Here is a 144,179-nt window from a genome sequence, read left to right as displayed (position 1 = left end):
ATTACATCACAGAAAAAAAACAAAAATGTATACAATACATCAATTGATCACATCTGGACAAACTCAAGTAATATATGTTGTTGTTACAAAGCAGAAGCATACTGGACTGATCACCTTGCTACATTCATAAGGTTCCATACTCCACTCTATATTGAAAATACATAGACAACCAAAAACAAAATTAAATAGAAGAACACATACAAGAATGCAAATACATCTTACACCTAAGAGTTTTATGTATCAAAGACAATAACTCTAATATAATGGTATATATTTCAATGTTCTAAATTTTTGTGCAGCACAATAATGGAAGGAAGCAAAAGAACAGGAAAGGGAACACATGTCAAGCAAGAGCAAACAATAAAAAGGTACTAAGCTTTTCTCATTTCCAATAACATGAATTCTCACATGAAAAATGACAAATCAATACATGAATTTCTAGTATTTGAAGAAATGTTAAATATCAAACCACTACAATACTAGACTAACACCATAATACTTTGTGCAGGTCAAAACTAGGAAACCCCAATGCAATATCAATTGAAGACTTGAATGCAAGAAAAGCAGGAAACATTTTTGAAGGAGACATACTTGTCGTATATACAGCAACACTGGATAGAGAAAAAAAAACACGAGAGGTGCTACGTGCAGACTTGACAGACTCTAAAGGAGAAATGACAATAACTTTGAATGTGACAGGGAACTTAGTACAAGAGTAAAAACACAAGATAGTTCCAGGAACATCCATTATAGTGTCAGGATTTCAACTAGGACACAAAACAACCTTTGATCATGGAGATTCAGATTGCATCTTGAAGCTCCAAGATTCAAGTACAATTGAAACTATACTGCGACTTTTCCCAGAATACAAATTCATACCAAGCTCCACAATCAAATAGCTACTCACAAGCACAAGTACCTATGCCATTTGTATAATAGGTGCACTAGTAGTTGGAGGACAATAGACTAGCTCCCAATATGTTGTTGACATAAAAGATGGAAATAATGATGATGACAAAGTACAGGTAAAAAACACACTAAATACTTCTTCTTTTTATGCAACATGTATACTAGTCATGTTTGTATTAAGTATAGAGTTGTAAAACTAGAAAATAAAATTGTTTTGTCAATTACTAGCTGCAAATCAACTCTGCATTCCAAGAAGAATCCATGCAAATAGCAATCCAATTACAAAGAAGTGAGACACCTACAATGTTGTTTAGAAACATTGTACGACGAAATGACATGGACAAAACATTTCGCATAGGGGTTGCTAGATACATCTGTACTCTAAAAGACAAGAGAACATTGGATGCCTTGAATGCATTGCTACAAACAACACTACAGGTAAGCAAACTCAAATAATTCAACACTTCAACTATTAATTAATTCTTACACAGGCTACATTAATATCAAAACATATCTTGCAGGTTGATGGAGTTCTCAAAGTAGCCAACGCATTCACAAATCCATTTCATGCATTTTGTTCCCAATGCAACTTAAAATTTGAGGATTATGGAATGCTAGAAGACAAAACAGCTCATTGCAATAGATGCAGTCAAGAGGTTCCATATGTATATTCATTATACCCAAAGACTATCATCACAACTGAAAATAAACAAATTATCCAGTCTTCAATAGACAAGTGCATTGTTGAATGACTACTACCAAGCCTAAAAGACACAAAAGTTGAAGACTACAGACAAGACAAATCAAAGTTCATCTTTATCCTTTGAGATTTCATCGTCAAAGGTCAATTCACATTAAAGCAGAACAATGCCATCAATCATGTTGTGACAAATGGAGATTGAACAATTTCTCAGAACAAAAGGTAAACATGACTAGTCACAAATTAGCATTTATTTAAAATATTAAAAGAAACTTATTATGAGACATAATCACAATATACTAACATGCACAAAATGGAATTTGCAGGTATCATGGATAGCTATAATGACATATCAAGCTATAATTAATGGTAGTTACAAAAGAGACTAGTCAATACAAAGAAAGGTGTGCAATCAAACAATGTATACGCATGAGTCTCATATCCAAGTACACTCTCTGTGTCATATATGTATAATGAAATAATGTGTATGCATTGATATGCTATAAGACATAGTTTTTCTCTATCAAGTTGCATAACATAATTGAGTACATGCTTTGCTAATGTAAATTATTATTGAAATACAATAAAACTTGCATACTTTGCTTTATCCTATTGCATATCCAATGTATAAAACACTATCTAAACTGCTACTTGTCATATGCAAAAACTATACTTAGGCAGGAACTTTGACGCTTTGCGTCCTTGTTATATTCTTAGTATTGATATCTAAAGTTTAGCAAAAGAGAAAAAAATAAATTATTTTGTGTGCAATTTTTTTTTGAAAAACTTCCAAACTCATGACTGTAGCACACATATGCTAATCAAATTGCATAAAAATAAGTTTCACTAAATTTGCAAATATATGAAGAAAAAAAGATATGTCTATAGTGGAAAAAAGATGAAAAAAATAAAAGCCCCTGATTGGACAAATTAATAAGATCATTCGCTTTTAACGTATGTATAAGTTTCCTCCCATGGCAAGAACTAATAATAAATACTTTGCTTTATTTAATCATCTCATGCACACTTAATGCACTTTTTAATTAAACTATTATTTTTTATTTCTTTTCTCCTCTTAATTATTTATGTAAGACACTTTTCAAAGTACAATTAAATCTTCTTATTTAAAGACAACTCTAATTTAATTCTTATTAATTAAATAATTATAATGAATTAATATTAAATCGTTATTATTTTAATGCCTTTTATATAATTTCTCAAATCAATCTTTTAAATTAAAACATATATTAAATTAATTTCCAATTAATTAAATATCATCATATTTTGATATATATTTTAAATCAAATAATATGTAATAACTCTCAAAATGATATGATTAATCTAACTATTATAATAATATTATTTACCAAGTAAATCACGTAGCAAAAATCACATCAAATCAACATGAGCAAAACTGATATAAAACTAAAATCAAACTACACACATAAGGATAAACTCACGGGTTAAAAAAAGGCAGGCAATCAAATACACATCCTCCATCTTAGGACAAGTAATTAGACTATGGTTGAGATTGGGTCTTAACATCATCTCTCCATTTTGACCATTGAGTTATTGTGATAGGGCACACTCATCCTAGCAATTCAGGGAAGTTGATGCTCGGTACCTGTAAACCTACATAAAAGATGAGCATGTGCATATATGTCTAATTTAAACAAACAATGGAAATGGTTAGTGCATCATGTAGATCCCAACTAGCATGTGACTATGACTCCCTCCTAGAACCACATCAAACACGTCAAACATAAATATAAAATAGACACACACATCATACACATGCAAGTATTGGGTAAGTATAATAAAAAATCTTGAATATAAATAACATCATATTCTAACATGAACACCTCATCATCACGAGGATACAATAAACATATTTTGAAGATATGTCATATGACATCATCGTGAAAGTAATTTCATTAAGTAACTAAGAGAAATTAAAACATCATAATTTCAAACATGCAATCATTACAACCTGACATAATCAATTACTTAACATATCAAAGTATTGCATTTCAAATATCAATAAAGGGCTAACACATTCCATAAAAAAGTCATATAGGACTTAAGCATTGAATTTTACAATGATAGAAAGGGATGGGTATTACATCCTCCTCTCCTTAAAATAGGCTTACTGCTAGAAGCCGACTATTACAACTAAGTTAATTAAAAGTCAAATGCACTATCCACTAGTAATACTAAGGATCAAATAGAAAATTAACACGATCAAATTTACTAAATATACACATCCAAACACTAAGAGCAATATGAATCTAGTTTAAGCATAAACCAAAAACTACATTGAGCAAACATTCATCTTGAAATAATTTGTTAATAAGTTTGAATTTACAACCAATAAGAATCGTGTAAGATATTCAAAGTTTATCATTACATTAAATAATGAGTTGAGAATCTCAAACAATCCTAACTAATTCAACATTTATTGAATCATAAATAATGCAACAATCATAAATAATGCAACACTCATGCGAACTATATGATCAAAATATTTTTTCCTTTCTACGTGCAATCATCATGCAATCTCACAATTTCCTCCCTTACATATACTATCAGAGGTCCTTAATGACCATAATAGAAATAATGCTTGCATACAATAGGTCTATCGATACCAAACATTCAAATAGTCACCATAGAATTCAAAAGGAAAACCCAAGTGGGTGAACATCAAGTTCAACAACAAATAAAAAGAACATTGTACAATAATTTTCAATGGTAAATCAAGTATGACCAATAACACAAATAAATAGAAAAAATAAACTAAGATGACTAATCTAGACATAAGAAAGTTCAGAAATTCAATGTTATCCTACTTACAACATGAACGAATCATCAATAACAAAAAAACAAATTCGTAAGAACATATTTCAAGTAACAAGGTGACTAATGGTAGCCACATTGTAGGGAGTAACTATTTCAGAACATCTAGGGATCTAGTACAATTGATGTGTTAGAGAATGCACCTTAACAAAATGAATATATTTATCATTAATGATTGCTACACATATATTTCATCTTATTCCATGTAATTATGATAAAATCTTACAAGCAATCATGAAATATTTATTGCAATTCTAAATAAGACCCAATCAATGCACATACACCTAAGAACTGACCATAAATCAATGTCGCATACCAAGTGCATAAGAGACAAGGTCTACCATGCTAAATAAACAAAAATCTCCAAGCTATAAGACAATAAAGATGAGACTTACAACCACAAAATAGATCTTGAAACACCAAGTGTTATAAATCCAAGTTTTATTTTCAAAAGTTCTATTGTTTCTAATTTTCTTGTCCAAATTATTTGGTCTCAGATATTTTTTGATAAGCCCTATTGATTAAATATTGTTGCAAGTTTAATTACTTGTTAACTAATGACACACAATATTTCCAATGTTGAAACTCGAGCTCTAATACCAAATGTAATGCCCCGCTTTGGAACCCAAAAGAAATAAACCTAATATGTTACAAAGTCCAGTAAACTATTTTTTAAAACTTAAAGCAATATCAAAGTAACAATGTGAAAGAAATATAGACATAGACAACAATCACACATGCATTATTAATAAGTTTAAGTCTCAAGTACAATGTCCATAAACATAAAATGAATAAACAAATACATAAGCTCATACACACATACTATTGGAATTAGAATAACTGGGAGGGGGGTGGGGTGGTGTGAATCAGTTATCCAAGGTCCAAATGTATAAATAAAACTTTTCATATCTTAGTGAACCCATAAAACATCATTCATCATGCATGCATCCATAAGATTATGCCATCACTTAAAACTTGTAGGTTACTGTCAAATCAACTTTGCAGAAATGTAATTCATGAAACATAACATATTCATCAACAAACTTGACACAATGATTTATGTGGAAACCCAATTTGGGAAAACCCATTAATAACACGCTACTCTTTTCACTCTTATGAAGTAATGCCCTGTGAAAGGCCAACCCTGTTAAAGGTTACAATACACACTGTTAAATGTGCCCATATTAAAGGATTTCAATCACCCTGTTAGGAGTGAGCCTTGTTAGAGGACTTTAGACCATTCACTTAGAATGTCACCCAGTTAAAGGATTTACACATGACTATTAGGTCAACCTTAATCCAAAAGATTTAACCTAGACTGATGCAATTGTTATAGAGTAACAATAAGGCTTTGATTTGATACAACTTACAACTTCATTTGTAGATTAAAGATCACTATTTAGTATTCAATTCTACTTGGCCTTCATATTTTGCAGCTCTAATAGTTTGTTCACCCTTGAAGCATTCATAACCTCAAGCCTTCTTACTTAATATGCCATTGCAGACTCTTTTTTTAGGTCACTAGATGAAGCAAAACCCTTGATTCCTTATCTTCCTTAGGTTCTCGCACATGATAAACTTGCTTCATGACCAGACATTCCAACAAATAGAAAATTAAGATCTTTTTCCACTCATTCTCCATCGTCCAATTTAGAGTTTGGATGAATTAGGTAGGATACAATGTATCTACCCCATATCTTGTATCTCTTCTAGAAACTTCTCCTAGAATCCTCTTTAAATTTGCCTAAAAATTATTTACCTTGAATTCTGTGCCACTAGCTCATCAATCTTATCTTCCACCTAGTTCACATAATCCAACAAAATAAACTTGTTGGCTTAAATCCATCAAATTCATGATCTTTTGAATAATGCAACAGCTCAGTATTATCAAACTTTTAATGCTCGACACATACTGTGTTGCTCAGCATCCACTATGAAATTGCTTAGCATGAACTAAAGTTTATTTTGCTTGACATCAACTAAACTTTATGCGACATCCACTATTCTGCTCGGCATACACTAGAATGAACTTTTACTCATCTCCAACTATTTTTTTGCTCAGCTTGCACTGGCTTTGCTCGACACCTATTATCACTTGGTTAAGCTTAGCAGACAAAATTTGTGTAACTTGTTCTTCTAAACTTTCTTAGTGTAACCAGCCTTTATGACCTTAAGTAGATTATCAATACATCATGTCATCACTATCTTAACTGATTCTTGCACTTCATTACATAATCATAACTCAACCTTTCCTCTAGGTTCTACTATTACATATTTTGATCAAATCCTCTTCATCAATCAAATAAGTGATAGTACTTGAATCTTATAAGCAATTGTCTTACCAAATAATAGCAGGTTTGACATCAGTGACAAATCAATGATTGAAACACATAGTCTTCTTCAACAATCTTCCTCTTTCAATCTAGTTTTAACAATCTCCCTCAACAATGATCATTTTAATCTAATCTCAACACATACATAAGAACAACTAATATGATAAAGTACATCCAGATAACATCATCCACTGCACATAGAGTATGTAATAATGAATACAAGTACATCAAAATATTTCATAACATCTCATAGGATCTCAAATACAAGATACATAATATACATAGATACAATATCTGAATAGAAATCTTGAGGATAAAAATAATAATGATAATGATACAACTAAATATGTGAACATCCAACATCTGCCAATTTGAGGGGGACCCAAATGGTAAAAAGTTACTACCTCCCAATTGTGTGGTCACCTAATGAGGTTCCCACTCCCACTATGTAGGTGAGATAGTGTATGACCCACATACAACTGTCAAATCATAAAATCAATCCAAGGTAAGGAACCACAATAGCCAAATATATCTCAAGGGTACACAAAATATTGCTAAAGAAAAGATAATCAAAGTAAAAAAAAGACATTCATCTAGTACCAAAATCACCACATACAAAAGTCAACAATAAGATACCAAGTCCAAATCAAGTATCAAAAAAAGAAATACAAAAATGAAAGGAAACCACTTCCAAATAAAATGCAAAGAATAATAACCAACAAAAAAATAATAGTCATTAATAAAAGCCACCACCACAATAAATAAGATCCAATAATGAGTATTAACTCACAATAAATAAGATCTGACAATGAGTATCAAATTACAATAAATATATCCAACAAGTACACAATCAGAGGCAAATATAGAAGATTCAGGCTACATACTAGGAAGTATCATCACATGGTCAAAATAATTGAGTTACCCTGGACTGGTCTCTCACTAGACCCTGGACCCTCAAGCATTAAGTTACCCTCAATTGATCACTTTGGACCCTCAATACAACACATGAGAACCCAAAATATCATCTCATAAATGAGGAAACTAGTCATACCTCTCATTAGGTATCATCCTATTCCCATCATTAGTCTGTCCAAGTACTCAAGGCATGAGCGAGGTAATATCTCTATTTATATTTTTAATGTGTTTCCCAAATATTAATTTCTTGATTGTTTCTTATTACACAACTTAAAATGTGTTACCCTAATAGCCACTTTGGGCCTCAACCCCCATTGCAAGCCACTCCCATAGGATGCACCTAGACTACCTTTGCCAAACTCACAAATCACAATTGTGTCCCATAACACAAAACCACTTATAATAAAATTTGATTCCATGATAGGCAACTCTAAATATAAATTGGTTCTCAAGACTCAAGTCATCATAAATGCTCTTCAAATAAATATCATAATCATAAATCTCAATTTGACTCATAAAATACATCATGACATAAAATACACTATGACATCTAGTCAAATAATCATCATAAAAGAAATCTCAAAAGCCTCTGGTACACATCCTAGTTTGGCCAACTATACAAGTCACATAAAACTATCATAAAATAAATATTAAAAGTCTTTAAACAAAATATAAGAAACACATAATTTTTTAGCCATATGGTTTAATTCCATCATTTTCTATTACTTAGTTTGGGCTATAAGATGTGTTTAACAATAAAGTAAGAATATACATATTTACATAAATTGTTAGGCTAATATACTTATTTAAATGGTTAGGTATTTGAATATCAAATCTCGTTGTGCATATAAAATCTAATGCAATATTATGATGTTATTAATTTAAATAATCTTAAATCATAAATGACTTAATTAATAACATAAATGTATGTTGTTATATTAAATATTAATATCAATTTCATTTTTAAAATATTAATATGACTTCTATTCACTTATTCAATATTAATATTGACTTTTCCTTTAATTAATAATGTAACTAGAGATAACTCAAACTTGAAAATATAATTTCGTTTAAATTATTTATAATTTCTCATGATATTAAATACTCATAACTAAATGATTATATAGTGAACTCCACTACAACTTCTCTTAAAGTATAACTAAATCACAAGTATTTATTTATTAACTTATAAGTCCACTTGCATTAATAAAAAATACTATAAGTTATATCAAACTAAGAGTTTAAAAAAATATTAATATTAAAAATTCACTTATAAGAACATTAGTAGTTTTTATTTATTTAATTTTTGAAATTAAAGAAAAATAATATATTTATATAAAATAAGAATAAATATGCAATCAATATTTTCACATGCTTCTGATTTTCTAAAAACATGGAAGCATAATATACTTCATTTGCTATCTTGAATTTATTTGTTTTCCTCCAATTTTCTACTATTGAAATTCTCATATTAAAAATAGGTTTTGAGATGACTATTAAAATCATAGTTTTTATAATTTCTCTAAATTTTAGTGTGAATTTCTTTCTAGTTGCTCAAATCTAGTTTTTTGAATACAAATTTCAATAACATGATTCTACTGTTTACTTCTCACAAAGTTTTTCAATCAATACATGTTTCAAATTCTATTTCTAAATTGCAAACCAAAATTATTCCCAAGATTTTTTTTCATAAATTTCAGCAATGTAGTCGATATGAGGTAGACAAATTTTCTAGAATAATTTCTCAAATGGGTTCTCAAACTCTACCTCAATCTGACAGCTGAAATTCAGGACAATCTGGTGAATGTATGCAAACCCAAACCATCTGATACTTACAACAATTCTTTTCCCCTAGTTCTAAAATTTCTATCCAAAAATGTATGTGTATTCAAATGACCAAAGAAAACCTCTAAAAGAGTCACAACCCTACTTAGGGTTTCAAACCTCTAATTTTAATAAAAAACCATTAACTTTGTTAAACAATACATACTTTAATTTACTTAATCATCTTATGCACACTTAATGTAGTTTTTAATTAAAATATTTTACTCTTGAATATCAAGAAATGATGAAAGGGTTTATACAAAATTAAGGGACCATACACTGAGGATGTCTCATATCGAAAGTTATATTAGACATGAAGTATTAAGCTTGCATAGCCAAGATATAATTACATATATAGACAAAAATGAAATAAGATCAAACTAGATCTCTGAAATAAGATCATTGATTTCAATAAAGAGTCAAAGATATCACACTCTCATGGATGTATATACGACAGAAGAGTTGGATAAACTAGAAGATTGGATTGAGAAGATAGATGTGGGAAAGAAGGTCATGGAAGGACTTCATGACGATATTCAGAAGTTAAAATACTAGACTCAAGAGACAATTTTGGAAACAAAGAGGTATTATGATGCTATTGCCCTTGAGATTTTTGAAGATGAGTCAAAAATAAAGCTCAAGTCAGTGATATCACTAGTTGAACAATTTCGAAGAACTTTCGAGGATGCTTCTTCTGATGAAGATATTAGGAAAGCATTTGAAGAGGTATTGTTAGAACTTGACACTGGACTTGATGATTTTGCGGAGATTCGAATGGATGTCAGCAATTATTAGTAAATGGTCAAGCATAAATATGAGGCTCTAGATTTTACAGATGTTACCCAAGTGATGGAGATTATAGAGAAATTCAAGAGCAAACATCCATACATAGCTCTAGCATAATGGGGAAGAAAACCTAGAAGCTAGAATTTTAGTTTTGACACTTGAGGAAAATTTTGGATTTATTGAACTTGCCACCAAGGTGTGCTATTCCAGAGATGCACTGGCACAATTTTGAAGAAGTGACAATGCACCGGCAATTAACTGCCAACTGCTAATTTAGAGCTTTCCATGCACCAAAAATGCATTCTGACAACATTTTAACTCCTACAAATGCTTAGAGAAGGTTGAGCTTCCATTTTTAGAGCTTCTAGTGATTCTTAGATCCTCTTATAGCTTCCTCTTCTTATCTACTTCTTCTTTCTTTGTTTTAAGACATGTAAAGGCTCATGCACCCATTAATTGATATAAAAAGGGTGGAGTGATACTTATCACCATTTAGAGAGTCAGTTTGTATATAATTGGATTTGCTTTATTAGTTTAGAACTATATGTTTGTATTAAGGGATCTCTCACTCTCAACACAAATTGAGGATTTGATTTCTTATAAATTCAAAAATGTAACATGTATTTGAGGCTGTTATTTAGATGCAATAATATATGTTATTGGTTCTCTCATTCTGATTGTAGTTATTCTTGCCAGAGTGTGTTATTTTTGTGAATCCTTGTTCATGATAATAATGGAGCCAATGGTTTTGTTGTGTTGAATTGATTGTGTGATCTTTTAGTTCTGGTGTTTGTCGCATGTTGATGAATTCTATTGACGTACTAAGTTGGAGAAGAGATCACCCTATTGTTCCTACATAGCTTATTGTCTCACATGAGTGTACTTTTCATGGCCTTGCAATTCAATGAGAAGTGAAACATCTTTACTAAGTTTCCATCGATGATTGAATTAGTGGATTTGAGGAAGCATTGCTCCTATTTTCATTGGTTTCCTACCTAATCTTTTTGACAATTTAACTCATAGATGTGTTGTTACCGTAGTTTATGTCCGTTAGAAATTTTAGTAAGTTTTCGTCGATGATTGCATCAGTGGATTTGAGGAAGTGCTGCTCCTATTTTCATTGGTTTCCTACCCAATCTTTTTGATGATTTAGCTTGTAGACATGTTGTTACTATGGTTTATGTCAGCTATGAATTTCCCTTTCATGCTATTTGATTTCATCTCTTGTTACCTTATCTTCTTTATTTGCTTTACTAACACTTGGTTAAATTAGGAATTCATATAGTTTCATTGTTAGACTGCATTTGTTATAAAACAAAAAATACCAAAAACATATTTCTTTTGTGGTTAATTTTGAAACAGCAAGCAGATTGAACATCTTATCTGAGACTGGTCAGAACTAGCAAAGGCCTCCCTATAAGCAAACACATTTATCTTCAACTGAGTGAATTTTAGTAGGTTGCAAGATTGCCCATAACCTTGGAGTTAATCGTAGATTATCTTTTCAAGAGAGGAATTCAAAAAGATTCTTGTCATTAAGTAGCATGCTAAATGACAGCTCAACATATACCAATCAAACAACTTTTATTTTAGGCAGTTGTGATTAAAATATTACATTATTGTCTTATATTGGGTTCTATGTTGGATCTAATCTGACGCGAGCCCAAGACGTGGGGTAAATTCCTATGCTCCTCATTTCTTATGGGTGAATGGCTGAGATTTATTTGATGGTCATCGAGCCTCATCCTATATTTTTGACCATCAATTTTTAAATTCAGCTCCTTCACTTCATATTAGGAATGCCTATGACATAATAATAAAAGGCAATCATTAGTTTTGTGAAATCTTTCTTTTTTAAAGAGAGGTAATGTAAACACCTTTTCTTATGTCATATTCATATTGCTTACCAATATTTAGGTATGCATTATATTTGAAAATTAAGTGTCATTTTGTTTTAACACATCTTTTATTGTAGAAATTGCATATTCTTTTATTCAAGCATTTTTGGCAACTGTGAGATTTGGTTCTCAATTATGAAACTAACTATTTGGCATAACCTTTTATTTTCACCCTTAAATAATCTTTATCATCATTCAATCCCAAGTTAGATTGAACTCGTTCACATAATGGGGTTTTCCCCTCCCCATTTGCTTTGTCCACATGCTGATCCTGAATTTTTCCAACGTGAATCTTTTTATCTCTTCATTGGTGTTGGGACATTTTTGTATGTCAATGTCCCACTTATTAAACCATTCCTTGTTCTGCCTCATCTGTGTCTTCTTTCTACAAACTAATCTCTCATTGTATGCTAACTTGGTCCAACAATTTGTTTACCCATATTTTTAACTTTATTTGACTAGCACCATTAGAGCTTCCATTAGGAAAATACTTGTTGTTGAAAACAGATTGATACAAGTATGAGAATGTGTTTCAATAATTGTTTTGTCACTGATATCATACTTGCTACTTGTTGGTAAGATAATTGCTTAAATGATTTGAGTACTATCATTTGTTTGATTGATGAAGAGGATTTGATCAAATGAGGTAACAAGAGCACCTAGAGGATAGGTTGAGTTAAGATATGGAAAGGAGTAGAAAGATCAGTTAAGAAATTGATGTTATAGTGCATTGATTATCTACTTAAGGTTGCAAAAGATGGATACACTGATTAAGTTCAAAATAACAAGTTAAATTAATTAAGTCTACCAAGCTTAACAATCTGCACAGTAGCTGTTGAACAATGTTAGTGCAAGCCAAGCAGAAAATCAGTTGGAGCCAAGAGAAGTCAAATTTTAATGTATTTCGAGTGATACAGTGTAAGCCGAGTAAATTTGAGTTGATGTCGAGCACCAGTAAACTTCTAGTTTATCCAAGCTTCCATAGATAGATTTCATATAAATATGATGATCACAAAAAACAATACAACTACAACACAATATGTATTAAACAATAGATTTGGACAAGATTTCATGTAAATATGATCATTACATAAAACAATACAACTAGAACACAATATAATCTCAAATAAAAAGAATAGACATTTATAGATCGTGGTTACAATTGTATTCCATTTCATAAAAATCAACACAAACAAACAAAACAAGACAACATGATAAGCAATTAGAGATGACCTTTATTATCCTTTTATGGTTGTTGTGTTGCATAAGTTTGCTTAGAATAGATACGAGGGGATATTTCTCTTCATAGTTGTGGCTTATAAATTATTTTGAGGTCAACATTTATCCTATGTGAACATTGATTATGGAATCCTCTAGAATTATTTTTCCCTATTTATAGTATTTATTGATTTTTTTTAAATTCACATTTTTAAAGGCTTTCATCTCTTCCTACTGAAGTACAAGGTATGTCTAGGATTTTTCTATTCTTTTTATTTTAGATTATATTGTGTTGTAGTTGTATTTTTTTTGTGATGATCATATTTACATCTAGAATCTATTAATGGAAGCTTGTCCAAATCTATTATTTAGAACATATTGTGTTGTAGTTGTATTGTTTTATGTGATCATTATATTTATATGAAATCTATTTATGGAAGCTTGTCCAACTCTATTGTTTAGAATCGATTTATACAAGTGAAATCTATTTAAGGAAGCTTTTCCAAATATATTGTTTAGAATCGATTTTGTTGTAAAAGAATTGATTTTTTTTTTTCAAAATTTGAGATCGATTTTTCAAAATTTCAAATCTATGATCTATTGTGTAGAATCAATTTTGTTGTAAAATAATTGAGTTTTTTTTTTTGCCAAGATCTGTGCGTATATTTTAGATCACAATAATTTTATGCATGGATAAAATTTAGAATAATATAACGTGCTTGATTTATGGCTTCTGATTATTGTGAAAAATTATATTGAAAATTTGAGTACGGTTTGTGATTAGGGTTTTTGATGTTCAGTGTTGTTTGTGTAAATGTGTTGTCTTTGTGTTGTTTGTGTAAATGTGTCTTTGGGTGTTTAACTGTATTTATAGGATGCAAATCTGACATAACCCACTTCAACTCTAAACATGAGAGGTCTTTCAAGATACAAGTGAAATTTATTGTTTAGAATCAATTTTTTTTGTAAAAGAATTGAGTTTCAAAATTTGAGATTTATGATCTATTGTGTAGAATTGATTTTGTTGTAAAAAAATTGATTTTTTTTTTTACCAAGATCTGTGCGTATATTTTAGATCACAATAATTTTGTGCATGAATAAAATTTAGAACAATATGATGTGCTTGATATATGGCTTCTGATTATTGTGCAAAACTATATTGGAAATTTGAGTACGGTTTGTGCTTAGGGTTTTTTATGTTTAGTGTTGTTTGTGTAAATGTGTTGTCTTTGTGTTGTTTGTGTAAATGTGTCTTTGGGTGTTTAACAGTATTTATAGGATGCAGATCTGACATAACCCACTTCACCTCTAAACATGAGAGATCTTTCAAGATACAAGTTCATCCACCTTTAAGCCTTTCTCTGTAAATCAATTTTTTGTTTCGATATATGGGGTAATTATTAATGATATTTTTTAAGATCTTTCCCTTAGGTGGTCTTAGTTTTTCCCCTCATTTTTAGCACAACTTTTCTTTGATCTTATAATATCTTTACAAGCTTGTCACAACTTTTCTTTGATATTATATATCTTTATAAGGACAGTACTCATCACCTGAAACTTACTAATCATTCATTATATTGGAATAGTCATGCTTCTTTATTTAAGTGCATGTCCTTATTCTAATGTAGGAGCTTTATTCAATTTGGGAAACTCTCTTCATAAATATTAGTTTAGAGATCATTTTTGTGTGTCCATGTCCATGGGATATTTGAATGTTAAGATTAGACAATTTTCATTTTACTATGTTTTGTGAGATTTTTACAATACTTCTAAAGCTTGGAATGTCATCTGAGTTTACAAGCTATCTACCCACTTCAATACTTAACCTCAGTAGAGCCCTCAACTCTTCCTCATTTGGCTTGACACCCTTTCTCACCATATACTCATCCACCTCATTGCCTTTTCAGCCTCTTTTCTCTTACAAAACACAAGCAGAGTAGGGCTGTAAGACCTCAACTTGGGGGAGAGATTTAGACTCACTATTTTCTTGACCATTTCAAAGGCCATGTCACCATCCTCCCAAACTTGAATTATCATCTCCATCCCAACTGTCCTAACCATAAGATCCGAAATTTCCTCCACTCCTTGGTTGGGTATCCTTTCCATGACCCAATGGAGGTTTTTTGATAATTTCTTTCTCTACAGGAGGATCCTTCCACAGGTGCCCTTCTACTAAGGCCTGAATCTTCTCCCTATAAATCCCTGTCAAAAATGATAATGATCCAATGTTTATAGATGGTCAATTTAGTATTCGATCATTTTGAAACACAAAAACCACTAATTGAGTGGTTTAGCTAAGAAAATAACACATTCATTTGGCGTTGTCTCTTAAAAGCAATGGAAGAGATAGAAGAAAAGGGTATACATACCTATAGCTTTAGAGTTATACTTAGAAACAATGTTATTTTTCTTTGAAATACCATACTGGGTAAGAAAGGAATTGAGGGGTTGATTACCAACTGCCTTCATCTTCTTGATCTGGATCTCAGACCACTAATCCATTGTTACTAATCTTATAAAGCTTATGTGGATGTCGAGGCACTTGTGCTTCCCTGAGCATTCCAAGCACATGAAGATGTCACAAGACACCAACACCCATTGGGGATTCTTTTGTGAACAATCCACACACATCTTGTTGCCTACTTGAGATTGGAGTTCCCTCAGCCTTCTTGCTGAAGACTCCATTATAAGGCTATATTTACAGTGGATCCTCCTCCCTGATAAAGAGCCTCCTCAGATGGTGAAATTGGGAATGATGAGATCACTTACCCAAGGAGCCCAGAGAGGATATTAACTGCCCTTCTAAAGTTTGATTATTTTTCTTCACACCCCTAGTGGTTTGATGTTCATTCTACTTAGGAGAATCCATAAAATCCACTGCAGTGAGCTTCACCAAAAATGTGAACAAGGCCCGTTGTTTTGTAAAAGATGAATAGTTTAGTGCTTGATAAATGAAAATTTATCAAGTCTTTCACAAAAAGGTCAGGATGATTTAGTTTTTCAATTTTTTGTTTTGATGCCTAACACATCAATTTTGTATATTAGTTTTCTAGTTGACCAATTCTATATTTATGTTCAATTGCTTACACAAACTAAAGAGATGTGACTACTGGCTGAAAGATTGTATTTCAAATTGCAAAATATTCATGGACTCTTGACATTAGTATTCTCTCCTCCATTTCTTTAGAGCTTCTAGTAAACTTTGTATTTTAAAAGAGCATAAAAACTATGCCATGTAGGTTAAATGTAATTGTCCAATAAAATTAGCACTTGCATAAGCATTAAAAGGGATATCCAATTTAAGTTATTATGGTTGTGGTAATGATGCATTTGAAATAGAGGCTCCACATGAAATCAATTTGAACATGAGGCAAGGAAAGCCCCAAATCATTCTAGCATAAGCTCGCATCCAATTCACAAAGCAATTGGGTTTTTACTATCAGAGAAAAGGTGATTTTGACTACAGCAAGGAAGGCACACTTCACTAATCACCAGAGTCACCTAGCCTAAGTGATGGGTGTGTATGTCCTATTAAAACCATTTTTGCAACCAAGCTTTGAACTCGAGTAACTTCATAAGCTTGGATTAGCAATCAAGCCCCAAAAGTGAACAACTCAAAATAGAACCAATAGTTGCAGTCCCAATATAAAGGATTTTCCCCTCTTCCATCGTGAGCTCAAACTAATGACCAATATGAATGTAGTTAGAAATGATTGATGCAATGAAATTTTAGTTAATATTCTCCCCTGTTTTAGGACATTGAATATTTAATGCAGGTGGAGAAATTGAGCTAAGATAATCAGTTCTATTTCTTATGTAATTTGCAATGATGCCTTTGCTATCTGACAAAGACTAGAAGTTTCTTTCAAATGGGATTAGAATAGTACATAGCTATCATGTTATACGATAGGAAGAATGTTCACATAGTTATGCAAAGATCTACAGTTAGTCTTTTGCATGGTGGGTGGAGCATAGTATCATCATTTACACCAATGTTAGTGTGGGCCTTGGAGAACATAATAATAGTGGTGTCTGAAGGAATTTCAATAATTCAAGTGGGTATGACTATAGAATCCTATATGTGTACAAAAAGATGATGTGATGGAAGTATAAGTTGTGTCACTTGGGATACTCACATTATCAAAGGTATTGAATGAGTTGATTGAAGTTATAGAAGGGAGTAGAAGCATAAGCATATGGGAGGGTGATGAAGATCACATGGGCTTGGAATTGACATGTAATTCCCACTTGAGAACTTTCTTATTATATTTTCCATCATTAGAATATCTCTTTGGTAGAAGAAAATATTTGAGTTATTTATTAACACAAACTTTCACCAAATTTTTGTAAAAAAAAAAAAAATGTAAATTTCAATGTCAACTATTGTTTTTCTGAAAGTAAACCTACAAGCCCATATTTTCATGTTAATGATAATATGTACTGCATCTTGAAAGCTAATTTATTGCTAGAATAAATAAAACATAGAAAAACAACACAAAACTAAAGAGTATTACTGAGCATCTTCTTGATTTTTCCTTTTAATCATGAAAACTTGTGCTATAGACAATACTTACGACATGATTTTCAAAATCTTGAGCAATTACTTCCTCTACTAGGAGAATCATACTAGTGACTAATATAACTAGCTTTAGTAATTTCAAAGATTATAGAATCTTGATGCAGGAGCATCTTGCATGGCAAAATTATTGAAAAATAAATAAATAAATTTGGAGGAGAGAGAAAGTGATGAAAATTAGAGGAGAAATAATTAAAAAAATAAAAAAAGGGAAAAAAGGAGAAAAGAAAGAAAAAGAGGATTTCTATTTTTGAGGTGCATAGGTGGCATAATAGAAAAAAATTAAAAAATAAATGGTTGTCATTCCATTTATCGCGGTGTGTGGGTAGAATTCTAGAAAGTTATGAATATTGTAGAAAGTTGTGGATATTGTAGAAGGTTGTGGAAGTTGTAGAAGGTTGTGGAGGAATTCTAGAAGCTTGTGGATAAGTCATGCATGGGGTGGTAAGTGCCTATTTAAGCAAGGCATATGAGCATTTCTAATCAAGCTCAAGGAGAAGCTTGAGAAGTGGAAGCTCAAGGAGAATCTTGAGAAGGAGAAGCTTGAGAAGTGGAAGCTCGAGAAGGAGAAGCTCGAGAAGTAGAAGCTTTGGAAGGAAAGCTTGGAAAGGTGAAAGTTATGGAAGGTGAAGCTTGGAAAGCTTGGAAGGCTTCAAGGTGTGAAAGAGAAGGAGGAAGTGAAGAGTGAGTTTTCCTGAGTCTGTGGACAGAGCGCCGAATGTGAGGCAGTTTACAACAGGATTGTGATGGACTTGTGAGTGTGTAGACAGAGCGCCGAATGTGAGGCAGTTTACACTTGGATCTTGGATTAGGTTTGTGAGAAGAGCTAGTAACTGCGGTTTAGAAACAAGGAGGTTGCTTGGTGGCTTGCGAGCACAAGTTGAGATCTCAAAGGTTTCTACCAGAGTGTGGATTTGGACTAGCTTGGGTTTGGATTGGATCTTGAGAGATCTTGTAGAAATGTTATTGTAATTGCTATTGGATTGTCAAGTATAATAAAATTACTTGGGAAGTATTTTGTCATCTCTTTGTTTCCTTATTGTTGCATTCTTGGTTTTGAGTTGGTAAGGGTGGTGTGGCCCTTTGTTAGTGGTATCAAAGCAGTACTTCATCAAGTGGTTTTAGAGCAGGCCTGTCATCAAGTGGTATCAGAGCGTATCTACATTAGTGGTATTAGAGCAGGAGATCCTGAGTGTACAAGCAGATCGCCGAGGAGTGAGGCAGTTTGTACCAGGACCTTGGTTGGGTGAAGTTTATTAGAGTGGGAGTTCCTGAGCGTGTAAACAAATCGCTGAAGTTGAGGCAGTTTGCACTAGGACCTTGGGAGGACATGCTCATTGATTGATGGATGCAGAGATGGAAGACTGAACTTGTTGAGGCATGATTGTGGAGAGTTTTTGGATTGCAGATCCGTTGTCCTAGACTTGTGATGTGGTTCCTAATTGTTCGTGCGAGGTGGCAGGTTGCAATCTAACTTGCAAACAATTTGAGGTTGTCACAAGGAGCGTAGGAAGGATTTGTTGCAGAGGGTTTACGAAGATCTTGGGAGATGGCTCCGAGAGGATTGGACGCTAAGATGATTGCAAAAATTCATGATATAGTGGAGAGAAATTTTTCTAAGATGATTTCTCGGTTGGATGCTAGATTGGCTAATCAAGCAAAGAAGGTCAAGGTGGAAGAGGATGGTTTTGCTGATCAGTTTGTAGAGTCTAATGGAGAACCTGCAGAGCAACTAGAGGTTGTTGTTGAAGATATTGCTAATGTTGTTGATGTTGGGACAGAGGTTGGTTTTCATGATCAGTTGGTTGAGTCTAACATGGAGACTATAGAGGATTTGGTCATGGATGATCTAGTTGATGTTGGTGGTGACTTGAATGTTGTAGAGCACTTGGTCATGGATGATCCGATTGTTGGAGGTGAGTTATGTATTGTAGAGCATCTTGTGGTGAGCAATGAGGTTGCTGGTGTTGAGAGTTTGGCATGTATTGATGGTGATCTACATGTTAGTGCTGATACGGAGTTTGTTGTTGTTGATGCGAGGTTTGTTGCTATGGGTGTGAATTCACTAGTTGCTGATGTGAATGAGGGTTTGTTGATGAAGAATTATGTTCAGTTTGTTTCTGGGAGTGAGCACGCTGATTGGATGGTTGAGATTCTGGTGTTTGATAGAGTGATGCAGATGTGGAAGATTTGTATGGTGGTTTTGTTGTTCCTGTTGAGGTGGAAACCTTTGGTGAAGATGAAGATGGTGGTAGATCTTTCTTTTGGCATCAAAGTGTGGGACACACTTTTCTATCTACCGGGGGAGTCTAATGCAGGAGCATCTTGCATGGAAAAATTAGTGGAAAAAAAAAAAATCTGGAGGAGAGAGAAAGTGACGAAAATTAGAAGAGAAATAATTAAAAAAATAAAAAAGGGGAAAAAAGGAAAAAAGAAAGAAAAAGAGGATTTCTATTTTCGAGGTGCATAGGTGGCATAATAGAAAAAAATTAAAAAATAAATGGTTGTCATTCCATTTATCGAGGTGTGTGGGTAGAATTCTAGAAAGTTATGAATATTGTAGAAAGTTGTGGATATTGTAGAAGGTTGTGGAAGTTATAGAAGGTTGTGGAGGAATTCTAGAAGCTTGTGGATAAGTCATGCATGGGGTGGTAAGTGCCTATTTAAGCAAGGCATATGAGCATTTCTAATCAAGCTCAAGGAGAAGCTTGAGAAGTGGAAGCTCAAGGAGAAGCTTGAGAAGGAGAAGCTCAAGGAGAAGCTTGAGAAGTGGAAGCTCGAGAAGGAGAAGCTCGAGAAGTAGAAGCTTTGGAAGGAAAGCTTGGAAAGGTGAAAGTTGTGGAAGGTGAAGCTTGGAAAGCTTGGAAGGCTTCAAGGTGTGAAAGAGAAGGAGGAAGTGAAGAGTGAGTTTTCCTGAGTCTGTGGACAGAGCACTGAATGTGAGGCAGTTTACAGCAGGATTGTGATGGACTTGTGAGTGTGTAGACAGAGCACCGAATGTGAGGCAGTTTACACTTGGATCTTGGATTAGGTTTGTGAGAAGAGCTAGTAACTGCAGTTTAGAAACAAGGAGGTTGCTTGGTGACTTGCGAGCACAAGTTGAGATCTCGAAGGTTTCTACCAGAGTGTGGATTTGGACTAGCTTGGGTTTGGATTGGATCTTGAGAGATCTTGTAGAAATGTTATTGTAATTACTATTGGATTGTCAAGTATAATAAAATTGCTTGGGAAGTATTTTGTCATCTCTTTGTTTCCTTATTGTTGCATTCTTGTTTGTGAGTTGGTAAGGGTGGTGTGGCCCTTTGTTAGTGGTATTAGAGTAGTACTTCATCAAGTGGTTTTAGAGCAGGCCCGTCATCAAGTGGTATCAGAGCGTATCTACATTAAATTTGATAATTGGAAAGTTGATAATAGACTTTACAACTTGAAAATTGATAAGCAAGTATGTATTCCAAGGCCACAGTGGGACTGTCCCATTATAGGATTAACTAAATCAACTACAATGCCAAATGTCTTTATATTTTACTATTCATGTGTCAAGCAATCTGTAAGGACACTAATAGGTGAAGAATTTCTGAAAATGTTATAGGAACAATCTTCTATGCTGATATTGTTTCACGATTCTTGTGGAATTGTATGGACTCGGTACAAGAAGCAACAATCGTTGAGAAACTAGCAAATGCTTATGTACGAGAGTACTTTGTGCCACTAATAGGATACCATGAAGAAACTTGTGCATATCGAGGAACTCAACATGCATCTATTTCTAGTGGCCTCTTTTCCCATAAAGAAATTGAAGAGTGTGAGGCTGCATCATGTGTCTATAGTGTTGTGCATCTAGCTATTACTAATGCATGTGATATTGTTCTAGTTCGTGTATTAAATGCAAACGCTGCTCACTTGGGTGAATGCCTTGTGACAAGAGTGAAAAATGTGTACAATGCATTCATGTCTTTGTACACATATCTACCCAAGGGAACTAGTGTTCCATGTGAACAAAAGCATCCAAGTGAGAAAAAAGTCCCAACTAAAGTAGATCTGATTGCTCCAAGTATAGATTTGACTGCTCCAACTCCTTCAACTACAAGCTCTTCATGAACTATTTGATTATCTAGTAGTAATATAAATTAACTTCTTCTCATAAATTGAAAGTACTAATGTCCTAGTTCAATTATCACAGTATCCTTTTCCTATGGTTACATGTATGTATGAAGTGTGAAAAATAGCACAAAGACTATTGTCCTTTGTCTATTGTTACATGTATCTACAAAGTATGGAGAATATTGAGAAGACTAGGTGCTCTATCTAGGCACTTTATGCTATCAATGAACAAGTATGTACAAGTAAGATGAGTATTGTATCGATATTTGAATAAAAAGATTATGAAAGTAATGTCTCTTCTAGCTTTGCTATGAATCTGATTGGTTGTAAACTTAGGATACTACAATTACTATAGAGAACTTTAGAACTTGAATACTAATTATACTATTAAGATGCACTGAATAGTGGAATGCACTGTTATTTAAGAAATGCATTGATGCAAAATTAAACATTGTAATTGATAGTCGTCCATTGCACATTTATGGAATAGTATATATGGAATCATTTATATTAATGATATTTGTATGATTATTGCCATAAAAAGTATATCGACCAAAGAATCACACTAAGTTGAAGATATATCTTAGAAATAACTGATGCTCGATAAATTCTAAGAAATGGTCCTCATTGCAAACAGGTTTTTCATCTCCACATTACACAAGTATGAATTTTCTTGATGCATTTATTTCATTAGATCACAATACATATCACCTCTCTGAAAGTCCAGAATCTAGTATTCTTGAAAAACTTCTAGAACTTCCAAACGAATGCCAAAGAAAATTATTTTTATGACAAGCATGTTGTCATGTTCAGATATGAAGGATGGGGAGACATTCGGCCAATACCAAACACCAATCAAATTCATGTTCTATCCCCATTCATGACTAATGGTGAATTAATTTACCTAAAACATCTGGTGTGGGAATACAAGGAAGCTCATATCATAGTTCATTATCAAGATATCATAAGACATTTCCCTCCTGGAAATCACATTATAGAAGAATTGACAGCCATTTTCAATCTAGCATGCAAGACATTATTCTGTGAACTATCACCATTTAGCACAGTTGTTGAAGATGAAACACTTTTATCTATAATAAACTTTGTGGTAACATATCCAACCTTTTCACTCAAATTGATTATAAGACATGACAACACGGAGATTCTTGGGCAATGGTATGATAATGATACAGGAGCCTTGGCATTTGAGACCATAAAGCACCATTACTCATGCCATTTTTTGTTTGTATTTGAGAATAATTTTGTGCCACTTGGAATTCATCTTGTAGCGGATATTGGGAGATGGCACCTTCTTTACTAATGAACTAATGATTACAAGATGACAACCACCACAAGAATATAGTGATGATGTAAAAGCTTATGCTTATTGTGAATGAAAGTTCACAACTTGCATGTAAAAGCTATAATATTTTCCACTATGACATAGTATAATATGTATTTGGTCATTTCTATGTCATTTGTTTCTTAGTGAAGTATCCTTTTAGGCTTCAAAAAATGTACTATAATATGTATCTAGTAATCTCCATCTCACTTTATAATATATTAGAAGTTGTTTTGAACTTTGACTATTGCAAACATGCAGATAGCTTTGTTTAGTTAACCATGTTTTTGCAAAGTTTTCTAAGAACTAGTAATAGTTTGATCTACTAAGTTTAATGTATGTACAATGTTATGCTACACGATAGATTATTTTGGCATATGTAGAATAAGATCTAGTGACCCAATTAATTACATCTAATGTTGTGAGGGTTTGATTATGCTTTTCTTAATACAATACTTTGATTGCAAACCGGGAAAATCAACAAGGATCAAATACACAAGCTTGGCAATCGAGTGAAGAACAAAATAGTAAGTAATGTTATACATTTTATTAGAATCTAGAAATTTCAAAGTTACAAGTTTCCAAAATCTGCTTGTTTCCTTCTATATTATTTCCTTAAGATCCATGTTAGCATTTCATAAGATCTCTATTGGCATAAGTTTATGTGTTCAAAGAAATGATTGCTAAAAAATGTACTACAATATGTATCTAGTAATATTCATCTCACTTTATAATATATTAGAAGTTGTTTTTAACTTTGCCTGTTGCAAACATGCAAATAGCTTTGTTTAGCTAACCATATTTTTGCAAAGTTTGTTAAGAACTAGTAATAGTTTAATCTACTATGTTTTAATGTGTGCACAATGATTATGCTACACAATAGATTATTTTGGCATATGTAGAATAAGAACTAGTGACCTAATTAATTACATCTAAGGTTGTGAAGGTTTGATTATGCTTTTCCGAATACTATACTTTGATTGCAAACTAGGAAAATCACCAAGGATCAAATACAAAAGCTTGACAATTGAGTGAAGAACAAAATAGTAAGTAAAGTTATACATTTTATTAGAATCTAGAAATTTCAAAGTTACAAGTTTCCAAAATCTCCTTATTTTCTTTTGTATTATTTCCTTAAGATCCATGTTAGCATTTCATAAGATCTCTATTGGCATAAGTTTATGTGTTCAAAATAATGATTGCTAACAAATGTACTACAATATGTATCTCGTAATCTCCATCTCACTTTATAATATATTAGAAGTTGTTTTTAACTTTGACTGTTGCAAATTTCCAGATAGCTTTGTTTAGCTAACCATGTTTTTGCAAAGTTTGCTAAGAATTAGTAATAGTTTGATCTACTACATTTAATGCGTGCACAATGATTATGCTATACAATAGATTATTTTGGCATATGTAGAATAAGAACTAGTGACTTAATTAATTACATCTAATGTTGTGAAGGTTTTATTATGCTTTTCTTAATACTATACTTTGATTGCAAACCAGGAAAATCGCCAAGGATCAAATACACAAGCTTGGCAATTGAGTGAAGAACAAAATAGTAAGTGAAGTTATATATTTGATTAGAATCTAGAAATTTCAAAGTTCCAAGTTTCCAAAATCTGCTTGTTTCCTTTTGTATTATTTCCTTAAGATCCATGTTAGCATTTCATAAGATCTCTATTGGCATAAATTTTTGTGTACAAAGTAATGATTGCTAAGAAAAAAATCAAAGAAACTTACTAATTCCTTGAATAGGTCTCAAAGATGCAAACTTATTAATTGTATTGTCTTCTTGAAAAGCTTACAAAATCTACAATCATTTTTGGTCATACAATACCTATCACCAAGAACCAACATTTTATGACTATGATGCACATGAAACCTAACATCCTTGAAAGTTTTCATAAAATCTAGTACAAGATCTTTCATGGAAAGAACATATCAATTCCATATGTTCTGCTAGCATAAATAATGATGTATTCTTTAGAAAGTGACACAAAATTTCACTATCCATTTTCTGAATCTGTTGGAATTACAAATGGGAAATGTATACTTCTAGGGGGGGGTGAATCAGAAGTACTAAACTCTAACCAATAAAACATTTAATCTTTAGAACAAAGCATGCATAAACATATTGAAATAACATGTAAAGTAAATGCATCCACATAAACACTTGACACCATATATGATTACCTAGAAACCCTCCAATAAGAAGGTAGAATTGGGGTGGGGATGACGCCCACAATTCTTCACTATTGCAGCAATAAAGTTCACCTGTTAAGGTTACATGTTTTGACCATTCTCGTGATTTGCCCTGTGAAAGGCCTGTCCTATTAAAGGCTAACAAAGTATTGTTAGATCCTATCCTATTAAAGGATTTTAACACCCTATTAAAAGTATGCTTGGCTAAAGGACTTTAGAACACTCACTTGGAATGTCACCCTATTAAAGGATTTTTCAATGACTATTAAATCAACCTTAATACAAAGGATTTCATCCTGGTGATATAGTTGTTAGAAAGTACAATAGAATATTTGACTTGATACACTTATAATCTGATATTGTTGATTTCAGATCCCAATTCAGTTCATCTTGATCCTTTTTGATCTGATCTGAAATTTCTTTAACCTTGACCCTTTGTTCTGCTAACTAATTCTGCAATTTTTCCCTTCTTCTAAGTCACCTTGAATGTATGTTGATCAATTCACCCCTTTCACTGCTATCAAATCTTTGCTAGCATTACCTCTTCGCATGCATTCATATTGAATTATGGGGTCTCATATCCCTTTAAAAAGACTTTGGTGGCTTAGGGTTAGGTATGAATCTACGATTGAGATTCATCCAACTTTCTGGCTCAATTCCTTCAATTTTTTTGATTGGTTACATGTTAATCACATAGGGAATCAAATAGATTCAATCTTATCTTCAAAGCTTCAAGATCCATATGTTGGCTCAAAAATGGTTTGCATAGTTGTTTGTGCCATCACAAACAACTGGGCCAATTTTGTGTTACTCAAAACTTGTTGATATTGGTGCTTGGCACATACTATAATTTTTTCTGGCTCAACATTTGAACTTGCTCGGCATTAACTATTCACTCAGCACTTGAAACTTGCTCAGCTTTATCTATTTTCTTCGCACTTACTATTTACTCGACACATGAGTGACTCGATACTCATTGCAACTCAGTATCTATTATACTCGCCATATTTTATTAGCTCAGAATGAACTTAGTAAATTTCTTAAGTGTATTGACACTCAATTGTCAAAACCAATTTTGAGACCAGCAGAATCAACTTATCCTAGTGCAACTTGATTGCCCAATTTTGAAATGAGTTATCAGAATATACATCCCTCAAATTTGGTAAACTCATGCCCATTGCAACTATTGCAACAAGACGTTCCCCCATGCACTTGTCTCACGAAAAATGGAATGTTGCAATTCTCAACATGGATTCAATTATAGAAAAATATGCTAGTAATGTTCTCAATGAAAATGTTCCTTCATTTCTAAACAATCTTGCTACCAATCCTAACAATATAGACATGTATGGTGTTAACCATGACACATTCAACTTCTCTAGTTTCCATGTGACATCAAAATATACAAGCCCTGAATGTCATGGTCTAAGTGATAATAATGTCATTGAGCTTCACCATTGAATTTTATGATTCAAATGGTATAGACATAGAGCATTCACAACATTATTCTAATTGCTTGATAACATAGCCAGCATATCATATTTGATGTGGAGATGTGAAGAGAAGGTGAAAAAAACATAAAGATAACATGGAGACATGATCAAAGAAAAGAATAGTAGCAATATTTGTATTCGCTACTTGTGTTTTGTATTAGCATTTTTCTTTTTTGAATATTTCATTGATGACTATTTAATATTGTGGTGGTGATGTAAAGAGGAAAGGTGAAAAAAGCATAAAGATAACTTTCAATATTTCCCTATATAATATTAAATTTTGATTTGGACTATTGTCCAGCATGTATCGTGATTGGTTTTAAAGCATTGCAAACTGATGGGAAAAGTCCAAAGTAGCAAATCTATTTGTTCTAGAAACATTTAAATGTTAATAATACACCTTTCTATATATATGAATCCTTCTCTATAGTCACAGTGGCCTCTTCCATTATTGACATAGGTTACAAGCATTGAATGGAGGAGCATTTAACATGTTTCCACTAGAAAATGCGATAATATTGAAGTATTATTGGATATTGTGGTTGGGGAAGAAATACAAAATAAATTTTTTATTTGCATGTCATGCACACCATGTACATGCAAATATTACAAATTTTACCAAAGTATTATTGAAAGAGTATAATTGTAAGGCATATAATGCACATATTTGTAAAATGTAGTAAGGATTTTCTAAAGCCCACATGTCAACATCTACTATTTCAATGACTACATGGAACTATGTAAATTCTATTTATATGATTTGTAATGTTAGCCTTTTCAACTTTGCCAAACTGATTGACATGTACAATGTTCTTCCTAAACACTTGTCTTGCACAACTTTTGTTACCATATATCAGGTCTATATGGTATGTAATAGTCACATCTATATATGTGAGAAGTAATGTAGATCTATACAATGCCCATATTGTACAAGTGTAGTTGTACTACAATGAAGAACCGCTGGTTCACAAAAAGTGACATACAAATGGATATATCTTATTGTACACTAATTCTTTGAAATAACCAAATTGTTTGACGACTAATGAATATGTTTTCCTTGTTCATATTATCCAACAGTTGGTACAACAATGGTTTTACATTGAAAGTGTACCTGAACCAATTTTTGGTGTCCAAAAAGTTTATTCTAGCTTCCTTTCTATAAACCTCAGAATTGGTACTCTAATCTCAATTTGTATGCCTTTTAACTCTCTATCTACTATAATATTTAAAGATCATGGTTACTTAGTTGTACTGCTATGGTCGAATAGACATGAAGCTACAAACATGTTGTAACATATGGTTCACATATATTGGTGTGGTAGGGTGGACCTGATGTAAAGACATAACTGTGGTATACAAAGGTTACAATTGCATATACAAAGAATTCCTTGAACAAGAATCTTTGTGGTGGTGTGTGAGAGAGCCATGTCTTTACCATAAATATTCACGCTCGTAGAGATATCAATTCTATTGATGCTCTTTTTAACTATCAAAGAAACACCTCTCTTCATTTTTCTATTGGCATCAAACATAATAATATTTTATGTGTCTTTGTACATAATTTAGAAATATATGTAGCATATGAATATCAAACATAATAAGGTAGAAAGAGGTATTGAACTTGAGCCTCATATTTTGTATGAATGATATCATAAACAATGGGTGAAGTAATTTAATTTTGAAGATCAACATAATGTTGAAGTTCATGCAAGCTGTTAATTGTAGTCATACAATAACTTTTTTTAGTAGTTTCAATAACTTTTAATTCCCATTCCCAATATACATTTGCTATGAACAATGACTGAAGTGTCCTAATCTCATGAGGTTGCATTGCTTGAGCTCTCGTCCACCCTGGTTGAATTGTGTTGGTTACTGCACTTACCATGAAAGGCACAACAAGATGCATCAACTGTTATACTAAATTAGTGGGAGAATACAATGGTCCAATACTCAATAGTGAGGCATTAATTACAATGAAGCCTCTCTATCAGACCCACATGGATGAAGAGAACAAGAAAAACACTAACTGTCTGACATTGGCTAATATCTATGATGGTTTACTATCAGAAATGTCATCCCTAGATAATATCCCATTTGATAATAGAATGGTTCCCAATGTAAAATGTCTAATGAAAACTACAAGTGGCAATTGCTCTCGAACCCAAGTCAGTAAACATTCCAAATTTTCCATAATTCAGCCCAACCAATATGAAACTACCTCTGTACCACCATTTGCGCTTACACCATCAAGCTTACTAGACAACATAGTTATGCAATATTCACTTCCAAATTATACCAGAGAACCTCTATATGAGCTCTATAATACTTCAGATATCCATTCAAGTGTTTTCTATTAGCATTTTGTTTTTTGAATATTTCATCAATGAATTCTAATGATGTGACAAGTTATGTGTTTTTTAGTCTACTATCATAATCTATCTTTTTCTAATATGTGATAGTAGAAGAGATAAGAAGTATAAGTTTTTGTACTACCTACATGTCTTTAGGTTAACATTTATCATTGTGAAATAATGTATGCAATTATTCCTCTATAAAAATATCAATGTGGAAGTACACTTTTCTTGTCATGACAACCATAGTCTGAATCTAAATCATTCTATAAAAGTTAAATTGTGCCCTTGTGAATAAATGGGACTAGATATTGCAGTGTATAATATAGTTTCTTATGGCATGTGTAATTTTAAAGAATAGAAAAATCAAAGTAAATAATCCAAGATAACTAAAAATAGTATATTGAAAAAATGCATCTTGTCATGCAGGAAAGAAATATCTATATGTAGAAAAGAAACATTGCACAAGTATACAAGTGATATGAAAACTAAGGTGGTACTAGTCCTTCTTGAAACATAAAATGGTATAAAATGAAATAGAAATTATAGACATAGAGCATTACAAGCCAACAGATCAAGATAGAACTTGCAGTATTGACATTGTACTAGAGAATGAAGGACTATGCAGAGTACCAACATTCAAGCACAACATAGGAGACTACTTACTTGAATCCTTGGAATTCCTACTAAATTATAGATATACATCACTTGAGCTAAGAAATGGGACTATTGATTACTTCTTACAATGCAAACAAGAAGGTGAATTAGAAGCATTGCACTCGTATAGTACAAAACTTCATCCACAAACTCTATACGAACTGCACCAAGTACATTATCCAGAAACATATTTGTGTAGAATGCGACTTTCTACAAAGCAAAACATACACAATGGAGAAGTTAGATTATTGGGAGATATATTCTACATTCATTGGTGATCCAAGTGGTTAAACATACAAATATGCATTTGGTCAACAACAACAAGAAAAAAGTACTTGCACTTCAATGAATCAATACAAGAAGAGGCATACACAATCCTCTTTCATGATACAAATCCTATTGCTGGTCACTTTGAACCGCTACTAAGATTACAGTCAAAAAAATTCATTCATCGAGCACATATGTATACAACAAACTGAAGAGATTTATAAAAGAGCATAATGCACAACACATTGTAGACATTGCAAACAAAAATAATATAGGACATGACAAGGTGCGCATTAAAAATATCAAACTAGAAAACCCTAATAGAAAGCATGCACTTTGACTATGTCACCTCAAGAGATTTATCAAAGATTCTCCAAGTAATACTATAAAAAAAATTTAAAAAAAGATGCACTTTGACTATGCCATCTTAAGAAATTTATTAGAGATACACAAAATAATACAACAACTGATGCAAACCAAAACAAAAACACTCAAAATAAGTCAGCATGCACATCTGTAATCAAAAGAGCAAAAAAAAGAGGCAAGACAATGTTTTCTACTAAAAAAATAAAAATTCGATTGTCACCAATAGAAATATTTGAAACAACAATCCAGGATACACTAAAACACACATGCTCAATTTGTCAACTATTGTGTTTCATGAAAGAAATTAGACCAATGAAACAAAAGGAAAAGAACAACTACTATACACTGATGCAAATAAAATATGAAGAGTCGAATAATTTCATCTACTGAACACGCTTGTTTGCATTGAAACAATTCAAGCTCCCAACATATAGTACACCAAAAAATATTAGAATTAATGAACGAATATAAGATGTGAAAATCCTATCACAACTGGAAGAATGACTAGTGTCAGTAAGAATTGCATTTGCTCAAATATGGGAACTGGGATACAAAAGATCACAAGTGGGACTGACAGGTTCTATTGTCAATGTTCCTGTGAACATGAACATCATACAAAATGCAGTACCACAAGCAACCAATAGCACAACAACTATTGTCATTGCTCTCAAAAGGCACCTAGAATACAAAATTGCATTTCAAATAGGAATGGTGTGGCAAATGTAGTGATGCAAGTGCTCTCGAAACTCACAAGTACACCACTATACATAATGGAAAATGTTAAAATAAAAGATGATTGGAAAGAAGCTCTTGAGATTAGTGTTGATAATGAAATGACATATGCAAGTTGTGAAGATGAAACATCCTCTCTGATTAGTAAAAATGCAACACATTCAAATGATGATGAAGAACATAATGAGCCTTCATAAACTTTGGTACATGGATTCACCAAATCTAGATCCATACATAAAATGCAAGACAAGATAATTGGCATTGCACCTTCACAAGAGCACCACCCAATTGGAATATTCAAAGAAAAATATACTGAGGAAATGAATTTTCCCACATTATTCTTTGGAAAACCACATGATGAAGACATCATTCAAATATTTTCTTATGAAAAGATTGCACGATGGGAACTTCTACAATCAAAAAGGTACTTTGCATACCTCACAACAAATATCTTCTTCAAGACTATCAAGATATTGGTACAATAGGTACTTTCCATAATGTGGATAAGAATACAAAAGGGACAATTGAAAGGATGCAAATTGTAAGTGAAATATGTTAAGCAAAAACCCAACTTGGAAAGAATTCTCATTAATGAGATATCCTTAGTTGGTGCCACATTACTATGTTACATTGACAAATGATTGTGTGAGAAAATGCAAATGCCCACTGTATACTTTGGAAATGTCGATATAATTTTTTGCAGAGATTTGTACCAAGCACAACCAATACTTGATGCAGTCATATTTGAAAATAAAGCAACTATGTCAGAATTGATGCCTTACAATTTTTGGATGGACAATGTTAAAATTTATTCATTAACACATACAATAAGCAAAAGGATAAAAATTCATTAATGTTCTCAACAAAATACGAATAGGCATGCAAAAAAATGAAGATTTGCAGTATATCAACGAATAATGCGTGAGGAAACCACCATTAGACCCACTATAGAAGAATCGATGTTGATGCTCATAATACAAAATTCCTTGCAATTATTCCTAGTGAAATGACTATCCTCAATTCCATTGACAAACATAATGAAAACAATAGTGCATTATGCCTACACACAGGAAAAATTTCACTCCCACGTCAAATATATCTCAGACCAAATATTCTAGTAGAACTATATGTAGGAAACTACAACACAACAGATGGTCTAGTAAATGGATCAGATGGAATATTCAAAGCATACACAAAATATAATGATTTTGACATAGTTTGGACAAGATTTAATGACAATACAATCAGACAGCAACAATGCAAGAAACTCGTATAATGCTATACAAAAAAAATTGAAAATGATTGGGTACTGATACGCATTATTAGACCTATCCAAAAGGCATCGATCAAAAATAAAATTATTGTACGAAAATAATTCCCTATATAGATAGAATGTGCAAGAATAATACACAAGTGGGCTTACAATAGAGGCAATGGATTTTGACCCCACAGCGTGAGACAACATGGATTAACATACACAACACTATCATGAACTAAAACAATTGACTCATTATTCTTGTTAAAACCTCTAACATCAAAAAAATTTAAAATCAAAGAGAGAATACATCTTGAAATGTCCCACCTACAATCAAGTGCAAAATGGCAATTCGAGAATGACGATACATGTTCTCATAACACACCATCCATGCTCTTATGCACACTAAACACACATAGTTTAAAGCCTCACATAAATGACATAATTGTTGGAATTCCTTTAGAATAATTGAGATGGGGGTGAAGCAGTTATTCAAGTTTCAGATGTACAAATAAAACTTTTCACAATTCAGTGAACCCATAAAACATTCTCAACCATGCATGCATTCATTGTGTGTTAACCAAAACTGATATGTTACTATTAAATCAACATGTAGAAATGTAAAGCATAAAACACAACATATCCATCAACACATTTGACACAATGATTTAATGTGGAAACCCAATTTGGGAAAAACCACCAGTAACATGCTACTCATTTTTCACTCTTCTAAAGTGATGCCCTATTAAAGGCCAACCCTATTAAAGGTTACAACACACACAGTTAAATGTGACCCAGTTAAGGGATTTCAATGACCTTGTCAAAAGTGGGCCTTGTTAGAGGACTTTAGGCCATTCACTTGGAATGCCACCCTGTTAAAGGATTTTCCAATGTATGTTAAGTCAACCTTACTCCAAAGGATTTACCCTAGGCTGATACAATTTTTAGAAAGTAACAGTAGAGCTTTGATCTGATACAACTTACAACCTTACTTGTAGATTACAAATCACTATTCAGTCCTCAACTTTGCTTGGCTTCCAATCTTTGCAGCTCTGACAACTTGTTCACCTTTCAAGCATTCATCCTCTTTAATCCTTCTTACTTAGTATGCCATTGCAGACTTCTTCTCTTAGGTCACTTGATGAAGCAAACCCCTTTCCTTCTCCTTGTCAAATTTTTGCATCAAGACTCTCCAACCTCTTTGCTTCATGACCAGACATTCCTACATATAGAAAATTAGAACACTTTTCACACTCATTATCCATCACCAAAATTAGGGTTTTCGATGGATTAGGTAGGATACAACGTATCTACCCTATATCTTGTCTTTTCTAGAAACTTCTCTTAGAATCCATTTGAATTTGCCTAAAAAATGGTTTACATAAGATTTTGTGCATCCAACTCATCAATCTTATCTTCCTCCTGATTCACAAGTTCCAAGAAAAAAACTTGTTAGCTTTTAATTGGCAAATCTTTGATCTTTTCATAATGCAGTAGCTCGACATTATCAATCTTCTGATGCTCGGCACATACTATGTTGCTTGGCATCTACTATAAAATCACTTAGCATCAACTGAATTTTACTGGTGCTTGACATTAACTAAATTTTACTCAACATTTACTAACTTGCTTGGCATCCACTAGAATTTGCTTTCACTTGGCTCCAACAAACTTTTTGCTCGGCTTGCACTAACTTTGCTCGACACCTTCTATCAACTTGGTTAAGCTTGGCAAATGAACTTTTTTCAACCTTATTCTTCTGAACTTTCTAAGTGTAGCTAGTCATTTTGTAACCTCAAGTGGATCATCAATACATTATGTTATCACTGTCTTAACTGATTCTTGCACTTCAATACATAATCATAACTCAACCTTTTTTTTAGGCACTTTTGTTACATCTTGTTGATCACATCCTCCTAATCAATCAACTAACTAATAGTGCTTGAAACATATAAGCAATTGTCTTACGAGCATATAGAAAGTTTGACATCAGTGACAAAAAAATGATTGAAACTCATAGTCTTCTTCAACAATATTTCCACTCAAATGATCTTTTCAATCATATATCAACAATCTCCCTCTTTGGCATTAATGGCAAACCAAACTGATCAACCAGTCAAACAAATGATGAACATCTTGTTCCATCAAACTAACTAGATTAAAATAGTAAGGCGATACCAAAAAGAAAACTTGTGATTTGAACTTTCTCCTTCTATCAGTAGCTCTATTCTTATTAGGTTACAAAATAAAACTCCCTCTAAGTTTCTTCTTTTCTGATTCTCTTCTCTCATGGATTAGTAGAATATCAGAATATCTCCCTCTTTTTGTTCTGATCCTTCCTCTAATTGCTTTCTCCTTTCTCCCTTTTTCTTTCTTACCAAACCAATCAGTAATGTACTTTCTCCCTTGATCATCTCCCTTGATTAGTTTAATGTACTTTCCCCCTCTTTTACAATAATGCCAAAGACATATACTCAACACTTGGCATCTTTGATATATGCAGACATAGGCTTTTGCATGCTCTTCAATTTTCTCCCTCTGTCACCTTGCTTGTGACTGATTTGTAATTCTAGCTCTATAATTACTTTAGGCAATTCCTAAAGTAAGATCCACTACATCAATTTGTATGAAATGAATGTCAACTTATTTGATGTAGGGTACTCGCTCTATGTTTTACATAACCTTTGATAGGGATATCACCCCTAGTTTACCTCTCAAATACTCATAAGTATCCTTAAGTAATGCTGTGGTGAAGATATCAACAATTTTCTCCTTTGTGTTAATATATTCCATCTTCACCTCTTTTTCTTGAACCAATCCCCTTACATAATGATACTTTATTGCAATGTGTGTTGTCTTTGTATGCGTTATAGGATTCTTTGATATATTTATAGCACTTGTATTATCACAATAAAGTGTCACTGGTTCTGTGATTTCTTCCTTCATTCCCTTAAGTAGCTATTTGATCCATACAATGTTTGTGCAGTTAATAGTAGTAGCAACATACTCTGTTTCAGCAGTAGATTAGGAAGTATAACTCTGCTTCTTGCTAGTCCATGTAACAAGTCTTTTGCCTAAGAAGAATGCTCCTCCACTGGTTCTCTTTCTGTAATCAATATTTCTAGCCCAATCAGCATTGGTGTAGGTTTTCAGTTTAAACTTTTCATTCTTCTTATAGTATAAACTATACTCTTCTATTCCTTTCAAGTATCTCATTATCCTTTTAACAGCCATCAAGTGATTCTCTCTAGGGTTAGCAGAGAATCTTGCAACTATCCCCATAGCTAATGCAATATCAGGTCTATTGTGTACTACATATTGCAATTTCCCAATCATGGATATGTATAATGTTTGATTGACCTCAGCTGAATCATCATTCTTTGATAGCTGGAGTGTTGTCACCATAGGTGTACTTATTGGTTTTGAATCCTCAAGTCCAAATGTCTTCAATATCTCTTTGACATATTTTGATTGAGTGATATATACACCATATTTCATTTGATAAACTTGTAATCCCACAAAGAATTTGATCTCCCCAAACATTGACATTTCAAACTCTTGCTTCATCTGATTTGCAAGATCTTTACACAAAGCATCTTGTCCTCCAAATATTATGTCATCAACAAATATTTTAGATAATAGTATACTTTTTTCTTTATCTGTCTTTATGTACAAATTGTTGTTATCATCTGTCCTTTCAAATCCAATCTTAACAAGATAAGTATGGAGTCTCTCATACCATGCTCTTGGTGCTTATTTCAATCCATATATGGCTTTGTGCAGCCTACATACCATGTTCTTATTATTTTTATCAACAAAACCTTTTGGCTGTTCTATGTAGACTTCTTCTTCTAATATGCCATTCAGAAATATTGACTTAACATCCATCTGATAAACTTTGAAACCTTTATATGCAGCATAAGAAAGTAGAATTCTCACTCCTTCCATTCTTACAATAGGGGCAAATGTTTCACCATAATCAATTCCTTCTTCTTGTGCATACCCTTTGCAAACTAGTCTTGCTTTGTTTCTTGTCACTTCACCATTCTCATCTAACTTGTTTCTGAATACCCATTTTGTGCCAATCACATTCTTATCTTCTGGTCTAGGAACTGGACTCCAAGTCTTGTTCTTTTCTATCTATTGAATTTCCTCTTCCATGGCCTTGTACCAATCATCGTCTTCCAATGCATCTCTCACTATCTTAGGTTCCTTCATGCTTAACAAACATGATTCACTTCTCAACCTATGTCTTTTCATTGGCCTTGCATATTTTTCTCCAATGATTTGATCTACACGATGGTGTCTTTTGACATATTTGGATAGTCTAGGCTCAGTTCTTGTAGCTGCATTTTGTCTCTCAAATTCAGTATCACTCTGTACATCTCTATCAGGTGTTTCAACATCTCTTTCATGTGTGCTATCTCATAGTCAGATTGTACATTTTCCTCATTCTACAACTCGACATCTGAATGCAACTCGGCATTCATAGGATGTGACTTGGTAGTTGTTGAAACTTGTTGTTGGTTTGCTGCATGATTTGTAGCATCTTCTTCAGTAGGCATTCCTTCATAATAGTATACAAATGATTTGTATTCTTCTTGTTCTTTTGTAGATTCAGCATCATGTGCTTCTATAAACTCATCAAAATTCACATTTGCACTTTCCACAATTTTGTTAGTGTTAGTATTTAAACACTTGTAAGATTTACTTCTTGTGGAGTAACCAAAGAATATAACTTCTTCAGTTTTTGCATCAAACTTTCCATTCCTAACATCTTTGAGAATATAGCATTTTCTTCCAAATACCTTAAAATATTTCACATTAGGTGGATGACCATACCATAATTCAAAAGGTGTTGAGTGAGTACCTTTCTTGACTTGCATGCAGTTTAAGATGTATACAGCAGTACTTATAGCTTCTCTCTAGTATTTTAAAGCAACATTCTTCTCCATCGCAAGTATTCTGGCACAGTCCATTATAGACTTGTTTCTTGTTTCAGCAATTCCATTTTGTGGAGGGGTCCTAGGTGTAGTTGTTCCAGCAATTCCCTTAGGTTCTCGCACATGACAACTTTGCTTCATGACTGAAATTCCTATAAATAGGAAATTAAGATATTTTTTCACTCATTCTCCATCATCCAAATTAGGGTTATGATGGATTAGGTATGATACAATGTATCTACCTATATCTCATATCTCTTCTAGAAGCTTCTCCTAGAATCCACTTTGAATTCACCTAAAAATAGTTTACCTCAAATTCGGTGCCACTAGCTCATCACCTTATCTTCCACCTAGTTCAAAAAATCTAAGAAAACAAACTTTTCAGCTCAGATTCATCAAATCTTCTTCACTTTTTGCATCAAGCTTGCTATTCCTAGCATCTTTAAGAATGTAACACTTGCTTCGAAATACCTTAAAGTATTTTACATTGGGTGAGTATCCATACCATAGTTCAAAAGGTGTTGAATGAGTACCTTTCTTGATTTTCACACAATTCAAGGTGTAGACAGTTGTACTTACAACTTCTCTCTAGTATTTCAAAGCAACATTCTTCTCCATCATGAGTGTTCTTGCACAATCCATTATAGATCTATTCCTCCTTTTAGCTATTCCATTTTCTGGAGGGGTTCTAAGGGGCAAATGTCTGTCTTTTGATTCCTCTGTCATTACAAAACATCTCAAATTCATTTGATGTGAATTCTCCTCCTCTGTCAAATCTCAAACATCTCATACTTTTACTTTTTTCCATTTCAACTCTTGCTAAGTACCACCTAAACATTTGGAAAGCATCAGGTTTCTATTTCAGAAACATAACTATCATCATCCTAGAATAGTTATCAACAAATAACGTTATGTACTTATCTCCTTTGTAGCTTTGCACATCAATTGGTCCACAAGTCAGTATGAACAATCTCTAGTATTCCTTTAGAGGTATAAGTTTTACTCTTAAAACTTGACTTTGTCATTTTGCCCAACTGACATTGTTTGCACATTACATTATCAGGCTTCTTCAACTTAGGCAAACCTCTAACTTTCTTCATGTTACTGATATTAATCAAGTTATCAAAATTAGCATGACATAACCTCTTGTGTCATAGCCATACATCATCAAATTTTATAACAAGACAAGTAGCATCATCTATATCAAGATAAAATAGATTATTTCTAGGTTGATCACCCTTTCTAATCAGTTTCCCATTTGTGTCATATATCTTAACAATCTTGTTTTCAAATTCAACCTTACATCCAAAATTGTTCAGTTGTGACACAATCAACAAATTATATTTAAGTCCTTCAACATAGTAAGCATTGTCACATAAAATCTTATCTATGAGTTTGATAGAACCTTTTTCTTTTATCAAACATGGTGCATCATTACCAAATCTTACACTATTTTCATCATAACAATTCAGGGTAATGAACTTACTTTTGTCTCCAGTCATGTGATCTGAACATCCACTATCAATGATCCATCTATCATTCTTGTTCACACAAGTCACAAGTGCAGTTGCATCATCTTCATCAAATTCATCCTTCATTGCAATATATACCACCTCATCATAATGTTCATTAGAATCATTTTCTTCAACAATGTAGCAAGATTTCTTGCCTTTTTCTTTGTAATCTTTGTTGTCTTCATCTTTTCTACTCTTGTATCTGTCACTACCTCTATAGTTCTTCTTTTCTATACATCTAACAACAATATGACCAACCTCATTGCAATTGGAACAAATGATGGGTAACTTACGTTTTAATTTGTCTTTACGTTTGTGGAATCTTCTTGCCAACAGTGCTTCAAGTTCTTCAACATCCTCCTCATCTATATCACTGTCACTAGACACATACTTCTTCTTTTTCTTCTTCTCATCAAGTTCCTTTAATGACACCTTAGCTTTGAAAATAGAGTCAATCTTTTCAGATTTGTAATTATCAAAGTTCAATAGCTCAAAAGCAATGAGTCTACCTACCAGACCTTCAAGTGATAGTTTATTCCTTGGAATACATCTTAGTTCTTGAATTGCAGAAACCGTAATGGCATATATAGGTAGTAGTGTTCTCAAAACTTTACTTAAAATAGTATCATCATCTAGTTTGTGATTTGCTCCTTTTATTGCATTAACCACTTCTTTTATCCTTTCAACATATTGAGCAATATTCTCACCTTCTTCCATTCTCATTTCATCAAACTTCTTCTTCTTCTTCTTCTCATCAAGTTCCTTTAATGACACCTTAGCTTTGAAAATAGATTCAATCTTTTCAGGTCTGTAATTATCAAAGTTAGATAGCTCAAAAGTAGTGAGTCTACCTATCAGACCTTCAAGTGATAGTTTATTCCCTGGAATACATCTTAGTTCTTGAATTGTAGAAACTCTAATGGCATATATAAGTAACAATGTTCTCAAAACTTTTGTTAAAATAGTATCATCATCTAGTTTCCCATTTGCTCCTCTTATTGCATTAACCACTTCTTTTATCCTTTCAACATATTGAGCAATATTCTCACCTTCTTCCATTCTCATTTCATCAAACTTGCCTTTGAGGCTTTTAGCTTTGGCTCTAAGAACATTGGCGTCTCCTCCATAGATGGTAGCTAGGGCATCCCACATTTTCTTTGCACTATCAAGACCTTTGATATCATCAAATTTGACATAACTTACGATAGAGGCAATCTCTAGCATTTTCTAATTGTGTTCTTTCTTCTTCCTCATACCTTCAGCAATTGTGGTACTAGCTGGATCAACATGTTCGACAAAAATGGTAGATTGTGCATGATCTCCAAGTCCTCCAAGGTGTAGCTTCATCAAACTTTACCATGTGGGAAAGTTATCTCTATGGAACTTAGGTACTACTCTTTTTGACATCTCAATCTTTGTGCTTCTAGTACTTTCAAACTAGTTCTCTCAAGCAAATGGCTCTGATACCAATTGTTGGAATATTTTAAGAATAAACGAGAGGGGGGGTGAATCAATTATCCAAGGTCTAGATGTATAAATAAAACTTTTCACAACTTAGTGAACCCATATAATATTTATACTCATGCATGCATCCATAAGATTATGCAATCACTAAAAGCTTGTAGGTTATTATCAAATCAACTTGTAGAAATGTAAATCATGAAACATAGTAGATTCATCAACACGCTTGACACAATGATTTAAGTGGAAACCCAATTTGGGAAAAAACACCAATAACATACTACTCTTTTCAATCTTCTAAAGTGATGCCCTATGAAAGGCCAACCCTGTTATGTTGTCTAGTGTGGAGTCTAATCAGTCCCCAAGTGGGAGATTGTTAGTTTGTGGTGACTGATCAGGGAAGTACTATACATACTTCATAAATTCTTTGGAGTTTTGGGTTGTGGCCGACGTATGGCCAACATATGGCTGACATGTGTAACCCTAAAGCAACATAAAAATACTTCTATAGAAGGGCTTAGGGTTAGGGATTTTTTTAGTGTGGTGATGTGAAATTGGTTCTTGTGGCAGTATTGAGCTATAAGGGATTACAGATTGTAATCAGGTTGTAATCACTGGATCGTAATAATATCAGACTTGTTGTCTGGTGGATGTAGTCCAAGGATTGGGTGAACCACGCCAAATCTCGGTGTCTTGTGTTCTTTTGTGTGATCTATTATTTTCTATTATTGGTTATATTTGCACGTAATTGTTATTTCTATTCGTGGTTTAATCCTAACAAGTGGTATCAAAGTGAGGTTTTTTTTTAAAGTTATCCTCTATAGGAAAGTCTCACGGTTGAGTGGAAGTCTCATGATTGAGTGGGAGCAATGGTAGATGAAGGTAAGCTGACAGTTGATAGGTTTAATGGGTAGAACTTTTAGTTATGGAAGATGCAAATGGAAAACTATCTTTATCAAAAAGATTTATGGAAGCCATTGGAAGGCAAAACCAAGAATTAGGGATCTATGTCAAATAACGATTGCGATCTTTTGGACAGAAAGGTGCTTGGAAGCATTCGATTATGCCTGGCACCATTGGTGGCATTTAATATTACAAAAGCAAAGACGACGAAAGAGTTGATGCAAACCCTAGCAAAATTGTATGAAAAGCCCTCCACTTCAAACAAGGTATTTCTCACGAAGCATTTATTTAATATGAAAATGGTAGAAGGTGGATCTATTGCGGATCATTTAAATGAGTTTAATACTATTACTAGTCAGTTATCTTCTATGGATATCAATTTTGATAAAGAAATTAGGGCTCTGTTGATTTTGTGTTCTTTACCTGAAAGCTGGAATGGCTTGATAATGGCTGTGAGTAATCTTGTTCCTGGACCTAGTACCCTAAAATATGATTATGTGATCGGTGTTATTTTGAGTGAGGAAACTCGTAGGAAAACCTCAGGTGGATCTACATCAGGAAGTGCTTTGAATGCACAAAGCAAAGCCAGAATCATTGAGAGAGGAAGTAATTTTGGAAATCATGGGAAATCAAGAGGAAAGTCAAAGGGGAGGAGGTCTCAATCAAGAGGACCAAATGACTATTGTTACTGTGGGAAACCAGGGCATAAAAAGAAATATTTTTGGACTCGAAAGAAAAATGAAGGAGATAAACCAAATGGAGACAAGGAGGCAAATGTGGAAAAAAATGAATTCGAAGAGGATGCTTTGCTTCTATCTTTAGAAAGTGTTGATGATTCATGGGTTTTAGATTCTGGTGCTTCATTCCATGCTACACCTCATAGAGGTTATTTCATTGATTATGTCCAAGGGGATATTAGGCTTCTTTATTTGGGGGATAATGAACCCTATCGGATTGTTGGAAAGGAAAAAGTTAAGATTAATTTGTAGAATGGGAATCATTGGCTACTACATGAGGTAAGACATGTTCCAAGGCTTAGTAGGAATTTAATTTCAGTAGGGCAACTCAGTGATGAGGGTTGTGTAGTTACTTTTAATGATAAAAATTAGAAGGTTTCAAAAGGTTCCCTTGTAGTAGCAAAAGGTGTGAAAGTAGGCACCTTATATCTTTGTATAGGTCATATTGTTCCTTCTACTTTAATTGTTTTAGAAAAAAATGAATGTTTAGGAATAGTTGTTGCAGTTGAGCAAGAAGAACAAATAGCTACTATAAATTTTGATATAGCACTGTGGCACAACAAACTTGGGCACATGAGTGAGAAAGGTATGAAAGTAATTCATTCAAAAAATGTTTTACCAAGTCTGAAATGTGTTAATATGGATTTTCGTAAAAGTTGTGTGTATGGAAAACAAAAGAGAGTGAGTTTTATGAAGACTGGGAAGGAAAACAAAAAGGAGAAATTAGAGCTTGTGCATATCGATGTATGGGGACTGGCTCAAGTATCTTCCCTTGGTGGATCTCATTATTATGTTACATTCATTGATGATTCAACTAGAAGAGTATGGGTTTATTTTCTAAGACAAAAATATGATGTATTTCAAACATTTAAGAAATGGAAATGCTTGGTTGAAAATGAGACTGGCAAGAAATTAAAATGTCTTAGATCTGATAATGGTGGTGAGTATTGTAGTCATGAATTTGAATATTATTGCTCCACTAATGGAATTCGTAGACAAAAAACTATTCCAGGGACTCCACAGGAAAATGGAGTGGCTGAGTGCCTGAACAAGACTATAATGGAGCATGCAAGGAGCATGAGGTTGCATGCCAGGTTGCCCTTACACATGTGGGAGTAGGCTGTCAATACTACTATATATTTGATTAATAGAGGTCCCTCTACTCCTTTGGGTTGTGGTATTCCAAAGAAAGCATGGACTGGTAAGAAGATGATTTATTCTTTTCTCAAAACCTTTGGTTGTAAAGCATTTGCTCAAATAGATTCTGAAAATAGAACCAAGCTGGAAGCTAAGTCAAAGAAATGTGTATTTGTTGGATATGACATTAATGAATTTGGTTATAGACTTTGGGATTTTGAAAATCATAAAATTGTAAGAAGCAAGGATGTCATATTCAATGAGAAAGTGTTGTACAAAGATCTGTTGCAGTAACATGAGAAGAAAGAAGATGATTATGTAGTGTTGGATGATACTCCAAAAGATGATGTTTCAACAATTCCTCATGATGTGCAACAACCGCAACAACAAATACCACACACACTAGTGAATGTTAGACAGTCAACAAGGCAAATTAGACCTCCAAAAAGATTTTCTTCCTCTTTGTAGTCTATTTTACGTACTGATGTTGGTGAACCTAAATGTTATGATGAAGTTGTGCAGGTGGATACTAAGATTCAGTGGGAGTTTGCAATGAAAGACAAAATGGACTCTTTGCTAAAGAATAAGACATGGGATTTATGTAAGTTGCCTACAAGTAAAAGAGCTTTATAGAATAAGTGGGTTTATAGGTTAAAACAAGAGGATGGAGGTAAGAAAAGATTTAAAGCCAGGTTAGTTATAAAAGAATTTGCACAGGAAAAAGGTATCGATTTTGATAAGATATTTTCTCCTGTTGTTAAAATGACTTCTATTTGTATTGTTTTAAGTAATATGGCTATTGAAGATTTGCATTTAGAGCAGCTTGATGTTAAAACAACTTTCCTTCATGGTAATTTGGATGAAGAGATATATATGGCTCAACCATGGGGATTTGAGGTCAAAGGTAAGAAGAACTTAGTGTGCAAATTGAAGAAAAGTCTATATGGCTTAAAGCAAGCCCCTCGGCAATGGTATCCAAAATTTGATAGTTTTATGCATGAGCATGAATACAATAGGTGTCATTCAGATCATTGTGTTTATTTTAAGAGGTTGGATGATGATAGCTACATTATTTTATGTTTATATGTTGATGATATGCTCGTAGTTGGGTCTAACATGGATCATATTACAAGGTTGAAATGCTAGTTAGCACATGCATTTGCCATGAAGGATTTGGGGGCAACAAAATAAACCCTTGGTATGAAGATTTGCAGAGATAGGAAGAACAAAAAATTGACACTATTTTAGGTTGGTTATGTTGAGAAGGTGTTGCAACATTTCTCTATGGACAATGCTAAAGTTATTAGCACACCTTTACTTGGTCATTTGAAGTTGAATAAGGAGATGCGTCCCAAGACACAAGAAGAGGAGGATAAGATGTCCAAGGTGCCCTATGCTTCAGCAATAGGAAGCTTGATGTATGTTATGGTATGTACAAGGCCAGATATTGCACATGCAGTGGGAGTCATTAGCAGGTATATGAGTCATCCAGGAATTGAGCATTAGAATGCAATCAAGTGGATTCTCAGATATTTGAGAGGAATGCCCACTAAGTGTTTACACTTTGGGGGCTCTACTACTGATTTACATGGCTATGTTGACTCAGATTTGGCAGGGGATATTGATACTAGGTGGAGTACTACAAGTTATGTCTTTACTATTGGTGGGGCAGCCGTGAGTTGGGTTTCTAGGTTATAGAAGGTTAATTCTTTATCCACTATAGAGGCAGAGTGTGTTGCTGCTACAGAGGCAACCAAGGAGATGATATGGCTTTAATTCTTCTTGGAAGAATTGGGACACCCTCAAAAGAATAATTATTTGTTTACAGATAGTCAGAGTGTCATTCATCTTGCAAAAAATTCAACTCTGCATTCAAAGACCAAACACATACAATTGTGGTACCATTTCATTCAGTCAGTTTTGAAGGATGGACAACTGAAGTTGGACAAGATATATACAGATGCTAATCCAACAAATATATTTACAAAGATAGTAACAAGGGAGAAGTTGAACTCCTCTTCAGCTTCGGTTGGTCTTCTAAACTGAACATGAATACAAGAACAACAAAGTCCAGGGTGGTTTGATCTAGTGGGAGCCCCATGTGGTATCGGTATTGCTATAGGATTAGTCTCCAAGTGGGAAATTGTTGTCTAGTGTGGAGTCTAATCAATCCTCAAGTGGGAGATTGTTAGTTTGTGGTGACTAATTAGGGAAGTACTATACATACTTCATAAATTTTTTGGGGTTTTGGGTCATGGCCGATGTATGGCCGACATATGGATGACATGTTGTAACCCTAAAGTGGTATAAAAATACTTGTATAAAAGGGGTTAGGGTTAGGGATTATTTTAGTGTGGTGATGTGAAATTGGTTCTTGCAGCGATTTTGAGCTATAAGGGATTACAGATTGTAATCAGGTTGTAATCACTGGATCGTAATAATATCAAACTTGTTGTTTGGTGGATGTAGCCCAAGGATTGGGTGAACCATGTTAAATCTTGGTGTCTTGTGTTCTTTTCTATGTGATCTATTATTTTTTGTTATTGGTTATATTTGCATGTAATTGTTATTTATGTTTGTGGTTTAATCCTAACATGTTAAAGGTTATAATACACACTGTTAAATGTGACCCTATTAAAGGATTTCAATCACCCTATTAGAAGTGAGCCTTGTTAGAGAACTTTAGGCCATTCACTTGGAATGCCACCCAGTTAAAGGATTAATAAATGATTGTTAGGTCAACCTTAATCCAAAGGATTTACCCTAGACTGATACGATTGTTAGAGAGTAATAGTAAGGCTTTGATTTGATACAACTTACAACTTCTCTTGCAGATTATAGATCTCTATTTAGTCCTTAATTCTACTTGGCCTTTATACTTTGCAGCTCTAATAGCTTGTTCGCCCTTCAAGCATTCATCTCCTTAATCCTTCTTGCTTAACATGCCATTGTAGACTCTTGTCTTAGGTCACTTGATGAAGCAAAACCCTTGACTCCTTGTCTCCCTTAGGTTCTCGCACATGAAAACTTTGCTTGATGACCAGATATTCCTATAAATAGGAAATTAAGATATTTTGTTGCTCATTCTCCATCATCCAAATTAGGGTTCTAATGGATTAGGTAGGATACAATGTATCTACCCTATATCTCATATCTCTTCTAGAAACTTCTCCTAGAATCCACTTTGAATTCGCCTAAAAATGGTTTACCTCAAATTATGTGCCACCAGCTCATCACCTTATCTTCCTCCTAGTTCACAAAATCCAAAAAAATAAACTTAACAACTCAGATTCGTCAAATCTTCTATCTTCTAAATAATGCAGCAACTCGACATTATCAACCTTCTAATGCTCGGCACATACTACATTTCTCGGCATCCACTGTGAAATTACTTGGCACCTGCTAAAGTTTACTGGTGCTTGACATCAACTGAACTTTACTCGACATCAACTATTTTGCTCGGCATACACTAGAATGAACTTTTACTCAGCTCCAACTAATTTTCTCCTCGGCTTGCACTGACTTTGCTCGACACCTACTATCCACTCGGTCAAGCTTGGAAAACAAACTTTGTGTAACTTGTTCTTCTAAACTTTCTAAGTGTAACCAACCTTTGTAACCTTAAGTAGATTATCAATACACAATACATCAATATCTTAACTAATCCTCGTACTTCATTACATAATCATAACTCAACCTTTCCTCTAGGTGCTATTGTTACATCTTTTGATCAAATCCTCTTCATCAAAAAATTGAGTGATAGTACTTGATTCTTATAAGCATTTGTCTTACCAGCCAATAGCAGGTTTGACATCAGTGACAAAACAATGATTGAAACACATAGTCTTCTTCAACAATTTCCTTCTTTTAATCTTTCTCAACAATGATCTTTTCAATTAGATCTCAACAATATGTATCTATGTATGAACATATTTCAAATATATATTTGATCTATTATGTGCTTCAATTCAACTGAAGCTACAAATTTAACAAATATATGTATGTGGATCATACACTATCCCCTCAGCACGATGGAAATGGGAGTCTGTTTATGTGACCACGCGATTGAGAGGTAGTGACTTCTTACTATCTGGGTCCCCATCAGATATGTATATGTTGGATTCTCGTTGATGCAATTGTATCATTATCATTATTCTTGTTATCCTAGAGATTTCTATTCATATGTTGTATCTATGTGTATTGTGTATATTGTATTTGAGATCCTATGGCATGTTGTATAGTATTTACCCTGCGAAATGTGCAATGGATGATGTTATCTAGATGTACTTTATCATATTAGTTGTTCTTATGTATGGTGTAGGAGCTTATGTATCTGTTTATTCATTTCATGATTATGGACATTGCACTTGAGACTTAAACTTATTAATAAAACTTCTTAAATGTGACTTGCCCGAAGGAACCCTGGAGGAATGACATCTTAAAAAAATATTTACACGCTCTTCCAATTTCACCTCTTAACCAAGATGACATCAATGGTTTTTTACAATGCATGCATGGTATATCTATCCCCCCTCCAAATATGTTTATGCTTGATGATTTTCCTCCTAAGGAGATTCATGATCATTATGATGCTCTTATAATAGTTGTGTTATTAATAAAAATACCACATGTCAAAGATTGATCGATAATAGACATAGTTTGAATGTTTGTAGTCTAGATATGTTGAAGACTATAAATTTTGATCTTACATATATTCATCCTAATAACATTCCTATTCAAGGATTTGATAACACTGCCACGAGAACTTTGGGTATTCTAACTCTACCTATTGAAGTAGGTCCAGTGATATTGAATACTCCTATGCATGTTATGCCTGCACCCCTCAATTATAACCTTCTCTTAGGAAGACCTTGGTTTCATTCTATGCATGTCGTTTCTTATACTCTTCATGGTAAGGTCAAGTTTGTTCATAACAATATTATGTATACTATTCATGTTGATGATGCACCTAAGCTTTGTTAAAACACAAAATATGCTCAAGTTTCTCTTTCTACAAATAAAGTGAAGGAACCTAAGACTAAAGATAAACCTCACAAGACTAAAGAACCTTCTTCCTCCCCTCTATTTGAAGATGATAGGGGCATATTATATTTTAATCCATCTTTTATTGGACAATATAGAGTTAATGACCTCTCAATCATAAAATCTCAAGCAAATTCTCTTTGTAATAACTTTATTTCTACTTCTACTCATGATGTATATATCAAACCAAGTGATATTCGTTCTGGTTATGGATTCATTGAGAATAACGTTAGTAAACAAGAAGAAGAAGCCTATATGCCCTTAGGCAAAGGGGGGAGTATGCATTCTTTCAACACCATTGTTAAATATGCACTAGGATGTGTGCAACAAAGTTGTAAATTTAATTATTTGTTCATATCCTCTCCTTTATCATCTTCTACTAATCAAGAATTTGTTTTGCATAAACTTCTTTTTGCTAAGGTGATTACTAGATCTAAATGTAGAAATAAACACAGATAACAACTTGTGAATCTTACACTTTGCATGTATCACCATTATCATGGTCACTCTACCAATAATTTTAAATTTTTACATTTCAAGATTTAACAACTCATTAATAATGAGTTTACTCACATAGCTCCTTATGATGGGCTTTGTTTGAATCTAGATTTCTTTAAATAATGCCTAGGTCCCTATTATGATGCTCCATGCCATGTAATACTAGTCTATCTCTTGGGGGCTCATTGTCATACATGGCTCACTTGTGAGTAGCATAATAGGTCCTATCTTCCCTTTGTTCCTACACTTGGGGGGCAAGGGAACCCTATCCATCTTTCTCATTCTCTCAAGGATCCACTATTTCCTTTGGTTATGTGATATTTGTTTTTATCATGCGACATTCAATCTTATATCATTTGCAAAGATTGATCACTTACCTTGGAGCCTCATAATAGTGTGTTATCCCTTGCAAGGATTTTCTTTTTCACTTCTCGAATGAGACAATCTATCCTTCCATGACCTCGTAGGCGCAGTGACCTCTTTGGTTTGGATTGGGTTTTGCTTATGAATACTATCTTGATGCTGAAATTACTTTATCCTTCTTTGTCACTTCCTTAAGATGCCAAAATAAGTCATTATCTTTCCATCTTAACAGGGGGCATATATGGTCCCCTTATTTTTATATGTTTATATTTATTTTAATCGCAATAGATAGAGTATAGTAGCATTCCACAAATTGTTAGGGCGAGCTACTCTCCCTTTCTACATGTCTTGGATTGGTTGACCAGCATGATACATACACTTTCTAAACCATTTGACCTATCCCAACATACTCAAAACCATTCTCATGGTATAAGATTACTATATTCCATGGGTATAAAACCACCACAAAGTGCAAAATATGTGAGACTGACTATCAAGCACACAAAATCATTAGAACCTTTAATACTATCCTTTCAAAATTCAATATGTGAAAGTCTCATACACAAGTAACACATTTTTAATTTATTTTTTGCATAGTTCAAAATGAGATGTGCACTTCTCATTGGTAGAATTAATCACACTCCTTCTCTTCTTCTCTTCATTAGTAATTTCTCTTGTATTATGATCTTGGAGTTGGGAAAGACTCGATCTCTTGGGGGCTTGATGGATTCTTTGTCTCCTTGATTCTGATAAGATCACCTTATATCTCGTGCTCTACTTTGCCAAGAGTTTGGGTTGAGCCCATACTCTCGCTAAAGTGGGGGATAAATGTATCATATTTAATTGGAAGAACTTCAACTTTATGAAAATTTATCACCTATTTAGTGTGATTTAATTCTAGACTTGCATTTAATTCACATTCTCCCATTTCTTCTTCTCTCTTTTCACTTCTTCTAGATGAAATTAGGGTAGGACCTAATAGATACTTCCTGGAATTCCTATTTCATGATGCAAACCTTGAGGTAGGACCTATTTATTTAGGTCTTCCCTTCCCTTTCTTCAATCACTCAAAATCTCTATTTGGCTTTGAAATTGAGTTTTCTAGAGATCTATATCTGATTTCTCAAAACTGGGACTTGTTATGGGACCTTGAGGGAATCCCATGGATTTTTGATCTAAGAATCAAGGACACAATACATCCCTAATGACATAGTATGTCTCTAATGATGCATTGTGTCCCTTCTCAGGATCCATTTTTGGACCCTCTTCTTGGGCCCTATATTGAGGTTGATTTGAGGCATTAATATTGTGTCTGATTGGCTGATGAGAGAAATTTTATTCTAAGCCCTTTTATAAGCACATCCATTTGCGTCATTTTGCATCCAACTGCCAAACATCTCATCATTAACATGCACAAGCACTCAAGTACTAGAGCCTTCAAGTGTTCAAGCATCTCAAGCATTCAAGTACATTTAAGGAGATCCTTTTTCAAGTCATTGGACATCATATCTCTTGCACTCAAGGTGCTTTCAAGGAGCTTCAAGGAGTTTAGTTGGGAGCTTCATCATCTCTTCCATGTTCATGTCACAACCTTTCAAGATCTAGCTTCCCCCTTTAGTGATAGTGGAGTTGGTCATCAAGGAAGGGCTTTTACTTTCATCCTTTTCTACATTGATCATCCTACATTTACACCCTCTTGACCCATTCACTCTGTAAAGTGAGCTCATTATATTTGATTTGAGAAATTATACTATTGTAAGGCGAACTTGTGCATTTACTTACTTTCCAACATTTTCATTATTTCAATTTCAAGGTTAATTCCTAAACTAGGGTTTGACCAAGAAAAATCTCCCATCAACAAATAAAAACCATTTTTTACAAGTTGTGGATCATAAAAGGAAAAATAGAGTGCAAATTCAAATACCCTTTTCACAAAACTTCAGAGTTTCAAAAATTGTTTTTTGCAGTTCAACCCTGATAGTAAATTGAAATATTTATAATTATTATAGTTTCATAATTTTAGGTTGAGATAGTGAGTTTCAGTAATTACAAAGATCATCTGACATCCCACTTATAGGTTTGTATTCACCAAAGTGAGTCTTCTTTCCTTCTTTATTTTGATACATATTTCCATTTCTCTACACTCAGCTTTCATATTGAATATTTACCTTCATAAAACCCTCTCTTTGTGAAGGTGAGGGAGAAGTAAGTCCAAACAATTCACCCTTTTACATTAGGTTACAAATTGACACTTGATCTTGTGTTAAATTGGGCCTACATTAGGAGGTAAATCTTGGTTTTCACCGTTCATCTATGCATAGGACAATGGATTCATTTTCCCCCTATTCAGATAGATACATATTTAAATCTAATTAAGCAGATACATCTCATATAATTCATCAACATGAAGAGATCCAATAGACAAGCACAAATTTTCCATTGATCATCAATCTTAACATGGAGCATGAGATTTGGGTAAAACAACACCATACAACAAAGGAAAAGGTAATTCTAAGTTTAGATTTAATCGCAACAAGATAACATGGACTAGAAGCAAAAACACCACAACAAAAATTTCAAAGATGAGATCAGTGCCTTTTTCATATTGGGTTTTTTGAGTCGAGAGAAATATAATATTGCATTACATATTTCAAACAATAGCATAATAACTAAGAGATATTGTCTTGCAACATTCTGTAGCAACAATGTTAACTCATCCTTCTTATCAACTCTTTGTACAAGACTTAATCAATCTTCACTTTCTATCAGGCATTTAATTGACTCTTTGAATCAAAGCAAAACAAAAAACTAAATATCTCATAACAAAACACCAAATGACACAAATCCTTGATTTTTTCACTTGAAACTTAGTCAAGAAGCACAATAGAGAGATCTAAACTAGAACCGTATATGAATTAATTTTTTTGCTACATCTTACATACAACATGCATACAACTTACAAAACTCAAAAACCTTCTGAAAATTCAACACTAATCCATTAGATATGCTCATTGAAATACTATAAGTGCTACTCAAAATACATCAATTCTCGCTAGTTGGAAACACAAAAGATGGAGCCCCAATGGTTACCAAAATTTGAAACCCTAGAGGATGAAAGAAAAACCTAATATGTAGGAAGAGAGAGAAATTCTGCAATACTTGATAACCAAATAAATTGAATAAATTGGGTTTCAAATGGGGTTGAGCAAAGTGATCAAACATATTTAAAATGAGCTCAAAACTGGTAGAGGGCAAGTCTCTACTATTTATAATGCAGAGAAGAAATCATCTTGTTCTAACCAATCACAAGTCCCAAAATGCAAGGCCTCAAAGTGGGCAACTTCTTTTATTGGAAAAGTGCAATTAGCAAGACCGGATGAAATGCTAGAGTTTGAGGAGTTGCAAAACCTATCAAAACTGAGCACAGATACTTGAAACTTGAAACATAAGCTCTTTGGTTTATAATGAACAAACCCCTAAGCCAGTAGGCCATGACGCTCAATAGGGCTCAAGATATTCAAATTCAAAGAGAGCATGATTATTTGGGTTAACATTTGGGCAATATTTGCAGATTTGACAACAGCTAAAAATGATTCATTATAAAACCATTCAAAAATACAAACTAAGGACTCAAGATGCATAAATGGGCTGAAAGAAATGTGGGAAAAATATATATTCACTTGGTCTTGCTTGAAGTCCATCTAGGGTACCAATTCTCAAAAGCTCAAATAGGGCTACTTTTAACAACATTTCAACATGTCACTCTCAAAATTTGAGAGTACCAACAGAGGGGTGGAGAGCTTCTTTCATACTTCAAACTAGGTGTAGATAAGTAGAATGGCAAGATTGGAAAACCAATAAGACTCTTTTTGGCCTGCTAGTCATTCCAATTGTGATATATGGTTATAAGTTTTGAAAGAGCAACCTTTCTAACCACGCACTGAAAATATTTGAAAGTTTAGAAAAGCATCTTATCACAACTAACCTTAAAGTCAAATTAACAATTATGCAATGTGATTCTCTTGGTTGAAGTAGGTATGTTCCCAATGGAAGCTTCAAGAATGATTTGTTTGTTAAGTTATTCAAATAAAAATTATAATATGGATAAACATTGTTTGCTCAAGTTTGTAGACAATGAGAGAATAATATGTAGAAAGATGTAGATGAGGCAAAACAACACATGGTTGAATAAATGGTGATTGACCTGTAAAAAATGTCTCGACAATAATGAAGAGATAAAAAGACTCGTGTTGGAAAAATTTAGGACTGCCATGTGGACAAAGCAAATGGGGAGGGGAAAAAAACCTACTATGCAAAAGAGTTCAATCCCATTTCGAGTCATCAAGATAAAGACTACCTAAGAGTGATAATCAAAGGTAAAGCCAAATAGCTAGTGGCATAATTGAGAACCAAATCTCATCATCTCTAATATTGAACAAGTAGATAGATGGTTCTTAAATAGGTTTGAGATGAAAGAAAGTATAATTTTTCACATTAAAAAATGTATTGAAACTAAATAATATTTTTGAGATGAAAGAGAGTATAATTTTTTACATTAAAAAATATATTGAAACTAAATGATATTTCATTTTCAAATATGGTACATCTCATAATATGTATGCATAATATTAAAAGAGGATAGTTTACATTTAAAGGAAGGCTTTTTACATAACTATTCGCCTTTACCTTGTTTGCAGAGACTCCATAAAACTGTTTTGTGATAGAAGTTCATTAGAGGAGGGTTATAAAACATGAAAACGATTTAAACTTCTCACTAGTGGTCCCTTGGGCTATTTGATGTCGATAAAATACCTTCAGTCTATAGGGTATTCGTAGCCCTGGAACGCCTATGTCAGGAGTACCTATCTCACTTCTGTAAAACCCCAACCTGACGATAAACCCTAATAAAGGACATCGGACAGTTCAATTTTGACAAATCCTCATGGTTTTAATGCAGGAAGGTCACAGATCTCTGTCTGGATTGTAATCGAAGTCCCCACAGCTCATCCAGATTCCTCTTAAAATGGTGGAATCCAAGAGAGAGACAACGGGCAAGACCCCAAAGAATAAAGCCGTCAAGCTTAGAACAAAGGAAGAGGAAGAAACAGCGCAGGAATCGACACAAAATGAAGGACAAGCTGCGATGCAAATTTCGATCGAGGTAGAGCGCAACGAAAACGCCGATCAAAATGGTGCAGAGAAAGCAGAGGTCGATCAGAAAGTTACAGGAGCGGCAGAGGCTAACGAGATCAATAGAGAGGATAAATCCACGGACCCAAAAATTTCAGAGAAAACGGTGTCAGCCAAAAAAAATCGCAAGAGAAATGCTGCTAAATTAGTGGCTGGTGCGGAAAATACCGGGAGTTTAGCAGCGGGGACAGTGGATGTCGATAGATTTGCCGGTGAGCAGAAAAGTAGTCTCAATGTAGCTGACGAGTCGAAAAATGAAGAAATTTTACCTGAAGAGTATGTACAAGGGGAGCAGAAAAAAGAGGTAATTGTAGATTCCAATCAGATAGTTGGAAAATCCGAGCAGAAATGTGTACCCGAGGCAGAGTTGGAGACGGAAAGTCCACAGACGGTGAATAAAATTTTAGAGGTTGCAAAGGCCGATGAATCAGCTGCGAAGACACTGGAGCTGCAGCAGAAGGAATCAGAGAAGGAGATTGAGGTTACTGTGAAAATGGAGACAGCGCAAAAGCTCTCGGAGCAAATGGAGATCAATGAAATGGTGGAGAAAAAAATTGAGAATGAACAAAGCGAGGGCAACCGTAAGAAAAGTAAGGAAATGCAGCGAGCTAAAAAAGTAAAAGAAAGAGAAGGAAAATCAGAACATGAAAATGTACCAAAGGCAAAGCTGGAGATGGAAAGTCCACAGACGGTGAAGACAATTTTGGAGGTTGCGAAGGCCGATGAGTCAGCTACGAAGACACCAGCGCTGCAGCAGATTGAATCAGAGAAGGAGATTGAGGTTACTGTGAAAATGGAGACAGAGCAAACGCTTTCGGAGAAAATGGAGATCGATGAAATGGTGGAGAAAAAAATTGAGAATGAACAAAGCGAGGGCAAGTGTAAGAAGAGTAAGAAAAAGAAGCAAACGAAAAAAGTAAAAGAAGGAGAAGGAAAATCAGAGCAGGAAAATGTATCAAAGGCAAAGTTGGAGATGGAAAGTCCACAGACGGTGGAGTTTGCGCAGGCCGATGAGTCAACTGTGAAGAAAGTCGAGTTGCAGCAGAATGAATCAGAAAAGGAGAAAGTGGAGTTGCAGAAGAATGAATCAGAAAAGGAGATTGAGGTTACTGTAAAAACGGAGACCGAGCAAAAGCTCTCGGAGAAAATGGAGATTGATGAAATGATGGAGAATAAAATTGAGAACGAACAAAGTGAGGGCAACCGTAAGAAGAGTAAGAAAAGGAAGCGAGCGAAAAAAGTAAAAGAAGGTGAAGGAAAAGTAGAGCAGGAAAGTGTACCGAAGGCAAAGTTGGAGATGGAAAGTCCACATACTGTGACGAAAATTTTAGAGGTTGCGAAGGTCGACGAGTCAACTGCGAAGAAAGTGGAGCTGCAGCAGAATGAATTAGAGAAGGAGATTGAGGTCATTGTGACAGAGCAAAAGCTCTCGGAGAAAATGGAGATCGATGAAATGGTGGAGAAAAAAATTGAGAATGAACAAAGCGAGGGTAAGCATAACAAGAGTAAGAAAAAGAAGCGAGCAAAAAAAGTAAATGAAGGAGAAGGAAAATCAGAGCAAGAAAATGTACCCAAGGCAAACTTGGAGATGGAAAGTCCACAGACGGTGAAGACAATTTTGGAGGTTGCGAAGGCCAATGAGTCAACTGTGAAGAAAGTGGAGCTGCAACAGAATGAATCAGAGAAGGAGATTGAGGTTACTGTGACAGCCAAAAAGCTCTCGGAGAAAATGGAGATCGATGAAGTTGTGGAGAAAAAAATTGAGAATGAACAAAGCGAGGGCAAGCGTAAGAAGGGGAAGAAAAAGAAGCGAGCAAAAAAATTAGGAGGAGAACTGAAGAAAATCACAGAGGAAGAGGGAGAAGTAAAGAAAAACGCACAGGAAGAAGGAGAAGTGAAGACAATGAAGGTTGACGGAATAGTCGAGAAAAACCCACAGAATGATCATAGCGAGGGCAAGCGTAAGAAGAATAAGAAAAAGAAGCGAAAGAAAGAAGTAAAAGAACTGAAGAAAATCACAGAGCAAGAGGGAGAAGTAAAGAAAAGCACACATGAAGAAGGAGAAGTGAAGACAATGAAGGTTGACGGAACAATTACGAAAAGCCCAGAGAATGATCAAAGCAAGAGGAAGAAAAGGAATGGAGCGAACATGGAGGAAGGGGGACAATCGAAGAAAACCAGACAGGAAGACACCACAACGGAGGAACAGCAACAATGTAACACTATAGAAGTCATTGAAATGCTGGTGGATTCTCTCACCAAAGATGAGCTCTTGGAGGTTGTGAAATCGACTGCATTGAAAGAAGTGTGGTTTTCAGCTCACGTAGACCGTGTTGCAAACCGAGATGAATTAAAGAGGACAATATGTATTGAGAGTTTGAGCCATAGCACAAACTCAGAGATGCTCAGGGAGGCATTCTTACAGTACGGACAAATAGAAAAGGCTAACGTTGTAGTGCATAAAGAGAATGGTCATTCTAGGGGTTTTGGCTTTGTTGTATTTACCACTAAATCAAGTGCTTTAAGTGCTGTGAGGCATCCCATACAGAAAATCAATGGTCGATTGTCTCACTGCTCACTAACAAATGGCCAGCGCAACAGAAGCCACAACTCATACACGGGAATTCCTCGCCCAGGAAAATATGTTAATCCCGCCACACATGGTCCGGGAGGGTTTGCTAATCCCACAATGCTTGCCTTGGGCGAGCAGGTTGATCCGCTCGTGTTTGGTCCAAGAGTAAATTCCACCTTTTCTGGCCATTATCGTCAAGCTTCGATGGGCGATTTTCGGTATCCAAATCAATGGGGATATTCAGACCTACAAAATGAGTAAGTCTTATTCTACCTCACATAAACATTTCGTGCAATTTGTTATTTGCGAATGTGTGTTGAAAATTTATTCAAAGTAGTTTGTCTTCTTCTGGTGATAAGGCAAACAAAATTCAGGCTTTGCTATGTTTTTATTAAAACTGGAAGAATTTTTAGGTTCTTTTAATATGCTGCTAGTGTAACTAAAATATTTTCCAAATCTACATTTAATGTTTCAAACGTGCTTGAAAAGCACAACCTATACTGAGGGGGTAGTGGGGTGGGCTGAGGGAGAGTGTAATTAGTATTAGGATGAATTTTTTCACTTATTTCAAATCTGCAAATGTGACTTCAGAAATCATAAAGTAAACAACACATGTAAGGACATAGAAATTATGTGGAAAAGTTTGAAACTTTGAAGAAAAAACACCGAGGCAAAATATTACTTTTATTAATTTCTTACAAACTAGAGGCAACAACCCACATAAGACACCCATCTTACAAACGTGAGTTCTCTGAGCACCAGATCAGAAGGAGGCACCGACCTCCAATAAATTCTATTTGAATCTGTACTTCTCTTCATAAATCTGTACTTCTTTCTCTTCTCATCAACCTCACTCTGATTATAAATAAATAAAAAATCTTCTTACAGTGCATTTTCCATTTTTATTACATTAATATCCATAAAACTCTTCAAGGATAAAATCTATTAAAAATGGTGCTTCTCAAAATGGAATATTTTCTTAAATATCTTGGGTGCCCATACCTGATTATGAAACATTATCACATCTGCTTTAAAATCTGTATAAAATCTTTCTTTTTATGACACAAATCAGATTTGGTCTATCCTATCATATCCTCAAATCTGCGTTAAATCTTTTTTACATATGTTAAAATATTTCTTTTTAATGGCATAGTTCAGATTTAGTTATCATATCCTCAAACATTATTTTCTTGTTTCCTTCTGGAAGCGGCAGCTAGCTTTACGTGTTTTGCTTTCTTTTCTTGGCAGTTGTTAAAAATTGATGCAAGTGAAACTAGCAAAAACCAAGTGACAATCTTCTCTTTGAAAAGAAACAGGAATACACAAAACACTTTTCTTTTCGAAGGCGATCATTAAGAGATAGTAGTTGAGTACAAGTATCTTGGTATCGTTTTCCACAACAAACTCAGTTGGGAAATTTTAATTCGATGCAAGTGAAACTAGCAAAAACCAAGTGACAATCTTCTCTTTGAAAAGAAACAGGAATACACAAAACACTTTTCTTTTCGAAGGCGATCATTAAGAGATAGTAGTTAAAGCAAGTATCTTGGTATCGTTTTCCACAACAAACTCAGTTGGGAAACATGTAAAGCAAGCAGAATTTACAATGGCTGGAAAACGCTATATTCCTTACAAAATAGATGTAGGAAAGTAGAGTCATGGGTTTGGAAAACAAAGAAGATGCTTTTTGGTTTGTTAGTTTCTCAGTTATCCTTTACGGATTTGAGATTTGGGGTAGCAGCATGTTAGATCAGAAATGAAGGCAATCAGAGAGAACCCAAAAATATTTTATCATCAGCAGCCTCAAAATTAAAACCGCGGTTCCCTATGATGTTAAATCTGGACTAGAAACTAATAAATAAAACATCTGCATATATCCTGGGAAAAACCCTCTGCAATGAGGGAAACAACCCAGCCTCAAAGATGAATCCTTTATTTATATGAAAACCTTCATTACATATTGACAGAGCTACAGCTCTATGAACATATAAAGCATTAAATAAGAATCGATCACCTCTGATCAATGGCAGATAAAACTTGATGATACTGAGCATATCAGAATCATCAATTACAATATCGAAAAAGTCACACTGAGAAAGATAACTCTAAAGAATGTATATATTTCAATGATAAGAAAACACAGATTGCCGTACGAAGAAAAGAACTGATGATACTGTTCTTGCCAAAAACGCTCATCAATTTGCCAACGCGGGCCACTGTGTGATGCTGTGAGATGATATTAATAATATCATAACTGCTGCCGTGAGATGATATTCGCTAATATCATTACTGCTGTCGTTTTCACTAATAAGACCAACAATGACTGAAGGAAGAAAAACACGTTGAATAGCAATTTTAAATAACTGAAAACAAGCAGCCTTCAGCAATATCCTTCTTGGCAATACGTAACTGCTAAGAGAAGATAACCGATTCCAGCAAAGGGCGCGGGACCCAGAATTGAACCAAGTATGAAATGTAATACACCCTGTTTATATGATACACAAACAAATTTCTCCATACAAACATTAATTCATATTTAATGCAAATTAATCATTGAATCGTAATTTACAGAATTTCATATATGGCTAATATATTTAACATATGAGATCTTATTGGTGGAAACATGCATATTTCCTTTAGAGGCTTCAACAACAGTTCGGTCGTTAAGCTATCTAAAGAAAATTCAAGGTATGGAAAAACATCGTTGGCCTAAACTGATCATAGATGAAAGACTAGATAGAAGAAAGAATACATGGATGAAGCAAAACCTCAATTGGATGAAGAAAATGAAATGTTAATATGCATGAATATCTGGATAACAATGAAGAAATACAAAATTTGGGAGGGAAAAATTCAGGACCATGTGGTCAAAACAAAATGGGCGCAAAACAGATTACCATGTCAAAGAATTCAACCCTACGGAAGATCATGAGGAGAAAAGCATACATAGGAGCAAATATATATATATACACACTCAAATTCTAATAGGAAAAAAATCACGAATCCACGAATCCGATTCATGTACCTGAATTGGTAACTAAGGTAAGTTCAAGGAACATGTTTTGATTATGGTATTATGTTACATAATGTCAAAATACACTTTGTTTGAAAGTGAATCCTTAAACTAAATTGTTGATTACATCATTAAACACATCCATTTGTTTTTCTGGCAACAACCTTTTTGGAACAAAAATTGGTTTAGGTTTATTAATTTTCATGGTGAATTCTTTGTTAGACATTGTCAAGGTGTGGTAGAGAGCTTCATTAGGTGTTTTTTCAACTTTTTTGTTGTTGTTCAAAATTCAACTAATAATTTTAGGTGGAATGTTTAGAAGTGTTCATACATTTTCGAACCTTTTGGTTAGCTAAAATAAATTTTATTATGGCAGGCCTCTCCAACATGAATATGTTAGAACTTTCTCTTTGCTTACCATCTCCTCTAGATTCTTTGATTGAGTTTATAGATAGAGTACTTCTATATGCTTCTCTTAGTTCATATTCCTTTGTACCACAAATTGAACTTTGTAATTCCTTCATCTCGATTTTGATATTCTTTAGCTTTTGATCCTTTAGTATGGAGATCTTTGCAAGACCAATCTTCATTGGATTTTCTCTTTATCAGTATTGTATACCTCAATTAATCCATCATAATTGGGGTACTTAGTGTAATTTTTGCATAAACAACTTTCTCATCAATAATTGGGGCACAATTCCTTAGTATTAATTTAGACACAACAGCTTCTTGATTTTAAGAAGGGAATAAAATATTGAGGGGAAGATAATCTTCTTTAGTTTCAAGGCCCTTGTCTATTAGCATCTGCAAGAGTACGCAAAAAGGTCTTGGGTTTATAGACTCTACATCTTTATTATGTGTAATTGCACCTCTAATTGTGCATGGGGATTTTGGGTATTCTATTTACCACAAATATATACCCATTCAAGTCATTCTTATTTGTTGTTTGTGAGTGTTTGTTTACATTTGTTAAAGAAATATTATTTTTGCTTATATTGTTGACTATGAGAGTTGTAATGCCTTGCCCGGAGATTCTTGGAACAAGGATTAAATATAAGCCAAGAAATTTTTTAAACAAGTATGAATGCACATGACAACATCATACAAGGATCAAAAGGTTTGCAACAGAAGACTTTACCAACAATCCCAACAACCAACAAATCTCCAAACGCCACTACCAAATTGACACAAACAGAGAAACGAAACCAAAGACGACAATAGAACAAAGAATCTCAGATCTGTCAAAGCATGGAAAATTAAGCAAACCCAAAGGGTACTTAAACACCAAAATGCATTCCCCGAAAACTAGTGGAGATGCCCCTTGTTTTTCGTGCGAGGACAACAGTTGATAGAATTTCACGCAAGGAAGTACAGTATGCCACGCGAGAATTTGCCTTTCGTGCGAGGAAATGCACCAAACGGTGTGAGGAAACACTTGGCCTAGCAGCCAAAACACCCATAATTGGTGTGGGTTTCGCGCGAGGAAGTACCAAGAGCTCTGCGAGAAAACCCAGAACACCACACGAACTTTTGCACTCTCACGTGAGAAAGTACAATTTAGTGCGAGGATTCAAAACAAGCCAGAAAACATTAAGGTAAAAAGCTAAGAAATGAAGATTCCTCCACACCAGGGAGTACCGGATCCACAATCAAGGCATAGACACTCGAATCATAACAACTGAAAGACGGAAGCTGAATTTAATCATCTAAACATAGCAGTGAAGGAAAAGTATTGAAAGCAACATCGCAATGTACGAACATAACAAAACTCAAGCGCGGTTCCTCCCAACCATAATAGCATCATGAGACCTCGAAGGTTCTAGCCATCCTCCATGCCTAACATCCCAAACTACCAACTAGATAGTTGGAGTTGTCTTATGAGGACGTCAGTACTAAAGCATAATATCATCATAAAAATAGGAAATCTAACATGCTAAACCAATAAGCAATAGATACTCCAACTAAGAAAATCACATCGTCTAATCATACGCTAAACATCATAATAAGGAAATGTGTCAATACTAACATTATCTAAACGTGATATACAAGCATTCCAATGAAAGCATAAATCACAAGAAAGCATACTCCGGAACCCGAAGTACCAAGTGAAAACATCCAACAACGGTTGCATTAGGATAATAGACTCTCTGTACGGCGGTCCCCAACAGTGATAAAGGTAGCTATGCTTCCCAACCACGTAGAACTTGTTGATGTGTGTTTTATGACTCACCAAATAGTAGAACAAAATACTGAAATATCTTATCCTCTCTTGAATAAAGTCTTGTGTATGCTAAGATTGCTAGAAGATCATACAATGACTTCAAGGTTCCTTTAATGCCAGGTCTGGACTGTGGATAAGATCGGTGGTTGATGTGATTTGCTGATGATCACAAGGGGCCTTACGTGTTTATTTAGATTCATTTCAAGCCATACTGGACGTGGGAGCTATCTTAAGGTTTTGCAACAAAGTGCTTTTTTTGGAGTTTTCACAGAATATGCAAAAATTGAATAAGATAGGGTTTAGGAGTTATATTCTAATCCTAAGGGTAGTGATAACAACAAATAGTACTCTAGTGGACAAATTCCTCAATTTATTGAATTCCGCTTCGCCAAGTTATACTACAACTATGCATGAATTGGTGCAATCTTCAAGGGTTATGCCAAAGATTTTCATATCACCACATACACCATCATAAAGAACAATGTATACGAATGATAGAAATTGAGCATATGCATGAAAGGGGTTCAGGCTAACTTTACACAACGAATTAGAATCACTAAAACGTCAAAAGTTATATTGAAAAACTTGTTTTTGTGAATTGGCTTTGAGAGAGCAATTCTTCATCTGGGACGCAAACCCCAGGTTCTGGATTGGCTGGGACGTAGCCCTTAGCAGTTATTGGCATTGGATTCTTCAGACAGTGTGTGTTGCTGTCAGGGATAGAGTACGCCATTCTGTATTGTGGATTCAGGTTGCAGATTTATGGTTTAGCGTTGTAGATTGATTGTTTCAGCTGGGATGTGATTCCTTGCAGTCTTAGGGCCGCCATTTGCAGCAGTTTGGCATCATTGTTGGATGTAAGCTCCTTGGAACTGCATTGGATTTATTATTTGGCTTTATAAATCAGAAATTTGCTTGGTACGATTTATAGCAATTCTGATTTGGCTCTATGCTCTTATTTATTTTCAGTCTCCTCTCATGTTTATTGTTCATTATTCATTACTATTGTGAAAACTATCAAAAAACACAAAACAAAAACAAAACCTTTTGCAACTTCTGTCTATTCTCAAAGACCATCAAATAAATCACAGGAAAATATAGTTTATTAATTTAAAAACTACAGCAGATCAACAAGGGCATCCATCAGGGATCTTTCAACACCATCATATTCTTCATTGCAATCACCACACATCAACTAGGCTAAACTTAATCTAATTGAAAAAATTTAGGAGAACAAGCAAGCACTGAGACACATCAAGTATTCACCAAACTCCAATGAAAACTTTATTATCTCAGTAACTCATAGCAACAATCTCATAAAAGTCTCCCTTTACAAATGAGAAATGAGGCCTTTATATAGGTCCTCGATTACAATAGGTGGCCTGAATGATCACAATAACTGATGGCCAAGATTGTGCCACATCAGCCCTAATTAGGGTTAGGGCAATGGAAAGGAATCTACATTAATGCCACAAGGAATCCACTACTGTAGTGGGTAATAAATGCCCACTATGCATGCTAGTTTAAGGAGTGGGGTGTAATAAATGATCCCTATGCACACCCACTATGCATTTAATGCATCTATCCTTGATTTTTTCACCTGAAAGATCGAAATCGATCTAACACTGTTTCCAACTCCTCTGTACTAATGCTTGGTGCAGATTCTTGCTTGAATTCTAGAACTGCAATTGCTTTTTTTGCTTTTCCCAAGCTTTCATCCCAATCTGGTAGTAAGTCCTTGGTAGTGTGCATTGTATTTGAGAAGATGGAGAAGTCTTCAAAATCATCTCTTCCATATACATTTAGTTGAAAGAATTCCTCTAACTTGACTTTCAGATTATCAGTTGTTATTTCTTCTTCCAGCAATCTCTGTGATAACAAGGATGCAACTGCATTTGATATTCCTTGCTTGATGTTATCAACAATCTTCTTCCATCGACTGGATTCCCTGGTAAAGCTCTCAAACATTTCCTTAGCCATGATCATTGCACTGTACCATCGAATAAAATCATAGACATCCCCCTCGCTGATAACTCGACCATCAATCAATTCTTGCTTTGGGGTCTCCATCAGATTCTGAATGTCGGCAATCACCTCTTCTTTGTAAATATGCTCATCCACCCATGATTCCTCCATGCATTGGATCCTAGAGATTGCAGCCAATGCCCTATTGTGCACTTGTACTAATTCTTCTGCATGTTTGAAGGCTACCTCTTGAATTCCTTCGATCCAAATCTTTGCACCTTGAGCAATCCGCTTGATTCTGTCAATATCACCTACCACTTCACTGGAAACACCTGTTGGAAGGACAAATGATGGACCTTCCTCTCTTACTGGATGAGGCAAGTTATTGATTTACTGACATAAGGCCCTAATTTCTCTTTTCTGCTTTTCATACCCTTCTTCTACTTTCTTCAGCCTATCCTTCAAAGCCTATGTGGAGTCATCAAATTCTTCCAATATTTGCTCTCGGGAGGCCCGACCAAGATTTACTTCCATAACATGATATTCATCTGGAGCAATCTGATTTTTTCCTTTGTCAACTGTGGGAGTTGCAATCTGCAAGATTCTGGATCCTGATTCTCCTCTAATGAATTTAGTATATCTTTTTGCTTTCCCTTGTTCTTCTGATCGGTCCAAAATTTCCTGTAATTCAATTGCTGGACCAACCTCCCTTTGTTGATGCAATTGAATTCGTTGCCTCAACTATTTTGGAATGGGTATACTTTGGTCCCCTGGAATTACCAATTGTTCTTTCCTTTGGACCGCTCGAATGTTAATCTCCTCTTCACCTCCTGGACTATCCATTGTAACCTCAGGAACTACGGCTTCGGCACTTGGAAGATGTATTGCTACTCCTGGAGTTTCTTCCTCTAGTGGACCATCTCCATCATTAATCATTTCTCGCTCTAAGATCGTAGCGAGACTTTCCTTTGTAGCAATATCTTGATCTCTCCCTCTTTCTTGCATGGACTTTTCATAGGCATTTATACTCAGCCTATCATGAATTGGCCTATCCAAATTCTCTTCTTGCTCAAATCTCCTTATACTTGTCCCTAGATCCTGCCTTTCAAATGTTTTTATCTCTTGGACACTTGGAGTTCGACTTGGAGAAGAGGGAGCATCTCCATGTTTCTGCTTCTTATTTTGAGGTTCTTGGATGACTTCCTCAATCCTAGGACGCTTTTCTCGAGGTACCTCTTTCCCTTTCTTGGTTCCTACATCTTCAGATGGAGTTCCTCTTTCCTCAACAATCCCTTCAGATATTTGTCCTGATCTTTCATCCCTAAGTGGTCTATGACGAAGCAACCTATATGTGAATCCATTAGCTGGTGCAACTAATTTTTCAAGCTTACGCTCGATCCACCACTTTGTAAAATCTAAGACTGGTTTTGAAAGAGCTGTGAGATCTGTAATTTCTTTCTTCTTCCAATCATATGGTTGAGCTGTCATTTCTGGATTGAATCCCTTTCGCATCATGTTTGGGTCCTCCTCCATTTGATCAGGAACCTTGAATATGTTGCATGTTCTAATAATGTTCAATGGTAGTCTTGAATGCAACCTTTTGCTAATCTCGTTCTCATTTGCTGCATTTGCCCAAAAGTATTCAAGGTGAACCTTGTGTTGGTACTTTGATCCTCCTATTGATGAGACATTGTTGTAAGGATCAAAATCATTCCTTTTTGGATAAAGCGGAAGGCGGAAGAAGTGGAGCTCATGTGATGATTTTTTTGCAACTTTTAGACATGGGCATACCTCAGTTTTCCCTTCTCCTATGGAAATTGGAAATTGCAACCCCAACTTCTTTTTCCCTTTCTGAATCTTGTCATAGGCTGTAAGTTGTCGATTAAGCTCTAACAAGACCATCTTATCCGTTGGATACCTGGGAAGTTTGTATGGCTCCGTGGAGAATCCTTGAACTCTGATGTATGAAAAAGTAGGAAACTGAATGAACCAGGCACCATATTCCTCGACCAACTTCATCGCACCCATTGACATTCTTATATGTGGCCTCTTTTGTAATGTTCTTACTATGCGCATGGCAAATATATCATTAACCTTCATGTAATCGTCCTTTGAGTACAAATGCAATTGTGGGTAACATTCATGGACTTTGAGGTGTTGGGTTCCGCTTCCAATCGGTCCTTTGCATCGTAGTCCATCATAATTTGTCCTCCGTGCTAGCATGTAGATGACATAGGAACTCATGTAAAATTTCCTTGTATGCTCTAGATTCATCAACTGTTCATTTAGATTATCACTTATGAGCCCAACCCAATCTATTCTGTCGCCTTCCTCCATCACCTGCTGAACAAAATACCACATCCAAGATTCAAACCTATAAGAATAAGGCATGCCAAATATGCAACTCAATATCATGACCATGTCACTATATTCCCTCTGCAAGTCAAGCCATACTATTTCCTTAGGAATCTTGGAATGATGTGATCTATTCTTTTTCAACCATCTTTTGTTGATTATTTCTTCATAGAAATTGATTCCAGACATGTAGATTCTCAGTGCTTGCTCTTGTGTCTTTGTGACCATCCTTGGGTGAGAAGGAATTCCAAACGCTTCAAAAATGGATGCCGGAGAAAAATCTTCGAGAACATTTGGTTCAGAATCCCTGATGGTTCTATCTCTAGGATTGTAGTGTTTGGTACATTCCACAATCAACTCTGGATGTTGAAAAGGAGGGAAACTAGCTGTAGCGAAAATTCCACTTCTCACAATTCTGGTGGCTAGGTGTGTCGTGTGATAGTCACTATATCCGAGCATTCTCCGGTTAAAATCTTTCAAATCAAGGTCGCCAAGACTTGTATCTTTGATTTCTGCCCACTTTGATACAATTTTGGATTCAAGATAGAATCCTCTCCTTTCATTCTTTATCAATTGTCCTCGCGTTTCTCCTGTTCCCCTGGGCTCTGTCATTCTCCTTTCCTGCAAAATAGAAAATGTACACACATAAGACTATGCAAGGAAAGTATTAAAAACAACAGATACAACTTGTGCATAAGACAGATGTTGGATTTTTGCCAAAATTTCCGTACTCCTTTCAAGATTCACTTTTCAATACTTCCGTGAGAAATATGCAATTTTCACAACTCACTGCAAAAAAAATTCCTTTCTAATAGGATTCAAAATCCTCTATCCTGAATTCCTAGAAAACTCCTCAACAATTTCAAAAAATTTCCCAAAAATCTGCTTTCTTGAACTCCTTGAATCTCGCTCCTATTCTCAATTTGCTCTTTAGATTTTTGTGTGAGCCTGAATGAATGAGAGGGTTTCTTATAGAAATCATCCTTCACAAAAGATGCCTTTAAAGCTGTAGACTAAAATTAGGCAGTTGCTTTACTTAGCCATCACGGTTTCCATCTTTTGTGCCACTTGTCGCTTTTGCTGTTTGTTTCAAAAAGTTGCTATTTTTGATGTTCTTAGCTTCAAGATGAAGCTAAGTATTTCTTATCCCCTTTTGATTTTGATTTTGATTTTAGTTAATTAAATATCAATTAAAATCAATATTTTATTAATTTCCACGTTTTAATGAAAAATCAAACTTTTTTGCAACTTCTCTCCAATATTTATTTTTGGATTTATTATTTAAACAACCAAATTAAATATTATTAAAACTAATATTTAATTTTGTAAATCCAAATTTTTTTTTTTTTGAAGGAAAATTGTTTTTTCGCTTTTCTTTGAATCCAACTTTTCCCTTCATAAGGAATTTCATTCTTTTGCCTTAAATTTCGGATTTTCCTCAAAATTTTCCAATATTCCTGCTTTTCATGATTTACCAGCTGGCAACTGTTTCCAAAGAGCTTATAGAATTTTCTTTGGATGCATTCATGGCCACAGGGTTCTCTGAGCCATTGTCTGAGCTGGGAAGACAAAATCTGATAATGATTCCCTGACCGTTCTATACTTACCAACAAATTCCAACTTCAAATGTGTTGTCTAACTGCAAGTGCTCATTTTACTGCCTAGTTATCCTTTTTAGTGTAGCCAGGGCCATCTGCTTTGTTCATTTGGAATCAGGGCAAATGTTTATTTGATTGCCCAATTCCCGTTATATGTATAGCCAGGGTTATCTGCCTTGTTCACGATGCACATGGAATTGGAGTGGCAAGGACTTGTGCTTGAATGCACGCATAAAATTTTCTTCTACCAATTTGCTGACTACATGTTCAATTCTTCCCAATGCAACACTTGTGTCATGCATTTGTTTCAAAGCTTTCCTCAGCCTGGCGCGATTATGTGCTCCACGATTTATGGAAAGTGGGATTTTTGCGGAATAATTTCTGTGAGTAGCCCAACTCTGTGCTCCATGATTTAGGGGGCGGGCTTTTTTCAAACTGGAGGATTTTATCCTTTGCCAACATTCCACGGCAACAACAAATCTGCACTCCTAAACTTGCGGGGTCGGGCCTTTTATGGAGTGAAGGATTTTATCCTTTTCCCAATATCCTTTGCTATCTTAAAATTGCGCTCCTGAATTTGCGGGGTCGGGCTTTTTATGGAGTGAAGGATTTTATCCTTTTCACAATATTCTTGCACTATCATAAAATCCCGTTGCATGGAGAGTTCAAAGCGCAGTTTTAAAACATTCGGGGATTTTTTCACTAGTTGACCATTCCTTGCTTGAGGTTGACTTGCGCTCCATAAAACCAGGAGATAGCTGGCATATGATTTTAAAGAAAGGGGGTCCCAGGCTTGGGCGATGGTGACTGGCAGTCACAACAGAACCCATAGGTCCACTCCCACCGTGCTGATGGAGATAATGATCCAACCACAAATACACAAAAAGCACAATGTCCATGGCTAACACTCACGCCAAACAGTTTGATGACTGAAACCAAGAACAAGGATAATGCATAAACTATAGGTCTTGGTCAGACACTCAGTGGGCTACTACGTAGGGGCTAACATCATGGAGAGTCACTTGGCATCAGAAAGCCCAAGCTCGGATCGTGCGGCTCAACTCCCCAATGGAAGGGCCTCGGACTAACATTTTATTATCTTAAATTTTATTACCACCTAGTGTTTTATTTAGTTATCACTTACTTAAAACTTTTGCATGCAATGCCTTGGGCATGGACACTAGGCTACGGATAAAAGAAGCCCCCTCCATATGTTACCCTACCCTACCCATGCTCATCTAATGACGAGTGCCCGTAGGCATGCACATTCCCAACCCAACCCCAAATGATCACAACTTTTGGCAAGTCCACGAAAGATTGGGCCTCGCAAGTCACCCGACAAATGCACGCGTAGGTGCTCGTGTGTGGCGCACCACCATTACAAAGATCATTAGACAAAGACTGGATCAAAACACAAGCAAAATATCACTCAACCGAAAACAACTCGGGAGGACAAATTCTACACGGATCCCAAGAACAATAAAACCAGACATCATGAAGTCACTCAACTAGCCTCAATCCGGGAGGATGAATTCTGGAGGATGGATTCTGCACAAATCCCAATGATGCAACAAGACCAAACATCATGAACTCACTCAACTGGCCTCAATCCGGGAGTATGGATTCTACACGAATCCTAGTGTCCACGAAATAACAAGTGTCCAAAAGAAACAATAGCACATGGTATAAAATCACTCAACCAAACACAAAGTTGGGAGTTCGGATGCAACACGTATCCCAATGCAACATAAAAGTGCAAGAATGATCTAACTGGCATCCCAACGGATGATCCAGGTCTACAACCAACATCATGCCAAGAAAACCCAAGAAAACATGCACACAAAATGAGGTAAAAGCCTCAAAACTCAAAAAATCCAAAATTAAAACCCATTTGGTCTTAAGGAACAAAAGCCACGAAAATCCAATAAAATTTGGGTTTGGAGTCCGTATGCAAAAACAACCAGCATGACAGTGCAAAACCCCAAACCCTCATCTCGAAAAATAGGAAAATGCTCATACCCGCTCAACCGGGTAGAGCTAGCATACATACACGGAGGGGAACACTAGTTCTTAGCCTCCTAACAAATGGCTACCAAAAAACAGAAGTAGAAACATAGTTGAAACAATAAAACAGGAGAGCCCTACCTCGCAACCAAAGGGGGGAAATGGGAATCTGACAATAAAATAAAAACTCTGCAGAAGTAGCCAAAAATCACGACAATTCAAGGTCTCCTTGAATTGGATCCAATGAGACCAATCTTGCGATGATCCCATGCCCTTAGCTCCCACAACGAATAGAACAGTAATTCCTCATGAAGAGGATTTTATGTTTACTCTCAAACTTTCTAATTCAAAAGTGAGAAGTGAGGAATTAACTTCCTTTTAGGATACTTATTCACTTTTCAAGTAAATAATCAATTAGGGCAAATAACCAACCAACCTAGTTAAACCCCGAATCAATGCAAATGAAAATAGGCTATTCCAAGTAATTGAAATTCATCTACGACAAAGTTGCCAGAAATTAAATTAATTAAAATAAAACCCAAAAATCAAAAAACCAAAATCACAGAATCCTTAACAATTTTGTGACAATACGAACCTCTAAATGCACAGATACGTTCACAAGTCTAGTCACATAATACAAATGTGTCCGAATTTATCAATTCACCAGAAGGTTTAATTTAAACATTTAAATAAGATACGTCGACCATACAGGGGTGACATTGGTAAATATGAATAGCTGAATCACGAACTCCATGTGCGACTCATAGCGAGGGATATAAATCCTACACACTAAAATATACGATCAAGTGCAATTGCATATAATAAAATAGTCAAAGCAATAAATGCATTAAATCACTTAATTTAACCATTTATTCAATTATACTGATATAATCTATTTACATCACTCACGCTCGCATATAGCATAATGAAGCAAGAATGAAGTAAATAATCATAGCATTAAATCCATCACATAACATAATTAGAGATATGTCCAAATACCGGATAACTAGATATCATCATAAAACATACTATCATCTCAAAATGGCATCATCATGCAAATATGATCAACTGAACAGCATAGTAGTCTAACATCTATGATATTGAAATCAAAGTATAACACCTGACCTTCAGATAATCTCAAATGTAAAACATAACATGAGTAACAAGTATCTCTCGAATCAAAATATAACAAGGTAAATATCTGTAGCACATAACCAATGAATCCAACATAGACAATCCATTTCTAATTATTTAAGCATTTAATAATGGTTGTTTAAATAACATGAAAAGACACTTAAAACACATAAGCTAACACAGTCATAAACATGACTAACCACTGCTACAGGAACCTAGTCTAGTGTAGCAAGATAATAATACATAGTGCAATCTTTGCACACATCTCAAGGTAATCACGTAACAACATCATGATGCCACATTGATCCTAGTAACCACTGGCACAAACCTTAGTGAACCATCTAACACATCATAATCTCGTAAATCAGCCATAAGCATAATTAAAGCAATTGATACAGTAACATAAATACAATCACCTCAAGGGTGTAGACCACTCATGGTCACAATCACGATCCCTTCTCGAGAAGAAATCAACAAGGTTGCATCCATCAAGATGACTTAAAGAAATCAAATGGGAGAGGCACTACAAGAGTCATGAATTAAGACCTTAGGGTTCTAACATGTTAATGGGAAGCTCCCCGAGTAAACCCTATGCTTGTAGCTTGGTTGTATGTGCCCTTCTTAATCATAATGAATTGGTGGACAATTAGCCCATTTTTTCAATTTTCCATGGGTGGGTTGGTAAGTAAAGGGGAACTCCAAAGTTCTTGGAGAGCACAAGTTCAATTTAGTACAATTGTTTTCCATGGCAATGAGATCAAAAGTTGGTGATGTGGTTACTCATGACACTTTCAAAAAGAATTAGGATGCTTGCTTACATCACTATACAATTGAAATGATTTTTTTTCTTTCCCACTGGGACGTGAAAGTGCCCTTTTTTATATATCTAATGAGTCCATAAAATGAGTATAAAAGTGTTTTCTATTAAATGTGATTCATTATATTCAAAGTGAGTACAAAACTGCATCATGATGCAAAATCTTCATACAATATTTAGTTGGCGACTATTTATGATGATTGCCTTTTAAAACCATTATCATAATTCATAAATTGCTTATTAAATCATTTGGCATAACTTTGGGGGAGGTTCTAATTTTTGCTTTCCATACTCATTGATTGAAATTGAAGGATGTGTTTGTGGCTTGGACTTGAACAAATCGATAACAATCTCTTATATTTTGTCTACCGTTTTTGTGCAATGTTGAAGCTTGTATTGTATTTTTTTAAAAATAATGACATTTGAACCATTGACTAATAGTGTAACGCTACATCATTGACCAACAATGTTATGATATTGACATAGATAATTTTCCAAGTTGTTGATTCTAGTCTCTACTCCCAAATCCCCTCATTGTATTCAAATTTCTTATATTTGAAGAGATCCTAGTAGTTTGTGGGGGTTTAAAAATAGAAACCTGTCATGTCCCGTACCCAGTTGGGTCAGTTGACACACAACTTAAATGTTATAAATATGTTAGTTACTAAATATATCAAAAATAAATAAATAAAATATTATTATTAAAAATAATGTTTCTTTTGGCCTGTTAATGGGCTGAAATGGTTTAATTTATCAATCTCTAGGGACAATTCAAAGCGGAGCATTTTGGCTTGTGTATGCAAAGGCTTGATACAGCCACAAAAAATGAAGTGGAAGCACAACAATGTAGTGAAATTGACAAAGAGATTGTTGGTTTAGATGCTTCATCTAGAGGGAGTTTCACATATTATAATGAGTGCGATAATTAGAGGAACAAGGAATTGGAAGTTGATAAATTAGTACAAATCATAAAACAACATTCAAAACTTTCAAAATTTCCCACATTAAATGTGATGGAAAAATAGAGGTGGGAAAATTTTCCAAGTTAGTGGTAGAGCTAATGCAAGAGGATGATAAGGTATGGGAAGATCTATGAGGTAGTCATATGGGAGTGGAGGTGTCTTGCAAGAATAGTACGACAGGATGGTAAATAGCTGATTAATTACCTCACATTATTTCCTGTCTTGATGGTGACATGATGAAGGGAGAGCACTATTGAGGACACATTACTCTCCCTGTAATTTTTCTTTTGTGTTCTACATGAAAGTAGCTCACATTCCATATTTTGTCTACTCATGCATTTTACACTTTGAAATGCATAGCATAAATGTTATCCTGTGCCCATTGCAGAATTTGTGTCTTGCTAAATGATGACGCCACAGGTAAACATGGCGGTTTTCTGCCCCTTTCTTCCACAATTGTCTAGTTTTTCAAGAAAAAATTGCTGCGTGAAAATCATTATAATCTTTTGATGAAAGGTGCTTGTCCTAATACCACAAACACCTAAGAAAAACAAATAAATAACAACAATTTGCGAGAACAAAATATGGCTTATTATCGCCGCAAATGCAAAATTACAAATTTTTGAAATACAATATGCAAACCCACATGGGCGCCTTCCTTACAATAATTTGCAAGACAGAGCTACGCAATATCATCCAGAGCTGCTTAGACATCACTATGGGCCTTCATTATATAGGCAAAATTTCACCACCCAAGAAGGTTCTAGATATGAACCCTAACCTTTGAAGCCAACAAAACCCTAATTAATTATTATTTTCTTATTTTTAACATAGGGTCAGCCCTAATTATGTTTTTAGTTACCCCAAATTCGGGAGGCCATAACTTTCAAACCATATGTCCTATTTTCAACTATAAGTACTTTTTGGAATTGTCGGCTCTTGAACTATAGCATCTAAAAGGCGTTAGCGCTTGTCAACTCAGGCACAAACATTGTTTTGGAGCCTCTAGGCCTTCAAAATTGAGCTCAAAGGTTTAATACCCAAAAACCTCAATAACTTTTGCAATACACATGGTATGACAATGTAGCTCCACTGGCAGTCTAATATGACTATAAGATGTACCTTCACCTGTGAAACTAGAACACTCCGAGATCGTATAATCCACTTACTAAAATTATCAAGTTTCCATAAATAGTAACCCTGTACTGAAATAACCCTTATTGAAAATGACAAAATAGAAATATTTTTGGGTGATGCAAGATTGCCCTTACACCCAGGATGCTCTTGCATCAACACTCGGTGTAATTTGAGAAATGACCCTGTCACGTTTCAAGTGTTCAGAGGAAAATCAAGACGGTTAACCTCCTCCCTTGTCAGCCATGATGAATCTTCTACTGGCCTCCCTTTCCATTTGACTAGGTACTCTTCATATGTTCTGTTCCATGTATTTCTGCCAACATGACTGTCTAGTATTTCCTCAATCTCCATTGTAGTTGAAGTAGTTGCTGGAACTTTACTGCGCTTCTGCAATCTCATCTCCATCACCTCCTTTGTGATATTCTATCAGTTTTGAAATGTTAAATACGGGTGAAATATTCAGTTCAATAGGCAACTCTATGTCGTTGGCATTTCCAAATTCATGCTTTTTCAGTATCTTGCATGGTCCAAACTTCTTCATTTTCAGCTTATTATATGTACCCATTGGAAAATGCTCCTTTCTAAAATGAACCATGACTTTATCCCCAACTTGAAATTCTTTATACCTTCTTTTCTCATCTGCCTTAGCCTTGTACTTCGTATTCAACCTCGTAGTATGCTTCCTAACCTCCTCATGGATATTCTTCAAATGTTCAACAACATCTTTAGCTTCAGTACTCCTTGTTTCTCCTTTATCCAACTGCCTGAATTCAGAAGCATTTTTGGGGCTGCTCCCATATGCAATCTGGAATGGTGATTTACAAGTACTCCTATTGACAGAATTATTATATGCAAATTCTGCCTATAGTAAAATCAGATCCCAACCTTTTCACTTATCTCCAACCAAGCATCTCAACAAATTTCTCAAACTCTGGCTCACAACTCTGTTTGTCCATTAGTTTGTGGGTGATGGGATGAGCTGAACTTCAAATCTGTCTTCAATTTCTTACACAATTTATGCCAAAAATAACCAACAAACTTGGATCTCGATTAGAAACTATATTCATTGGCAGACCATGTTGTCTCACCACTTCTTTGAAAAACAACTCCGCTACATGAACAACATCACTAGTCTTCTTGTAGGGAATGACATGTGCCATTTTTGAAAATCCACCAACCACCACAAATATCGAATCATGCCCTCGCTGTGTCGTTGGTAAACCAAGAATGAAATCCATGTTGACATCTTCCCATGGCTTCTTAGGTACAGGTAATGACTGATATAACCCCATATTTTGCTTCACTCTTTTCGCCATTTGACATAATCTGCAACACTGCACAAACTTCTTCACATCTTGCTGCAATTGTGGTCAATAATAATTCTCAACAACTAAAGCAGTGGTTTATCTCTACCAAAGTGTCCAACCAATCGTCCACTATTCTTCTCCTTAGTGGGATTCTCCCTCATAGAACTTCTGGGAATGCGCAAATGACTTCCCTTGAACAATATACGATCTTGGATTATGAATTCCAACCACTTCGTTCTCTCAAGTGTAACAAAATCTGTACAACTTTTCCAAGCTTTACCAAAATCACGATCCTCCGGATACAAATTCTTGAGTTCCTTGAGCCCAACCACCTCGATCTGCATCTCTGTCAGCAAAAGCTTTCTTTTGCTAATAGCATTTGCAACTCTGTTAGATTTCCCACTTTTGTGTTTCAAAACAAATGTATAACTAACCCATTTCAAATGCCTTTGGTTCAATTTTCCACACTATTTTATTATTGCAAAGCTTGATGGTAAGTATACAAAACGAACTCCTTAGGAAGAAGATAGTGCCTCCACTTCTTCAATGCTTGAACTATAGCATGAAATTCCAGATTAGAAACAAAATACTTTCATTTGGCATCATTCAGATTCTCACTAAAATAAGCAATAGGTCTACCTTCTTGACTCAAAACAACTCCTATTGCAATACCATTAGTGCCACAATCTACGTGAAACACCTTATTAAAATCTCGAAGTGCTGAAACAGGTTACTCTGTAACTTTTTGTTTCAACAAATTGAAACTCTTAACTGCTCCTATAGGCCACTTAGACTCTTTCTTATCTCCTCTCATCGTTTTAGTCAAGGGTTGACAAATATTGCTAAAATCTTTGATAAACTTTTTATAAAAACTAGCCAGTCCATAAAAAGATCTTACCTCCGTAGCACTTTGTGGAGTAGGCCATTTAAGGATAGCCTTCACTTTCTCAGGGTCCATCTGTAGACCTCCTGCTGAAACTACAAATCTTAGGTACAACAACTCCTTCACAAAACTACACTTCTTTAGATTTATCAGCAACTTTTCTTCCCACAACTTCCTCAAACACCAAATGAATCCATACCTGATGGCTTGTTGATGGACTCACAGTGCCCCATTCCTTAGTTCCCGTTTACCAATACTTCCCCCTTTTGTCTTCTCTTGCATCCAGTAAGTTTGTTTCTCAGCATTGCCTTCTTGACAGGAGTCTGCCCAATCCTCTCTTTCTTGATTCGCTGCAAGGTCTATGCTAAGGTTTAAACATCTTTGGGTGTGGAGTAGTAGGAATAGTCATGCATCAACATGTTCTTTATTAGATAAAAGTATATGGGGTGTCGGGGTTTCTTGCAAGGAGTCATTTGGGTGTACATCCTATTAACATTTAAATCTACACTTTTAGTTTTCCTAGTGTGGTTAAGTGATGAGCCCAAGGTTTAGAGTTGGACCCAACGCTCTGATACCACATGTAACATACTATTTCTCCATAGCCAATTTAGAACAATATCTCAGAATACATCAATAATCATAACAAAATGACAAGTGATAGTTATAACAACTAATTCATATGAAGGAGAAGATAACAAACTTATTTAGTTATTGCATTTCACATTCATGAGATCAATAACGAACTAATCAATTTACATATGAAAAACAATTACTACTTCCATGTTCTTTCCTTCTATTTCTAATACAATCTTTACAAAAGACAACATAAGTTAATAACAAAACTAAGTATCATTATCACATAACATAATGGCAAGGATGAATGAGAGTAAAAGAGTCAAATACCATACATAAATCGAAAGATGGACACTGTGTTGAGCAACCCTCGACATCTGGTGAAGAGAAGCATTGACATGGGCTTAACCTCCCAACCACAAACTGTAACTCATCCCCACACAATCTCAATTGAGAAGGACCTCCCTACCCCAAGGCTAGGCTTGGGGACCCATGGTCCCGCCATCCAAGTATTCCGGTGTTAAGAGTGTCGGCTAAGCAACAGACAAGGCTGTGGATATCCTCCATCAATTCCCCTCTGTTAGTTAGCACTTTGAATTCTAATGATCGTTGTGACAAGTATGCAACTTACCTACCTTGGCCAAGGATTTCAGTGGGCTACAATTTGCCTGATCACCCACTGCCCAATTTGACAAGAAGAGTTTCTTATTGGAGAACCATGAGGTGACTTAGATGTACATATTTAGTTTTATGCTTTAATCACTTCCATTTCTGACTTTCTTTTGTTCTTGCAAGAATGTTTTCTCCTCCCAGCCATTTGACTTGAGCTTTATGGTCTTAAGAATGCATCCTAGGAGATCCTGAGATCATATTCAAATCAGGTTTAGATTGAGTATTCTGCGTTTAATGTTATAGTTATGGCATCCCGAGCTGATCTTATCTTAGAGGTATATTGCCAACACCTTTGAATATGAGTTAGGCTGATTTATTTGTACATAAGTATTTCAGTGCCAGTTTGTGGAGCATTTCATGCAAAAATTATTTCAATGGAAAGTAATTTCAAATTATGTATTGTGATCACAAGGACAATTACAATTTTTCATGATGGTAATATCAACAACATTCTATATGCACGACATCGAAAATGATGTTCAGGGATTGACTAACAATTCCATTGGCCAAACAATCCCATGGCAACGTAGTCATTGTTTGCATGATAATATTAATAATGAGCAAAGTATACAAATGGCAATATAGTAAGACCATTGTTTGCCTAATAGCGACATAAATTGTGCAATGTAGATATATGGTAATGTATCAATGAAACAATGTTTGCATAACCTGTGATTAAGTCTTGCATTGCCTAGAGTGGTCTTGCAACCATGGGCTGAGACGCGGGTGAATGCCAATTGGAAAGCTGAAATAAATTCAACCAAGAGCCAATGTATTCCTTCTAGGATCAATACAATGTAAAGGTTTTCCAAATGATTTCAAAAGTAAAATGCAGACCTGGTTGGTTGCTGTGGGAAGGAATTAATTTTGTAGAGTATAACAAAGTTTGGACAAAATGATAAAAGATACTTGCATGTGTTAGTGAGAGCATAAATATGCAGACAAAATGATAAAAGATACTTGCATGTGTTAGTGAGAGCATAAATATGCAATCCAAAAATGCTCTTCCTCTCTCAGTTACAAAAGAAGACCGAGGTGGCTGTGCAAGCCAGCTATCGGTTCCAAGAAATTTAAATTCCAACCAAAAATAAAAGGAGTAATTTCACCAATGAATTTTAAGCAAATTATGAGTATGGCAATTGCCCAAATTATAAGGAGCCAATATTTGAAGATACATGTAAAAATATATTGGCATCATGTTATCATGCCATCTCTCTCTCTCTCTCTCTCTCTCTCTCTCTCTCTCTCTCTCTATATATATATATATATATATATATATATATATGTGCTTAAGTTTGATCAAGTAATTCTTTTGTATCATTGTATTGATTTACGCACTTATATATACATATCATAGTAACGAGAATCGTGGTGATTCACGCAATTTGGCAATTCGATTCAAGCCAAACGATTTTTTGTGAAATAGTTACTTTGATACATATACATGTAGGTGCAAGTACAAATGTTTGGATAACATAGTGTTAATATGCAAATATATAATTAGGAGACTACATAACAATTTTAGATAGAAAGGTAACAATTCTTATATTATTAGATGCTTAATGTTTCCTTTAATGTTATGAATGACTGGGTAGCTCATGGTTGTCCAATGTATACTCTTGCTTGCCTAGTTATTAAATCCTTGACCAAGATGGTTAGAATCCATACCTGATGGCATGCCGATGGACTCTTGGTGTCCCATTCCTTAGTTCTCGTTTAGCAATACTTTTTCCCCTTTGTCTTCTCCTGCACCCAAGAGGAATTTTCCACAATAATAACATACTTTCCAATCAAGATAACTATAATCAAAAGTTATTCTTTAATCATTATAACGGCTAATGATCATTTCATCATAACTAACTTTTATAACTTCTTGTAAGAATAATAAATATGGGATTTGTTATCAGTTATGATCCATGATCTTGGGACAGGAAAGGTAATACTGGGAGGGGATTTTAATGCAACACTTGGGGCTGGTGATAAAGTTGGGGAGTTGCAACCATCCCCTAGAGTTACACAAGATTTTTAGGAATTTATAGAGGGTAATACTTTGCTGGATTGTGTGCCAACAAATGGGTTAGTTACTTGGACCAATAAAAGGAAAGGTGCCCACCATGTAGGTGTCAGGTTAGATAGATTTCTCCTGAACTCTCATTGGGTTTTGGAATAAGGTTGTCGTGCTTCTTCAATTCTACCCTTCATAGGCTCAGGTCACTTCCCAATTGCTTTATATCTCCAATTAGGTGGAAAAGGTTTCAGATGTAGGTCATATTTTAAGATGGAACGTATGTGGTTTACTGACAAGAATTTCATGTCTCTCTTGTTTGATTGGTGGAGTGAATGCCCTTTTGTGAAAGGATCAAGAATGTTTCAGCTTTCTAATAAATTATGTCATATGAAGTCAAGGATAAAAGAATGGAACAAATCTAATTTTGGTAACTTTTTTGAGGAAAAGAAGGATCTTCAGTCCCAATTAGAGCAGTGGAATGAATATGTCATTGCCAATGGTCTTACAGCTGAGGTTTATGAAATCCAAAAAACTTTAAAAGAAAAGTTGGATTTAGTCCTTTTGAGGGAAGAGATTTACTGGAGACAGAGGTCTATGGAGTTATGGTTGTCAGAGGGAGTCAGGAATACTCAATTTTTTCATGCTTCAGCTAAGGTAAGAAGAAATTGTAATACTATTTTCTAGATTAAAGACAAGTCAGGCAGTATCCTTACTGAAGAAGGGGACATTGACAGGGAGGCAGTTGGGTATTTTGAAAGTTTACTTAAATCTGATCATTCTGTACAAGCTTCCAATCGGTGCTGGTTTGTATTCCAAAACTAGTTTCCGACCAGCAGAATGCAAATTTGTTGAAGCCTATCACATTGGAAGAAATCAGGAAGGTGGTTTTCTCTATGGTTGCTGATAAGGCTCCAGGCCCAGATGGCTTTACCCCGTTGTTTTTTAAAAAATGGTGGGATTTTATGAGGAATGATATTTTATTGGCAGCAGAAGAATCCAGGATTCGTAGAAACATGCTAAAACAATTTAACATGAACTTCATCACTCTTATTCTGAAATGTTCTCAGCCAAATACATTTGCAGATTTCAGGCCTATTGCCCTTTGTAATACAATATATAAGATTATCACAAAGCAATCTCCTTTAGATTGGCTGAGGTGATCCCGTTGATTATTTCAGAACAACAAGGGGGCATTGTGCGTGGTAGGGAGTAATTGGAAGGAGCTTTGGTGGCTCATGAGGTTCTCCATTCTATCAAGACTGAAGGTTTTCCAGCTATGGTTGTAAAATTAGATATGATGAAGGCGTATGATAGGGTTAATTGGTCTTTCCTGAGGCAGATTTTGGATAAATTTGGTTTCCATAGAAAGTGGATTATTTCTTGTATCTCAGGAGCATTATTTTCAGTACTCAATTAATGGTTCCCCATGTGGCTTCTTCTTTTCCTCCCAAGGGTTGAAGCAGGGCGATCCTCTATCCCCCTTCCTCTTTATCTTGTTGGCAGAGGGTCTCGGTAGGCTGATTTCTCATAAACATGAATTGGGGTTATGGGAAGGATTTAGAATTCATCATTCACAAATTTCAGTGACTCACAATTTGTTTGCTGATGACTCCTTGTTGTTTGGTAAGGGATCATTGAGGGAAGCACTTTTTATTCGAGATACTTTGAATGAATATTGTGAGGCCTCAGGGCAGATAGTGAATCCTTCTAAATCCAAGAGATTTTTCTTCAAGATGAATATCCATATCAGGAGGGATGTTTAGAGATGCCTTGGTTTTATGGTGCCTGATTCCCCATGCAAGTGTTTAGGTGTCCCTTTTTTCCAAGGTACCAGTAAGGCTACTTATTGGGGTGGTATTCTTCAGTCTATTAAAGAACGAATTGCCTCTTGGAAGGCCAGGTGGTTGTGCCTTGCAGGTAGGATCTTAATGGTTAAAACAATACTTTCCTCCATCCCTAATTATGTGATGTTGGTTCTCTTAGCCCCTAAAGGTGTCATCTCATCTATTAGGAGCCTTCTTACAGATTTTATTTGGAAGGGGAATTTGGTTGAGAAGAAAAAAGTTGCTTTGGTCTCATGGGATAAGATCTGTAAACTAAAGGTTAGGGGTGGAGTTGGGGTCCACAATATTCATGAGAGGAATATTAGCCCTGGGGCCAAGCTGGCATGGAAGTTTTATAAGAATCCTTCAGCATTATGGGCAAGGATTATCAAGACTAAATACTTGGATTCGGATGAGCTGGAGCGCATATTCACAATGCGGAATCCCCCTAAAGGATCAGCTATGTGGAAGTTTTTGGTTAAGAGTAGAGAAGTATTGTTGCAACATTTATTGTGGGTTGTTAACTCGGGCGATAAGGCACTATTCTAGTCAGACTCATGGAATGACTTTCATCCCTTTTCTTTATCCGATAAATTTAATTCAGCTCGGTTGTTTTGAAACCTTTATGGGGCTCCAAAGTAAAGGATTATATTTCTTTTGAGTATTCTAATGGATTCTCTAATGTACTTTGGAAAGATTTTTCAGGGCTGCCTATACCTCAGATAAAAAACATAGAGCTTTACCTCTATGCTGCAATGATGAGAGTGATAGGCTGATTTGGAGTAGAAGTGGAAGTGGACAATATTTAGTCAAGGAAGGATATCAATCCCTTATTGATGGGCAGAATACTGCTCACGAAAGGAAATTTAAGTTTTGTTGGCATGATGCTGTTCTTCCAAAGGCTGAAGCTTTTCTTTGGTTGGCTTTTCAAAATAGAATCCTCACTTCAGATAGACTTCAAAGGTTACGTATCGTTGATAGTTTCCTTTGTGTCCTATGTGGTAAGGAGTGGGAGAATGTTATACATCTTCTTCTGTCATGTGACTTTGCTCATAAGTGTTGGATGAGGGTCCTTCACAGACTTGGTTGGTATGGTCCACTTCCTAATTCATCTCAATTGCTGGTGGGTTGGCCTCTCCTTCAAAGGGCTCTTTTTTTGCAGAGATATGGAGAATTGCTCCATCTTGAGTTGTTTGGGGGATTTGGTGGGAAAGAAATAGAAGAATATTCAGGAAGGAATTTTCTTTGGTGGATAGGGTGTGTGAGCAGATTGATAAATCTATCTCAGAAAATGTCAATGATTTTACTTTAAGGACTAAGAACATGTCCTCGTCATTCTCATCCGCTGATGGCTTAATCCTAAATAGATGGCTGCTGATTTCTATTCCTTTTTAAGGGCATATTAGTTGGCAATAAACCTAAGGCTGAGATCCGGAAACATGCTAAATGGGAAGCCCCTTCTCCTTTTTGCAAGCTAAATTTTGATGGTGCATCTAAAGGGAACCCAGGCAGATCAGGTGGCGGTTGTGTCCTTAGGGACCATCATTGTCATATGTTAAAAGCTTCGTATTGTAAGCTTCCGGATGAGACTAACAACCTAGCGGAGGTAAGAGCTCTCTTAGGGATGGTGTTAAACTAGCATTATCTCCAAGGGTTTTGAAATTGCACATTGAAGGTGACTCTTAGATTGTTACTTCAGTATTGTCCTCAAAGAAGGTGGTTAGTTGGGATCTTCAATATGTATTAGACGAAGGTTGGAAGCTTTTGCCGAGGTTTTAGGAGTTTAAAATTAGTCATTGCTTCAGGGAAGCCAACCAATTTGTTGATTTTTTAGCCAACTTGGGGGCGGGCCTGGAGTTTGGCTCCAATGTATTTGACAAATATAATATCTATGGGTTATTTCAGGGTTGTCACCTTTCACCAAATTTGGCTGAAGAGCTTGTAACCTCATCCTTTTCAAGATGATTTGGCCCATGTGGTATTGTTTGGGTGTGCATTTCAGTTGTAATTTGGCAAGTAAAGGAGGTTTTGCCTCTTCGAGCCCTCAAACAGTTTTTCACATTAATAAATTTAGTATGGTGACTTGTCACCTTTACCAAAATAAAAAAATAAAAAATAAATATTCATTTTCAATTAAAATTGTAACAAGCAATTAACAAGTCATTTTTACATGAATCAAAATGAACAACCATAATATCTATTTCACATGATCATAACATTCAACTGATTTAACTATACAACTGACATTCGCATGAAATATATATAATGGCTATATGATTATTTTAAATCGGCAAAATTTGGGATGTAACAATATGACAATGCAGTACTGGCAGGTTGATATGATTGAGATGATCCTCCACCTATGAAATCAGAACATTCCAAGATCATATGACCCACTTACTAAAAATAGTAAGTTTTCATAAATAGTAACTCTATATTGAAATAGCCCCTACTGAAAATGACAAAATAGAAATATTTTTAGGTGATGCAAGATTGCCCTTACACCCGAGATGCTCCTGCATCATCTTTGATTTTATTGGCAATAAAATCATCTAGTAATTTGGCCTGATATATTGCAAGACATGTGATACCTTTTAGAGTTTTTCAACCATGGTGCCTATTTATGAACCTTTTCATACATACATTTGTCCAGAGTATCCTTGCATGCATACACTAGGCGAGAGTATTCCCTTGCTAATCTCTAGCAAGACAACCTACTCTTGACGGACCTGCATCCCCCTTTGATGCATCGTTAAAGTTGATTTAAATTCAATCATTATTTGGTGTCGAACCACTCCATCAAGTTGTCTTGAGTAGTTTATGGATTTGTTGGTTCTGAAAATGGTTTTATGCTCTACAAGCTATCAACACATTTTCACAATGAATTCTAAGGAGAAAGCCAACTCCAATTATCAAACCTCTTTGAAAGGCTGGACCAACTGACATTGATAAAATGCCCCCCAACACTTCTAGTTCTGCAAGACCAGGGAGGGTACACCTAGATTTAGTAAACTAACTCACTCAACAGATCCATGAATAAAAAAAAGTAGATAATCTCACAAAGGCATCTACAACAGCAAGGAGCTATTCAATAATGGCTGGTTACTAATTGAACAACCAATTGTTGTGAAACATGAGATAAGATAAGATAATATTAATGTCCACTTAAAACCAACAAGGTTTATGGGAGTGAGGATACAAATAGAAGAGCCGGTCAAAGCAGAAGCACCAAACGGTGGCAAAACATAAACGAAGCAATACACAAAACAAGAAAGAAAACAAGGTAAGGACTAGTGGTCCTTCCTTGTCACAAAGAAATCAGTAATAGAGGGGTAAACCTGTGAGCTATCCATAGTCTTAGAATGTCGTGTAGAGCCGTTGTATGACTGTTGCTGCCTGGAGAGACTGGTGCAATGTCTAACTGATCTGGAATGAGAAGTACTTGAAGACCTTTTTAAACCCCGTAGGGGAGACAAGGGAGAGAAAAAGGTAGTAATGAGCTGGTCCGAAGTACACCCCTGAGGTATAAAAGACTGCAGGATAATCTCTCGAAGATGGGTGGCCTCCTGAAGATAAAGTGCAAGACACCGCTGATCAATATAGCTGAAGAACATCGAAAGACAAGAGCACTCTTTGAAAAGGCAGTAAAATCTCCCTCTGATCTCATAGTAAAGCGGACATCGAAATATGAAGTGGATCTCAGTCTCAGCCTCTGCCAAAGTACACAACTTACAAACCCTATCAGCCCAATCCATATGGTGATCAATCCAAGCCCTGAGGCGGTGAGAACCAACTCTGAATGAGCCTAAAGAAAACCGTAAGGCATGGTTCCAGCGCCGATAGAGATAAGCGGGGCGAACAGTAATACCATCTTGAATCACAAGAAAATGCTCAACATGGAAGGCCATTGTAGGTTATAGACCTCCAAGAGGATTACTCCAAGTAGTGGTAATGTACTGTCTGTAAATATCCTGTCTGACATGCTCGTTCAACTCTTGACGTGAGGGGAGAAGATGAGCAAGAGGATCAAGTGAACATTGGTATAGAGGAAGACGATCTATATCAATACCAATCGAACTCAACAAAGAGCTGGCCTGGGCGTACCAACAACGAGACCTAGTAGAGGTGTCAGATCTCAAAATCTCAACAAAAGAACAGTATGCCAGACAAGAGTATGGATAGCGAACCCATGCCCTTATTAACTCTGGACTGAATAGCTGGTCTCAAGCTAAAGCATGGCCCTGAAAACTTCACACTGAGATACATATAAGAGGAAGTCATCTCAACCTCATGACCCTGAAAGAAGAAATGAAGATGAGAGGTCTTTAAATAGTTAAAGACCATAACCCGAGTCTTACATAAATTGACCACAAGTTGTCGCTGGTCAGAAAAAGAAGCCAGACCATCCAGAAGTCTCTATAAGCTGTCAGGAGAAGAGGCTAAGAGAACCACATCATCAACAAAAAGGAGAATAGAGATCAAAACCTGATGCAAATAGCATCCATCCCTCGGTTGAGAGGAGTTCACAAGGAAATGCTCCAACTCATCAATATACAAACCAAATAGAGTAGGAGAAAGAGGACAGCCTTGCTTCACCCCAATGGTGCTCTGAATCGGAATAGAAAAGCCCTTCGGAGTCTTGAGCCTACTGGTTACCCTCTCATAAAGCCTCATAATAGCAGTCTACAACATATCTGAGATCCCAATCTCCTGAAATAAGGCCAACCGAGGGACAGAATCAAAAGCCTTATGAAAGTCCACAAAACAACAATAAACCTTCTGAGAGCGGTGCCTAGCCTCCTCAATGATAGTCTGTAGCATGAAAACATGATCCATAGTCTGATAATTTGCCCAAAAACCAACTTGCCCTTTAGCTCTACAGCCTCTTCTATCCAACTCACTAGATAACATGGTGTTCAGAGCAATGGCATAAAGTTTGGCAAAAGTATGTCCAATCATAATAGTTCTATAGTTACCCGGATCAGAAGCAGGCCCAGACTTGTGAATAGGGTAAACCACATGCCTAGACCAGGACTCAGGAAACCTAGTGCAAACCACTCTATTAAAGAGTGTACAAAGGTAAGATCCAAGAACCGAAGCACCAAGTTTGAAAAGTTCTGCTTGAAAACCTTCTTCATCTGCTGCTTTGCTGTATCTCAAAGATCTGATGGCCTCCATAACACTGGAGTAGGAGAATAAATGGCAGTGAGGAGGTGGAGTGGAGTGAAGAGGCGGTTGCCTAGGAATGTTATACAGCGTAATGATATGGGAGGTCAGAGAGTGGTAGTCAAGAGTGGAGGACAAGGGGGAGCAACGAGGGAAAGGGTATGCCAAAAGATCTGGGGATTTTGAATAAGCGTGGAACAAAGGGTTCTGCATTGAAAAGAGGAAAAAGAATGCTTCTTGTGGCGAAGAAAATGAAGGTACAAAAGGTGCAGATGGGTGAAGGTAGGAGATTGAGTCTCAAAGGTAACGTGAACAGAGCGATGGAAAGCTTTGCAATCAATATCAAACCATTTATTCATAGGACAAGTATTCTGACGCTTAGCTCTGAGAGAGGTAGGGGAATGATGAGGAATAGAAAGTAGAGCATGATCCCAGATGGTAGAGGCTAGTGAATCAAACATGTCAGAGGCAGCAAGCGACTCACTAAACCTAGCAGGTGTCAGAAGTCTTTTAAGGTGGTAGATAAAAAGCTCACCATCGCTCTCGGAGTAATGGAATCGAGTAAAAAAGGAGACGGTAACAGTTGGACAATGAGAACGCTGGAAGGAGTGCGACGAGTGGGGTGAAATGCAAATAAAAATGCTAAGAAGAGCATGATCGGCCAAGGGGAGATGCGAAATGGTGAAGCTATGAATGGAAGGAATGAAGGAATGAGAGGAAATGACGTAGTCAACAACACTCGCACCACCACAGTGTGGCCAATAGATAAAGAGGTCCGATCCAAGAAGGAAGGATAAGCAGTTTAGAATCAACAACCCAGAAGACTCACAAAGTTGGAGGAGGTGACGGCCATAACCTGAGAGCAGTCCAAGGACATCCTCCGAGGTGCGCTGAAGTCCCATATTAGTCGGGTCTAACTCAGAAGTGTAGTGTGAATCAGAACCACGATCATACAATGAAGTTTGAAGATCCCTGGTTCGAGTGTTGATGTCACCAAGAATAATAGTGTCACCCAAAGCCTCAAACTGTGAAATGCTCTCCTGAAGGTCACAGAAAGGATCTCTATTCTCCGGGTCATGAATGGCATAAGGGGAGGAGGTCGGAGGAAAATAACAAACAACAGTGAAAATATCTCTCTATCGGTATTTTTGCCGACCAATCCGGATCCACATAAATTTGGCAAAGGCATCAGAGTGAACAACTGAAGTGAAATTGAAAATATCATCCCAAACCAAGCAAGCCGCACCCTTGGACCCACGAACCCCACCAGAAGTCCTGACCTCATCTCTACAAATCGACAGCCATTGATAACTAGGATAACCTAGAAGAGGGCGCATGGGGCTATCATGAGTCTTAGTAATGGCCAAAATATCTGAGGACCCCACCACATTCTGAAAAAGACCCGGTAATAACCATAAAGAGCCATTACCATTCCAACAGTTGACAAGAAGGAAGGGGGCTTCCTCTTGTTAGACTGCTATCGGGACCGTCATGCCGGTTTAGAGGTTGTCCTCTCTACCCAACCAGTAGGAGGAGAGTCACGAACCACTGCTCTAAGATTCCTAATAATAGCCCATTTCCCAACACGCCTAGCATCTGCCACAATTCCCCGAGCATGTTTGAGTTCTGTAACCTGTGCCTTCGTAAGATCTTCATCTAGATAAATTTTAGTGGGGAGAGAGAACAACTTTCTCTTTGCTCTAAGGGCACGAAGCCTATCTGAAAAAGAGAAGAATCTGATGAAAAGGGTATCCCTTGTACCAAACCAGCATCTATCCAAGGTAATGTCTGAGATACCAACTTTATTAGAGAGAAAGGAAAGTCCAGCAGCAGCAGGATCGGAAATTAGAGAGATAACAATAAATTATGCTGGAAGCTAAAGATATTTGTGATTTTTTTCCAAGGTTTGCACAACTTGCATCTAGCTGGCTGGTCCTTATCCATTGGGAATCGACAAGCTAACAACCATTCAGTGACAATGAACCAAATGCAAAATCAGTAATCTACACAACATCATTGCATTGCAAAGATGAGATCTCTCATGAACACCTTGATAACATACTTTTTGAAGTATCCTGAGGATCATAAAACCATCTTCATTGTGCAGCTGAAAGATATTAAACACATTCGTTGAATGTGAACAAACAACTGAAATATTTACCACAGTAAATGTGCAATAACAATCACCCAAACCATTGATTTTCATGACTAAAAGATAGCTGAATACACTCAAGAGTCATTACCAATTTTTTTCACACAACTGATTTGCTTTCACTGACAGAGGATTACAAGAAGCTGAAAACCAAACACACAACAAAGTGAACCAAAACCTTCAATATTAAGATTGCACAAGACATTATACACTGACTAGAATGAAAAATTGGAGCGACTGGTCCTCAGATCCAGAACCAAAGACTGGAACCCTAAACAAGAAAGAAACTGAGTGTATGTAGGGGAGAAGAGAAACCCGGATCTGAGCTGCCATGGACACTTGTCTCTTCCTCTATTTTCTGTATTTTATCCTCATCATTATCTATCTAACCATAAACACCTACTCTTCAATCTGAGAAACACTTGCCATTTTGTTGCAACAAACCAACAACCAAATATTCCTTTCAATCATCTTCTTGCAACGGCCTCTAACTCTCATCATTATGCTGTCTTAACAACCGAAATTCGAGAGAAAATCAAGGACAAAACCCCAGTTAAATTTTCTGAAAAGTCAGAAAATACAATAATAAAACTCTGCAAAATGGCCCTCAACAATAGAAAAATCATACTTGGAAAGCCTCTGATAAGTTCCGAAAAAACCCACATTCAAATCTGTTTAAAAATCCTCTAAAACTGGTCTGTCTTTGTAATTTTCCTTCTTCCTGCACAGTTTGCCCTCTGTTGCTGCTCATAATTTTAACCAGTTTTCTAACAGATATGGCCGTTTTCTAACTTTACCCTTTTACCTTAGTTTGTTTCAACCCAACTATATTCAATTCTGACTTGACCATATTATGTAATGAGTGTCAATGCACATTTTAAGTTTTTATCACTAAAGAATTTCGCATCATATTTTAATTTATTTAGCACATTACCTTTGGGAATGTTTATTTATTAATGCCTGTAGGTTTCAGATTTTGCATTTTTGCTCAATTTTAGGCCTAGTACAACCTTGGTCAACGCTAGTCAACTCAGACTGCCACTTGGCAGGCCCTGATTGGCCTGTAATTACACTTATACGTGACTTGGGCATCACCTCATCGTTGCATCATCTCCACCTTGGCATCTTGCGCCATCAACACCATCTAGCCAACTCCACCGCATGTTGCTCTGCTATTCGTTCTCAGGTCCCTACGTCACTGCCTGAGTTGCCTGCATCATCGCCAACCCAGCATTCTGTGATCCTGCGCATATTACAACCGAGCACTTCTAATCACAGAATCAAGGTAGCCATTTGATCTTGTGCAATCTTTAACATGGGTCCCACTGACTGCTTCCGTCCTCTGCTACATGGCCCCATCCAGTTGGTCCCTAGGTACAATTTACCACCCAACTTGTTGCTTGTATCACCATCTACCCATGGCCCACATTGCCATTTGTTGTCCTCCCATGATCCCGTGATGATGTCACTGTTTTGCCATCTCGGATCGCAGGATCACGGGAGCGCACTACTTGGTTCCTGGGTCTTGCCTGGCCTATCTCACTGCTTTGGTATGCATGCCATGCTCCCCGTTCTTATTCGCTGTCAGACTGCCAATCAGACACCACATCGAGTCTGACTGTTGCCACATGTCTCCAAAATATTCTATCTGGCACCCTAGTCAACCTCCAAACTGGCCCACCTAGCCCCATGTGCGGGCTTTGTCCTTTCTCAAAAATGCTTACTTTTGGCAAGTAATAAGGTGAATGCTTATTAAATAAACTATTTTAACCCACACGAGCAATTCGGGATACATGCTTTTACTATTTCCTCAATAAAACACCAAACTGGAGCCCCAAAATGGTGCTGACTTTGACTTGCGTAGCTGCGAGAGTGGATATTGCAGAGCTAATTACATTTAAACTCTCTCCCATTCACTTCGTGTTCCCCATGGCTCTATCCCTGGTAATCACATTGATCCAATTTGCAAATTTACTTTGCATTCTTTTCAACAAAAACAATGCTTTCCCAAGTGATATCAGATTGTGTAGGGTCTCTGCCACAACGGCATTGCCAAAGATCACCACCCTAAAAAGTCCAACACTCAAATACCCATTTGAACCTGCACTCGACTCCTATTCCTTCTGCAGAATGGCTCCACCCTTTCATTTATGTGTGGACTCACAAAATCCATGGCTGCCCCACTTCAGCCAAACTAGCCCCTGTGCACCACGCCAAAGACTGGCGGTGCCATATTATCAAAGCCCCTATCGTATCATCGCAGGCCATCCTTGAAAGAAATGGCAACATGTTTGTTCTACCTGTAAATTATAACTAAGCAGAGTTCCCCCTCGAACAACTGCATATTTGCGCCACCCTCCTCCAAGATTTGCTAAACACACCCTCTGACTTGTGCAAACCGGTGCCATCATACATTCATTCACTGCAATCTATGATTTGCATTCCTCCCAAAACAATTTAATGCTTCTGTGTGATAAGCTGTTCGATACCATATAAGCATACCCCTAAATCAGTAGGCCATGACACTCAACCTAGCTCAAAATATTCAATCATAAACTGGGCCTGTTCGTGCAGTTTGGCACTTGGGCAAAGTTTGCAGATTTGCAAAATACTGAAAATGAGACTTCCTTAAACCAATCAAGTCTTCAAGTATGGAGTTACAAATTGAACAATGAGCTGAATACGAAGGGGATGACATACCTATCATGATGATATGCATGAAATCTACAAGAAATGCAAGATATGCAACTGTGAAACAAGACTTTCTCAATCAATGCACAAATGGGAAACCTCAAACTTAAAGAAATATAAGGGGATATTTTCACCACAGAAAATAGTCCTAACAGGATTAATCGGCCCTTTGATAGGTCAATAATAATAAAAGTTTTGTGAGTGGGCCAATTGATGGTTGTTTTGGTTGGTGTCTGACCTGTGTAGAGGTTTTTGGCACCAACATATGGGTATAAGAGGTAGCACAATCAGTTGATACAATTCTCAGTTTGCAAAATGCAGACTCATTTGTGAACTGGGACAAAACCTCAGCTAGAGTATGCTACTGGTAGGATGTAAACCTTGCTTGAGCACATTCTTCTTAGTTGTAGCTAAATTATTCTTTTGTGTAGTTAACTCCTAAGCACATTCCTTTTAGAACAGCCCGTGGTTAATTCAGGGGGTTGCTGCACCAATCCTAAGGTGCAGTGAAGAAGACTATCCATTCACGTTACAGTAATGGCTTTACCAATCTGCACATCTAGATAAAATGCTTCACTCAAGTATTGAAGCAGATCGAGCATAATTTTGCATGTAACTAACCTGGTACATAAAATCTGCCAGAAAAGTACCGCAACTCCTCTGAGAGTGCAAATTCTGCAAATGAATTCTTCTTGAAGTTTCTGGGATCCATTGTTTATTTTGTCTGGATTGCGATCTGCTTCCATAAGTTATATTAGACTTATTTTGCGAGTAAATAGTAGTGTGACAGTATCATTTGCAAATCTCTTTGGTACATTTTAGATTATATTGCAGAAATCAGTGTTGCTCGAAATTGTTTTATGATGATTTCATTTCAGCAATTACTGTTTGATCTATTCTGGCATTTAATAAACTGAGATTTACATGCAAAGTTGAGTATATTATCCGATCTAAGTGTTTTGGGATGCAAATGTCATGGTTTTACTTCTGCTGTTATAACTATCACATGCATGTGTTGGTTTAAAACTGTGAATCAGTCGATAGAGAAAAGCACTATGTTCATTCCATTGGTATTAGAGCCATTCTGTTTGCCAGTCCATGGAAACTCTTTTAATACAGATTCATGGATAGGAATGAAGAAAATATGCAAGGAGCCAATAGAAAAAACAAAAGATCTCAATAATCTATGCGGGATTAATGGTAGAGATGGCTTGCATTTTAAGAGATGAATTACCAATAGAATGCTGGTAGATTTAATCAGCCTTTTGCAGGAGGTAATTCAGCTAATGGCAGGGTGTGGTGTCCCCGATTAAGGCTGGGTCAACCAGCCTACTTGCAAGCGAATTTAAAAGAACTAAAAAATGATGTAATAAACAATAGACGAAATAATTAATACGTCAATTATTCAATGGTTACGCCTTGGCTGACTTGCTTCTGGCCAAACTAGGTAATGTGTGGGGATATTTTTAATAATAATTTTGCTTTTGGCGAACATGCTTTCCTATGATGTACATTTTGGATTATTCAATAGTTGATACCATGGGCCAACCTGAGGAGTGGAACAATATTTATACGACAGGTGCAGTGTAGGAAGGGACAGAACTATTTTTATATGCAAGTGCATTTCATGAACACCAGTTCTTCTGGGAGGAAACCCCCAAAAGGCAACACCCAGCTATGACATTCATCTTGCCTGTGCCTTCTTACACCGTTATTTTGCCTAAAGAGAGGAAGTTGAGTGACCTCTCGTGCTTTTGTCCTCCTGTTTCAGGCAATGAGTACGCCGGTTGTCATGTTCAATCTTTAGATCTGCTTGTACAAAAACATGACAAGATCAGTGAGCTAAGCTTTTATCTTCTTGTTCACATGTCCTTGTAGGTCAATGTCAACAAATACTGCTAGTCTTCTATGCCTTGCAGCATGCTAGCTGCCGCAGTCTTCTTTCTTCAATGGCAGCTTCTACAATGACAAACATATTCCTGTGAGATGCCTTTGTTCTCCAATTGGCAACTACTTTCTTTGATGGTGGATCCTTTTGATAAATCTGGATCTTATTTGCAATCTTCGATCTTTTGAACAGTCTGGGTTGACAGCTTTTCTACAAAGGAGCTACACTTATAGTTTAACAAGAGTGTGGCAGAAAACTGTCACAGCCAGCTAGCTATATTTTAGCAAACAGGATCAACAACTTGACTACTAATAACTCTTAATCATTCAACAAGCTATTTCATAATTTGTTTTTCATGTCTTTGTATTCATGGATGCACACATGGAATCCATCAAATATGTCTATAAGCTGCCTCAATATACTTCCCTTTAGCTTTGTACACATGGTTTGCATTTGTATCACTTTTTAGACCACATTTTGTGGCCCAACCTCCTCTATGCAGCATCTTTAAAGATTTACGATTGAAAAATTGACATCCTTGTGATGCATTGACAATCAACAACCTTTGGAAAATAATGGCTCTTTATACATGTAACCGTACGATATTAGTGACGGGATAATGCCTAATGTTTTCCCACCCATCCATGACTATGCTACATCCACTTGTGATGTAAGATTTTATGTATTGCATTAAAATTTTATTATTGGAGTAATTCTTATTTAATAATCTGGTCCTCAATCCAGTCTTACCTGCTGGAACAAGTGATGGTCCCACCCTTTCTATTTTCGCCACTGCCTCCTTATAATGACAAGTGAGCTACATGCAGTGGAATGCCATTGGCAAGAAGAATTTGCGAATGACATCATCTGCCTCATCCTTTCATAGCACATGCCAACTTGTTTTTCCCCTTCTGGGCTTTGTTGTCTTTGAAGTAAAAAAAGCCAAAATATGTGCAATTGGCTGTTTTTGTGAAGTAGATGTAGTAGAATCCTGCCTATGATGACCTGTTGACCTTGGAGACAAATATGATTTTGTAGGTACATTTTCTTCCCTACCAATAACTTTCTTATCTCAACCCTATAACTGAATTTTCCTACCTTCTCCCATATATCTACATCTTATCCTCATATGTGAAGGAGCGGGGATTAACTCTAGTAGTGCTTCCCTGAATTTCAAGCTTTACAAAAGTGGTGCTCCCACAAGCTAGTACCCCCAAATGCACTAGGCTTTATTTGTAACTTTTTTGGCAAATTGTGTAGAGGGCACTTAGGATCAAAGAGACTGTTAGCATTTTTTTGCAGTATTTTAGGGCAACTAGTATTTGCACTCTAAATGGAACTTGTGGTTTCACCCCTCTGCTTCTGTACTTTCATCATGTGGATAATCAGATTCATTTTCAACCTCAATCTTTTGAAGCTCAACCTCACCCTCGCTTATGCTGTGAGATCATACTTAGTGACATTTCAATAAATGATATAAATTTATAATTTATAATTTTAAAATAAAATTCAAACTATGCATAATGTAAGGGATTAAGATTCGAGGTTTTTCTTTTTATATAACTTACTTCAAGTAAATAGAGGATGCACAAATAGAAATCTTCGTTCTAAAGTTCTTAACCTTTGTTGAACAAGGATTTCAGTTTTCTTTTTTCTTTTGGTTGCACGAAGCATAGAAAGAGAGGATACTCAAAAGCTTTAATCCTAATTTGATAAAATGAAAAGTTTGAACATCAAAAAGTTGAAAATAATATTTTTTTGGTTGGTAATAGTTTATATTTAATTAATCATTTAAAAGTGATTACAATGTACATCTTTACAATAATGAATTACAACAACAGTGCATCCATCCACGAGAAAAACACACCCAAAATGGTGACTTCCACCCCATAAATACAAACCATGCCCACAATTCACATTCCAACACCCAATGGAATCGCTAATCCCCTTTGATTGACATGTCACAGTTTGAGCATCCAATTCGATACCACCAAATTAGAGGCACATCTCAAAATTTTAAAATCCTCCCTGTGAAATTGACCAAAAAGAAATAGAAACTCCCACCCACTCACCAAAACCGTCTATTCTATCCCCTTGTGTCCATCGCGTGCCTAGCTCGTCTTGCCTTTTTCTTCCGTTGTCTTCTCGGCACCCTTAAGGGCCCATTTGGTTGCCGGAATTTGATATTTTGGATTTGTTATTCCAGATTCGCTTGGCTCACCAAGAATTCATAATGAGAATAGACATTTCCTCCATTTGATTGCACACTTCTGGAATTGGAATACTAACCAGAATAAGCATTTTTTAATTTTTTAACTGAATGAAATAGCACAATGAACACATCTGGGGACATCCATAGTTGTTCTTGCAAGTCTTGGAGCTTACTGGTGTATTAAATTAACCTCAATCAAACACAGCAGTCAAAGAGGTAGGGGAATAACCAATTGTCATTACACAATGCCATACTGTTGTATAATGAGACACCGAGCATATTGAAATGAAAATATGAAAAATAAACCATATTAATATTGCAAGAAATGGTGCTAGCATACTGGCCTTGTTCCTAAATCGGATGCACAAATATTCCGGCAAGAAATTCTGAGCAGGATCATCCCCATACAACAGAACACCATCAGAACCAAATCAACTCTTACAGTAAAGAATATCATAAAAATACAACAGTAGAAAATCCGATTGATGCTGCAAATTAGGATCATACCCACTATAATACTAACAAATTTCAATACAGTTTTGAGGGTAAGTCCAGATTTAGCATCTCTTTATTCCCCTTTTTCTGATCCAAATACACAGGCATCCATCTCACACAGACATTACCTTTGCTGCGTCCAATTTCTTCATTTTAAATCGCTGGAAAAATCCACCCACTCAAACGGCAGATGCCATGCCGGCTTCTTTGACATCACTGCTTGTGTCTGGAGATGATGGAATTTTTTCTCGTGCCCCACTTCTTTCTTCATCTGGCTCATTCATTGCGGCAGTGCAAAGAAATCCTCTGCATTGCTTTCTGTGAAACTATATATATGTACCTGTGCTCAAGGTGGTAAGCATGAGGAAACTGGGGGTTTGAATTGAATGCTTCAGCGCTGGTAGCATGTAACTAACACTTTCAATTGGACCTGAAAAAATGTATATTTCAACTTATTCTCCAATGATTGTTTTTGTCAAATTAGAATTAGAATGGGAATTTGATCAATTCCACTTATTTTGATGGAAGGTGGAATTTTGTTTTTGGGGGGATAAACGAGGACATCAAATTCTAATTTTTCCAAATTTCAATTCTGATTTTGCGCACCCAAACACTGGATTAGAAAGTTTTCAGAATTACAAATGCTAATTCCTTTCCAATTCTGGTAATTGTTGACACAAAAGTCTCCACCCTTGCTTGAGGTATGACCCTCAAGTGACCTTGTGTAACATGGAAACGACCTCCAAGTGTGGGACTTGCGCTTTGAGGTCAAATCTCTGGAGAAGGCCGACTTACAATCTGGATGCATTTGACTACTCTTTGAAGGAAAAGGGAGAAGGAGATGCAGGAAATCAAACTACCTAATCTAATCTAAAGGGGGGGATGCACCTAATTGAAACGGTTACAACTCGGCCCACAACTGCACAAAACATCAATTAAAAGCCCAGATACACAAATCCTAACTCTATTCTACTTTAAAAAAATCACATGCCGGTTTAGAACTGATCAAGTGCTGAATGGAAAGACATCTTCACAATACAACAATCATTGATAGTTTAGACACAACATATAGACCTTAAAAACTAGAATGAAACTTTCAAAACAAGGCAAAATATATGCACGAACTGTGAATGGCAAGAAGAGGTAAAGAAGAGAGCTATTTCATTAATGGAAAGCAAGGAATACGGTTGCAGAGCATAAGGCTACTACAAGTAGACATAACAAAACAGAGGAGAACCCTCAAAACATATTTACAACTACCTTTTATAGAGTTCATGGATAACTCTGATGTTTACATTGAGTTCAAACTCAACCACTGAGCTTAAAGTTGCAGAAGAGCAATAATTGCTAATCAAAGAAGATCATGATTAGATGCATGTCCCCATATAGGAAATCTAATCTTTTACATGCAAATCTGGCTTTGCGGGGGCAAAAACGGCAGCCATAAATGCATGGTAGGGTAGATGGATTACCCAAGGCAGTAGAAGGAAGCAAACTGCATCATCAAGTATGGAGAACACCAAAGAGTGGTTGTAGACGATCAAAGGATCGATTTGCCATTAAAGAGCTGTCTTTGATAGTGTTCTCGATATGCCAAGTCGATCATGTCATCAGGTCAAATGGAGTCAACCATCTATCCTCACCGCATGGCCCTATGCCTCTTAAGTATTCTGCCACATCATCCTGTGTTCTTTCTATCATATTGACCTGTGCCTACTTTGTTCGCGGCTTCATGATTTGTTTTCTTTGATTAACTGCTTGAACCTGTGAAATTGCAACCCGCTTGTTGATATCCTCTTGACCTAAGTGACCCTGCGAACAACATGAAATAGGCCTCTCACACGCAATTAGGGCCTAACAACCCATCTAACTGCATGATGATGCGATATCTTCATTCTTAACCATCTCGCTCCTCGGAACCGCCCAATACAAAGCCTGCTTGGTACATGCGATGTTGTGGAACCTTTGTTTTTAACTGTGTCACCTCTTTGCAACCTGAAACTGAGTGTGACATAAAATGCATGCGACACTGCGACTGTCATGAGCTTAAACGTTAGCATGAATTTTTGCACTGTCGCAATTGGAACCCTGACTGCATCTTTGATACCTGCAACCAGGCGAAGTCCACATCCTTAACCATGATTGCTGTGACCATGCGAAGCCAACTATTTTAACTGTCATCACATCATCGCCATCTTATCCCATTAACTTCGATGTTAACCCTTCGAAGGTGCGCGCAAGGTATTTCGCTGTTTCACAACCTTAACCAAGGTTTGCCTTGACTCATGTATGACGATGTGAAAACACTTTGCTTGACTGCATGACACTTTTTGCGGCTTAGCAACTTGAGAACACTTAACTGCTTTGCTACCTACGAAGTTGCAAAGACCAACCTCAACTGTTGATCACCTCGTCGCAACCTTGGAACTTAACCATACCTTTAACCTTGCGAACGAGCGAACAAGGCATTTTGCATCATTGCCACCTTAACTCAGGTTAAGCTTTAACTGCATGCGAAGATGCGAAACCCCTTGATTTGATTGCAACTCTTCATTGTCGCACCATCGCAACTTAAAATACTAAATCTTTTTGATGGAGTTGTATCGATTCAATTGATTAGCTTTCATTTGATGAACTCCTTCGAAACTAGTTACATTAACTGCCCTTGCGACAATGCGATGAAATAACTTCTCATGAACCAGGCCCACCAAGACACATGTCCATTTGTCGCTTCCGCGCAGCCAGAAAATGGGGTTCAACACTTATCCTTGCGACGTCACGAACAAGCCATCTCACACCCTCGCAACCTTGACCATGGGTTAGTCTTAATTGCATGCGAAGATGTGAACATCCATTTAACCTGATTGTTTCCTTGAATCGCAACCTTGCAACTTGAGATCCCATAATGCATAAATGCTTTGTGACCATAACACTTTGCTCCTTCACAACTTGCATTTGAATGTTAGCCCAGGCAGCAACGAAGTTGCGCTAATTGCAATCATGATTGTCATCGCACCTTCGCGACCCATTTGATGGTTAAGACATAAATTGCAGTGACAAAGCGAAAAAAGGCCTTCACACGATCGCAACTTGAAAGATTCATTCGATGCGAAGGATAAAAGACTTAGGGATATAAAGGAAAAGTCAAAGTTTTTTCATATCCCTATTAGGTTTGCATGCCAATAAATGGACGTAAACATGGTTGTCACCCTGGGTTCTATGAGATTGGTTAATTAGTGGAACAAACGGGGGGGGGTGGGGGGGCGAGCAAAAATGGTTAACAGTAACCAAACGGGCCCTAATAACTAGTTAGTCACTGCTACCATGGCCCAATTTTCCTCAGTTTCTTGTGTCTCTAGAACCACCTTCAAATCCTCTCAAGCTGCAATCTCTTGCTACCTGTATTCATCTTTGTTCCAAGCTACATTATTAGTCCTCTCCTTGATACTCTTTGCCCTTGTCATCAGTATGTTACCTCTACAATCCCTAGCCACAAACCCTATCGACTAATTTTCATTATTAAGGTCATAAAGTAATTAATTTCTAAGTTTAAAGTGAGACCCCTTTTATGTCAATGGAAAATTATAAAAATGCCACTTTATTTTCCCAAGCTGAAATAGAAATTAAAGATGGAAATAGGAAAATAAATGAAAAGAAGACAGAAATTCGAAAAAGAGGATTTGAAAAGTTTCTCTTGTGGGCTATAAAAGAGGAGTGAGAGATTCATTTGAGACATGTTGAAGTTTATTCTTAATCTCTGATTGAAACCCTTGTGGATTTGATCCAACTCAGCCTTTGTGGAAGATGAAAACCTCTTGGGAAGATCAGTATCCATTGTGAAAGATTCCATCCTAGCTCGTGTTTGGCAGAGTCACATAGATTTTGCATTGGAGTATAATATTTAGTACTGAAATTTGTGCAGTGTTCTTCAAATGAAAAACAATTTCTAAGATCTGATTTAGGAATGTACGCTTTCTTAATGGAGAACAAGCTATTGACTAAGTAAAATCTAAGGTACTGGGTTCACGCCCGGGTTCGTTGCGAGTCCGGGCAAGGTCCTTCATTTGGACTGTGGGTTCGCCCAAGTTCGCGCTAGACAAGCTATTGACTAAGTAAAATCTAAGTTATTGGGTTCGGACCCTACTGCCTAGATCCGGGTCTGAGTTTGTGCTCGAGTCTAGGCAGGGTCCTTCATTTGGACAAGCTATTGACTAAGTAAAATCTAGGTTACCAGGTTTGGACCCTATTGCTTAGAAAGGCTGCCTTTGCCTTGGAAAGGCTGCCTTTGCCTCGGATTGGCAAAGTTCTGCTTGGACTTGTAGAGTCCCGGAACACTGTTTGGTATGTTTATTTATTAATATGTTAATTAATAATTTTATTTCAAATCATTTTGTAATGATAAATTATTTTGATAATTTATTGGATATATTTAAGGTTTTTGAAAATTATTTAAGATGAACTTTAGGTGGAATTTTTTTTCGATTTTTTTCACCCTACCGAACTTGAACTCAACTCGAACTCAAACCTTGTGATTTAGGCTGGAACAACATGCTTAAAGGAGGATGGTTTCAATTTGATACAATCATGTTTGTGGCTTTTCACCTTCTCATGTTGACCTTCCTTCTCCAGAGCAACTTCTATCCGAGCAGATAATGGTCTGGCAACGGGTTTTCTCTATCTGTTGTGTGTCATATTTTTTATTAGCAACATACCTTGCTTGCATGCAGATATATCTCATGGCTTAGAGTTTAGTTTCTTCCTGGTTCAAATGTGTGTCATTTTCCATGGATTTGAGGTGGCAGGGTATGTGTTGTGACTGTAAGTGCCTGATGCCTCTAAACTGAAGGCATTCTATCTTAGAGTCAGCCCGTTATGATTCATTGGCACTGTGTGGGAAGAACAATAAGTCATCTTTTCCATTCATTAATTCCTTCTTACTTCTAGTCAGTATTATGGTGTGAGGACAAGAGGGTGCAATTTGTTTATTTTTGCTATCAGTATACTCTTCCTGTATCTGAATACAATGGAACTGTGGTGATGCAATATGTAATAACATTATCAATTTCAGATTATGCAATACAGAAATATGGATCATAAGTTATTTGCCAGTGTTTTGAAATCTTCTGCCCTTTCTCTGTTATCAATGAATGTCAATTGCAACATATGGAAGATAAGTCACAAATAGCATACTTGTCGAGCCCGAATATCTGAGATTACTTATCAGCAAATACAGAGAGAATTTATGGTAAATACTAAAAATTCAAGAACATATTTATTATCGAGCAAGGTATTTACATATTTATTAAAAAAACTAAAATGAAAAAATATTCATGGAAGAACTAGGAGCTGACCTTGAGGGTTGAATAATGCTTTGAATGCTTTGAACCAACATGTGGATTGGCATCACTGCTGCTTACCATGAGGCTTGACTAATGCTTTGAATCCTTTGAACCAACATGTGGATTGGCATCACTGCTCCTCTTACTCTTCCTGAATCCTTATTTTTTCTCTTCCCCTCACAACCTGCTGTTAGAAATTTAGAGTTTAAATGAGGCTTAAGGTCCTATAGGTAAGTTTTTAGTGTGTTTAGTATTTGGGTGGGGCTCATAAGGCATTAGGGTTTGGGTTTAGGCATTTATTTCATTTTTTTCGTCTTCTTGCAAGTATCTTTTCCATCTTTGTGTCATGGAGATGCTTAGGTATCCACAAGACGTTCAAAAGACACTTGGCGGTCCACTAGATATCCAAGGGATGCCCCAATGCCTCTGTGAACCTCATATTCAATAAATAAAAAATAAAATTTTTACGCAAATTTGTGTAATCGTAAATGCAGGAAAATAATCACTTGAATTCAATTCAAAGCAATAAAATTTGTAAATTTTGCATGCTATAAAAGATCGAATATGTAAAAAAATTATGAATATAAAGAAGAAAAAAACCAACTACCTTGCAAATCTGAAATACAGACTCCAGAAAATCATTCTTTGAGTCTCCTAAACATCCGTGCAATTTTCTCTAGATTGCTGTAATGCAGATGCATGTGCAACACGAGTGTACAGGACTTTTAAAGCTGCAAACCCATGTTTTTGGAGTGTTATTGATGTTTATCATGCATAGGTGCAAATGGCAGGGTCAGACTCCTTAAGTACCTTGTGAGTACTTGGCACAAAATTTGCTAGTCTTGCCAAAAGCTTGTGATAGACAGCCACAAGTTTACTTCATTAAAACTCGGTAGGAAAAATAGGATGTGATTGTTGATTCACCAAATTTTCTAACTACCATATTATTTAAAATGGTCCCAGCTTTTAAAATTTTACTTGAAATCATTTCGGCAGGATTGCTTATAAATACTAACGTGTTATTAGTCATGCCATTAAGGATATAATTTATATATTGGTTGTTGACCTTTCAAATTTTAAAATAGTCAGAAGTGATCTTTCATTCATGTTATTGTTTTTTGATAGGTTCATTCATGTTTATTGTGAATCATATTGTGATAGGTCTTTATTAGCTGGCCAATCACATTATTTTTCTTTTCCCTGATCCAGTCATATTCACTTGTGAAGTATTATCACATGTTGTCAATTTCTATTTTCAAGTGTTATTTTGATATGCTTCATCTTTACAAGGAGGATATACATATTTGTAATGGTTTTTTAAACAGCTTTAATGATTTGAATACCATGATTGCAGATACTCTGATAGTCAATACAATGGAAATAATCACGTGAAACGGTGTGGATGTGGTTCTATATATTGTGACCTTTAAGATTGAGATCGTAAATACATCAATCTTCAGCATCCCCCTCTAAGGATGAGTTGGCCTCAATTTTTGTATTTGAACAATTTATAATGGAGATGAAAACTTCTGTTATTTCAAAATTAAGTAGTGAATTTTACGAGTTTACTTATTCTAAAATGCAAGATAACTTCCATTTTCAAGTATCTCAGTCAGGTCCTTTAGTTTCACGTTCTCTTGGTGAGCATAAATGTCCTTGTTCCTGCTGATGTTCTACGAGTCAATACAATGAAAATGAAAACTTCTGTTATTTCAAAATTAAGTAGTGAATTTTACGAGTCTACTTATTCTAAAATGCAAGATAACTTCCATTTTCAAGAATCTCAGTCAGGTCCTTTAGTTTCACGTTCTCTTGGTGAACATAAATGTCCTTGTTCCTGCTGATGTTCTACGAGTCAATACAATGAAAATAAGCATGTGAAATGGTGTGGATGTGGTTCTGTATATTGTGATTATTAAGATTGAGATCTTATATACATCAATCTTCAGCATTCCCCTCTAAGTAAGGATGAGTTGGCCTCAATTTTTGTTTTTGAACAATTTATAATGGGGATGTAAACTTCTGTTATTTCAAAATTAAGTAGGAAATTCTGTGAGTTTACTTATTCTAAAATGCAAGATAACTTCCTTTTTCATGTATCTCATTTAGGTCCTTCGGTTTCATGTTCTCTTGGTGAACATAAATGTCCTTGTTGTAACAAACTAATTTTCATAACCAATTTAAATCACCTAATAATCTGATTTAATAAGTAACTGATTCCATTTCATATGACAATGACTTCCATTAACTAACTACAGTGAAAGTAACTGTTTCTTTTTTAACTGTATTTCATGCTCAGCTGATATAACGAGATCAAAATAAATAAATACATTGCTAACATTGTAACCTTTTCTAATTGATAACATATTCAGCTGAAAACAAAGTAACAACTAACTTCTATATCAACTAATATATTCATTCAAATTATGCTATTAGAAAACTAATCTATCGATTATTCTTCAAAGGATTGAAAGTAACAGTGCAAAAGAAACATACATAAATAACGGAAGAATCCCTTTATCTTGTTGTTCAAGCCTCGACATTGGTGAGAGAAGTATTGACATAGACTTAACCTCCCAATTTCGAACCATACTTATACACATCTTAACTTATTAGAACAACCCTCCCTACCTCGAGATCGGGCTTGGGATGTTCTTTAGTCTAACCATCCAAGCTACCTGGTGGTTTGAGTGCCCCATTAGTTATACTTATATGATTGACATCTATGGACAAACAAGTGATCTCAAGATTGGTACATATGCTTATAACTACTTTGGCCAAGGATTTCAATTGGGTTCGTGAATCCGATCACCACCACTCAACTTGATAACAGATTCCATTATCGAGACATGCATGAGCTATTAATTATTTATTATTCCAATCTAATTTCATTATTTGTTTTTGCAGGTTTATTTCCACCTCTTCACCATTCAATGACTTCTCTGCCAAGTGAATTCCTCAGTGTTTGCATGATTATGAACATTTTGATATTGTTTTACACCTCTTCACCAATTCTATGGCTTCTTTGCCATGTGAATTCCTCGGTGTCCACATGGTTATGAGCATTCTGATGTTGTTTTACACCTCTTGACCAATTCCTTGGCATCTTGTCGATGAATTCTTCGGTGTTAAAAGTGTTCTGAATATGTTTGAAAAATTTATTAAAGCATGTGCATTGATGTGGATTTATGTAATCAATCAAGTTTGATACAACTACCAAAGGAATTCATAAATGATATATACTCAGGAATACTCGGTAAATGATCTCATATACACTTCATAATACAAACAGCTAGTATTATAAATTGATCTCTATTTAACATGTCTAGTCGACTGTGGATGGATACTCAAATCATAGAGAACAGGATTTGGAAATCATATTTAATTTATTCTCAACCCTATCATTATGTACCGACTAAAGATAGATATTAAACTCAGTAAAATCTAATCATGATTTACATTATTTCTATGGTATTCAATCTTGAAAATAGGAAGATTTGTGTTCAGTCGACTTATCTTTGAAAACAAAATAAAAGGAAATCAGGAGTCGTGACTTGTGATTGGATTGTATCTCCCTTGCTCTAGTCAGGGCTCTTGTCCACCCACTAATTTGAGACTAATTCCAGACTTCAGTCGTCGGCAATATTAAGAAGAAAATAGGGATTAAGGGTGTGAATGAGGAAGGGTATTCGACTGTGAATTCAATATGAAAGCGCAACAATATGGAGATATGAGAGAATAGAAGATAGAAGGAGGTATGCTCCATCTAATTCGATCATGGCTTCTTAAAGACTTAGTCGAGACTCCTAGGCTTCTATTAGTTTCCAAGATGACTATTCGAATACAACATGAATTTGATTTTGAAAATAACTTAAGGGAAAAGAAATAAGGAGGAATTGAAGAGTTTAAACTTTATTTTATTATTATATGCTCTTATATACATTAACGTAAATATATTGATGAGGTGACATCATTAGATTATATTATAATAGTTTATTGGTGCCATTTCATTTTTATATTTATGTGTTTGTATTTAAGTGTTTATTATAATGATAAAATAAGAAGATTTAATATTAAATATTTTAAAGGTATGAATTATATTTTAATTTAGATTATTTTATGTTTTTATTATATTGTTTTCCTAATAGCTCATGTGGTCCCATAATGTAACCTGTGGACAAGTCTTCGTATCCTTTCCAAGGGAGTCTTAGGTCGTACTTGCCAATCCTGATGACTGAACCAAATGACCATATCTCATTCTGATGATCCAGTTTCACAATGCTTCCCCTCTCTTCAGTCTTCTCCTGTAACCACCCAAGCAAAACATTCTCGCCAAAACATTAATTCAAAAATGTATTGATCGTTAATTCAAATCAAACAACTGCTAATTATCTAATAACAATTATAGGTTACTGGTTATTTCATCAACATCTATAATAACTAACTCATTTCACATGATCATGAAAAGAAATAATTCGTTAATAGTTGGTACAATGTATATAGATAACTAACTCGTTTCATATGATCAAGAAGAGAAATAATTTGTTAACAGTTGATACAACGTTTATAAATAACTAATTCATTTCACATGATCAGGAAAATAAATAATTCATTAAACAAATAGTTATGAACAAATTAAAAAGTAGGGCAAAATTTGGGATGTAACATACTCTCCTCTTTTGATTTTTCATCGTCCTCGATGAACATGCTAACAAAACTTAAGCAATACTTATTTAGTTTATACAGGAAGAAAAGAAATATTCAATTTCCAGTTTCGAAGAAAAGATGGCGGTATTTTTGAAAAATTTCATGATAATCCTCCCAAGTGGCATTATCCCTAGCATATTGGTCCCACTTGATCGTGCACTGAGTCACCTCCTGATTTCGTAAGTGGAACTTATGCACCTCGAGTATTCTGAGTGGTTTTACCTCTACCACCCTTAGTTCTCGCACCTACAATAATTTCCAATCAATCATATGATCATGGTGGATAATGTACTTTTTAAGATATGACACATGGAATACGTCATGCAACCTGGCAAGCCCTGGTGGTAAAGCAATTATGTAAGCTACTAGGTTTACAACTTTTAGTATTTCAAAGGGCCCCACATATCTCCTAGTTAATTTAGCATTCTTACCAAACTTGATGGTACTCTTCTGAGGTTTAACTCTTAATAATACCTTCGCTCCTACTGAAAATTCTCTAGGTGTTCTTTTGGCATCAACATAACTTTTCTGTCTGTCGTTAGCTTCCTTTAACCTTCGATGAATTTGGATTACTTGCTCTTCCATTTCTTGAAGCATTTCAAGTCCAACAATGATTCTATCTTCCAACTGATTCCAACTTACTAGAGTTCTACAGTTATGACCATACAAGGCCTCAAAGGGAGCCATTTTAATGGTGGATCGATAGGAGTTGTTATAAGTAAATTCTACCAAGGGTAGGTATGTTTGCCATTGGTACTGTTGGTCTGTACAATATACTCTCAAGAGATCTTCTAATACTTGATTCACCCGTTCTGTTTAACCATCTATCTTAGGATGATAAGTTGAACTAATGTTTAATTTAGTACCCAAGGTTGAAAATAATGTTTGCCAAAATTTGGAAGTTATCCTAGTATCCCTATCTGAAATAATTTTCTCTGGAATTCCATGTAATCTGAAGATTTCTTTTATGAATTTATGGGCAATCTCTGGTAGTCCATCAGTTAAATTTCCTGGTATGAAATGAGCAACCTTTGTCAATCTATCAACTATGACCAAAATGGTATTGTGTCGATTTCGTGTCATGGGTAATCCTTGTACGAAATCTATGGATATTACTTGTCGTTTCCACTCAGGTACCTCATTAGGGTTAGGCCCGTTGGGTACCAATTTTCTACTTTTACTCTTTGGCATTCCAAACAACTAGCAAAAAATTCTGTTATTTCCCTTTTCATTGCTTTCCAAAAATATAGGGGTTTTATATTAGATAGCATTTTTGTTACTCCCAGGTGTCTTGAATATGGAATTGAATGGAATTTTTCTAAAATCAGTCTTCGAAGTTTAGGGTCGCTGGGTACATAGATCATGTTGTGATATCTTAGTAATCCATCCTCTTCTAAGCTAAACTCTCAATACTTGGGATCTTGTGGGTCCTTGATAAGAGCTAGGCTGATTTCTACATAAAACTCATCACATTCTAAGTGTTGCAAAATTTGATCTTTTAACCTGAAGTTTACAGCAGTTATTGCAGAGATGTGCCTTCTTCGGCTTAGGGCATCTGCCACATTTTATTTTCCTTACATTTAATATAACTTATATCGAACTCAAGATATATTTCAAACTATGATGATCGGATTTAAGTTCAAAAGGTTTCTCGATTAAGTAATGTCTCCACATTTGCAAGGCATGCACAATAGCCGCTAATTCAAGATCATGGGGTGCTTTATTTTGTTCATAATTTTTCAGTTTTCTGGATTCATAAGCAATAACTTGTTCATCCTGCATTAACACACCTCCTAATCCTTCTTTGGTTGCATCTGTTATAACTATGAATTCTTTTTTGTGGATCAGGTACTTTTAATATGGGTGCTGTAGTTAGTTTTTCTTTAAAAAACTCGAAGGTTGTTTGACATTTTTCTATCCAGATAAATTTCTTCCCCTTCCTCTGAAGCGATGTGATTGGATAGGCTATCATTGAGAAATTTTTGACAAACTTTCTATAGAATCCTACTAATCCCATAAAGCTTCTAACCTTTGATACATTTCTAGGTATAGGCCATTCCTTAATTGCTTTTATTTTTGATGGATCTACAACTATGCCCTGAGCTGATATAATGTGCCCTAAATACTAAATTTCCTTTTGATAAAAAGCACTTAGATAATTTCCTATACAATTTATGTTCTCTTAATCTTTGCAAAACTATTTCTAAATGCCTTTGATGTTCTTCCTCGTTCTTAGAATAGATTAAAATGTCATCTATAAAGACCAATACAAACTTATCTAGACAGTCTTGAAATATGTTGTTCATTAAGTTCATAAAAGTTGTTGGGGCATTGGTTAACCCGAATGGCAATACTGTAAACTCGTAATGTCCATACTTGGTTCTAAATGCGGTTTTATGTATATCTTCGTCCTTTATACGAAGTTGGTAGTATGTTGACCTTAAATCAATTTTTGAAAACATTGTCATGCCCTTCATTTGATCAAAGAGATCATCTATCCTAGGTAATGGGTACCGATTTTTTATGGTAACTTTATTGAGCATTCTATAATCTATGCATAATCTCATGGTTCCATCCTTCTTCCTCACAAACAATACTGGGGCTCCCCATGGTGAGACACTAGGTCAGATTAGTTAATTCTCTAACATATCCTGAAGTTGAATATGCAATTCCATTAATTCAACAATTGTCATCCTATATGGTGCCTGAGATAAAGGTTCTGCTCTTGGTATCAAATCTATGTTGAAATCAAATGCTCGGGAAGGGGGCAATCCAGGAAGTTCTTCAGGAAACACATCTTGATAATTTTTTAAATAGGGGTATTCTTCCTTGAAGGATTCTTTTAACTTTTCTCAAATTTCCCCGTCTTTATAAATATAGTCATCTCCATAAGTGGTGGTTTTAGATTCCCTTGTGTCCTCAATCATAATTGCAAAAATCTCACAACCCTTTCTTCCATATCTTTAAAGTTGCATTGTAGAAATCTGTTTTGATCTAATTTCATGTTTAATCCTTGTAGTGCTTGTTGGTCTACCTCGATCATCCACACAGCTTACAGTTTTGGCAAGACAATCTACCTTGGCCTTATGTTCACAGAGTAAATTGATTCCTATGATAATGTTGTATGACCCAAGAGGTGCTACAAGTTCAATTGTATTGAAAAATTTGAAAAGTCAACCTAAGCTTCAAATAGGCACTGTTCTACCTTAGCCCTTGACTAGTTTGCATACTCGACTGTCCATGGTTTTGCCATAAAGCTAGATCTTTTTGAAAACCTACTTAATAGTTTAGGTGATATAAAACATCTAGAAGCTCCAATATTAATTAAAATGGACACAGAGTTTTCGTAGATCTTACCTGGATTTTCAATGGGGCCTATCTGTTGTTCTGTCTGCCTATTATCCAGGGCTGCATGAATCCTCTGCTGAAAGACTTGTTGCGGTAGAGGTGGTCATTGTGGCTGGTTAGCATTGGGTTTACTGGGGCACTTATTAGCATAATGATCTCCTCCACAGGTAAAACATCTTGCCAATGGTCCCTTCTTTTCATTATTCTTGTTATTCTTATTTGTATTGAAATTGCTTTTAACATCCTTAACTCCATTGCCCTTGGACTCTGGTTTACTATACTTGTAGTCCTTAAATTGTCTTTTCTGGGGTCCAAAATCAACACCCTTTTAATTCTAGGTTGTTTTTTTCTTATTGTCTCAGATGGAGTCATCCTTCTTGATCTTATGTTCTTGCCGAACAACCTTCTCTAGAGTTTCCTCCATGGTTTGGGCAGTGAGAACATCTACAGCTCCGCCTATTCTATTGTTTGAACCCATAATAAATTTCTTCACCTTAATGTTGGTATCCTGCTGATATGGTGGTACATATTTTAACAGTCCGGTGAACTTCTCCGAGCACTTACGTACTGACATGTCCCCTTGCTTTAGGTTTTGAAAATCTAAAAGTTTCTAATCATAGAAGGTTTGAGGTAACCAATGATTTCTTAAAATGGTTACAATTTTTTCCCAAGTGATCTTAGTGAATTTTAATCTAATAGAGGGATAGGGATTTAATTAACAATTAAACTATGGGTTGTCATATTGATAATTAATTAGACTACAATTAATTAATTGAATTAATTAGTTAGGGGGATAATATACATTAATTAAACATGTAATACTTAAGCAAGAATGCCTTAGATGAGAACTAAATAGTATTACCTGATTGTGTAATAAGATTTAGATGTTTACATCTTCAAGCACAAAACTTCGATAACATGAAGAAAACATGAGAAAGAAGTATCAATTGTTTTTCAATGTAAAAGATCAATATGCATCTCTCTAAAGATGAAGGAACTCCTTGTATGCATTACAGGAAAAGTAAGCTCCAACTATTGTATTGTGGGTAAATGAAAAATAGAGATAAAATTAGGTATTTGCTTTATTATTTCATTCTTATTTGTATTAAAGCTATTTTCTTATTCTCAATCCATTCATAAAGAAGAAGAAAAAGTGCTTAAAAATATATACTAAGATTTATAGAGAAATCTTGAGTTGATCAGGAACTTCCCAGAGCTATCTAAAGCAAAGATATTCATAAAAATGCTAACTCAAGAGCTACTCAGATTGTTAGAAGCCAGTTGAAGAGGTGCTAAAAAGGTGAATTTAATAAATCTAAAGACTCAAGAATACACAAGAGCAAAAGTCGAAGCGAATATCAGATCCCTCTTCTACTGGTTCATCATCTTCTAAGAAGAAGGAGAAAAAGAAGACTGAGACTCCTACCTATTCCTATTGTCAGAAAGGATCTCATGATGAGGCACATTGTTTTTAGAAGAGATTTGATGGCTATGAGAAACAAATTGCAGATTTGCAAGCTCTTCAGAAGAAGAACGTTGTTTCTTCTCCATCCTCTTCTACCTCATAGGGGTCTGCCTTTCATTCTTCTTCCACATATTTTCCATCTACATCAGATCTTGGAAAAGGTCATGCATTACAGGCTTTCATTGCATCTCCTTCACAGGTTCCTTGGATACTAGATTCAAGTGCTTCTCACCATATGACATCTTCTCAAGGTGTCTTCTCTACTCTTGAGACATCTCCTACTCCTCATATTCTGATGGGGAATAACACTACCCTACTAGTCTGTGGGAAAGGTTTAGTTTGCATCCAGGATGGTATATTCAATGATGTATTGTATGTTCCATCTTTGCCTGCCAACCTTCTCTCGATTTCTCAGATTACACATAGCGGATCAGGGAAGACAGTTGAGTTCACTGCTGATTCAATTTTCATTCAAGATTGTGCCACAAGAGGCCTTATAGCTACAAGGATAGTTGATTCTTCCACCCGTCTCTATACCTTCTCGCACTTTTGCCCACCATCTCCATTTTTAGAGCATGCCTCTTCTCTTTTGTAGGAGCATCATGTGGTGTAGTCCAGATACTTGAACCTTTGTATTGTTCGTGAGATCCCTCTTTTGACTGCCACACCACATCTAGTTGAGGGATTTTCTCCTCTATAGGATTGTTCTTTCGCTCTACCTGATCCTCCAACTTCATTCATTGAAACTCTAGGAGCACTTGTTGCGGATACTACAATGGACATTGATGACAGTGTCATCACACCTGCCTTGGGGATTCCTTTTCCAGATCCTCATATTTTTTCCTTTGGGCATCAGCTAGGCCTTCCAGTTTCCCCCCTCATTCAAGGGTTCCCTTGTTATGTGCCCTTGTTCCTTCCACATTGGAGTTTCATTAGTTCGATCATTTCTACAGGAGCTCCATCATTCTGGGGGGCTTTGGTGTCTATTCTCATGGGGATTCTAGTTGTACTTATGGTTTTGAGAGAGTCTCTTGAGCTATTTATGGTGGAAGTTGTCCTTGGGGGGTCTTGTTGAGGCCTTCCTTCATTTTTTTAGCATGTTTGTACTTACCTCTTTTTGGGGGAGGGTTTTTCCCATGAAGAGGTTGCATCTCTTTGCATTGTACATGGGTACCTAACATGGCCTCATTGCCAGGACCCATTTTGCATTTCATCTTAGTTTTGTGAGCTTAAGGAATTCCTCTTAGTTTTGTGAGCTTAAGGCATTTCATCTTAGTTTTGTGTGCCAATCATGCCTCAGATCTTGTGTGCTAACTGAGACATCAACGTATGCACATTGGGTTTCGCTTTTTTTGGCAAAAGGGCATTTTTTTTGCTGTTGCACCTTCTTTTTTAGTGTGACACATGCCTTATTTTTTGAGATTCACATGGAATTGGATCTTCTTTTGTGGTTCACAATCCTTTTTTAACTAGTCAAGCTTTTATGTGGTTGGTCCTCGCACCAAGGACTTTTTTGGCCCCCTTGATTACAAAGCTAGGTTCAATGCACATTGTTTGGTGTTGACTGTGATTAAAGTGTGCTTGTTTGGTGGTTTTATCAACAGAGGCCCCACACTTTTGTGCTCAAGCGTAGACTAGTGAATCAAGGCCCCATAAAATTCCATGTTCAACCACACATGCTTTATTTTGGCATCACCTTTTTTGGGTGTTGACAAAATTTTTTCATCATTCCTATGCATGTTGATTTGGGGACTCTTCACTTTTTGGTAGATTTTTAATGGCAGTGTGGAGCAAAAACACATGGGAATTTTTTTTCGCCACTGAACTTTTTTGGCACCGACCCTTTGATCCAGTGATAGGTATTTTTTTGTCATCCCATTTTTCTTTTCATCGATTGGATTTTTTTTGGTAGGGGTAAATTTTCAAGCATTTTTTTTTGCCTCGACAACCATTTGATTGTCAAATTTGTGCTTATCACTCACTGACATCAACACTCCTGTCACCCCTTCTGGCTTTGCTTGGATCTATCTTAGGCATACAAACTCTGTTTTCCACAAATGAGATATTTTTAGAAAGCTAGTTCCAAGCTCATCACAGTGGTGCAAGTAATTTTCAGTTTTATGTTTTTTATATGACTTTTTTGCTATCAAAGCTAGGGATTCTATTTTGCACTCTAAGAGACATATCTTGAGCATCTGATCTCTGATCTGGAAATTCTTTATATCATTTGAAAGGTCTTTTAGAACTCTTTCTAGTAATGTTGGTTATTTTTCTAGATCCTGCTCCAAGTACATTTTATTCTTTTTTTTTTGCAGTTTTGCATTCTGGTGTATAGCTTGGTTGTTTCAGGTCTAGGGATCAATTTTTTTACTTTAGATGATACCTCATGGGTTGTATTACTTTTGTATCAGCCTTATGTCTCTTTAGGTCTATTTAGACATCATTTGTATGCATTCTTATAAACACACTAAGATAAAGTACCATATTGCATATGCATTTTTATTTTAGTTGTTTTGTCTTGTTTTTCCTTCCAATTCAAGCAGTGTCATTTGAGAACACTCATATAAATTATTGTATTCTTGGGATTCATTATATCTTGTGCCTTATTGTATATGCACTATTCTGATTAAAGTGTGGTAGGGTTTCAATGTTTTGCCTTTGTTTTCCATCTTCCTTTGTCCAATGAGTTTCCCTTCTATGACATTAGCCTTATGACATGTCTAAGATTGATCACATCAGTACACACATCTTGATCATGGTTCCTTGACATGAAATTATTTTGGCTCACTTTTCTAGTTTCCTATCACCTCACCCTTGTCTGCATTAGGGAGGGTTCTTCTATTTGTAATTATGCTTCCTTGGTTTGATGGAGTGAGCTATGCATTCAATATTTTTTCATATGTACTAGGCATATGCAATGGCAGGGTACTGTAATCACCTAAAAATAGTCATCTAGACTACTAGCCCCCCTTCTCAGCATTTTGGCTAAATTAATTAATCATTTACTTAGACCAAATTGCTAATAATCAATTAATTTGATTATAAACTATAGTTTGACTATGCCATCCTAAGTTCATTATTTGATTAAAAGAACATGTCCCCTTTTAATTAAATAAAATACCCCATTCTTCTAGAACCCACTTAAAGTGCACACATAAAGTCCTCTAATTTTTAAATTAAAAGAAAAAGGCTTTGTGATTTTTTTCTTATATGACAAGTCAACTTATATTCTATTGGTTGACTTGTGTGTGCACATGGATCACTCATCTTTTAAAATTCCATCATTGATCATCCACCATCTTCATCTTGATCTCTACTATCCGTACAACTTTAAAAGGGAGAGAGCTTTCCCCCTCAAAAGAATCCACACTCTTGAGTATTGTTATGTTGCAGGTTTACTATTCAAATTCTTGAGAGCTCTTAGTGGAGAACTTCTATTTCTTGTCTACATTCTCTCATCCATGGCATTGTTGGCATATAGCATTTTAGCATAGTTGCATGTTAATGTAGTTTCTTTACAATAGCTTAGCTCAAATAGTAATTAGTTGGATTTGTAACACTTGCATATTGCTTAGAATAACTGCACTTTGCATTCTCATTTCTAGCTTAGCTTCCATATTGCATTGCATCATTGAAGAGCTCCTTGTGGACATTTGCACTCTTGCATCTTGTCTTTGGAACCTCCCATTGCATGGTTTACTAGCAAGAAGAGTATTCTTAAGGCTCAGCTAAGAGCTATTGTACTTGAAACAAACTCTCTTGCACTCTGTGGCTAGGGAGCTCCAAGCCAGCATCCAAGCATTCTGAATTCAATGGAATCCCTTGAATAGAAGGGTTTGGAGAGGGATACTGTCTTAGTGTACATTTTTGGTGCCCACCGTGGGGCAAAACATCAAGTTTTGTCCTCTACTTTACTGTTTTCATTTGCATTTTCGCTTACTGTCTACAGTTTTTTTCTTTTTTCAGTTACAATTTTTGGATGACATTTTTCCAATTTTGTACGACAGTTTTCATAATTGTTGGGCGATACTTTGTTGGAAATAGTGTCGCATGACTATATTGTACTCTATCACCCCAGTATAGAAAATTCTATCGTCTAGCTTAGGAAGAAATATCGCACAGGAAGGCTCTATCGCACACTCATACTGAGAAGTATCCTACAACAATCTTCTAGTAGAAACTATCACCAGACTTGAATTTTTTTGTTGTTTAAGGTGATTTTGTCAATTTTTCACTGGCTTCTTGATGCTTACTAGTTCTTACAGGTTCTCAGTTGTTTTACAGAGGTTCTTGTTTATAGATTACATATTATTTTTGAAGCTAACTTGTGGGGCGAATGGTTGTGATTGTAGGGTGTTGTCTTGAAGCATTAACATTGCCTAAATTGCCTAAAAGAATGAATGTCAAAGCTTTAGATGCATAAGGGCTACTAACACTTGTTTGCAGGGCTGTCTAATGCATAAAAACCCAACTTGCTTGCTTTTTTTATTTCATGTGCAACATCTAATAGTTGTTCATTTTTTTAGGCACATTAAACTTGCAATTGGGATTCCTTGGTGATAGGAGAGTATGCTCTTCACCCTTGCAGTGAATCAAAAATCTTGACCCACCTTTGGATTTCAAAAGCAAGCGGATAATTGGATCTTCTTGGCATGTTTGGGGAAGCAATCGAGGTAGAAGATTATGCTCTTCACCCTTGAGGTGAATCAAAAATCTTGAACTTTGAGAGTAGATCCATTTTGTCTTAGTTAGGATCCTTTAGAGGGCTTGCTCTTGTACAACCTGAGGGGAATGACCCAAGAGGGGACAAGCAGATTACCTGGCTCTTCCAACCCACTATAAACTAGGGGCTATCAAGGACACAAAACCTTGGTAGAAATAGTGTTTGTCTTCACTTAGTGTGATCGCTTATGAGATTTCGACCATAAAGAGATCACTAGGCAAGAATACTTAAGGTGCTCTTGTGACCACGAGGTCTATTACCCACCACAAGGTGGGATGTCCCTTAATTGGGTGCAGGAGGAACATTACAAATAAAAGCCCTTTCTAAACACCCTAGGTTAGTATCTACTCTATTTTTCGCTCAACTTCTTGGTGCAAGGATTGATCCTAGTGGACTACCTGGATCACCCCAGGATTTATACCCACCATATGTGTTCCCTTGGTTGTCCTTATGGAACTTCCATGAGAAAGCCAATATCTCTTGTGGGTAACCACTTGGTGTGAGGCGAAGGAGCATCAAGCGTGGGCCAAGTTGTTGAGTAATGAACTATGACTCTAAGGTAGATTTCTTGGCTATTGTTTTCAAATGTGTTGACCAATGTTAATGTTCTTACAAATCAAACATCTCGGTAATATTGGTAGAAAGGTTGGTCTAATATCACAAATGCATGTTGGCAAGGTTGTTTTTACCCTTGTTCAACTATTTGAGACATGTTAAAACCCCTACTATTTGCAAACCTTGTTGATAATTGATACGAACTGAAATCTCACAGTCTGATCCAAAAAATTACCTGATTGTCAAACTAAAACACAAATTTGGAGTCAAAATTGGTCCTTTTTGCACAAAAATTGGCACTTTATTGCCTATTCTCTAGAGAAATATCGTGCAATAGTCTTTTTGCAAACTTGTGTTGCTCGTTTGTTGTAAAGTCCATCGCCTTATTATACTAAGTTTTATCGTCTCGCCTTGTGTGAACTATTGCTCAAGAGATAAGTATCGTAGGAGTGTTCTAAACTGTGTCGTACGACATATTATGCTGTCTCACTATCGCCTGGTTTCTAAGAAAGTATCACCTGAGATTATTTACTGCCAAAATAGGGTCTATGTTTTAATTTTTTTGATTTAGGATCTTGTCACCCTAGTCCCTCCTGGTCCTGGTTTCACATAGATCTGTTAGGCATTATTTGAAGTTAAAAAAATGGGTTTAGTCCATTGGATATAAGTCTTGAAACATCGTTGATGAATCACTTGTCAAAATCTGGTTACCATTCGATATTAGCTACTCGCTATTGAGCTTCTTGCTTGCTCGCTCAACTCAAGTCATCGATGCTATAAGTTCTTGAGCACTGTTTGACAAGCCATCTATTATACTTTGACAGGTGACTGATCTTGATTGTAAGAGCTTCAAATTTGACATACTTTTCTTGTCCTATTAAGGAAAGACAAGTCCTTACATGCCAGTTACAATTAGATTTCAAGTTGGTAGTGGTTGTCATACCCCTTTTGTCTTCAAGCAATTGGAAACCCCATCTAGATGTCCTCATGGACAACCTTGTGTGGAGGACCCTAAATCTACTCAAACACAAACAACCAATGTTAGGCATAATCCACTTTACAATTTTAAAAATTTTTTTGGTACACCCTGTGAGACACCTAAGGGTGAGAACAATTTGGTCACCATGGTGCACCCCGATGAAGTCCAACATTGCTTATAAGAACAAGCACATGAAAATCAAAGGATCCTAGAAGCCATGTACGCTAGGGAGAAAGAACATCAATGAGTAGAAAATGATAACCATACCCACCATGAAGGGAACAGGGGGAATTGCTCTCGAAATCCTTTTGATGGCAATGATGGCAACAAAACACCTCCAAGAACTCCTAGAGTCACCGTGAGTGCATGCCCTTCCCATTATGAAAGTGATGAAGAAGGAACCAACAAGGATGTTATAAAATTCCAACAATATCATAGTCTTGCTCAAAAATTGATGCTTAGAGCTTTAGAGGAAATCAGAGACTAGTACTTCCAATACATGGTAGCAAGGGGGTGGAAACTCCCTTAAGAATTTGATGTGGAATGCATAATTCAAAAATGAGAACCCACTAAAGCTAAAATCTTAAGGGAAGAAATACAAGAACTAAGGAAAAAATTTACACAATTGCAAACATCAAAAGAACCACCCAAAACTTCATTGGTTGAATCAATATGCACTCTTCCATTTGATAGGAGTCTATACATGCTACCATTTCCTAAGGATATAGAGGTTCCTAAATATGACAAATACAATGGAAATGGTGACCATCATGATCATGTGAGGCATTTTTATGCTCTCAACATGGATTTTATGCATGAAGATACCTTCCTTATGCGTCTATTTCCTAGGAGTCTAAGAGGGCAAGCTATGGAATGGTTCACAAAATCGAGTCCTCTTCTTGAAACATTTGATGAACTTGCACAATGCTTTATCTAGTAATACTCCTATAGCATTCAACATCCTATAATTGTGCTGGACTTATGCAACATCAAACAAAAATTGAGAGAACCTTTTGCAACATATCTTCAATGATGGAGATCCTTATACTCTCAGTACCCTCGGCAAGTTCCTGAGGCTAAAAAATTGACATTTTTGTCAATACGCTTGTACCAGAGCTATACTTTGATCTAAGAAAATAGTTACATCCTTCTACACCATGGGTGAGAGTGCGTATCACATTGAAGATGTTGCTATTAAAAAGTGTGACATTGTTATAAACAAAGACAAAAATAACAATGGAAATGGTAAAGACAAAGGTAAACCTTGGAATAAAAACAAGTATGTTGTCAATGATGGAGTAGTGGACACTCCTAAGACCAAGGGACTTGCATTTAACTTTTCTATTGCCATCCATGCTACAAAACAACAAGAAAATGTGAAACCACAAACATTTGAGAAGAGCTCTAAGTTTAGCAAGAAACGATGTGTTTATAAACCAATGGTTGAGCCTTATGAAATGGTCTTAAAAGTGTTAACTGCAAATAAGATGGTTACCTTACTAGATAATTCTTGACCCTATGACCCACTCGTCAAACCTCCATGATGGAGAGAGGATCATATCTGCAGTTATCAATGAAGCAAGGGTCATAACAGTAAAAAATGTTTTAAGCTCAAAGATGTAATTCAAGATCTTACCGATGAACGAAAAGTTGTCACAGATGGCCTTGTCAAAAATGTTGACCATAAAGCTTTTAAACAACCCTTTCCAGAATATGAGAAAGGTGAAACCTCCAAAACCGCTAAAAAGAATCATGATGCCAAGATCAACTATGTTTATGCTGACACAGGCAATGTTATAGGCATGCTTGAGCCCACTGAGTTTTTATGCATGAAAAGTTCTAATTATGACAACCAACATGAATATGAATGACCCAAAGTTGTCTTAAAAATGTGCAATATTCCTCAACACCATAATGACTCTAGACCTAAGGTGGTGCTCCGAGTGACCAAATCTTCCTCTTCACAAAGTGAACCACTTAATGTCGTCACTAGGGGGAAATCTAAGATTATCCTAAAAGTTTCTCATGATCCTAAGAATGCTTCATCTTCTAAACAACCAACTACTTCTAGGTTCTCCAACTATTACATTATTAGCCAACTACAATGTACCCTAGCCCTAATTTCCTTTTTCGAGTTGTTATAATTGTCCCCTTTGCACAAGGATATCCTCGAACTGCCAATGTTCCTACAGATGTTGACGCGCAACGATTCCAAGCTATGGTGAACCATATCTCTTCACCTCATTACCTCACATTTTCTGAAGAAGATGATCAAGCTCTCAATCATCCCCACAACCTTTCTCTCCATGTCGAAGTCCAAATCTTCTGCACTCACATTCGTTGAGTCTTGATAGACAATGGTGCAGGGTTAAACATAATTTCATTCAATCTAATTCAATAGTTGGGCATGTCTGAATTTGCCATCGACCCTAGGTGCAATATCACTATAAAAGCCTATGATGCGGTTGAACGACCTTCCAAAGGTCTAATTGTGTTTCCAATCAAAGTTGGTCCAGTTGAGAAGGATGTCATTTTCTAGGTCTTAGACATACCACTTGCATACAATTTGTTGTTGGGATGACCATGGATTCATGACATGAAAGAAATACCCTCTACGTACCATCAGTGCATCAAGTTCCCTTTTAATGGCACTGAGATAGTTGTCCCTGACAACAACTCGATGTCTATCAACACGTTATCTTCTGCTGAAACACAAGTTCCACATAATTGGTCTTCTCATGAGTCCACACCGTCCTTTACAGAGTATGAAAAGAAATTGAAAATGATGAGCCTTGGTAGGGGCAAATACACTAGACTCCATTGCTGCCCTATCCGTTTCCCCTTAGTCTTATGGGAGACCATCTGCTAAAAAAGAAGACTTCTACTTCCACCATGACCCTTTTTGGCACTTTTGTGCAGTCCTCAATTCCCCTAGATGTGGAGAAAGAAGAACAAGAAATTAAAGATTGGATATATAGGGGAAAGGAAGATGAGGAGAATGTCACAATCACTACCCCGATTTCTCCTAAACATTATGGAAAAGGATATTTAAGATGCTTGCAAACATGGGCTATCAAGGCCATTGGTCCTTAACTGGTAATAAAAAAGCTCTAGTTGAACCTTTAAGTCATACTCAAGGTCGTGATGCTCGAGATATTGCTGGCCTAGGATTTGGGTTAGAGGATGATATACCAACATTTTCTCAAAGTACACCCATATCTAGTGAATCAGAAGATGATGATCCTCCCTTTGTTGCTGCCACTTCACAAGATGAGGAATTTAAACTTATAACTTCTCTTCTTTGGGGGGAAGAAACACTCACTACTAATGATGATGCTAAAACTTCCACCTCTAAATAGCCAGATAAAGATGAATCTAACGATGAAGACTTGAATAGAGGACAGATTAGACAAAATATTTCTCATCTAATTGCTAGAGATCATAATATAGACTCTCAAGAGTATGAATGGGAAAGTTTATTAGACTCCTCTTGTGAACTAGGAGTGGATGTTATTCACGCCAATGCAACCCAACCAAATGTGGTAGACAAGTCTAGTAGAGGGTCAGATGAGTTTGGCTCACAAAATGCTTTAGTAGACCATGTTGGTCCCTTTAGGTCTATTCTTGATTTGGACTCCTTTGCAACATTCACTATCGGCTCAACTTCTCATGTCACCAAAGATGACTCTTTTCACATCAACAACCTTGAAGTGTCTACCTCACTCTCATTGATCCATCCCAATCTCATAGATTGGTCCATTCAACATGAAAGACCTGAAATATAGTCTTTCCAAAATGACTATGAGATCGCCTGTTACCTAAATGCCATTGAACCTGTCACTTCTTCCACCAGTGAACTCACGGTTCATATGACAGAATCAGATATCAGGTACCTTGGTCATGAAAACCACGTTGTGGCATTATCTGAACTTAAAAATAGTAAAACCAAAGACGTATCTAAGGGTGAAAACCTCTTTGAGGTACTTGTGGATGAGGTACTTGGTAGTTTGCCAAGCTATTTTTAGGACCGATCATCGGTTCTCATTGAACCCACACAGCCTATCAACTTGGGGATAGAGGAATCTCCTAAAATTATTCATTTAGCTCAATCATTGTCAGTTGAAGAAAAAGAACAATTTACCAAATTCTTTCAAGACAAAAAGATCAATTTCGCATGGACATACTCAGATATGCCTATGCTCAACACAGATCTTATGATGCATCATTTTTCTATTTCTCCTAATATCAAACCTGTTAAACAAAAATTGAGAAAAATGCATCCACATGTAACCTTATTGGTGAAAGCAAAATTGGAAAAACTCTTGAGTGCAAATTTTATCAGAGCTATTGACTATGAAAAATGGATTTCCAACATCATACCTTTATCAAAACATGATAAAACTATCTAAGTTTGTACTAATTTCAGAGACCTTAGCAAAGCATACCCCAAGGTCGCTACCAAACATTGATATGATAGTGGACATGACTGTGGGTTATGAAATGTACTCCCTTATGGATGGGTTTTCTGGGTATAATCAAATTAAGATAACTCCAGCTGATCAAGAGAAAACAACCTTTACATGTGCATGGGGTACTTTCTGCTAGAATGTCATGCCTTTTGGGCTCAAGAATGCTATTGCTACCTATCAAAGAACAATGACTACCATATTCTATGATATGATGCACAAAAATATGAAAGACTATGTTGATGACACACTGGAAAAATCTAGAAAATGAGACACACATCTTGGAGACCTTAGCCTGATATTGGATCATATGGAACAATTTCAACTTAGCCTAAACCCAAAAAAGTGTGCCTTTGGTTTCACTTCTAGAAAATTGCTAGGCTACATTATCTCAGCATAAGGTATTGAGGTTGATCCTAAAAAGGTCCAGGCTATCATGGATATGCCTCCTCCAAGAAATATCAGCCAACTTAGAAGTCTACAAGGATGTCTACAATCCATAAGAAGATTTATTTCTCAATTGGTTGATAAAGCTCAACCTTTTAACAAGAATTTGCATAAAGGCTCTACTCATATCTGGAATGATGAGTGTCAACAAAGTCTAGACCAAATAAAAGGGTACTTGGGAAAACCTCCAATTTTGAAGCCACCTATTCTAGGAAAACCTTTGATCTTGTACATCTCAGCTGCAATTTCTCTAGGAGCACTATTAGCCCAAAGTGATGAGACAGGTAAAGAACGAGCTATATATTACATCAGCCAAACTTTGGTCTCTTATGAAATGAACTACACCGGTATCAAGAAAGCCTATCTTGCAGTGGTCTTTGCTTCTCAAAAATTCTGACATTACATGTTGGCCAATATAGTTCACCTAATCGCTAAAGTCGATCCTTTGAAATCTTTGTTGAGCAAAGTTGCACTTACTGGTCGTCTAGCTAAATGGATGACGATTCTTTTAGAATTTGACATTCAGTATGTTGAACGTAAAGCCATCAAAGAACAAGCTATAGCTAACCAATTGGTTGATATTCCACTAGAGGATATGATACCCATACAAGCTAAATTTCCAGATCCCCCAATTATGTACATAATTGAGAGAACTTGGAAAATGTTCTTTGATAGTTCTCATACACAAAATGGACTTGAGTAGGTATCTTTTTTGTTTTCCCTCATGGATATATGATCCCCAAATCTTACAAAATCTTATTCCCCTATACAAACAACATTGCAGAATATGAGGCACTAACAAATGGGATCAAAATGGCTCTTGAATGGAGAATAACTGAATTACATAGCTATGGAGATTCTCAAATTGTTATCAACCAAGTGAACAATGACTATCAAACAAAGGATGACAAGTTAATACCTTACAAAAAGTTGATAGATGCTCTAAGGAACTACTTCACTTTTGTGACATTCTAGCAAATTCCTAGAGCAGAAAACAAGGCTATTGATGCTATGGTCACTCTAACATCTATCCTCCAACTACAAGAACATGAATCATGAATTGAGTTCCTGGTGGAAGAATTGCATCATCCTGCCTACGATTCCTCAGATAACCAAGTGATCTGCACAAATGTAGGTCATGATTCCTCCTGCTATGTGACTATTTTCTCTTACCTGTGTGACCAAATGTTCCTGAGAACCTCATGCGCAACCAAAAATGCCAATTCCTTTGCAATGCCTCACATTACACTTTGGTATCTGGTGACTTGTATAGGAAGAGTCTAGATAGAATGTTACTTAGGTATTTAGAACTAGAAGAGTCCAAAAAGGCACTTGCCAAAGTCCATGACAACATTTGTGAGGCACATTCTAATGGCCTTGCACTTGCTAAAAAACTGCTTAGGGTGGGTTATTACTAGCCAACCATGTAAGCTGATGTTGTTCATTATACCAAGTCCTGTCAAAAATGTCAACTTCATGGTAACCTAATTCATGCTTTTGGATGTGAGTTGATTCTCTCTATGATATATTGGTCATTTCAACAATGGGCCTTTGACTTGGTAGGCAAAATTCACCCAAGTTCATCTAGTGGTCACAAGTTCATCATTACACCAACTGAATATTTCACCAAATGGGTTGAAGTTGTGCCACTATTTTCTACTATAGGAAAACATGTTGCCCTGTTTATCTTAAATTACATAATTTTTTAGTATGGTGTTCATTTCTCCATTGTCACTGATAATGGAGGATAGTTCAAGAATAAGGATCTCAAATAACTATGCAAGAAATTTCGAATAAAACAACATTGGTCTTCTATTTAGTACCCTCAAGGGAACGGCCAAGATGAGGCCTCCAACAAAACATTGCTGAAAATCTTACACCATTCAGTTCACAAGTCTAGGAAAAATTGGCACCTATAGATAAATCTAGCACTTTGGGCCTACAGAACTACCATTCGTACTCCTACAAGAGCAATGTCCTTTTCCCTAGTCTATGGTTGTGAGGTCATCCTCCTATTAGAAGTAGAGATCCCCTCCTTTCGAGTCTCCTTATATGGGTTGATAACTAATGATGACAATAGAGCTATGTGAATATAGGAATTAGAGACTCTTGACGAATGTTGTAAGGCCATTTTTAATCACATGAGGTCTTATTAGAAGTGCATGTCTACTCAGTATAACAAGAAATTTATTCCATGTGAGTTTCGAGTAGGTGAACTCATACTTAGAGAGAACTTGAAAAATTAGCAGCATAGAGAGTAGAAGGGAAAGTTTGAACCTAACTAGTTAGGCCCATACATTATCACAATGGTATTTGGGTTTAATGCTTATCAATTGTCTACTCCTAAAGGTGAAGAACTTGCAGAACCTATCAATGTCCTACATTTGAAGAAGTTCTATGCTTAGAGGCTCACTACTTAGCTATCTTGTACATATCTATGATCCTGAAAAAATCCTAAAAAAGAAAAAATGTCCTAAAAAAATGACCATCTTAGTGAAAACCTAGCAATAGGAACTTTGATGTGTCACCCAAAAATTAAAAAAATTCAAAAATTCCAAAAAAATTGAAAAATGTCATTAAAAAAAATATGCCAAGTGGTGAAAACCTGGAAACAGGAACTACTTGAGACCCTTGCACCTATGTCTATTAGTCTCCAACACCCATTTCACTACACACTTCCTAGCTTCAGATTATTTCTTGTCCTTGTCTCAGGGACACCGCTGCTTAGCCTATTTGAGGTTTTCCTTGTGCATTAGGGTCTCTTTGACAACTCACAAAATAGTGTTTCTCAACACTACCCCCCTTGACATCAAGTGTTTAACACTTTTTAGATAGTTTATCTACGGTCTTTGATGTCGTGATATTTCTCACTATCAGAATCAAGTCTTGAAGAAATGGCCAAGTGACTTACACACATGCACTTAAACACTTAAATGATTGAGCTATGATGAACTATATCTACTTTGTGTGCTGTCTATGATGATTTCTTTGCTATATGTTCCCTCCCTAGTAGTCTTTCAAGGATGTCATGGACTAGAAGATTGGGGGCATGGGGCATGTTTTCTTGATTTGCTTGTGGGTATAATTTATTTGTCTATAGTGTTTAAAGCATTCATGCTTGTCCTATTTGACAGTTTGGCTTATAAATGTATCATCCTTGACTGTTTTGCAAGACAACACTCAGGGGTTATCTTGGCCCTTATGCCTTGATACAGGTGAAATATTGCTATACTAAACTTAGGGAATCTAATCGCGTATTCATGTTGACTTATATGTGTTCGATGCTTAGATTGGATTTCCACATACCTATCTAATATCGATCATATTCATATCCTCATAGTTATACTAGTGATGATTGTATGATCATGATGTCCCTAATAAATGCTCAATGATGAAGCAAGAGTCTAAATGTTATGTGTTTCTTACTGGTAAACAACTTTTCATATTAGCTTGCATTATAGGTTCATTCTAGGCTAGTTTTACATTCATGCATATGGGAAGAGCTCTCTCTCTCTTCATCTTTTTTTGCAGACATATTACCTAACTACTTTTGCATCTTTTCTTTGCTTTCTTCTTTATCATGTCTTTTCACCTTCTTGATCTTTCGCTTCATCTCTATTTTGTTATCTTGTCATCACAAGGGGTTAACCTAAACATCATATTCAATTTATCCAAGTATTACATATTTTTAGAAACATAAATCTATATCATACACATGAGAGCTAAAACATCATAAATGAGAGAGAAACATGAGCATATACACATAAACATCAAAACAACACATACATGAGTAGGAAATAGAAATAGAAACATCACATGAAAACTTAAAATGCTAAAACATCCATCAAAATGAGACAAGTACACAAATCTGTCGATCAAAATCTAGTATCTCATATATATATATATATATATATATATATATATATATATATATATATATATATATATATATATATATATATATATATATATATATATATATATATATATATATATATATATATATATATATATATATATATATATATATATATCTCAATGTGTCATCGTACATATATACAAATATGAGATCTAAAATCTAGATATCCGTCTCAAAAATACATGATGTACAATAAAAAATGTCAAAACCATCATAATCAACCTATGACTAGCTTGTACCCTCTCCAACTAGTGGTGTCCCTGGTGGTGGAGCCTATCTTCTATCTAGCGGCTATACTGCACCATTTGACCTGCTTGCCCACTTCGAGTAATCAGGAAGCCCCTGCCCTGGTGGCACCACACTCCTGTAAGTAGCATAATAATATGCAGTGTATGTACCATGATGAGATGCCTCTCGCCTCGCTACATCTCGCACCCTACAAAGCTCATCCCCTCGTGCCTGCTCATCTAGGAGCTGCTAATTTCATACTACAATGGTCACTCAGGCTGGCTGTAACTCTACCTCCAAAGTATGAATCCTCGCATCCTGATCATCATCCACTCAAGTTGGTTGCTCTACCTCTACCTCCACCTGTACCTCTCATCACTGCCTCAGTGGTACCTCCTCCTCCTCCTTAGTGGCTTGTGCTCGCATCCTCCTCCTCCCAGAGCAAGAACCCTCCCCAACCTCCATCTGTCTCCCTCCACCGCCTCTGTGTCCCCCTACGGTGAGTAATGCATTTGGCTCTGTAAAACATGGAAACAGATGTCTCTGCATCTCATATAAATACGCTAGATCTACTCTTGCATCTGCCACATCTGGGCAATAATCCTAGGGAGTCTACACTAGAGCTGTTGTCTCCTGCACTCTAATAATCCAACACCGGTAGCCATCCCCGTGCCTCATCAGAGTGAAAGCGAGAATAGGTGGTGGTATCCATTGATATCACCTACCACTCTACAAATTACTACTATACCCAACTGATCACGAACTGCTCCATGATCTTTGAATGCCTACCCACTAGTGGCATGTTATATCTCATATAGTCTAACTCCCAGGCATCTAACCACCTATGGAACTCTCGGTAGGGCCGTTATGTGAATGTTGTTAGCTCATAAAAAATGTTGTGATAATAAGTCACATCCCCACTATGAGTCTGCGGGACAAAACTTGTATACCCAAAAATGTAGGGTTGGGTCTGCTCTTAAGGCTGCACTCATGGTCGCATCACAACAATATGCTCTTAGGCCCAGTTTTGTGGCAATATTGCCCCACATGCCCAGGAACGACCACTATGGTATACTATCTCATGAAGCTCATGGTATATATTTGCTAGTATTGTTGGCCCCCATGCCATCCTACGTGGTCATGCAATCAGATCCACCACCAATCGACCTTATCCTAGTGGGAAGCCCTTCTGGCTCCTATCTATCACCAAGGCCTAAGCTACGAAAGAACATAGCAAGCTAGGAAGAGGGTAATCTGCTCCATACTTATCGATGAGGTGCTCCCAACTTAGATGGCAATCTAGGATGGTAACATCCTAAAACATCTTCTGCATCACCACTCGCCTCTTTGTTGGGGTCTGATCATAGTACACCTGCAACTCATAATCAAACTTGACATCAGTACATCTTGCATCAAAATAAAAAATGTAAAAACATAACAAAGCAATCAAATATACAACTTATCAGATCACCATAATAAGGCACTCAAAGAATATGATACACATCCTCCAATGTAATTGAGGCCTCACCGATTGGTAGATGGAAGGTGTTATGCTCACTATGCCACTGCTAATCAAGTGTAGTCAACAACCCATGGTTCGCCCATGTATGGGGCATCCGTATAACCCATCTCAATCCCATGGTTGACATCATTGGAAGCTCATAATGGGTCAAATGTTGCACACCTCACAACCCCACCACACTTTGGGGCTCTAATAAGAAGCGTTGGAAACACCTCCTGCAAACACATGACATGTAAACATTAGTAACACATCATAAACATGATCACAATGCAAAAATCAATGAAAAAATGCTTAAAAATATGTTGTGTGATACTTCTTCCTACATCCAGGCTACATAAAATGTTGGAATGGTATCGTGCGATACTTTTTCTAAAGCAGTTTGATACAATTCTATCGTATGATATTTCACACTAGTTTAGGTGACAAATGGGTGTGTCGCATACGACACACCTAAATATACTCGTGCAACACTTTTTTTAATGTGAAATATCATGTGATATCTTATAAAGTACTGTGCAATACTTTTAAAAAAATCCCTATATTTTGTACCATACTTCTAAAAATGTGCAAAAAAGACCAAAAAAGCTCAAAAAAATGACAAAAAAGTAGTCATTTACCGGCACCCCGTAGTGATTTGGCCAGTTGTCCGACCAGCTGAGCTCAAAATGGTGTTGGTGAGTCAGAATGTTTGCCAAAGTCATAATGCTCTCTCGACCACTCACAAGCTCTCAAAAACCACAAAAGACAAATGAATTTGAAAATAACACTTGGGCCCCTTTTATAGTCTCTGACCTAATTTTTAAACTCCTCAAAATTTTGCAAAAATTGCACCCTTGGCTAATTTCAACGTCCTGGATCTATTTTTGAGATTGAAATCAAAATCCAAATTCATCTTGATAGTCAAAATTACATTTTAAAATTTTACCTTCTTCTGAGTAGTTAGCTAACCTTTTGAGGTCTAATCTCTGAATCATCGCTAGGGCATCTTCATTTCTTCATGTCTTTATCATTTCCATGCTTCATATCTACTCAAATTCACCCTCTCATGTGTAAAATCATTTCTCTACTCAATTTGCCCTCATTTTTATGTTGTATCCTTCATGGTCAAATCTAGTCAAACTGGGACATTTTGTCATTCCTTGATAGTCACTCTTTGGTTCTAATCATCTATCTATCATCTTAGACACTACTATATCTCAATTTTCTCATATCACACTTGTTTTTGCATCCCCTTACCTCATTTTGATTTTGATCTCAAGGGGGTAGAAATACTCTATCATCACTTGCTATAGCTATCTATTTCTTAGGAGCATTCATTTGATCTGTTGCACTTGCTCCTGATATATTTGCTTTGCTAGGTGTTAGCATTCTTCTTGAACTCTAACACCATATTTTTTTCCTAGTGTTCAATACTACCGCTATCAGGCTGTACATTCAAGATTTGCTATCTCTTTCTACATTTTTTTCTTCGGAATCAAATATCTATATATATCATTGCCTACTTAGCTTCTATTTTCTTTGACTTAATGTGTTCCCAGATCGATCACACATTAGTCAAAGAGGGAAAAATGTAATCACCTAAAAATGGTCATCTAGACTATTAGCCCCCTTCTCAGCATTTTGGCTAAATTAATTAATCATTTACTTAGACCAAATTGCTAATAATCAATTAATTTGACTATAACTTATAGTTTGACTATGCTATCGTAAGTTCATTATTTGATTAAAAGAACACGCGCCCTTTTAATTAAATAAAATGCCCCATTCTTCTAACCCACTTAAAGTGCACACATAAAGTCCTTTTCTAATTTTCAAATTAAAAAGTAAAAGGCTTTGTGACTTTTGTCTTATATGGCAAGTCAACTTATATTCTATTAGTTGACTTGTGTGTGCACATGGGTCACTCCTCTTTTCAAATTCCACCATTGATCATCCACCATCTTTGTCTTGATCTCTATCATCCGTACAACTTTAAAAGGGAGAGAGCTTTACCCCTCAAAGGATCCACACTCTTGAGTATTGTTATGTTGCAGGTTTACCATTTGAATTCTTGAGAGCTCTTAGTGGAGAACTTCTATTTCTTATCTACATTCTCTCATCCATGGCATTGTTAGCATATAACATTTTAGCATAGTTGCATGTTAATGTAGTTTCTTTACAATAGCTTAGCTCACATATTAATTTAGTTGGATTCGTAACACTTGCATATTGCTTAGAATAGTTGCACTTTGCATTCTCATTTCTAGCTTAGCTTCCATATTGCATTGCATCATTGAGGAACTCCTTGTGGACATTTGAACTCTTGCATCTTGTCTTTGGAACCTCCCATTGCATGGTTTACTAGCAAGAAGAGTATTCCTAAGGCTCAGCTAAGAGCTATTGTACTTGAAACACACTCTCTTGCACTCCATGGATAGGGAGCTCCAAACTAACATCCAAGCATTCCAAATTCAATGGAATCCCTTGGATAAAAGGGTTTGGAGAGGGACACTTTCTTAGTGTATAGGTACCTATTCGTTTTGGTGAGACAGATCATTTACGATATAGATACTCTTCTATTCATTCCTACTTTAGTTGTAGCCTTCCATGTTCGATTGATCAACTCTTCAGGCTTTGGTGTTTCATGCCATCTGTATCTTCGAGTTTGGTTGTTTTCCTTGTTTTCCTCCTAATTCGAGTAGTGTCTTTTGAGAGCACTCATGTGGATTATAGTCTTCTCTACCTAGTTAGGTTCTATTTTAGTGGAGGTTCTTCAGATAAGAAGTTACTTTCAAAAAAGCTTTGCAACTTCTTGTGCTTTAGTGGTGTTCTACATGATCATGTCTTTTGTTCCTATCTTTTGGGACATTCCTTAGTTTGCAGGCTTCTTTAGTCCTTCACTTGTTCTTTCAACATATTTTTGATCTCTTTTTGGAGTAGGGTTTTTCCCATGTGATGTTCTCTATTTCTTCTCTTTTTGGAGATTGGGTTATGCTTGGGTACCTCATTAGGCTTTATTGTTGGGACCCAAGTTTACTTCCAGTAGTGGTTTCTAGGTTTTAAGCTACTTCCTAATTTTATCTTAAGGGGGGTATTAGAGTAATAAATTATTTTCTTATTAATTAAATCAATTGATTTAATTATTTAGTCACTTATTATCTCTAGTTTATTTTATGCTAAACTTTGGGAATATAATATTTAATTCTTTTGTCAATTATTATCATGCAACCTAGGTTTTACCTTTTAGTGCTTTGATATTCCTTATAAGGATTGATTGCTTTATACTAATTCATTCATCAATATAATTTGCAATTCTTTTTTGCACATCAAGAATGTTTCATCTTTTGTGGATCTATGAATTCCATTCTTCACGGCTTTTGCTTCTCTCTTTCTGTGATACATGTTTGCATGCAGGTGATTCTTGGGAGTTGTGGGTTGATTTTTCATCAACTTCAACATTAATTTTGTTTTTTTTGTGTTGCATTGTTACTAGCTATATATTTATTTTTATAATATATAAAAATGCGCTAAGAGATATCATTTTTGAGATGCCTATTTTAATAATATTCACCCTAAAATTAAGAGGCACCTTGAGAAATCTTGTCTTATTTCGTTTATATGTATAAAAGCTAATGATAATATCAAAATTATATATAATTGAATTATTATAAAAATTTATTTTTGATTTTTGATTGACTAAAAATCATGATAAAGTGAAGTTGGCATGTTCCTAATCCAATTGAAGCCCTAATGTATGAAACCCTTACTAACCTTCTTTCAAACCCTAATATGAAAATCCTTATGATAAACCCTAAAAACGACTAGTGTATAGTTCAATTTTGATAAATTTCCTCCATTGTCATACCTACGAATGTTGTGTAGATATATGTCTGGACTATATCAATCTACCCAAAGCTCTTATATTTTTCACTTGAGTAGACCAAGCTTAACCAAAGGCTTCAATTTTAAATTAGGAGTTTTCTTAAAATGGTGGAAATAAAGAGGGAGATTACGGTCAATCTACTTCTTGGTAAATTATTTGAGGGCATGATAGAGCATATTATTAATACTTGGGGAAAAAAGAAGAAAGAGAGTGAAAGGGAAGGTTTGAGTTAGATTCACAAGCTTTACCATCGATCACTACATCACTCCTAGACACCTTAGTGAGAAAGTTTGAGATCCTCAATGTAAAGAGGCATTCTATTATTTCATAGACTTCAAAAAAGAATTTGACACAATTCTTATAGATAGGCTTCAAAAAAGAAGAAGAGGAACTCAGGATTCTAAATGAGCCTAGGGCTGTGACATATAGACTCTATGAGCAGGTTAAAGTGCTAAAGGTGGGATAAAAGAAGGCATGTAAAAATATTTTAGCAGTGATACTGGGGTAAAACAATTTTTTCTTTTCTCACCCACCTTATATGTCTCATGCATTCATAAAAATGAATAATGTCTAAACAAAACTATGGGGTAGGGTGTCCAACTTGCTAGGTATGTGGTGAAGCTTTCTGCAAACAATCTCATTTTAGTTAGACAAACAAACCAGGATCTAAGAGAACACTTGAGAGCTCTAGAGAATTTTTTTTTAGAAAGTTGGGATGTATGTGAAAAATTAGCAAGACGTAGATCATATTTTCAATTTAAATAGGAAGAAGTAGTGGGTTTATTTCTTTGAAGGAAATATGCTTGAGATTGTGGAGGAATTTAAATACCTTGTAAATTGACTTTAACAATAGGCTCAGTTAGGAGATATATTATAGACCTAAATGGGTGCAAGGGGAATGCAAGACTTCTTTCTTGCTTCAAAATAGGTATAGACAAGTAGAACGATGAGATTGGAAAATGGATAAGACTATTTTTGGCATGCTGGTCACTCCAATTGTGATACATAATTAAGAGTTTGAGGGAGCAACTACTAGTGGAAACTAATTGAAAGATTACAAAAACATCTTATCACCACTAACCTTAAAGTCAAATCAACATATCTATATGAAATTCTCTTGGATGAAGTAGGTGTTGGAATTCTTTAGAATAACTTGGCGGGTGGGGGGGGTGAATTAGTTATCCAAGGTCCAAATGCACAAATAAAACTTTTCACAACTTAGTGAACCCATATCCATAAAACATATTCATCATGCATGCATCCATTAGATCATACAATCACTTAAACTTGTAGGTTACTATCAAATCAACTTTGTAGAAATGTAAGCACCAAATATAACAGATTCAATAACACATTTGACACAATGGTTTTACGTGGAAACCTAACTTGGGAAAAACCACTAGTAATGTGCTACTCATTCTCACTCTTCTAAAGTGATGCCCTATGTAAGGCCAACCCTAATAAAGGTAACAATGCACACTATTAAATGTGACCTAGTTAGAGAAATTCAATCACCCTATTAGGAGTGAGCCTTGTTAGAGGACTTTAGATCATTTGCTTGGAATGTCACCTAGTTAAAGGATTTACAAATGACTTTTAGGTCAACCTTAATCCAAAGGATTTACCCTAGATTGGTACAATGATTAGAAAGTAATAGTAAGGCTTTATTTGATAACAACTTACAACACACTTGCAGATTACAGATCTCTATTTTCAGTCCTCCATTGTGCTTGGCTTTCACACACTTTAGCTCTGATAACTTGTTCACCCTTCAAGCATCCATACCCTTAAGCCTTCTTGCTTTTCTTTCCAATAGCAGTCTCTTCTCTTTGGTCAATGAATGAAGCAATACCTTGGACTCCTTGTCTTGCTCAGGTTCTCACATATGATAACATTTGCTTCTGACCAACCATCTCTATAAGTAGAAAATTAAGATCTTTTGTCATTTATCCTCTATCATCCATTTTAGGGTTTGGTTGGATTAGGTAGGATAAATTAATCCACCCATTATTTTATTTTATTCCCTTCTAGAAACTCCTCCTTCAATTCTCTTTGAATTTGCCTCAAAACGGTTCATCTTGAATTCTATGCCATTGACTCATCAAGCTTATCTTCCACATGGTTCACACACTCTAAGAAATCAAACTTGTCATCTCAGATTCATCAAATTCATGATCTTTCTCATAATGTTGTTACTCAACATTAACTTTCTTCTAATGCTTGACACAAACTGCATTGCTTGGCATCCACTATCATATCACTCAACACAAACTAAAGTTTACTGGTGCTCAACATCAACTTAAATTTACTCGTCTTACACTGTATCACTCAAAATACATTAAAATTTGACTTCTCTTGGCTCCAACTAATTTTCTACTTGGCTTGCACTAACATTGCTCAACACCTACTGTGCAGATTGTTAAGCTTGGTAGACTTAATTCATTTAACTTGTTATTTTGAACTTAATCAGTGTATCCATCCTTTGCAACCTTAAGTAGATAATTAATGCACTATAACATCAATCTCTTAGCTTATCTTTCTACTCCTTTCCATATCTTAACTCAACCTGTCCTCTAGGCGCTCTTTTTACCTCATTTGATCAAATCCTCTTCATCAATCAAACAAATGATAGTACTCAAATCATTTAAGCAATTATCTTACCAGCAAGTATCAAGTTTGATATCAGTGACAAAACAATTATTGAAACACATTCTCATACTTGTATCAATCTATTTTCAACAACAGTATGTTCCTAATGGAAGCTCTAATGGTGCTAGTCAAATAAAGTTAAAAATATGGGTAAACATTGTTGGACCGAGTTAGCATACAATGAGAGATTAGTTTGTAGAAAGAAGACACAGATGAGGCAGAACAAGGAATGGTTTAATAAGTGGGACATTGACATACAAAAATGTCCCAACACCAATGAAGAGATAAAAAGATTCACGTTGGAAAAATTCAGGATCACCATGTGGACAAAGCAAATGGGGAGGGGAAAACCCCATTATGTGAACGAGTTCAATCTAACTTGGGATTGAATGATGATAAAGATTATTTAAGGGTGACAATAAAAGGTAATGCCAAATAGTTAGTTTCATAATTGAGAACCAAATCTCACAGTTGCCAAAAATGCTTGAATAAAAGAATATGCAATTTCTACAATAAAAGATGTGTTAAAACAAAATGACACATAATTTTCAAATATAATGCATACCTAAATATTGGTAAGCAATATGAATATGACATAAGAAAAGCTGTTTACATTACCTCTCTTTAACAAAGAAAGATTCCACAAAACTAATGATTGCCTTTTATGATTATGTCATAGGCATTCCTAATATGAAGTGAAGGAGCTGAATTTGAAAAGTGATGGTAAAAAATATAGGATGAGGCTCGATGACCATCAAAGAAATCTCAGCCATTCACGCATAAGAAATGAGGAGCATAGGAATTTACCCCACGTCTTGGGCTCGCGTGAGATTAGATCCAACATAGAACCCAATATAAGACAATAATGTAATATTTTAATCACAGCTGCCAAAAATAAAAGTTGTTTGATTGGTATATGTTGAGCTGTCATTTAGCATGCTACTTAATGACAAGAATATTTTTGAATTTCTCTCTTGAAAAGATAATCTACGATTAACTCCAAGGTTATGGGCAATCTTGCAACCTACTAAAATCCACTCAATTGAAGATAAATGTGTTTTCTTATAGGGAGGCCTTTGCTAGTTTTGACCAATCTCAGATAAGATGTTCAATTTGCTTGCTATTTCAAAATTAACAACAAAAGAAATATGTTTTTGGTATTTTTTGTTTTATAACAAATGCAATCTAACAATGAAACTATATGAATTCCTAATTTAACCAAGTGTTAGTAAAGCAAATAAAGAAGATAAGGTAACAAGAGATGAAATCAAATAGCATGAAAGGGAAATCCATAGCTGACATAAACCATAGTAACATGATGTCTACAAGCTAAATCATCAAAAAGATTGGGTAGGAAACCAATGAAAATAGGAGCAACACTTCCTCAAATCCACTGATGCAATCATCGACGGAAACCTAGTAAAATTCCTAACGGACATAAACTACGGTAACAACACATCTATGAGTTAAATTGTCAAAAAGATTAGGTAGGAAACCAATGAAAATAGGAGCAATGCTTCCTCAAATCCACTAATGCAATCATCGATGGAAACTTAGTAAAGATGTTTCACTTTTCATTGAATTGTAAGGCCATGCAAAGTACACTCATGCGAAACAATAAGCTATGTAGGAAGAATAGGGCGATCTCTTCTCCAACTTAGTTCGTCAACAAAATTCATCAACATGCGACAAACACCAGAACTAAAAGATCACACAATCAATTCAACACAACAAAACCATTAGCTCCATTATTATCATGAACAAGGATTCACAAAAATAACACACTCTGGCAAGAATAACTACACTCAGAATGAGAGCACCAATAACATATATTATTGCATCAAAATAACAGCCTCAAATACATATTACATTCCTGAATTTATAAGAAATCAAATCCTCAATTTGTGTTGAGAGTGAGAGATCCCTTAATGCAAACATATGGTTCTAAACTAATAAAACAAATCCAATTATATACACAATGACTCTCTAAATGGTGATAAGTATCACTCCACCCTTTTTATATCAATTAATGGGTGCATGAGACTTTACATGTCTTAAAACAAACAAAGAAGAAGTAGATAAGAAGAGGAAGCAATAAGAGGATCTAAGAGTCACTAGAACCTTTAAAAATGGAAGCTCAACCTTCTCTAAGCATTTGTAGGAGTTAAAATGTTGTCAGAATGCATTTCTGGTGCATGGAAAGCTCTAAATTAACAATTGGTAGTTAATTGTCGGCGCATTGTCACTTCTTCAAAATTGTGTCAGTGCATCTTTGGAATAGCACACCTTGGTGGCAAGTTCAAAAAATCCTAAATTTTCCTCAAGCGTCAAAACTAAAATTCTAGCTTCTAGGTTTTCTTCCCCATTATGCTAGAGCTATGTATGGATGTTTGCTCTTGAATTTCTCTATAATGTCCATCACTTGGGTAACATCTGTAAAATCTAGAGCCTCATATTTATGCTTGACCATTTACTAATAATTGTTGACATCCATTTGAGTCTCCGCAAAATCATCAAGTCTAGTGTCAAGTTCTAACAATACCTCTTCAAATGCTTTCCTAATATCTTCATCAGAAGAAGCATCCTCGAAAGTTCTTCAAAATTGTTCGACCAGTGATATCATTGACTTGAGCTTTATTTTTGGCTCATCTTCAAAAATCCCAAGGGCAATAGCATCATAATACCTCTCTGCTTCCAAAATTGTCTCTTGAGTCTAGTATTTTAACTTCTGAATATCTTCATGAAGTCCTTCCATGACCTTCTTTCCCACATCGATCTTCTCAATCCAATCTTCTAGTTTATCCAACTCTTCTGCCGTATATACATCCATGAGAGTGTGATATCTTTGACTCTTTATTGTTGTCAAATCTTTCAAGTTCTTGGCCCAAGTCTATACTTCATCCATCAAACCAAAATCTTGGTTCACTATAAACACCAGCTTCTCCACACTAGACTAAATGTAATGTAATAGGTTCATATTACCATGTATTATTTGTACACCTTTCTGCTGAAAACCGTCACACAATTGTTGGCATGCTCCTAAAAACTAATCAACCTGCATATTTCCTTTATCTTTCTTTCCAATGTTGCAACAAGAATAAGTTTTGGGTGATCTTGGTCCAAAGGGCCTACAATTTCATGCAAATAGCCTCTTAGAAGATCATTCTGTTTGTGCAACATCACCAATTCTGACTCATTTCCATCTAATTTCCTTAACACCTCCTTAACGCCCATAGTGATCATTAATTTAGTGGTGTCTACCATGGGCTTTCCTAACATGACTTCTTTAATTTGATAGTCCTTAGGAGTCAAATATTTGGTATTCACATGTGGAGGAGAGATGACTATATGGGTAAGTAAGTCCCATTCTTTATTCTTCATTATGAAGGCCAATTGTTGTGCATCACCCGCAGGTGGCTCAAGCTTCTTGATTTCTTTTACCAGCTCATCCATACTCTCTTCAAGAGTCATATCCAACTGCCTCTTTTGCCGAATCATAACCTCCCTATTCAGCCATATTGGTATAGTGCCCATGGGAGACATATATTTAGCTGAAGAGGAGGTTTTCACTGCTCGCCCTTTACCCTTATCACTCCTTTATGGAGTCTTCTCCTTCTAAGAGAGATCTACATTAGGAGTCCCTCCCTATATCTGTTGTAGCCAACTTCATTGCCTCTGTATCTTGAGAAGTTTACTGAGGTTCTTCAAGTATTTGTCCCTCCTCTGATAATTCATCAGCTAGCCTTTGTTTTGGCTCTTCTTCAAGCATTGCTTGTTCTTTTCCTTTGGTGACAGGAGGAAAAGGAGTGACTAAGCCTTTGTCTAAGAAAGATAAGTCCTGAAATGATGGTGGTAATGTGCCCATAGACCCTTGCAGAAGAGGTGGTATTTGGTTCCAATCCTTTCCCAAAGGTTGGTTCGTGGGTGTATCTCACATCTTGTCACCCACCATTTTAGTTCCCACGGGAATAAAATCAAAATAAAAAATGTTGAAATATCTGTTTCTTGCACTTCCTAAGTATCAATCCATTGCAGCTGCTCATCTTCAAAAATGGTAACTTGAATAGGTTCCTTAACAATGAATGGTGGTGTTAATGTGGAGCTTCTTCTTTGCTCTTCTTGAGCAGCCATGGCTAAATGAGTCCTCTAACTCAAGGGGAGATTATCTTCTTCATCTTCTTCATCGTCCACCTTAGGGATGGTTTTAGGAACTAAAGGAATGGGAATAACTTTCTTTTGTAATCTCCCCCTCCATGTTCTTTTCATAGTAGGTCCAACATTAGCCTTCTTAGCAACTGAAGGAGTGGCCTATTCCTCTTGTCTAGGTGGTGACAACTCTGGTGCTTCCTACTCTAATTCTTGCTCCTACGAGGGCACTTGTGCAGTATCTTAGGCTTGAGCTACCTCTTCATCTTGAGGCTCTTCAGTTTTAGGCTCATCTTGCTTTGGGGAATCTCTTTTCCTCTTATTCTTGCCTTTATCTTCTCTAAAGTACCCAAAATCCCTGTCATGTTGATATACTATTTCCAGCTTGACTGGAGATTGAGTAGAGAAAGTTGGTACTGTAACTTTTGCACCTTTGCCCTTAACTGGGCATGCTGTGGCTTGAAAGGTAACAACCTATGGAACTAGGTCAAGGTTAAAAGGCTTCTTGATCCAATCCCTTGTCACCTAAATTATGTACTTAGTCCTATGGTTTATATTTGTGTTCTCATGTCTGTCTGTCTCTGCATTCATAATATATCTTGTCTCAGTTATACAAGGGATCCAAGACATCTTGAGTGTCTTGCTGAATAGCCTTGAGTGGGACATTTATCTTTAAGGTACTCCTTGCTAGATATAGAGTCATCATACAATAATCCCTTATTTGGATATCATAGTCATCTATTGCATTCATCCAATGATCTTTGATGGTATCTTCGTGCACAAACTGCTTTCCTATCAAATGCTAAACTCTGCCAATATTATCAAAATAAGGTTGAGGGGAGTTGTAATCTTCTAAGGGATATTGATCCCACTTTGAATCAAAAGTAATGATATCTTGCTTTTGCTTTACCTCAAATGCACCTATAGTAATAGGCCATACCCATGTCTTTTTATGTTGTTTTCTCAATCTGCCATATGTAGATGTGGGTTGTCTTGCAATCTCCAATAAGATGAGCTTATCCAATGGATATCTTAGGAGTTTCTTCGGATTCACCATTGTACCAACTACCCTTAGGTAAGTGAATGTTTTAAACTAGATGTAATAGGTGTTGATCTCTTTGATCCTTGTTTCTACCTCTACTGACATCCTCTTAACATAATCACCCTCTATGAATTAGATGATTGCAAATATGAAAGCATCATTCACTATCCATAATTCCTTTCTCTAATCTGAGATCTTCTTCTTGACCAATTGAGGATATACCACATAGGGCCAAGCATTGGCATCTTGCATGCTTCCCTTCTTATACAGTCTTGGATAGTCAGTTGTCCTTGCCACCAATAAGTACACCAAATATGATGTCATGTAAAACTTGGGGTTAGCTTTAACTCCTACCAGTTGTTTATCTAAGTTTTCACTCAATATTGTGGCCCTATCAATTGGCATTTTAGTTGTTTTGATGGTCTTTATGAAATGGACCATCCAGATATGAAGATGTCTTGCTGCTAGAAGACCCATGATTCTGATCAAAAGTACAATAACATATCTGATATCATCTTTCATATATCCCCTAATCATGTCTATCTTTCCGGCTCTGCATCCCACTGATGTTTTATCAATAAAAAATGATGATTGTATGATCTCTGTGTCCTTCTTGTCAGTCTCCCTATACCATCTTTCTGCTTGATGATAAGTTATCTTCACATACTGATCAGCTCTAGGGAGATGGAATACTTTCTCAATATTCTTAGGTCTAAGGTCTAGGACTATCTCCCCTATGACACTTTTGACAACTCTTTCTTTGAACACATAGTTTGCGGCCAGAATCATAATGAGCTTAGAAGATTGCACTGATGTAGGATGAGATGCTATATTCACCAACCCTGATCTGATAAGTACCAACACCATTGGGGACCTCTCTTTAGGTTTATTGCACAGTACAAGGAATGTGTTCCAGTCTATGTGTCCCATCTCAATATCTTTGATCTATGAATGTCCATCTTGAAAACATGATTTCTTTGGTGCACCTTCAAACTTGAAGACAATGGGTTTTGCAACAATCTTTTCAGCAAGTGATGATGTTGAGGAAGCCATTCTATTTGCACAAAATAGAAAATCGTTATTTTGGAGAGGTGAAAATTAAACCCTAAACAAACCTTAATTGACAAAAAATCAAACCTAGAACACCAAAACCTTGAAAAAAAATTGAAGTACCCCTTAAAGCTCTGGAAAGCAATTTAACGCACCTTGTGCACCTTGATAGGTGTGCTAGGTGTGCTTAATAACCTTTAAAAGGTCATTTTGTGCGCAGTTGCACACCTACATAGGTGTGCACCCTTATGGAGCGTGCACATGCATTTTCCATGTGCAAAGGGAGGATTAAGTTAGTTTTTACTAAGGGTGTGCACATGCCCACCTTGATGGGGTGCGCATGTGCACACCCTCATAATACACTTAGTATTTTTAAGGCACAAAAAATGGTGCGCAGTTGCGCACCTTGTCAAGGTGTGCAGTTACACACCATTATTTCCAATGTTGTGTGTCTATGTAGAAAGTTGCACATGTGCGCACCTTGGGGAGGTGCGCACATGTGCACCTTTCCTTAGTGGTGCCTTTGTTCTTTTAACTTTTAGGTTTTTAGGTTGTTAATGTGAATAAAGGTGCGCATGTGTGTACCTTTGATAATTTAGTATTTTGTGTGTGGGGTTGCAAGTTTTGCGCACCTTCAAAGGTGCGAACGTGCAGTTCTCGAGGGCACAGAGGAATCAATGAGAGAAAGGGAGGGGGGTCTTGAGCTTTTATAGGCTTGGGACAGTGCACACCCTTTGGAGGTGTACACCTATGCATGTGCGCATCCCCAAAGGGAGATAAGTGCACACATGCAAATCTAGTGCACTTTTGCACCTTGGATAGGTTCGCATGTACGCTAGGTGCGTATGTGCACTCTTAAGCACTTAAAACAACACTTTTCTTCCAAATTTCTCAATTCTGGCACTTGGGTTTCTTAGTTAGAGGACTAAGCAGGACCCAGACTCCAGGTAGAGTCCCAAAAATGAGTCAAGCCCCAAACTAAGAATTTGGGAAAACAAAATTTTTACTAGTGGATCCCCATTTCTATGAGAAATGGAGCAATGCATTGTGAAACCACAACAATATGTAGATGGACAGTCTTTCTCCATCAATGCTACTCATAATCTGTGTTGACCAGGCAATATATTTTGAGTTGTAATTTTCTACGAATGTTTGCAAGTAGATTTTTATCTTCTGCACCTAATGAAACAAAACACAAATTAAAAATTTGATTTGGAATGGTTAGAATTTATCAATAGTCATCTAGGATCTCTCCTTCAATCTATGCCAACCTTGCCACCAACAGAGATTGCTATGACTTACTAAAATTATGCTAATGTTCCACTCCAACATTTCTCATGAAGTTATTTAAATAATTCACAGGTCCCTTGATGCCTACAAACACACACAAAAGAGATGGGCATGGTATAGAGAATTTGGACAAAGGCCTCCAGTGTGGAAGTGCAAAATGACAAGGGAACACCTCATATCACCCATCTTTCCATGCATAGGAAATGGTTTTGCATTCATTTGGTTGGATCGACAAATCTTCTCTATGTTGACCATAGGTTTTCTAGAACCATACTAACCAACAAGTACATGTGCACAACCAAGAAAGTCACATATACCCATCACTTGGCATCACTTGGCATCTTTATATCCTCAACATTCACTTTATAGAGCTTCCTTCAATGATGAGGACAACGAGCAAGTGAAGATCAAAACTGAAATATCAAATTACATGCAGAAAGTCACGCCACATGTTGGATATATTCTCCAATTGTTTCTTAATTCCTCTTTACCTTTGTCTACCAGACTTTCCTAAGTTTTCTTTGAAGGACACCATGTTAGGAAGAGTGTGGTGTTGATGTACCAAGTGTTCTACTATTTTCTACAAAGGATTTTCCTAAACAATGAAAGATTGACGTGGTTAAAGAAAACCATGTCAATTTTTTGTGAATCTTCAAGAGTTTCTATTAAGTGAATGTAATAATAGAGAAAAAAATACTGATTCAAATGGTAGAAATTTGATGGTAACCAAATAGTGCTCATATTTGTAACTCTCCCACAATGAGAGTAAACACATTTACTTAGCAAGCAGTGGTTGGTGTATGTCAAGACAAAGTAGGGAAGGTCATGTCAATGGTTATGGAAGAGAAAAGGAAATATTGTCAATGATGAAATCTAACAATGCACAGGCTCCTGATCGTCTACGAAATTAAATGTGTTGTGCTTATAAAAAGGTGCTACGAGGGGCCATGATGTATTTGATGGTTGTCTATGAAATGTTTAGGCTTCTTTCATTCCTCTACATTTTCTTAGAGACTTCTCCAAATTATAATTGTAATTATTCATGATAGTAAATAAGTGAAAGATATGTTTTTATTTAATTAGTTTATAATTTATAAAAATAAATAAATAAGATAGGCTTAATATTATGATTTTTTATTTCAATATTTCCAATAAGGTCATATTATGTTTGAAATATGGAGGAGGTGAGATATCTAAAGGAAGATATAGCCATAAGAAGTAGTTATTGAAGGGAGAAGTGTAAGAGAGAAAGAGGTAAGAATATGGTGATGAATAAGACAAATAGAGATAGAGATAAGTATGAAAGAGAGGTATATTTATAGAAGGATTGATATAGATAAAGAGGGAGGAGAAAAGGGTAGATAGAGATGGTAGACATAGATATATGTAGAGGAGACATAAGGAAATAATGAGAGCGAGAGACATAAAGATGAAGATGCTGAGAGGGTGAATTCTAGGTTTGTGTTTGTGTGTGTGTGTGTGTGTGTGTGTACTCTTGTTTGAGAGAGAGAGAGAGAGAGAGAGAGAGAGAGAGAGAGAGAGAGAGAGAGAGAGAGAGCACAAAACAGAAGGGGTGCTATGGATAGAGAAAGAGACAATAAGGAGATTGATTGAGGTGTGGAGATGGAGATTGAGAAGAAGAGGCATAAAGTGGGGAAGAGACAAGGACACACACTCCTTGAAATAATGTCTCCTAAAGCTACTCCACTTGCTTACAAACTAAGCTCGGTCAACCTGATTGGGCATAGACAAATAACTAGCTACATAGATCGAACCCATTGATTATTCATCAATGGCTAAACTTTTGACATGCTGACAATTTCACTCAATTAAAATGGTTGGTAGAAATGGAGCCTATTGCCATTGAAATCACTTGCAAGCTACAAAAGCACTTTCTCTTTCTTGTACTTAATTTTACAAAATCATTTGTGTAGAAGAAGAGCACCATTAAATGAATAGGGAGAGATGGATCTATAGAGAAATAGAGATAGATTGAGAGGTAAGAATTGAAAGAGACTTACAAAGATATAAATGGATACACAAAAATGGAGAGATATAAAGTCATATCTCTAGATAGTGAGATAGATAGATTGAGAGATAACAAGGATAAATGAAGGGAAATTAGAGAGAGAGAGAGAGAGAGAGAGAGGATAGAAATAGGGTGAGGTTTAGAGGGAAGAGAAAGAAAGATGGAGAGTAAAGAGTAGATGAAGGTATGGAG

At 35.9% G+C, this 144,179-nt stretch overlaps 1 protein-coding gene across 1 annotated transcript; it reads left to right on the top strand.

Annotated features, from left to right (window-relative positions):
* The first annotated feature begins 54,045 nt into the window (after positions 1-54,045).
* On the top strand, positions 54,046-103,278 carry LOC149549700 (uncharacterized). Its single transcript, XM_089792988.1, has 2 exons — positions 54,046-57,402; positions 102,915-103,278. Exons 1-2 carry the CDS (start codon positions 54,407-54,409, stop codon positions 102,988-102,990), a joined length of 3,072 nt encoding a protein of 1,023 aa, XP_089649114.1. The 5' UTR covers positions 54,046-54,406; the 3' UTR covers positions 102,991-103,278.
* The last annotated feature ends 40,901 nt before the right edge of the window (positions 103,279-144,179 follow it).

This window comes from Cupressus sempervirens, chromosome 7, assembly GCF_028749045.1.
Source record: "Cupressus sempervirens isolate cs-2001-9-10 chromosome 7, ASM2874904v1, whole genome shotgun sequence".
NCBI classification, from domain to species: Eukaryota; Viridiplantae; Streptophyta; class Pinopsida; order Cupressales; family Cupressaceae; genus Cupressus; species Cupressus sempervirens.
The sequence above is the reverse complement of the archived record's forward strand: the minus strand, read 5'-3'. Positions and strand labels throughout refer to the sequence as shown.

Bases quoted from the DNA above. Each gene is read 5' to 3' on its own strand.
- LOC149549700 (XM_089792988.1), top strand. From the start codon at position 54,407: ATGGTGGAATCCAAGAGAGAGACAACGGGCAAGACCCCAAAGAATAAA. The intron at 57,403-102,914 runs GTAAGTCTTATT...CCATGATTGCAG, and splicing joins TATTCAGACCTACAAAATGA to ATACTCTGATAGTCAATACA.